Below are 144179 nucleotides of genomic sequence, written 5' to 3'. Positions count from 1 at the left end.
CAACCAGTAAGCCATCACTTCCGGGAGATTTACTCGTCTCGAAGGACTTGACAACCTTTGTCAGCTCATCCAGAGTTAGCGGCTTGTCCAGTCTCTCCCTCGTGCTGTCATCTAAGACCTCTGTGATAGATGACAGGAAGGAATGGGAGGTTCTGCTGTCTGACGTCTTCGCGTCATACAGCCCAGCATAATAGGATTTGCTGATCCTTAGTATGTCGGACTGCGAAGACATTACCAAGCCATCCTCTTCCTTCAGGCTGCTGATAACAGAGCTCTCTCTTGATGTTCACCTTGATCGCTTCCCACCAGTGAACTGGAGACTCAAAGAGGGGTTTCACGGTCCTCCAACCTTTGTAATCCCTTTGGAGTTCCTCAACGTTCTCTGAGGTTAGCAGTGTAGCATTGAGCTTCCACGTCCCGCTGGTCGTCCTGTAAGTGACAGTCGACCAGTAAGAGGCAGTGGTCGTAGAAGAACATCGGCTTGACGTCGGTGGATCCAACCGTGACAGCGCGGGACACAAACAGGAAGTCAATCCTGGAACGGGCAGACCCTTCCGATCTTGACCATCTGTATCTACGCTGCGTTCCGTCTGCAGGTTTGCTGAAGACGTCGTGCAGTTTGGCATCGTTAACTGTTTCTATTAGGAATCTGGACGTAGCGTCCAGTTTGCTGTCGTCACTGCCGGATCGTCCAGCCGCATCGATGATGCAGTTGAAGTCACCGCCTAGGATGACCGGCCTGGACGTCGCCAGCAGCAGTGGGAGCTGCTGGAAGACGGTCAGCCGCTCGCTGCATTGAACCGGGGCGTACACGTTGATCAACCGGAGCGGAGCTTTGTTGTACATTACATCTGCTACGAGGAGGCAACCGCCCACCACCTCCTTAACTTCGGAGATGGTGAAGTTACCTCCCCGCAGCAGAATACCCAGGCTGGAGGAATGGCAATCATTACCCCCTGACCAGATCGATGGCCCGTGAGACCACCATCGCGACCACTGCCTGTAGGTGCTGAGGTGTGGTATTCCACACTCCTGCAGAACAGTAGGTCAGCTTTGACCTTGGCAAGGTAATCCAAGGTTGAAACACATCGCGTAGTGGATTTAATGCTATGCACATTATTGGAAGCAATTCTTACACCCATTTTTTAAAAGTTAGTTGTTGCTTCCCATACCATTTGTCCTTGCTAGTCCCAGTCCTTCAGGACGTTCCTGCATACCCATAGTGTACACAAGCTGTTTCACATTCGTTGGGCTCAGAAACCCCTCCAGGTTTTTCATGCAGGGTTTGTTCCACTGGGGTGACATTGGGGGGGTCTTGTAGGCAGCAAGGATTGGGTTGTCCTCTGCTGTTCCCCTCTGTTCCTCCTCGAAAACATCACTGCTCCCGGCTTCCCGGAGCTGAGGTGCGGCAGACGTGTCTTTGCTCTCGGTGTCCCGGAGCTGGGATGCGCTGGCCATGTCGTTCAGTGTGGCGCTTTGGGGTTGGGCCACGCCGGTCCCATCACAGCTTCCAGTGCTCGGGGACTGGGGGGGCTTTATCTTCCAGCTCCTTTGAGTTCTGCCGCCTCTTTTGAAGGGGCCGTCATTCCAGCACTTCCTCGTCCAGTGAAGAGGAGCTGCTGTAGTCTGTCTCAGACGGTAACCTCCTCTTGCCACTGGTTTGGGTGGTGGCCGGTTCCGCTTTTGGAGGTATTTTCTTTGTGGTTTTCCTTTGTACCACTTGCCACTGACCTGTTTGTCCATCTGCTGCCTCCTCCGTCTGTAGAGGAGGGGTTTCAGGGCGCAGGGTAGGTGCTGGGTCGTTGGTTTCAGCTGCCTCCCCTTTCTTCTCCTTCTCAGGTATACTTTCCTCGCTGCGGAGAACAAAGAACAGCACAGGAACAGGCCATTCGGCCTTCCAAGCCTGCGCCGATCTTGGTGCCTGCCTAAACTAAAACCTTCTGCACTTCCGGGGACCGTATCCCTCTATTCCGATCCTATTCATGTATTTGTCAAGATGCCTCTTAAACGTTGCTATCATACCTGCTTCCACCACCTCCCCTGGCAGCAAGTTCCAGGCACTCAGCACCCTCTGTGTAAAGAACTTGCCTCGCACATCCCCTCTAAACTTTGCCCCTCTCACCTTAAACCTATTTCCCCGAGTAACTGACTCTTCCACCCTGGGAAAAAGCTTCTGACTATCCACTCTGTCCATGCCGCTCATAACTTTGTAAACCTCTATCATGTCACCCCTCCACCTCCGTCGTTCCAGTGAAAACAATCCAAGTTTATCCATCCTCTCCTCATAGCTAACGCCCTCCAGACCAGGCAACATCCTGGTAAACCTCTTCTGTACCCTCTCCAAAGCCTCCACGTCTTTCTGGTAGAGTGGCGACCAGAATTGCACGCAATATTCTAAGTGTGGCCTAACTAAAGTTCGGTACAGCTGCAGCATGTCTTGCCAATTTTTATATTCTATGCCCCGACCGATGAAGGCAAGCATGCCGTATGCCTTCTTGACTACCTTATCCACCTGCGTTGCCACTTTCAGTGACCTGTGGACCTGTACGCCCAGATCTCTCTGCCTGTCAATACTCCTAAGGGTTCTGCAATTTACTGTATACTTCCCACCTGCATTAGACCTTCCAAAATGCATTACCTCACATTTGTCCAGATTAAACTCCATCTGCCATTTCTCCGCCCAAGTCTCCAACCGATCTATATCCTGCTGTATCCTCTGACAATCCTCATCACTATCCGCAACTCCACCAACCTTTGTGTCATCTGCAAACTTACTAATCAGACCAGCTAGATTTTCCTCCAAATCATTTATATATACTACAAACAGCAAAGGTCCCAGCACTGATCCCTGCGGAACACCACTAGTCACATCCCTCCATTCAGAAAAGCACCCTTCCACTGCTACCCTCTGTCTTCTATGACAGAGCCAGTTCTGTATCCATCTTGCCAGCTCACCTCTGATCCCGTGTGACTTCACCTTTTGTACCAGTCTGCCATGAGGGGCCTTGTCAAAGGCTTTACTGAAATCCATATAGATAACATCCACTGCCCTTCCTTCATCAATCATCTTTGTCACTTCCTCAAAAAACTCAATCAAATTAGTGAGACACAACCTCCCCTTCACAAAACTATGCTGCCTCTCGCTAATAAGTTCGTTTGTTTCCAAATGGGAGTAAATCCTGTCCCGAAAAACCCTCTCTAATAATTCCCCTACCACTGATGTAAGGCTCACCGGCCTATAATTTCCTGGATTATCCTTGCTACCCTTCTTAAACAAAGGAACAACATTAGCTATTCTCCAGTCCTCTGGGACCTCACCTGTAGCCAATGAGGATGCAAAGATTTCTGTCAAGGCCCCAGCAATTTCTTCCCTTGCCTTCCTCAGTATTCTGGGGTAGATCCCATCAGGCCCTGGGGACTTATCTACCTTAATGCTTTGCAAGACACCCAACACCTCTTCCTTTTTGGTAATGAGATGACTGAGACTATCTACACTCCCTCCCCTTGGCTCATCATCCACCAAGTCCTTCTCTTCGGTGAATACTGATGCAAAGTACTCATTTAGTACCTCGCCCATTTCCTCTGGCTCCACACATAGATTCCCTTCTCTGTCCTTGAGCGGGCCAACCCTTTCCCTAGTTACCCTCTTGCTCTTTATATATGTATAAAAAGCCTTGGGATTATCCTTAATCCTGTTTGCCAATGACTTTTCATGACCCCTTTTACCCTCCTGACTCCTTGCTTAAGTTCCTTTCTACTGTCTTTATATTCCTCAAGGGATTCGTCTGTTCCTCGCCTTCCAGCCCTTATGAATGCTCCCTTTTTCTTTTTGACTAGGCTCACAATATCCCGCGTTATCCAAGGTTCCCGAAATTTGCCAAACTTATCCTTCTCCCTCACAGGAACATGCTGGTCCTGCATTCTGATCAACTGACGTTTGAAAGACTCCCACATGTCAGATGTTGATTTACCCTCAAACAGCCGCCCCAATCTAAATTCTTCAGTTCCTGCCTAATATTGTTATAATTAGCCTTCCCCCAATTTAGCACCTTCACCCGAGGACTACTCTTATCCTTATCCACAAGTACCTTAGAACTTATGGAATTATGGTCACTGTTCCCGAAATGCTCCCCCACTGAAACTTCGACCACCTGGCCGGGCTCATTCTCCAATACCAGGTCCAGTACGGCCCCATCCCTAGTTGGACTATCTACATATTGTTTCAAGAAGCCCTCCTGGATGCTCCTTACAAATTCTGCCCCATCTAAGCCCCTAGCACTAAGTGAGTCCCAGTCAATATAGGGGAAGTTAAAATCACCCACCACTACAACCCTGTTACCTTTACATCTTTCCAAAATCTGTCTACATATCTGCTCCTCTACCTCCCGCTGGCTGTTGGGAGGCCTGTAGAAAACCCCCAACATCGTGACTGCACCCTTCCTATTTTGAGCTCCACCATATTGCCTCGCTGCACGACCCCTCCGAGGTGTCCTCCCGCAGTACAGCTGTGATATTCTCCTTAACAAGTAATGCAACTCCCCCACCTCTTTTACATCCCCCTCTATCCCGCCTGAAGTTTCTAAATCCTGGAACATTTAGCTGCCAATCCTGTCCTTCCCTCAACCAAGTCTCTGTATTCGCAACAACATCATAGTTCCATCATAGAAGGTTGTTTATCTCCTTTCGAGCACCGGACGGCTTTGTCGTACCTTCTCCCGGCCTTTCCTTGGACCTTGCCACCTGAGCATAACTGAGGCAGCGTTTGGGGCAGGTTTTGTAGAGGTGGCCTGCCGCACCGCACAAGTTGCAACACTTAGTCTGCTTACAGTCCTTGGTCTGATGGCTCTCCTCCTTGCAGTTCTTGCAGACAACCGTGCTGCAGTTAGCTGCCACGTGACCAGTTTTGCCACAGGTGCGACAAACCCTGGGCTGCCCAGCGTAGACCAAGAAGCCTCGACGTCCCCTGATAGCGAAGCTGGAGGGAGGGTGGATAATGGCTCCATTGGCATCGACCTTCAAGGTCACCTTGGCTGGACCAAATCCCAAAGGGGTCCTTGAGATCAGTGCTGCTGCCGGCCACCTCAAACTACCTGGTGAGGAAGGTGACTACATCCACCACAGGAACATAGGGGTTGTAGAGGTGAATCGTCACCACCCGGTCACGTTGTGACGGAAGCGTGAAGAGTGGCTTTACTGTGAGGATGGACAGCGGCGCCCGTTCCCCTTTCTCCTTGTACGCCTTCAGGAACTTGATGCATCCCGCCACATTCTTAAACGTCACGTCGAAATATCCACTGCTGGGGAAATCCTGCAGGCAGAAGATGTCTGCAGCTTGAAATCCACAGCAATCGATGAGGATTTTCTTGATGAAGAAAGTGCAATCGATTGGTGCATCTCCTTCCTTGTCCTTCACTACCACCCGAACGGTGTTCCGCACTCCCTGGCCTGAAGCTCGAAGATTGGTTATAGCCATTTTACTCAAAGCCTACCCAGGATCAAAAGGCAATGATCATGGTCTCTTCTCTGCCAAGTAAGTACTGATAAGAACAGATACTACACTTGATCTTAGCCAAAAGGCCGAGAAGCGATGGTTGTGTTTGTAACCTCCCTCAAAACCCAGTTATCACTCGGTTAACCCCTTAAATAACAAAATAACAGCAATTTCTTGACTGCTACTCTCTTCTATGTCAATTTGTTTTACCCACCCCCAAACATCGCAGCTTTGGGATTATTAAAATGAACTGGAGCAAAAATATTGCAGCTTTCATTTTGTTCAATTTACCGAGCACAGGATAATTAAAATTCATTGTACTTCATTCAGCAGAATTTTAGAATCTGTATATGGGGTATGTTAATGACCTGTGAACGGTACTCTGTTGTACTTATATTAACATAAAGTATATTTAATGTTCTAAAGAACAAGTTTTTGGTGTAAATTTTCATCAGATACCTGAAATACAGGTGGACAACTGCAAGTTCCTTCCTAATATCACAAGCTAAAACTTGTCCGGATTTGTCCGTTTTTTCGCCACCGAGGATCAACAGGTGAGTTCCAAATCAACTCATAACGCGCGTTTGATCGGAGAATACTTGTAAGAAGCAAGTCGGAGCCAAACTGGGGGCTTAACTAATGAAAAAATATCAGTGTGTTTCTAATTATCATTTTGACTTAATCATAGAGTTTACTGCCATTGTCAAGCTTTGATCACAAGGCGTTCCCATTGCAGAAAACATTTAGTTTCTTTACACGTCGACGATGATTACTTTCACCTCATTAAATGTTGAACGTTTTCACCAATATACTTTTCCTGCTAAAGAGGGAACGCCATGATGTTACAAGAATACATTGAAGGGGGTTATAAAGCGAGCCCAATAAGGAAGGAGAGGAGCTTTGCGAGTAGTTGGCTCCCAGTGGGAAATTAGCGGCGTGTCCTGACTGGCTGCCTGTTGGGCGTTAATTGATAAATGGATGGTTAGGGGAGCTGATGGGAGAGAAGGCAGGTGGTTTCACTAAGGGTGTAGTACTGGTGCAAATGTAAAAGATTTAGCTCATGGAAATTTTCAAAGTTACTGTTTCTTGTTCTCCAACTTTTGGTTTAAATAGGGGTCTTGTAGTATAGGTAGGTAACCTGTTTATGGGGCGACTTCAAAGGTCAAAAATGGTCTAGAAAATTTCTAGATGCGTTAACTTTCAGAAGAGAAACGAACGGATTGAGTGGCAACGTGAAGTGTTTGTAGAGTAGGTTTGCAAGCTTTGTAAATGCTTTTTTTATGTTTTGCAGTTGGAGCTCCGATGAATCAACCACCGATACTAGTCAGTTGTATTTTAATTCTTTGCTTGTTGCCAATCGTGATGAATTCTTCACCAACCGGCCACAGGGCAGAAGATGGTCACACACCAAACCACAACAGGCCTTTCTTTTTCCAGCCAATGCCAACACCACATATGTTTGCACCTCCTGTGTCCCACTTCATGCACCCTCCCGCCTTCCATCCGTACTTCTACCCAACAGTAGGTAAGCGCTGACGCCATTCTCACACAATATCAAACACCAAGAAGTGGCTGCTTCTCAGTCTCTCTTAGACTTTCGCTTGTCTTTGTTGTAGGTCGCTTGGTTTACATGTCTTTAGTTTGACAATTGAAGTGTCAAGTTATTCCTTTCCAATAGGCTGGTTAATATGACCGTGATTCATCAATGTTCCAGTTTAGAGTCTGACTTGTGATCGAGTGTTCCGACTGAAATCAATAGCTAATGTTGTTTGAGGGGAGGAAGATCTACTGGGGAATAGCTTAATTGTTATCCTGGAATCTAGTGGATTGTGTTGCTGGTTTCCATGATTAGACAGCCCCCATTGATTGCCACTGTACAAGGGGCCAGTGTGCTGGCCGAGCACGTTAAATAGTCCCAGTGTGACTTTTGGGGCGGTGGGGGTGTTAATTTTGAAACTTACTTAGCTTTTGAAAGCGAGCTGGGTTTCTTTAAATGAGAGCAGGACTTTTTTCTGGTGGCGTAGTGACATTGTACTGATCTACAGCGAAAGCCGTAATCTGACACTTCCCTTTCCAAATTGTGAAAATCTGCTCCAAGATCGCTCTTCCTGACTACCAATGTATTTCTTTTCTAGTATGAATGTTTCCGTCCCCTCTTAAAAGTGGTCACTTATAGTTGATTAATCTGTCGGTGCTTTGAAACTCGGGTCTTTAACGCGGCGCAGTCGATATTCTGGATCTATTTGAGGCTGGAGGAAATAGTCTTCCGAGTGGCCAATGTAGAATGGAAGGGAATTAGTTACTCTGTTCCAGACTTTCCCAAGTTAATCTAGTGTGCACTTACCCTGGATTGAGATTCTTTCGTCTAAAATACTTTCCTCATTTTATTTTTGTGGTGTTACTGTTGACGTGTTTACAAGCTAGTTTATCACATCTTGAGTTTAATCTTTTAAAAAGGGTATTCAACTTCTGGCCATACGAGAGGCTATATTATATACAACCATACTGATGAGTATCTTCCTTCCTATTAGAATTTGGTGGCGGTTTATATTATCCTGTGTGTCCTATGCCATATCCGAGAAGCTATGGCCCACAATCACCAATAACCCACACGAACTATAGAAGACCTTTTTTTAATTCGTCTCTTGTCGCTCGTCCAACATTTTATCATTCTACACGATTCCGACACTATCCCTTTCGAAGAAATGTGACTAATACAGAAGTACAAACGGACAGCGAGACCAATCCAGACCAAACTAAAAGGACACAAGTGGTGACTGAAACTGTAGCGTGTAGCAGTCAAGCTGCCGAGATACGAGTCCAGAAGTCAACTGGCAGCGAAACTGCTTCGGGCAGTGTAGATGCACTTGCCCAAGAAAGACTTCGACACAAAGGAATTCGAGGCGAGCCAAACGAGACTAAAGAAAGCAGCACTACAGTAACAGCTCGAAGCCCCAAGCCAGGTGGATATGCATTCCAAAAGGAAAAGATCAGGATAGAGTGTAGTGAAGGAGCACCTTCCATTAATGTGTGGCGGTCATTTGAAGCCTCGGTTCCCATATATAATCCTACACCTAAGAAGGCAGAGGATCGCATTCAATGTGAAGTGTGGTCTGTGAGTGCCTGTGAAGGCGGAGTTCCCTTTTATGGTCCGTTTGAGGCGGATAAAATGATCCAGGAAAGTGACGTTCGGAAAGAGTGTCCCATTCCAGCCACGCAACAGATGATTGAATCCAGCCACAAGTGTGCAGGAAGAGGACCTGAATCTAAAGCATTCGGAGACGAGGTTCCCTGCTGCGCAGCCAGGCTTGACAAAGTGGACACCTTCCCATGTAAAACCAATGAAAGCCACAAGCTTCCAACAAATGAAACGCCTGAGAAACCTTCACTGCAAAGCAACTCGAATGGACTTGTTGATGATGGAATTGGAGAGAAGAAAGAAAAAGAGCGCCCAATTTCCCGAGCGTCATTGAATGAAGAGATGTGTGAAGTGTTAAAGAGTGATGGTTCTCTCGAGTCTGTTGAAGAGTATGTCCCTTCAGCGAGTGTACTGGCCTGGTTACAGAATCAAGCGCGAAGCTCCCGCTGGAAAAACGGGCTTCCGCAAACCATACGAGATCGACCAGCAGTCCTAGATGGATCCTTTGAAGAAATGTCTTCCGGGGATGAGGAATCCTCATTTGACTTCTTTGATGCCATGCCTGCAAGAAACCAGGTGTCCTACACTCACCTGATGTGTAATCCACCCCCTCCACCTGTCCGCACCGTGCTCTCTGCCTCCAGTGTTAATAATGGCAGTAATAATGTGGTCAACCAACCTGTTCCTGAGGGAGAGAAGAGATTCTGCAGTGCCTGCCAGAAAGAAACTCTTCTGGAAGCAAGGAAGGAAAACCAAGTCTGTAGGAATTCCTCCGTTAATCGGGATGTTGGTAGCGACACCTTTTCTGACCGAGCCTCTTTCAGCAAAGGGCAGTTAATTGGGAATTCCGTGTCCCGCGGTCGGCGCAAATGCCGCCGAATCTCCAGAGAATCCAGCAATTCAAATAAAAACAAGAAAATTCGTTATTCCTCCGATTCCGAACAGGCTCCAGAGGATCGGGACAATGATTCCAAGGCAGGGATCCCGGAAAAAGTGAAGGTGGATGGCTTTTCTAGGAAGAAAATAGTTCGTAGACCATCAAAACACTCAACACTTCTGGTGTCATCCAATCGGCCGCAACAAGAAAAACCCAAGGGAAAGAAAAAGGGATCCGACGCGGCTAAATATCCCGTGAACCAGCGAGAGCAAAATAGGGCGGGGAACGAACACAGCGAGCGCCAGAAATCCGGGCAAACTGCAAAACCAGAACGAAAACGCAAAGAGGAGGAGAAGAGGCGAAAATGTACACGAAAGGCTATGAGCGGTAAGCTGCATTCTGCATTGTAATATTTCGTAGCATTGCATAAGACGTATCACTAACCTGGAACCTGACTTCCATTTGCTAGAAAGGAAAGCTTGGAGTTGAGCAGGTTTACGTAGCTTTTACAGTGCAGAAGGAGGCCATTCGGCCCTTCATGCTGTGCCGTTTCTCCCCTTTTTTTGCCAGTTATATTACTGAATCTGTTTCTTCCTTCACCCTTTCGGGCAGATCGCAACAGCTAGCTGTTTTGCTAAGCATCTTTTAAATGTGTCCTTTTGCTTTCTGGTTCTTCAACTGGAAATGGTTTCTCCTTGCTTACAGAAGCTTTCATAATTTTTGAATGGGGAGAACACTCTTGATCTTTGCTCCAAAGAGAACCCCAGCTTGTCTCGTCTCATGACTGAAGCCTCCTCATCCTTGGTACTATTATAGTAAATCCGTTAAACCCTCTCCCAAGCCGCCTTGCTCTTCCTCCTGAAGTCTGATGCCCAGAATTTAACACTAGTCTCCATCTGAGACTGGACTAGTGTTAAAATTTAGTGTAACTTCCTTGCTCTGACTAATAGACATAAAGTACAACCATCCCAAATCCTTTTTAAAAATGGATTTCTCAAGTTTTCTTGCCACTTGCAAGTGTTTTTTTTTTCATGCATGGGGGTGTGGGTATCACTGGCAAGACCAGCATTTATTACCTATTCCTAATTGCCCTGCCAAAGGCAGTGGTGAGCTGCTGCAGTCTGGTTTAGGTACTCTGTTGGGAAGGAACTCCCTCCCCATCACGGTCACAATCCTGGAACAGTGATCTATTGCAAGTATATGGAGGTCAGCCATTGGAACAGTCAAGTCTAACAGTATATTTCAGGAGGATGTATCATCTTTATATCTCATTTTTGATTGTGTCCCCTTTTATCTTTAATCTTTGGGTTACTATTTCCACCCATTCCTGTGGTTTAAAGTTCTTCAGTCCTATTTATCCTTTCTGCTAGCGCATTGATACCAACCTGGATCAGATGCAACCCATCCCAAGGGTACAGCTCCCTCCTGTCCAGTACTGTTGTCATTGTCAGATGTTAATTACCTGATGTAATTTGCTTCTCTCTAGCACTGATCTAAATTCCCCGAGACCCATTTATTTAAAAAAAAACTCCTTGTTTTGCAGTGAATAAATAGATCCAAGTATTTAAAGCCTTATCAGTTAGTTTCAGTGGCGAAGCAACAGTACTCACTCACTCATGTCTAAAAGTTGCCCACAAGGATCTAGTAATCTCTAGTATGGGTTTCCCTTTTCCCAATGAGTTTGAATCTGGCACCAAGGCAGAGGATCTCTGGGTATCCAGCACAGTGATATCAAGCAGGTTAAGTGGCCAATCTCAGTTTGTTGTCTGAATACTATAAGTAAAATGCACTAATTATCCTTAATTACATTTGAGTGAAATAAGTTGGGTCCTACACATGGGGTTAAGGTAGAAGCTGAAATACTGAACTCAATTAAAATTGATTTTTCTTACGATGGAGGAATGACATTGCACAAATAAAATTAGATTTTCAGGGTCAGAAGTTTTTCAGCAGTAATTATGAACTTAGTATGCCATTAAATGCAGTTACACCTCTTTCAACAAGTAACTTTTTAAAGGGTTTTTACAGTGAGACTAATAGTGTAAAAGGGAAAGTGCTCATCAATTCTGATTTTCTAGTTGGTTGCAGCCTGTAGGGATTTCATCACACCTGGTGTAGTGTAGAATCTCCCGATTTGCACTTAACTCTTCATATATGGACTGTGCCATTAAACCTCTCCTGACCATTACAACCTCTGTTCTGGTATCATCCTTTTTGAATAGTCTCTGCACCCCCTCCAGTCCTCCATCATTTAAATATGGAGACCATAACTGACATCCCTGCATTTTAATTCGATCCCTCTTAAAAATGAACCACAGTGCCTAGTTTGCACTTTGACTGCCTTAACCTGCATCATTACCTTGATTTGTGGATTTACCCCTAGATCCCTTTGCTCCTCTACCCTATATAAATTTATTCTCCAAGTATACTGTATAGCTGCCTCTTGTGAAAATGCACCACTTCCCTTAACTCTTGAAATTAATTTGCCAATTAAACACCCATTCTGTAAGTTTATTAACACCATTGTGTTTTGTCACATTCTTTTGTATGAACTTCACCATTGAATTTTTCATCTGAAAATTCTGAAATTGTACTTCCAATTCTGGAGTACAGATCATTTAATGTAAATTTCTGAGCAGTGGTCCCAGCACCAATCTCGTGGAAAATCATTTCCAGCTTTTTTTTTTGCCCATCTGAGTAGTTACTCTGAACCTCTACTAAATTCTGTTTTGTATCAAGTTTTCTATTTGTCCCCCAACTCCTATTCCGACCTTGATGAGTCTACTATATGTGGTACCTTTTATTGAAGGTCTTGGGTAAAATCCAAATATATTACATTTAGTACATTACCATTATCTACTATCTGTTTCAGAGAATTTAGTAAGATTGGTCAAGCACTACTTTCCTTTTGGAATTCATGCCGACTATTATATTCTCTGTTCTTGGATGTTTTTCTGTTACATAGGAGTGTCCCTGGTAAATACTGAGGCAAAGTAACTAACTATTCCATATTTCTGCCATATTACACCTGAGGCTACTTTGGGTATCCTTTTGTGGTCTATCACTATACTGATTTCCCCCCCTCTTGTTTGTCTGTAGAATGCTTCATTATTTCTTAGTCCTTTGATAAATTTAACTTCTTAGTTCTGCTTTGCTTTACTAAAGTTTTTGACTTCTTTCCTAACCACTACACATTTCCTGTTTGTCATTCATTTTTTTTTATTGTCTATGTACCTGGTGTATAACCGCTTTCAATTTTGTCCATATCTTTATTCATCCATGGTATGTTGGTTAGTTTCCTCTTGTTTAAAGGAATATATTTTTTCCTGAACTGATCACATTTATTAAAAATCCCACTAGTGGTGTCAATTATTTTTCTAGTGTACCTTCCCTAGTAATGCTGGTCATACCTAACACAAAGATGATTGTGGTTGTTGGAGGCCAAACATCAAAGCTGCAAGAGTTCCTCAGGGTAGTGTCCTAGGCCCAAGCATCTTCAGCTGCTTCATCTATGACCTTCCCTCCATCATAAGGTCAGAAGTGGGGATGTTCACTGTGCAATGTTTACCATTTGCAGCTCTGCAGATACTGAAGCAGTGAGTGCTGCAAGACCTGAATAACATGCAGACTTTGGCTGATAAGTGGCAAGTTCATGCTACAAGTGCTAGGTAATGACTGTCCCCAACAAGAGAGAATCTAATCATCTCCCCTTGACATTCAATAGCATTACTGTTGCTGAATCCCCCATTAACATCCTGGATGATAATTGACTGGAAACTTAACAGGACCTGCTATATAATTAGGGAAGGGTAGCAAATGCTGGACTTGTGCACATCCCATGAAACAATTGAGGAAAAAAAAACTATGGCTGTAAAAGCAGGTCAGAGCTGGGAAATCTATGGTAAGTAATTCACCTCTTGACTCCCCAAAGCCTGTCTGCCATCTGAAGGCACAAGTGAGGAAATATGATGGAATGCTGTCTACTTGCCTGGATAAATGCAGCTCCATCAGCACTCCATAAGCTCCCACCATCCAGGACAAAGCAGCCCGCTCGATCAGCACCCCGTCCCCACACCTTAAAACATTCATTCTCTCCACCATTGACGCATAGTGGCAGCAATGTGTACCATCTACAAGATGTACTGCAGTAACTCACCAAGGCTCCTTTGACAGCACCTTCCAAACCTGTGACCTCTACCACCTAGAAGGATAAGGGTAGCAGATGCATAGGAACACCACCTGAAAGTTCCCCTCCAAGCCCCACACCATCCTGACTTGGAACTATAAAGCTGTTTTTCACTGCTGGGTCAAAGTCCTGGAACACACTTCCTAACCACACTGTGGGAATACTTACCCCACATGGACTGCAGCAGTTCAAGGCAGCAGCTCACCACCTTCTCAAGGGCAATTGGGGATGGCCAATAAATGCTGGCTTAGCCAGTGACGCCAACATAACATGAGCTAATATAAAAAAAAAAGTATTGGTCTCCTTATTTAAGGAAGGATGTAAATGCATTGGAAGCAGTTCAGAGAAGGTTTACTAGACTAATACCTGGAATGGATGGGATGTCTTGAGGAAAGGTTGGTCAGGCTAGGCTTGTATCTGCTAGAGTTTAGAAGAGTAAGAGGCAACTTGATTGAAATATAGGATTCTGAGGGTCTTGATAGGATGTTTCCTCCTGTGGGAGAATCTAGAACTCAGTCACTGTTTTTAAAAATATGGGGGCTGCCAATTTAAGTCAGAGGAGGAGAAACTTTTTCTCAGTTGAGTCTTTGGAACTCCCTCCCTCCAAAGGGGTGAAAGCATAGCCTTTAAATATATTTAAGGCAGAGCTAGATAGATTCTTAAGCAAGGGGGTGAAAGATTATTGGAGCTGGTAGGAATGTGGAGTTGAGATTACAATTGGATCAGCCATGATCTTATTGAATGGTGGAGCAGGCTTGAGGGGCCCGGTAGCATACAACTGCTTCTAATTCGTATATTTGTATATACAAAATTAGCTGAGTGGCAGAAACAAAGGGTAATTGGGTGATTTTGCGACTGGAGGGCTCGGTTCTAGGTCACCTGCTTTTTGTGGTATATTAACTATTTGAATGTTCATGTAGGAGGCATGATCAAGAAGTTTGCAGATGACAGATTGGCTGTGTTGTATGTAACGAGGAGGATAGCTGTTGGTTGCAGGAAGATATCAATGGACTGGTCAGGTGGGCAGGAAAATGGCAAATGGAATTCAACTTGGGCGGCGCAGTGGTTAACACCGCAGCCTCACGGCTCCAGCGACCCGGGTTCAATTCTGGGTACTACCTGTGTGGAGTTTGCAAGTTCTCCGTGTCTGTGTGGGTTTTCTCCGGGTGCTCTGGTTTCCTCCCACAAGCCAAAAAGACTTGCAGGTTTATAGGTAAATTGGCCATTATAAATTGCCCCTAGTATAGGTAGGTGGTAGGGAAATATAGGGACAGGTGGGGATGTGGTAGGTATATGGGGTTAGTGTAGGATTAGTATAAATGGGTGGTTGATGGGCAGCACAGACTCGGTGGGCTGAAGGGCCTGTTTCTGTGCTGTATCTCTTTATTAAAAAAAAAAAGTGTGAGGTGATGCATTTGGGGAGGTCCAACAGGCGAAGGGATAAATTGGGAAATACTGAGTAGTGTAGAAGTAGTGAGGGACCTTGGAGTCAATATCCACAGATCCCTGAAAGTAGCAGGATGGGTGGATAAAGTGGTTTAAAAAGGTATATGGAATCCTTTATTGAGTTATAGAATGCAAGAGCAGGGAGGTTATGCTGGAACTCTGTAAACCATTGCACAGTACTCAAGTTGTGGCCTAACTAGTTCTGGTCACCTCATTACAGAAATGATGTAATTGCACAAGAGTGTACAGAGGAGATTTGAGGATGTTGCCAGGACTGGAAAAATGCAGCTATGAGGAAAGATTGGATAGGCTGGGGTTTTCATTGGAACAGAAAAGGCTGAGGGGCGATCTGATTGAAATGTGCAAAATTGTGAGGGGCCTGGATCGAGTGGATGTGAAGTCCCTCCTTTACCTTGGAGGTCAGTGACGAGGGGGCATAGATGTAAAGTGATTGGTAGAAAACTTAGAGGGGAGATGAGGAAAAATGTTTTTACCCAGAGGCGTCTGGAACTCTCTGCTCGAAAGGGTAGTCGAGGCAGAAACCCTCAACTCATTTAAAAGGCGTCTGGATATATACCTCAAGTGCTGTAACCTGCAGGGCTCTGGACCAAATGCTGGAAGGTGGGATTAGACTGGGTGGCTTGTTTTTGGCTGGCACAGACATGATGAGCCAAGTGGCCTTTCTGTGCTGTAAACTTTCTATGATTCTATGAAATAGCAGGTAGCAAGAGGTGGAGTGGAGCCTATAGGGGACAAAGAGGGTAATATATGCTTCTAGCCTTGCCCTGTGCCTTAAATACCTAGTGAGTACTTTGTATCAATTTACTAAGGAAGAGGAATCTGACAGAATATCTAAAGCAGAAAGTGGGCAATGGTTAGGGGGGGGGGAAATTGAGGGAAATGGTAAGGCTGGCTATGATCAGGGTAGATAAATCACCCAGTTCAGTTGGATTGCCACACTTCAGAAAGGATGTCAGGGTCTGAGAGGGTGCAGAGGAGATTTGCCAGAATGGTTCCAGGGATGGGGAATTTTAGTTAACAGGTTAGTGATGGAAAAGCTGGAGTTGTTATCCTTGGAGCAAAGGAGATTGAGGAAGATTTGATAGAGGTGTACAAGATTGACAGTCTTTGATAAGTTTGACAAGGAAAAACGCTTTCCCATTAACTGGTACAAAGATTAGGGGACACATCTTTTGGGCAAGAGGTGCAAGGGGGAAATAAGCAAAAAATTTATGCAGTGAGTGGTAATGATGTCACTTATGTTCTGTTGACCTGGAACTTGCTGCCCACGAAGGTGGTAGAAGCAGAGATTAACGGTTTTCAAAAGGAAATTGGATGGGCAGTTGAAATAAGCTTGCAGGGCTACAGGGATCGAGTGGGGGAGTAGGACTGACTGGATTGCTCTGGAGAGCTGGCATTGACTCAGTTGGCTGAATGGCCTCCTGTGCTGTAAATGGCTGACTCTTGTATTCTGGCAGGGGTTGTAAAATCACTAGCACCTCTCTAAATTAATGGGTAGTAATTAGCTGCTTTAAAGATTACACATCTTCAATACTGATGCTGTCTTATTTTGGTGCAAAGTGCAAAATGAAAGTCAAGAGTCTGTGGATGAATACTGGAATAAAGTTGGTGCAAAGCCCAAGTCAGCTACTCCATCACATGGTGATGCAGAACATGGTAAGAATATGCTCATATTTTAATAACTGGACTTATTTTATGCATTATGAAAATCCATCAGCAAACTGCTAGAGTCAGTTCTACACTGTTCATTATTCAACAGTAAAAGTTGATTTATAACTAAAACTGCTCCAGGTGTAGGTCAAGTCTCTAACTGAAATAGGAACTTGAAATAGGCCATGCAGATTTTGAGGATTCAAATGATGCACCAAGGCTTATGTGGTAGGTCACTTTTAAAATAAAGCACCTTCTGATTTTCAATGTCTTTTATAGTTTTCGGGTGCTTTTTATATTTGATTAATTCTGGACAGTTTCTTTTGAATGCCTATGCAACGCAAGAATTTTAAAAAATCTAACCACGCTTTTCAGATCAGTGGTGGGGCATGTATTCTGTCTCTACAGAATGCTGGTGCTGGTCTTGTTTCCTTTTTTTTGCGCTCAGCTGCTGGTGTCGGGTGTTTTTTTTTTTCTGTCTCTTTTGTGTCCGGTGGTGGTCTGGGTCACAGCAGCTGTTCTACCTGGTCTTGTGTCTTCAGCAAGATGCCAATGACCAAGCACTCCCTTTTCTCCTGATTCCCATAAGGATGGAGCAGGACTTTTAGGTGAAGTCTCAATTTCCAAAATGTTGGTCATATTGAAGCCTTGACAAAGATGCCCAATGTTTAAGGTCCTCTTCAAACCTGCAGCAACAAGAGAACATCAAGAGGTGATATAAATTTTAAGAGGCACTCCAAATTTCTTTTGACTCCCAATTAGCTGCCCCCTATTTGATGTTGGGTAAGTGCTAGCCACCAAAATTTCACACAGCCTCTTGAAAGAACACTAGCAGACAATTTAATTAACCTTTTAATTAATCAGTTCCTTAACAATCCTGTGAAGGGAGGAGGGGGGGGGGGGGGGGGGGGGTGTGTGGAGGGGGAATCGTGGCAGGGGAAAGAAATCTTCTAAAACTGGCATCACTCTTCTGCCAAGATGGTGTCTTGTACTTAATTTGGGTGATGCAGCTTATGACCCCACCTTGGCCACCTCAAAGACACTTGGTGCTTTAAGTATCTGGGAAATTTCCCCTGCCTTGTTTTTAAAGTTAGATTTCTCCTTTTACTATTGACAATATTATAAATATTCAGCAAGTACTGCAGCATTTGATATGATGTGTATCACACTGACTTAATTCGTGCAAGATTAGTTATAATTCAATGTATTTTCTGCAGAATAAGGGCTGTGGGTGCAGTTGAATTGTTAAATTCTGCAAGTCTATTTCAATCAGATTTTGTATCCTCTGCAAAGGAGGGCCAAGAAACTGATAAAGGGAAAATAGACTATGAAAGTAAACTAATGAGAAACATAGACTGTAAAAGTTTATGAAAAGGAAAAGTTTAGCAAAGACAAATGTGGGCCTGTTACAGGCAGTGACAGGGGAATTTATAACTGGGAATAAGGAAATTCTAGAGAAACTAGACACATACTTTTGTCTCTTCCTCCATGAAGATAGACAAGTCTGTCGAGTATTTTTGGGAATCAAGGGACTAGTGAGAATAGGTACTGGAAGAAATTGGTATTGGTGGATTTACAAAAAAAAGATATTAATGGGACTGAATGTTGATAAATTCCCTGGCCCTGATCATCTACATCCCATTGTTGAAAGAGGTGGCTGGAGAGATAGTGGATGCATTGGTGATCATCCCAAATTCTATAGATTCTGGAACAGTTCCTGCAGATTGGAAAGTTGCAAATGTAGTCCCACTATTTAAGAAGGGAGGGAGAGAGAAAATGGGGAATTAGACTTGTTGGCCTGATATCAGTAAGGGAAAGTTCTAGAATCTATTATAAAGGATGTGATAACTGGACATTTTTTTTTTTTAAAGAGTAATTCTAGGCAGTCAACATGGATTTATGAAAGGAAATACAGATTGACAAAACTGTTGGAGTTTTTTTGCGAACGTAACTAGCAGAATAGATGGAGTAGGGAACTAGTGAGTGTGGTGTATATGGATTTTCAGAACCTTTTTGATCAGGTCCCCCTACAGGAGATTAGTGTGCAAAATTAAAGCACATGGGATTGGGGTAATATACTGACATGGATTGAGAATTCGTTAACAGGCAGCAAATAGTAGGAATAAATGAGTTATTCTCTGATTGGCAGGCTGTGACTCATGGGGTACTGCAAGGACAAGTGTGTGGTCCCCCAGCTTTTCACAATCTATATTGATTTGGATATGGGACCAAATATAATATTTCTAAAATGGCAGATGACAAAAACTCGGTGGGAATATGAGTTGTGCAGAGGATGCAAACAGGCTTTAAGGGATTTAACATAAAAGCAAAATACTGCAGATGATGGAAATCTGAAATAAACACAGTGCTGGAAATACTCAGCAAGTTTGGCAGCATCTGTGGGGAGAGAAACAGTTAACATTTTAGGTCTGTGCCATTTCATCAGAACCCTTTTGTGGGGTATGTCAAACATCCTTGTGCCAGGCCTCCTACTTTTTCTGGTACATTGACTATCTGTGTCCTTTCCTGCTCTGGAAAAATTCAACCTTGCTTCCAAAATCCTCCACCTCTCCTTCACATGGTCCATTTCCAACACTTTTTTTTCCTTCCCTTCAACTTCTGTCTCGATATCTGGGATAGGCTGTCAACTAATATTCATTATCAGCTCACTGAGCTGCTTCGACTACACTTCCTCACACCCTGCCCCCTGTAAGGGCTCTATTCTGTTCTCTCCATTTTTCTCAAACACATCTTTTCTGATGTAGCTTTCCACAACAGTGCTTCTGATGGTTCTTTTTTGCTGAACAGAGGATTTCCCCCACCACTAGTTGACAGGGCCCTTGACCATGTCTGACCTATTTCTCTCACTTCTGTGCTCACCCCTTCCCCTCCCAGAACCATGACAGGGTTCCCCTTATCCTCTTTCCAACCCACCAGCCTCCACTTCCAAAGGATCATCCTCTGCCATTTCTGCCACCTCCAGCATTCTGAAGGGACTGTTCTGTCTGACACCCTAGTCCACTCCTCCATCACTCCCAAACCTTGTCATCTTCCCACTGCACCTTCCCATGTAATTGCAAGAGGTGTAACACCTGCCCTCATCTCCCTACCTTACAGGTGAGGCAACAATTTACTTGTACTTTCAATTTAGTATACTGTATTTGCTGCTCACAATGCAGTATCCTCTATATCATTGAGACCAAATGCAGATTGGGTGACTGCTTTGCAGAACATCTCCATTCAGTTCACAAGCATGACTGAGCTTCTGGTCACTTGTCACTTTAATTCACCACCCTGCTCTCATGACCACATTTCTGTTGGCCTGCTAGTGTTTCAGTAAAGCTCAAGGGGAGTTAGACAGGCTGTGAGTGGGCAAGAGCATGGCAGATGGAACATAATGTGGAGTTTTCAACTTTGGTAGGAAATGCAGAGTATTTCTTAAATGGGGAGAGATTGGGAAGTGTTGATGTCCAAAGGGACCTGGGTGTCCTTGTCAATAAGTCACAAAGCTAACGTGCAGGTGCAGCAAGCAATTAGGAAGACAAATGGTATGTTGACCTTTATTGCAAGGGGATTTGAGTACAAGAGTAAAGAAGTCTTGCTGTAATTGTGTACAGCCTTGGTGAGACTGCACCTGGAGTATTTTACAGTTTTGGTCCCCTTGCCTAAGGAAGGATGCACTCCATCGAGGGAGTGCAATGAAGGTTCCCCAGACTAATTCCTGGGATAGTGGGATTGTCCTATGAGGAGACTGGACCTATATTCTCTAGTTTAGAACAATGAGGTGATCTCATTAAAGCATACAAAATTCTTCCAGGGCTCGACAGGGTAGATGCAGCAAGGATGTTTCATCTGACTGGGGTGTCTGGAACCAGAGGACGCAATCTCAGAATAAGAGGTAGGCTATTTAAGACTGATGAGGAATGTCTTCACTCGGAGGATGGTGAATCTTTGTAATCCACTACCCCAGAGGGCTGTGGAGGCTCAGTTCTTGAGTATGCTCAAGGGAGCATAGGGAGAAGTGAAAGATCTATTTTGGGCTTGTAACTTTGGCATTCTACTGTCAGTTATACATACCTAGGTGAGAATAATGCTCTTGGTCAAAGTCATAGTACTCCTATCCCCTACATAAGCAGCAATCCTTTGGTTTTTTGAATTTGCTGTCTCAAGAACAAATATGAATAAGAGTGGGCCATATGTCCCTTCAAGCCTACTTCACCACTTAATTAAGATCATGACTGATCATTGATCTCAACTCCAGCTGCCCACCTATCCCTTGATTCTGTTGGGAGCCCAATAATCTATCAATCTTGGCCTTGAATATACTCAATGACTGAGCACCCACAGTCCTCTGGGGTAGAAAATTCCATAGTTTCATAATCCTCGGTGAAGATATTTCTCCTCATCTTGGTCCTAAATGACTGACCCCTTTACACTGAGACTATGCCCCCTTAGATCTAGACTCTGGCCAAGGAAACAGTGCACTCAGCATCTCTGTCAAGCCCCTCAATCTTTTGTTTCAATGAGTTCAATTCTCATTCTTAACTCCAGACAGTACAGGCCCATTCTACTATCTTTCCTCATTGGACAACCCTGTCATCTCAGGAGCCAATCAAGTGAACCTTCATTGCCCCCCTTCCAAGGCAAGTTTGTCCATTTGAAACTAGCCATTTTTGGCATATTGAGGTTCTGGAAAGCATGAATGACTGATCTCTGCCTCCCAGATGCTGTACTTGGTCTGTGATCACTGACCACGTGCCTGATGGCCACAAAATGTGGCCAGTTATCCTGAGGAACATTTCACATTATTGCACAAGTGAAATTGTATTATGCAATTTGAATGATATGCTGATAAACTAGGATGTAAAAGATTCTTCTCTGTTTATAGAGAAACTGCAACAAAAAGTCAAAGCCATCTGCAAACCAGTCCCTCATAAAAGAGGCACACAAGAATTTAATGAAATGGCGACTTGGGATTCATCCTGTTTACATGGATTTCAAGGTGATCAACTGACTTTTATTTTTGCTAAAATTTCTGCATTCTCAGTACTAACCAAGTAGGTAGTAACTTCCATCACATGAAATGAAAGTTTAATTGCTAAGTGGGAATCTACAATGAGTCTGAAAGATGATGAATTTCTTAGGACTTCATGAATGACTAACTTAAGTTGACCACTGAAACTAAACTTGTGTTCCCAGATGGCAAAATGAAGTTCAAGTTTTATTTTTAAAAACAAACTTGAGCCTTTGTGAGAAGTAGTGTTTTACAGCTGGTTGAACATGATTTTTTTTTTCCCCCCTTGTATTCTAGGGAATGCACTGAGAAGAGGAAGGACTAAAAAAAAGCTAAAAAAAATCACACCTTTGATGCACCCAGGTTAACAAAGAGCACTTCAATACAATCCAAAAATTTCTGCATTTTAAGTGCCTACACAATATGGAGTGATTAAACACTGGTTGAAGAGAATAAATGGGTGCAAATGCAGTGAATGGTGTCCTGTCCTGTTTAAACTATTGATTCTAAAATGCATTTGAAGTTGAGATGAGTTTGAAGAATTGATGGATGTGGTTTTGTATAAATCAATTATATAGTGGGGAGCTTCTGTATATTAAACATCACAGCTACATCACTTATTTTGGACATATCTTTACTTTAAAACTGAAGCAATTAGTGATGGCTTAAAAGTAAGGTTGCCATGTTTTCAGTGATCTCATTGGCCACTAGTGGCCAAGCAATGTACACTTCCTTGTACATGAAAGCCGTGGTTCAGTTGGTAGCACACTGGCCTCCTGAGTTGCAAGCATCCAGTTTCAAGTCCCACTCGAGGACTTCAGCACAAAAATCAAGGCTGATACTCCATTGCAGTTCTGAGGGAGTGCTGCACTGAGTTGCTGTCTTTTGGATGAGATGCAAAACCAAGGCCTTGTCTGTCCCCTCGATGTAAAAGATTCCATGGTGCCATTTCAACAAAGCAGGGGAGTTATCCCTCACGTCCTGGCCAATATTCATCCCTCAATCAGCATCACTTAAAAACAGGCTATCTAGTCATTATCACATCACTGTTTGTGGGATCTTGCTGTGCACAAGTTGGTGCCATATTTCCTACATTACAAGTGACTACACTTCAAGAGCATCTCATTGGCTGTTAAGTGCTTTTGAGATGTGTGGTTGTGAAAAAGTGCTATATAAATGCAAGTCTTTTTTTTTTTTTTACACATTTGCAGTAATTGTGATCTAAGTATTTACAATCCACTGGGTTCATGTAAAAGTTACATCTTACTTTACCAAAGACAGAGATTCCCTATTTGTCCATGGAGATGACAGTTAACATCTTTCACTACATGGTTTCCTTATTAATGGCTGAACGTTAAGGTATGGTTGCTGGTTGTTCTCTGCATTAATGTTGGGCAAGACTGATTTTTGTCCCACTGATGCACTCCCTTAACATTAAAATTAATGTTGGCTTTGTGATTGTTAGTTTGGCTTTGGATTGCTAGCGATTGCTATCCTAGACAGAACTTGGAATGAGCAAATGTGATAAACTTTTGCAAGGTCTTTCAGTAGTGAACATTATTCATTTGGGAATCTAATTAACTTTTGGTCTGGTTTCAACCCATCAGTTAATCATTTCTGAATGGTGCTTGAAACCAGTTTCTTAAAGCTTGGGCTTGAAGTTTTACATCCTTAAGCTAGAAATTATGGTCCTGGTTTTCTCCATTACTCCTTCTCTAGAAACTAAATTTTCACTGACATTTGCTGCACTCACCTTTGCTCAATCTAGACCAAGCCAAATGGCATGCATGGGTATTGAATGGGTTATCTGTTCTTTAACAGGAGGAATGTAAATAAAAATATTGTCCTCCTGATTGCCTCTTCCACATCACTGGTCTCCTCTCATACTGCCCCCACGTGTGCCCACCCCTAGGGGTGTGGTTGTATCTCCCCTTTTCTTTTTAAGCAGCTGAATTGTTCTCCTATAACTTACTATTTTCACTTTCTAAAACTCACAGTATAAATATATTTTCTTCCATGGAGCACTTGCTCAACTCTACCTGAATATTCCAGCCATACCATCAGCACTGCCTATTTTTTGCTCCCACCCCTGCATCACCACCTACCTGAAAGGAAAGGGTAAAAAGAACAGCGATAATAGAGCAATACAGAGAGGCAGAAGAAAAGGAGTTCTCCTTCTTTGCCACCATAGCTGTCAGAACATTTCCAGAAGCTCCATTTACAATTCTAGCCAGGGTTTGCACAACTGATCGGGGGAGCCTGGGCAGAATTTTATTGGGAAAAAGGACAACACCGAGCAGGTGCATGGAGGAGAGACCATGGGTAGGATTTTGGTGGCAGGAGCTGAGAAGGACAGGCATAATTTCCTGGCATCATTCCATTAGTCAGCAATTTTTGAGATGAGAGGAAATGTTTGGTTTGAACAATGACCAATTAAGCCTGCTTATCAGCTTAAGGGCAGATCTACAATTTCTTTTGAGGGCAGGCACAGGATTCACACTGGATCTGGACCAGGTCAGGTAAAAGGCAGCAGGGAGCCACTCGTGGCTGCTCCATTCAATGACATGGGCTTACAAGGGTGCACAACTGAGGTGCTCATCCATTGGCATACTTGTCATCGGGTGAGCAGAGTTGGTGGAGCAAGTGGTCTCTGCACTTAGTCATTTGAGGGAGTTGTGACCCTCCAGGGATTGTGGGGTAATAAAAGGGGTACAGTAACCATTGTGTGCAGCTGACTGGGCATGGCATTAAGGTATTTGGAGATTGGGATGAGGATCAACATCCTCTGGAGCAGATACAGAGCCCTGGGCATGAAGCAGGCAGAAGGGCAATGAAGGCTATACCCTCAGCATCAAGTATACTTTCAAAGAAGCTACCTGGAAATGTCAGCAAATCAGTGGCGCAGGGGACTGCATCTATGTAGGCAGATGGCATGAGATTTCTGCCCTCATTGAGGAAAACCTCAGCCCTCACTGTACTGGTCGCCATGCCCTGCCAGTAGTCATCAAGGTGACTGGCCTTCAATGCTGGCTTGTTCCAGGGATCAGCAGCAGTAGCATATCATTGCATTCATCTCCCTCCAAAACAGGTATACCATTTCGGATACTGTTAAGGGAGATGGCTCACCAGGGGAAGGCAGCAGTAGGCAGGTTCATGGCACCATGGCTGGCTCTGCTGTTCGGAAGGGCGGGAAAAAGAGTGGAAGGGCTATAGTTATCGGGGATTCGATTGTAAGAGGAGTAGATAGGCGGTTCTGTGGTCGAAAATGAGACTCCCGAATGGTATGTTGCCTCCCAGGTGTACGGGTCAGGGATGTCTCAGATCGGCTGCAGAACATTCTGAAAGGGGAGGGTGAACAGCCAGTTGTCGTTGTGCACATAGGCACCAATGATATAGGTATAAAACGGGATGAGGTCCGACAAGCAGAATTTAGGGAGTTAGGAGCCAAGTTTAAAAAGTAGGACCTCAGAGGTAGTAATCTCAGGATTGCTACCAGTGCCACGTGATAGTCAGAGTAGAAATGAAAGAATAGTCAGGATGAATGCGTGGCTTGAGAGATGGTGCAGGAGGGAGGGGTTCAGATTTTTGGGACATTGGGACTGGTTCTGGGGGAGGTGGGACTATTACAAATTGGACGGTCTACACCTGGGCCGGACTGGAACCAATGTCCTTGGGGGTGCTTTTGCTAACGCTGTTGGGGAGGGTTTAAACTAACGTGGTGGGGGGGATGGGAACCAAATGAGGAGGTCAGTGGACAGTAAGGAGGTAGTAACTAAAGCCTGTAAGGAACTAGATAATGAAGTCAGCGTGACTAAGGAAAAGAGTAGACAGGGAGCAGATGATGAACGCAAAGGAACTGGTGGTCTGAGGTGCATTTGTTTTAATGCAAGAAGTGTAGTAGGTAAGGCAGATGAACTTAGGGCCTGGATTAGTACCTGGGAGTATGATATTGCTATTACTGAGACTTGGTTGAGGGAAGGGCATGATTGGCAACTAAATATTCCAGGATATCGATGCTTCCGGCAGGATAGAGAGGGAGGTAAAAGGGGTGGAGGAATTGCATTACTGGTCAAAGAGGATATCACAGCTGTGCTGAAGGAGGGCACTATAGAGGACTTGAGCAGTGAGGCAATATGGGCAGAACTCAGAAATAGGAAGGGTGCGGTAACAATGTTGGGGCTGTACTACAGGCCTCCCAACAGCGAGTGTGAGATAGAGGTACAAATATGTAAACAGATTATGGAAAGATGTAGGAGCAACAGGGTGGTGGTGATAGGAGATTTTAATTTTCCCAACATTGACTGGGATTCACTTAGTGTTAGAGGTCCAGATGGAGCAGAATTTGTAAGGAGCATCCAGGAGGGTTTTCTAGAGCAGTATGTAAATAGTCCAACTCGGGAAGGGGCCATACTGGACCTGGTGTTGGGGAATGAGCCCGGCCAGGTGGTTGACGTTTCAGTAGGGGACTACTTTGGGAATAGTGATCACAATTCCGTAAGTTTTAGAATACTCATGGACAAAGACGAGAGTGGTCCCAAAGGAAGAGTGCTAAATTGGGGGAAGGCCAACTATACCAAAATTCGGCAGGAGCTGGGGAATGTAGATTGGGAGCAGCTGTTTGAAGGTAAATCCACATTTGATATGTGGGAGGCTTTTAAAGAGAGGGTGATTAGTGTGCAGGAGAGACATGTTCCTGTGAAAATGAGGGATAGAAATGGCAAGATTTAGGGAACCATGGATGACAGGTGAAATTGTGAGACTAGCTAAGAGGAAAAAGGAAGCATACATAAGGTCTAGGAGGCTGAAGAAAGACGAAGCTTTGAAAGTATATCGGGAATATAGGACCAATCTGAAACGAGGAATTAAGAGGGCTAAAAGGGATCATGAAATATCTTTAGCAAACCGGGTTAAGGAAAATCCCAAAGCCTTTTATTCATATATAAGGAGCAAGAGGGTGACTAGAGAAAGGATTGGCCCACTCAAGGACAAAGGAGGAAAGTTATGCGTGGAGTCAGAAAATGGGTGAGATTCTAAACGAGTACTTTGCATTGGTATTCACCGAGGAGAGGGACATGACGGATGTTGAGGTTAGGGACAGATGTTTGATTACTCTAGGTCAAGTCGGCATAAGGAGGGAGGAAGTGTTGGGTATTCTAAAAGGCATTAAGGAGGACAAGGCCCCAGGTCTGGATGGGATCTATCCCAGGTTACTGAGGGGAGAGAGAGAGAGAAAATAGCTGGGGCCTTAACAGATATCTTTGCAGCATCCTTAAACACAGGTGAGGTCCCGGAGGACTGGAGAATTGCTAATGTTGTCCCCTTGTTTAAGAAGGGTAGCAGGGAAAATCCAGGTAATTATAGACTGGTGAGCCTGACGTCAGTGGTAGGGAAGCTGCTGGAGAAGATACTGAGGGATAGGATCTATTCCCATTTGGAAGAAAATGGGCTTATCAGTGATAGGCAACATGGTTTTGTGCAGGGAAGGTCATGTCTTACCAACTTAATAGAATTCTTTGAGGAAGTGACAAAGTTGATTGATGAGGGAAGGGCTGTAGATGTCATATACATGGACTTCAGTAAGGCATTTGATAAGGTTCCCCATGGTAGGCTGATGGAGAAAGTGAAGTCGCATGGAGTCCAGGGTGTACCAGCTAGATGGATAAAGAACTGGCTGGGCAACAGGAGACAGAGTAGCAGTGGAAGGGAGTTTCTCAAAATGGAGACTTGTGACCAGTGGTGTTCCACAGGGATCTGTGCTGGGACCACTGTTTGTGATATACATAAATGATTTGGAGGAAAGTATAGGTGGTCTGATTAGCAAGTTTGCAGACGACACTAAGATTGGTTGAGTGGCAGATAGTGAAGGGGACTGTCAGAATACAGCAGAATATAAATAGATTGGAGAGTTGGGCAGGAAAATGGCAGATGGAGTTCAATCAGGGCAAATGCGAGGTGATGCATTTTGGAAGATCCAATTCAAGAGTGAACTGTACAGTAAATGGAAAAGTCCTGGGGAAAATTGATGTGCAGAGAGATTTGGGTGTTCAGGTCCATTGTTCCCTGAAGGTGGCAACGCAGGTCAATAGAGTGGTCAAGAAGGCATGAGGCATGCTTTCCTTCATCGGACGGGGTATTGAGTACAAGGGTTGGCAGGTCATGTTACAGGTGTATAAGACTTTGGTTTGGCCACATTTGGAATACTGCGTGCAGTTCTGGTCGCCACATTACCAAAAGGATGTGGATGCTTTGGAGAGGGTGCAGAGGAGGTTCACCAGGATGTTGCCTGGTATGGAGGGCGCCACCTATGAAGAGAGGTTGAGCAGATTAGGATTATTTTCATTAGAAAGACGGAGGTTGAGGGGGGACCTGATTGAGGTGTACCAAATCATGAGAGGTATGGACAGGGTGGATAGCAAGAAGCTTTTTCCCAGAGTGGGGGATTCAATTACTAGAGGTCACGAGTTCAAAGAGAGGGGAAAAGTTTAGGGGGGATATGCGTGGAAAGTTCTTTACGCAGAGGGTGGTGGGTGCCTGGAACGTTTTGCCAGTGGAGGTGGTAGACGCGGGCACGATAGCGTCTTTTAAGATGTATCTAGACAGATACATGAATGGGCAGGAAGCGAAGAGATACAGAACCTTAGAAAATAGGCGACATGTTTCGATAGAGGATCTGGATCGGAGCAGGCTTGGAGGGCCGAAGGGCCTGTTCCTGTGCTGTAATTTTCTTTGTTCTTTGTTCACACTAAGTGCTTAATGCGTGTGTGCGCTCACTATCCTGGCAGCTGCCATGACTCCTTCATTCCCCAGCTGTCTCGGATGCTGCTGCTCTTCCATGTCCCCTAGAAGCCATCCATGGAGTCTCTGGTGACAAGAGGTATCCCTTGAAGAAAGGGCTATTCTGAGCTTTGTGACCCTGAGACAGGCAACTGAAGCCATTTGCTGACTGGCCACCATCGAGCAGGCCATCAGTCTTCTGAAGATGCAGTTCTGGTGCCACGCAGTACATTCCTTCAAGGGTCTCTGGCATTGTGGTGGTCTGCTGTGCCCTCCAGAGAGGAATGCATCTTTGTTGGAATTCAGGGTACTGTATCAGTCAATTAACCCTTTAACCCATTATTCTCAAGTTCTGAAGTGATTCGAAATGATCACTTATTGGTTATCATGGCTACATTTTTTGTTTGGTGTAAGTCAAAGCTCTCATCAGGACGGTGTGAATGCTAATGCAGATCAGTTCCAGGCATGTTTCACCTGAGTGCTACTCATCCAACAGGACTACATGCTCTGGTACTCGCTTTCCTTTGATCGTGAGAATGTGTCTATAATACACACAAGTGTGAATAATTGCATTCTTACTGACAATGCATGGTACACAGCTCTCAAACAGTCTCTGTTCCCATTCAGAGACCGTTGCTTCTGTTTGCCACTTCCATTTTTTGCAGTTTTCCCATCAAAGAATGGAAGCTCATGCATCTGGCATCATGGCTCAACATCTCCAATGTCATTAAAAATTGGCAATTCGCAAAGCACAAATGAAGGCCACCCAAGTGAACCACTCAATGCAATGAATGACACGGTGGCCTTTGTTCTTGGCAACTTCCATGTTGTGCTCCCCTCATGGCCTCGGGTGGTGGCAGCCTGCTTGCTTGAATCTACTTGTGGCTAAGATGCCCATGGCAGGTGTCCTTATTATGGAGGTGCTAGTGGGGGCTCCTCCAGAGACTGCTGCACCAATGTCAAGCCAGGGGCAGCATCTGTCATAGGGCCCTGCTCCATAGATAGTTCCTCAGTCAGAGGGGCCAAGGAGGCCAATGATGGCATCCCATGAGCAGTGGCACCCACATCCTCACTGGTAAGTGTTGCAGCCCTTTGCTTTGGATGACTGGAGGGGAGTGCCAGTTGGGGCACAACTGGCATCTGCTCCACACATCTTTGTGCCATCAGTGTCACTGACCAGTCAATGCTACAGTATGCAGCATACATTCTGTGCCTGTCTGTGTGGTATTCTGGCATCCACTCAGTGCTGTTGTATATGGCTGTCCATGAGGTTGGCTGCTTTCTCGATGGAGAAGCTCATATATGTTTGAAACTCAGCCGTGGCGGTGTGCGTGAGCTGAATGGATTGCTCTGTTCTCTGCCCATGACTCCGTACTGCCTCAGGGAACTCTGATGTGTGGGCACATGTCTTGTGCTGCCGGTCAAAGTAGTTGCACTTTGCTTGTGACTCCCAAGGCTATGCATCTGTCCCCAGCTGAGCACGTCTGTCTGACCTCCATCCTCCAAGGAGGACTGCTCAAAGCTGCCTCTGCCTCTCTACCTCCTTCTGCTCACTTGACTTGTTCTTCCACCCTTTCTAATTGCATTCAAGGACCCACCCATGTGAGGGTATCTGTGCTGGTGGAGGGTGTGCTCAAATGATGTGATGGTGCTGGCTCCGTGGCTTCAGTGGTGATGCTGCAGTGTTCCCTGTCCACAAGTGGCCCTGTGGGAGCCATATGAAGATTATCATTGAGAACCCATCTGTGACAAGCGATGCCTCTGCTGGGTTAAGGCTTCCTAATACAGACTGGTCTTTGCCATACTGTCGGACAGGGAGGAGTACATCTACAGAATTCAATATTTTTACACCCTCTCCAAGTATTCTCATCTCTCAATCGCCCACATATTCATGTGGAACAGCCCTCAACGCCTCTTCCATTCTAGTAAGGATGGTGAGCTGGGGCACTCCCCTGCCTGTGCGTGCCCTGTCCCTGACAAAGTGTACCCTCTCCTGCAAGTATAAAAGGGAGAGATGAGGCAACGCTTGCCTCTCTTGCCAATTCTAGCAGCTCATTTAAATAAGCTGCTGCATGCATCAGTGCTGTTAGCCCCCATGTAGTGCTGGGCTCTCGGCATTGCTGAAAGGTCAGTAATTACCCTGGGAACACATTTCTTCCATATTGAGGAGCACCATGTGATCTCTGGCTGCTCAGTTGGTGTGTCTATTGGTGGCTACAGACCTGGAGGCCAGTCATCTGGGTGACACTCCACTCACCTTACCAGAATGAAGGTCATTGAACCTCTTAACGGCACTGTGCCCAGGCCCCCCCCTCACAATGCTGTGGTTGCTCACTTGCTCTGCCACCTCCAGCCAGGCCTACTTGATCTGGCTGAGCAGCCTTCTCCTGCCCCTCTCCGGGAACAAAATACGTTGATTATCTCCATCACCTCGAGGGCGGCAACACTGAACCTTGGGGCTTGCCTGCCACAGATGTCTGGCCTCTGCCTTTCCTGCTCCTCACTTTTCTCCCTGTCATATGGCAGCCACAATCATCCCTTTTAAATCTGGCCTGTACTTTCAACCTCCCACCTCTTTCCTGTGCCTGTCCCCTCAATTGGCTGCCAAACATGCCCTCCAGCCAATTAAGGCCAACCTCAAGGAAAATTGCATCCCTTGACTGCTTCTCTCTTGCAGTGGAGTTGGAGCACCATTTTGGGGTTCCAACATCGGTGTCCTGGCCCGAATTGGAAAATCCAGCTCCATGTGTCCAGCGTCTAATGCTCACTGTAGCAGAAGATGCATTTGTCTTTTAGTATATATGGGAAATTCACAGCAAGTTGATGGCTTCTAGAAAAGTGTTTGGATGCAGTTTTTCAACAGAACTGATTCTAGCATTGTGTTGCAGTGGTAATTGACTGAAGGTGGCTCCTAGTAAAACTACTTCAAAAATAATGGTTTATTTAAAAAGAAAAACTTGTATTGATATAGTCCAATCTCTGACCATCCCAAAGTGTTTTGTAGCCAATTAATTATTTTTGAAATGTAGTCATTGTTGTAATGCAGCAGCCAAATTGAGTGCAGCAAAATCCTACAACCAGCAATGTGATGGTGACCAGATAATTTGTTTCTTATTAGTGATGGTGGTTAAAGGATAAATATTGACCAGGACACTGGAAATAACTCTTCCCCCTTCTTCACAATAGTGTCGTGGCAGTTTTAAATTCCAGCCAATTTTTTGTATCCATGCTGTTTCTGCCCCTTTTTTTTTTATACTATGGAGTTCAATTTTGTTAACGAGCCTAATATACAGTATGTTATCAATCACCTTTTTGAAAGTCTGGGGAGGTAGTGGCGCAGAGGTATTGTCACTGAACTAGTAACCCAGAAACCCAGGCTACTGCTCTGCAGATATGGGTTTAAATCCCACCATGGCAGAAAGTGGGATTTGAATTCAGTTAATAAAAATCTGGAATTTTTGTCATTAAAAACCCATCTGCTTCACTAATCTTCTTTGAAGAAGGAAATCTGCTGTCGTTACCTGCTCTGGCCTGTGTGTGACTCCCGATCTCCAGCAATGTGATTGACTCTTAAATGCCCTCAGAAATGGCCTAGCAAGCCACTCAGTTGTATCTAACTGATACAAAGTCAATAAGAAATGACACTGGTCAGACCACCTGCCATTAACCTAGGTTTCAGAAACGATAATGGCAAACCCCCTGTCGATCCTGCAGAGTCCTCCTTTACCAGAATCTGGGGGCTTGTGCCAAAGTTGGGAGATCTATCCCACAGACTAATCAAGCAGTGGCCTGACATAGTCCTACTCTCAGAATCATACCTTACAATGTCCTAGGCACTGCTGTTACCATCCCTGGGTATGTCCTATCCCACCACAGGACAGAACCAGCAGTGGTGGTGGCATTGATATGGGCCCCATGAAGTCTCATGGCACCAGGTAAAATATGGGCATGGAAATCTCCTGCTGGTTATCAGCTACTGTGCCTCCTCCATGTTGAAAACCACTTGGAGGAAGCATTGAGGAGGGCAAGAGTGCAGAATGTACTCTGGGTGGGGGACTTCAATGTCCATCAAGAGTGGCTCAGTAGCGCCATTGCTGTCAGAGTCCTAAAGGACATAGTTGCTGAACTGGGTCTGCGGCAGGTGCTAAGGGAACCAACAAGAGGGGAAAACATGCTTGACCTCGTCCTCACCAATCTGCCTGTCGTAGATGCCTCTGCATGACAGAATTGGTAGGAGTGACCACTGCACAGTCCTTATGGAGACTAAGTCCCATCTTCATATTGAGGGTACCCTCTATCATGATGTGTGGCATTTCCACTGTGCTAAGTGGGATTGATTTCAAACAGATCTAGCAATGCAAAATTGGGCATCCATGAGGTGCTGTGGACTATCAGCAGTAGTAGAATTGTACTCGACCACAATCTGTAACCTCATGGCCTGACATATCCCCCACTCTGCCATTATCATCAAGCCAGGGGATCAACCCTTGTTCAGTAAAGAGTGCAGGAGGGCATACCTCAAAATGAGGTGTCAACCTGGTGAAGCTACAACCCAGGACTACGTGCATGCCAAACAGCATGCGAGAGACAGGGCTGAACGATCCCACAACTAATGGAGCAGATCTAAGCTCTGCAGTCCTGTTGCATCCAGCTGTGAATGGTGGTGGACAATTAAACAACTAACTGGAGGAGGTGGTTCTACAAATATCCCCATCCTCAGTGATGGGGGAACCCAGCACAGCAGTGCAAAAGATAAGGCTGAAGCATTTGCAACCATCTGCAGCCAGATGTGTTGAGTGGGTGATCTATCTTGGCCTCCTCCTGAAGTCCCCAGCATCATAAATGCCAGTCTTCAGCCAATTCAATTCACTCCATGTGATATCAAGTAATGACGGAAGGCACTGGATACTGCAAAGGCTCTGGGCCCTGACAACGTTCTGGCAATAGTACTGAAGACCTGTGCTCCAGAAATTGCTGTGCCCCTAACCAAGCTGTTCTAGTACAGCTACAACATTGGCATCTACCCGGCAATGTGGAAAATTGCCCCGGTATGTCCTGTACACAAAAAGCAGGATAAATCCAACCCGGCCAATTACCTTCCCATCAGTCTACTCTCAATCATCAATAAAGTGATGGAAGGTTGTCGACAGTGCCATCAACCGGCACCTGCTTATCAATAACCTGCTCCATGACACTCAGTTAGGGTTCCAGCAGGGCCACTCAGCTTCTGACCTTGTTACAGCCTTGGTTCAAACATGGACAGAAGAACTGAACTCAAGAGGTCATATGAGAGTGACAGCCCTTGACATCAAGGCAGCATTTAACCGAGCATAGCATCAAGAAGCCGTAACAAAACTGGATTCAATGGGAATTGGGGGTTAAAACCCTCTGGTGGTTGGAGTTGTACTTAGCGCAAAGGAAGATGGTTGTGGTTGTTGGAGGTCAATCATCTGAGCTCCAGGACATCTCTGCAGGAGTTCCTCGGGGTGGTGTCCTAGGCCCAATCATCTCCAACTGCTTCATCAATGACCTTCCTTCAAGCATATGTCAGAAGTGGGGATGTTCGCTGCTGATTGCACAATGTTCAGCACCATTCACGACTCCTCAGATATTAAGCAGTCCGTGTCGAAATGAAGCAAGACCTAGATAATATACAGGCTTGGGCTGATAAGTGACAAGTAACATTCGCGCCACACAAATGCCAGGCACTGACTGTCTCTTAAACAAGAGAGAATCTAACCATCTCCCCTTGTCATTCAATGGCATTACCATCACTGAATCCCCCACTATCAACATCCTAGGGGCTACCATTAATCAAAAACTGAACTGGAGTAGCCATATAAATACTGTGGCTATAAGAGCAGGTCAGAAGCTAGGAATCCTGCAGCGAGTAACTCACCACCTGTCTCCCCAGTGCCTGTCCACCATCTACAAGGCACAAGTCAGGATTGTGATGCCTGGATGGGTGCAGCTCCAACAACACTCAAGAAGCTTGACACCATCCAGGACAAAGCAGCCCACTTGATTGACCCCCATCCACCACCTTCAACATTCACTCTCTCCACCACTGATACACAGTGGCAGCAGTGTGTACCATCTATAAGATACACCAAGCCTCCTTCCAAACCTGTGACCTCTACCACCTCGAAGGACAAGGGCAGCCGATGCATGGGAACACCACCACCTACAGGTTCTCCTCCAAGCCACACACCATCCTGACTTGGAACTATATCATGTTCCTTCACTGTCGCTGGGTCAAAATCCTGGAACTCCCTTCCTAACAACACTGTGGATGTACCTACCCCACATGGACTGCAGCGGTTCAAGAAGGCAGCTCACCACCACCTTCTCAAGGACAATTAGGGATGTACAATAAATGCTGGCCTAGCCAGCGATGCCCACATCCCATGAATGAATAAAAAATGATACACAACATCCATCCTCTATGTTGCTTTATCAAAAAACTCATCAAATTCGTCAAACATGATTTGCCTTGAACAAATCCATGTTGGATCTCCTTTACTTGTCCAACTGCTGTTAATTTTCTTCTGGATTATTGTTTCTAAAAGCTTCCCCCCCACTGACGTTAAACTGGCCAATAATTGCCATGTTTCTCCTTCTCCCCTTTTTTAAACAAGGGTGTAACATTTGCAATCCTCCAGACCTTTGGCACCATCCTTGTACCTCAGATTAGAAGATAGTGACCAGAGTATCGGCAAGAGGGGAACTACCTTTGAATTATTTATGTAAGGTGATACAGATATTTGCTGCCTTTTATTTCAGTGTAACCTCACGGATTTGAATTGGAATTCGATTGATGAAGGAGGCTTGGATCGGAGTGGAGAAACACAAAGCAGGCCGGGAGGGGAGGGATGGGCATCTGGCCCGGAGGGGAAGGGAAGGGACTAGCAGCAGCCCGGGAGAGGAGGGGAGGGAGAGACAGCAGGAGAGGAGCGAAGGGGAGGGACAGGCAGCAGGCCGGGAGAGGAAGGGAAGGGAGGGACAGGCAGCTGGCCCGGAGGGGAGGCAGCAGACTGGGAGGGACAGGCAGCTCGTCCAGAGGGGAAGGGAGGGACAAGAAGGAGGCCGGCAGCGGAGCAGAGAGGGGGACTGGCAGCAGAGTGGAGGGGAATGACAGGCAGCAGGCCAGGAGCGGAAGGGAAAGGAGGGACTGGCAGCAGCCCGGGAGAGGAGCAGAGGGGAGGGGCGAAGCAGAGGGGAGGGACAGGCGGCAGGCCGGGAGTGGAGCGGGGCGGAGCGACAGGCAGCAGGCGGGGAGCGGGGCGGCTGAGCAGAACGGGGTGGCAGGCTGCGAGCGAAGCGGAGTGGCAGGCCGAGAGAGGTGCGGAGTGACAGGCGGCAGGCCTGGGGTGTAGTGGAGTGACAGGCAGCAGGTCGGGAGCGGAGCGGAGTGGCAGACTCTGAGCTGGGTGGGGCAGAGCGACGGGCAGCAGGCCCGGAGCGGAGCGGAGCAACAGGCAGCGGGCCTGGAGTGGAGCGACAGGCAGCAGGCCCGGAGCTGGGCGGGGTGGAGCAACAGGCAGCAGGCCCGGAGATGGGCGGGGCTGTGCGACATGCGGCAGGCTCTGGAGCGGAGGGACAGGCAGCAGGCTGGAAGCTGAGCGAAGCAGAGCGGAGCGACAGGCAGCAGGCCCAGAGCGGAGCGGCAGGCCCGGGGGTGGAGGGACAGGGACAGGCAGCAGTTCCGGAGGGGGAGGGACAGGCAGCAGGCCGGGAGGGGAGCAGAGGGGAGGGACAGACAGGCTGGGAGGGGAGCGGAGGGGAGGGACAGACAGGCTGGGAGCGGAGCGGAGGGGAGGGACAGACAGCAGGCTGGGAGCGGAGCAGAGGGGAGGGACAGACAGCAGGCTGGGAGCGGAGCAGAGGGGAGGGACAGACAGCAGGCTGGGAGCGGAGCAGAGGGGAGGGACAGACAGCAGGCCGGGAGCGGAGCAGAGGGGAGGGACAGACAGCAGGCTGGGAGCGGAGCAGAGCGGAGGGGAGGGACAGACAGCAGGCCGGAAGTGGAGTGGCTGTGAGTCTGAACCGAGTGGGAGGGGAAAAAAATCATCGTGACGTTACAGGACAAGTAGTCACATGGGTTGAGTATGCTGGTAAGCTTTTATTTTAATCTAAATTAATCAAAGTAATACTTGATCAACTAATTAGTACAAAAGCGAAAGCCAATCCGATAATTTATCATATAATTAAAATCAGTGCTCAATCAATCAGGTCTAGGGGATGAAGTTAAAATTAAATAATGGTGGATAGTAAAACTAAAGAAGTCTGTAATTTTCAGTAGTTTAAAATCTAAGTCTTTTAGATAATAAGGGTTAAGTAAAACATTTCAGTTAACCTCCCTGTAAAATAAAGTGATGTCAGCACAGGCGAAGCGGCTGATTGGCGAGTCTTTATTTAAGTGCTAAGTTTAATAGTCTCATAAATAGAAGCATGGAAGGGCAGCTTGATCCTGTGGAGTGCACATCCTGCTCCATGTGGCAACTTCAGGATACTTGTCGTGTCCTGGACAACCACAGGCTGAACTTTATCCTGCCAGCAGGAGTAGGAATGGAGTTGTCGGGGTGCTGAAACATTGGGTAGTGTGCACTTGCCAGGAAACCCAACATCATGATGTTGGTTCCGGATTTTGTCAGTGGTTGGAAAGGTCCAAGGCAGTGTTTCTGCTATGATGCGGTGGGACTATAGTTACAATTGCTGTACAGGTATTTAGCATGCATGTGCATTGCCTGATTCGGATTTTAAGCTGGTGAAGATCGACTAGGGGAGCCGCAGCAGCCAGCCATGCCAAGAAGAACCTATCTGTGGCAGACAGTGTACTGCATTCCAAATGTGCAAGCAGCATTGTCAGCAAAGACTGCGGATCTCCAGGGAGGCTTTTACTGACTTATGCACCATGCTGCAGGACGAGCTGCCCATGGACCCGAAGGTTACTATGGCACCAAACTTTTATACCTCTGGCTCTTTCCAGGAATCCACTAGAGATATGTGTCATGTGTGGGGTCTCCCAGGCAGCAGCCCATCGCTACATCAAGGAGGTGACCAATGCCCTGTTCAACAGGGCTGGTGACTATATGCACTACTGGACTGACCCTGACAGTCAGGCCGAGAGGGTCATTGGATTCGGGGGCCATCGCTGGATTTCCCCAGGTGCAAGGTGTCATCAATTGCACACATATAGCCATTAAGGCTCCCACGGAGCAGCCAGCCACCTTCATCAACAGGAGAGGCTTCCATTCAATCAACATTCTACTGGTCTGCGACCACCAAAAGTGTTTCCTGCAGGAGTGAGCCTGCTTCCCAGCTGCCACAGGTTTTCAGGCCCCCCACTTGACCTCAGGAATGAAGACATGGCTACACATGTCTGGGAAGAACCCTGGCACTGCAGCAGAAGAGAGGTACAACACCTGTGACGGGTCCACCCGAGTGACCATCGAGCAGGCCATTGGGCTGCTGAAGATGAGATTCTGGTGCCTGGATTGATCTGGTGGAGCCCTGCAGCATGTCCCAGCAAGTGGCTCGCATATAGTGGTGGTCAGCTGTGCTTTGCACTATCTAGCATTGCAGAGGGGGAGGCTTTGCAACAAGAGAACATGATTGAACATCACTCCTCATGGAATGAGCAGGATGTGGAGGAGGATACCGATGAATTCCTTGTACTGGAGGCAAGGGCCATCGACAGACATGCAAGGGAGGCTCAGGACAATCTCATACATGCCCGGTTTCTGCCACCATGATGCCCGTTTCAAGAAACACAACAAACACTGACTTCCAACTGTATTCTGCGTGTTGCCTCTTTCCTATCGCAATTCCGCACCTTGTGCCCAGGCTCACCAGGCTGTTACGAACAGGTGAGAAAGGTGTCTGGCGTCTCTCTCTGCCTTCACCTGGTCTTACTGTAACAGGGTTTTATTTTTAAACACACTATGTTTTGCGCTCCCCCTTGGTGAATCCCTGTTCACCGCTTTCCATTATAAGGTAAAGAAATGAGTACAAACAGGCTTTCTTAGGTTTAAAGAAGAAAGGTGGAAATTTATTAAAAACTTAAACTTTAATTCGGTTGTCGCCTATGGATACACAATGTGCCCATGCTAGCATGCGTACATGATACATGCAAATAAAGACTGAAAAGAGCAGAAGAAAAATAAAGTGGAGAGGTTTGAGGCAATTTCTGAAGAGTTTCTTTATTACGGTTCTTCAAGCTCACTGTAGAATCCTCGTTTGTAGGTAATCTTTGCTTTTGTTGGGGCCTAGTATTCTTCTTAAACCTTGTTTACTGTAAGAGACTTTTCTCTCTTGGGGTTCATGTATCTTCAATGGATTCTGAAGCTGGTGAGAAAGAGATGGGAGCAGAAAGGAGAGAGATGTTCTCAATCCAGGAGCCAGGAGCTTTTTGTCTTCAAACACTGTATCTCCAATTTAAAACTCTCAGTTCAAAACTCTGCAACAGCCAGTTAGTCATGTGACTAAACTGGTCTGACCACGTCTATTCTGTGTATTGGGAGCAGGGACTGGTTCCTTTGTTCCAACACTGCTAGTATGCAAAAATGTCTTTGCGGCAGGGGGCCTGGCAATTCCTTGTAATAGGCCCTGTTTTCTTCTCAGCAACAATTTGAAGTTTAATGTTCATGTGGCAAAATTAATGTGCCACATTCTTGGCAGGTGGGGGCCTGCATGACACCTCCACACCCAGGGGAATGAAATGTGATTTGAAAAAAGGCACATTTCATTAAAAGGGTTGAGAAAAATATATTATATGATACTGAAAACCATGCATTTCTTTCATTCATTTCTATTCATTCATGAATCCTAATGCTTATTAAAATTGTCTTTTCTGAGTGCCGGTGCTGCTTTAATTTCCCCTTTTTGGCATCCCAGTAACCATGTGGTTCTTTGCGGAAGTTTTTCTTCAGTTTGCCCACTTCCATGGCGGCCTAAGGTCTTTGTTCCTGCTGGGGTAATTTTTTTCAGGAGAGTGAATAGTGGCGGGTCTACCCTGAACTCTCATTCAGTGCTTTCCTGAGTCATGCAAAGGCTTTTGCCTTCAGGGGATAGCTGGTTCTCTTTATCTCTGACTGTGGGGGAGGATTCTTTGTTAATCTCCTCTTTGTTCTCTGGGACACCCCTGCTGTAGGTATTTGTGCAGACTTGACTGCACTCTCCTGTGGCACTTTGACTAAGTGAGGCATCACCCTCATGGTTTCTGTGTCCCCAAGAGGCCTCTCTTTGTCTCTGCAGGTTCCTGTAAATGCTGTTAGCAACTCTGGTGGGGTGCTTCTAGTGTTTGCATTTACATAGGATGTGCGGTCTAACCTTTCTCATTTGTTGAGGTTTATATCCCGGATTCCTCCCGAACTTCCTTTAACCTGCTCTCTTGGTCACTTTTTCCCCTTCTCTTTCTAAACTTTTGCCAGCCGTGCGCCTGCCTGTCCCCTTTTGTTCTCGGCGGGGGTCCCTTACAGTTCACCAGCCCTCTGCTGGAGGGTCCTCCTAACACTGGTGCAGGACTTTAGGGGTGCAGGTTTCACTATAGTTTGGGGTTTCCCCTCAACCTGGCACATGTGGCAACTCCTGCAGTACTCCACCACATTTTTGTGGAGTTTTGGCCAGTCAAACTGCTGTCTTATGTGGGCTTTGGTCTTTCGTATACTGGCCACTGTAGTCTCATGGGTTCTTAATATTTCCCATCGGTACCTCAGCGGCACCACTAACTTAGTGAACTACTGCCTGCTCCTTGCTGTCAGGTCTGTGAGGAGAACTCCATTTCCTCATCGGTACCCCATTCTTTAAATAGTAGCAATCAGGGACTCCCTCTGTTTCACTTTCAGACTGGGCAGCCTGTGCTAACTCTCACAATACTGGGTTGGCTCGCTGAGCCTCAGCTAGGGAAAATCCATTTAATTCATTCCCTGGGTCTCTTAACTTTCCAAAGAAAGTCTTGGATAGGCTGACCTCATGGTCATCTGCCTGCAATGCCAATGCAGCCTCCTCTGGGGAAGCTGGTTTGATCATGGCATGATCCACTACACAGTCAGGGATACTGCAGGGGAGTATCTCTCCTGCCATTGCCCTGTCTCTCTGACCTCTTGCGGTCTTTCATTACTGATGGGGCTACCACCTTCACCCCCGCCAGATCATTACCTAGAAGCAGGTCAACCCTGTCCACAGGCAAACTAGGGACAATTGCTAAGGTCACCATTCCTGAAACTAAGTCGTACCCCAGATGCATCCGTGTAAAGGTACAGGCATACACTGCCCTCCAATCCCATTCACCACCATTTTGGTTTTTGCTGCACTCTGGGGGAAAGGTCATGCCTTTTCCCAGTAAAAGGGATCTAGTGGCCCCTGTGTCGCTGCGAATTACTATGGGCTTGTTTGCCCCACTCGAGGGATGGGGGTTATTTTCCCTTCAGACACAAAACCCTGATCACCTTCAGGAATTCTATTAAATTTTCCTGCACTGGCCACAGTTAGCTTCCTAGGTTGCACTCTTACTGCAGTAAAAGCCACAGTTTGTTCTGCTGTGCTTTCCATTCGGGACCTGTCTTCAATGAGTGGGTGTGCCCTGATTAACCTTACCGGTTTTCCCTTTAGTTTGCAGCAGTCAGCTTTTAAATGCCCTGTTTTATTACAATGGAAGCACACAGGTCTCCGGGTCTCACTCTTGCTCACAGCACTTTCCTATTTTGCTGGAGGAGGGCTTCCTATGTCTCCTGCTTTCCTTTCTCTTCGAGAACTGCCTGGACTTCGATCACCTTCCCATTCTTTGTCCTTTTTTGGATTTGTGGGGGTGATTAGTAAAGGTTCTCTCCTGGGAAACTGACTGATAAATTAAAGCAAACTCATTGGCCAGAATGGCCGCTTGCCAGGCTCCCGGAACCTGCTGCTGCTGTACATAGGTCTTTAAGGAGAGTGGGAGAGAGTTTTTAAATTCCTCTAACAGAATTACTCCTCTGAGATTCTCATAGCTGAGCTGTACTTTAAGAGCCCTCAGCCACTGGTCAAAAGCCAGCTGCTTACTTCTTTAAAACTCCAGATAAGTATGAATAGCTTGCTTCTTGAGTGTTCTAAACTTTTGGCGATAGGCTTTGAGTACTAATTCATATGCCCCGAGGATAGCATTTTTGGTGAGTTCACAATTTGATGAACTCTCATCTGACAACAAGGAATAAACCTCATAGGCTTTTCCAGTTAGCTTGCTTTGCAGTACAAGAGACCAATTCTCAGCTGGTCATTTTAGCCGCCTTGCCAGTTTCTCAAAAGACAGAAAAAATGCCTCCACATCTTCCTCATTGAATTTTGGAATTAGTTGACTGAGTTTTAGCAATTTTGTACCCAGCCCTGAATTCTGCTCTTCCATATTGGCCAAGCGTTCACTGGGGTTACTCTGTCGCTCCGTAGTTAACTCAAGCTGCTTCAACGCTCTTTCTTTGCATTCTTTCCAGAATATTCTCATTCTCTCTCTCTCTTTCTCTTTCTCTCTCTGTCCCTGTTTTTCTTCACATTCCATCTGGAAGCTTCTCTCTTTTTCTCCCTCTTCTTCGCTTTTTCTTTCCCTGTCTTCGAATTCAAGTTTCCTCTGTTCCAATTGTATCTTTGCTAACAGTACCCTGTCTGGTCTACTTCTAACACTGCTTCTGTTTCTTCAGATTCAAGGGAAAAATGGTTGGCCACCAGCCTTAGGAGTTCAGATTTCCTAGTCTTGCCATGTACAGTGATCCCACACTGCTCAGCCATTTTCCTTCAACTCCTCCATAGATTTATCCCAAGTTACTTCACCCTGGCTTGGAGAGCTACTAGCTTCAGTTGCAGACATGTTAGTATTCAATCACATACAACCACAAGAAAACCTGAATTAAAATCTTGCTCTTTTTGATTGGGAACAATTTGGCTTCCCACTTCCAATTTCTCTCATTTGTCTGTGGGTAAAATCCAAGATGGTGGCACCCAAATTTCTGTTACGACCAGGTGAGAAAGATGTCTAGGGGTCCCTCTTAGCATTCACCTGGTCTTACTGTAACAGGATTTTATTTTTAAACACCCTGTGTTTTGAGCTCCCCCTTGGTGAATCCTTGTTTTCAACGGTTTCCAATTATGAAGCAAAGAAATGAGCAGAAACAGGGTTTCTTAGGTTTAAAGAAGAAGGATAGAAATTTATTAAAAACTTAAACTCTAATTCGGTTGACGCCTATGGATACAGGGCTCGCCCACGCTAGCATGCATATGCGATACACACATGCAAATAGAGACAGAAAAGAGCGGAAGAAAAATAAAATGGAGAGGTTTAAGGCAATATCTGAAGAATTACTTTATTACGGCTCTTCAAGCTCACTGTAGAGTCCTTTTGTAGGTAGTTCTTGCTTTTCATTGGGGTCCGATATTCTTCTTAAACCTTGTTTACTGTAGGAGACTTTTCTCTCTTGAGGTTCATGTGTCTTCAACAGATTGCGAATCTGGTGAAAAAGAAATGAAAGCGGACAGGAGAGAGATGTTCTCAATCCAGGGGCTTTCTGTCTTCAAACACGGTTTCTCCAAATTAAAACACTCAGTTCAAAACCCTGCAACAGCCCCTTAGTCATGTGACTAAACTGGTCTGACCACGTCTGTTCTGTGTATTGGGAGCAGGGACTGGTTCCTTTGATCCAACACTGTCTGCCAGTATGCAAAAATGTCTTTCTGGCCAGGGGCCTGGCAATTCCTTGTAACAGGGCCTCTTTACTTCCCAGCAACAATTTGAAGTTTTTAATGTCCATGTGGCGAAAATAATGTGCCTCATTCTTGGCAAGTGGGGGTCTGCATGACTAGGCACATTCACTATACAGGAGGCGATGGCGTAGTGGTATTGCCACTGGACTAGTAACTCAGAGACACAGGGTATTGCTCTGGGGACATGGGTTCGAATCCCACCACAACAGAAGGTGGAATTTGAATTCAATTAATAAATCTGGAATTAAATCTAGTCTAATGATGGCCACAAAACCATTATTGATTGTTCTAAAAACCCATCTGGTTCACTAATATCCGTCAGGGAAGGAAATCTGCAGTCCTTACTTGATTTGTTTTACATGTCACTCCAGACCCACAGCAATGTGGTTGACTCTTACATGTTCTCTGAAATGGCCGAGCAAGCTACTCAGTTGTATCTAACTGCTACGAAGTCAATAAAAAAGAATGAAACCGGATGGACCATCCGGCATCGACCTAGGCACCGGAAACGGCAAACCCAGTCCCGTCAACCCTGCAAAGCCCTCCTTACAAACATCTGGGGGCTTGTGCCAAAGTTGGGAGAGCTGACCCACAGACTAGTCAAGCAACAGCCTGACATAGTCATACTCACGGAATCATACCTTACAGGCAATATCCCAGACACTGCTATCACTATCCCCAGGATTGTCCTGCCGCACCGACAGAGGTGGCGGCACAGTGGTATACAGTTGGGAGAGAATTGCCCTGGGAGTCCTCAACATCAACTCTGGACCCCATGAAGTCTCATGGCATCAGGTCAAACATGGGCAAGGAAACCTGATGATCATCACCTACCGCCCTCCCTCCCTCAGCTGATGAGTCACTACTCCTCCATGTTGAAAACCACTTGGAGGAAGCACTGAGGATGGCAAGGGCGCAGAATGTACTCTGGATGGAGGACTTCAATGTCTATCACCAGGAGTGGCTCAGTAGCACCACTACTGACCGAGGTGGCCGAGTCCTAAAGGACATAACTGCTGGACTGGGTCTGCGGCAGGTGGTGAGGGAAGCAGCAAGAGGGAAAAACATACTTGATCTCGTCCTCACCAATCTGCCTGCTGCAGATGCATCTGTCCATGACAGTATTGGTAGGAGTGAACACTGCACAGTCCTTATGGAGACGAAGTCTCATCTTCACATTGAGGATACCCTTCATCGTGTTGTGTGGCACTACCACCGTGCTAAATGGGACAGATTTCGAGCAGATCTAGCAATGAAAAACTGGGCATCCATGAGGTGCTGTGGGCCATCAACAGCAGCAGAATTGTACTCAACCACAATCTGTAACCTCATGGCCCAGCATATCTCCCACTCTACCATTACCATCAAACCAGGGGATCAACCCTGGTTCAAAGAGGAGTGCAGGAGAGCATGCCAGGAGCAGCACCAGGCATACCTCAAAATGAGGTGTCAACCTGGTGAAGCTACAGCACAAGACTACTTGCATGCCAAACTGTGTAAGCAGCATGTGATAGACAGAGCTAAGCTATCCCATAACAAACGGATCAGATCCAAGCTCTGCAGTCCTGCCACATCCAGCCGTGAATGGTGGTGGACAATTACACAACTAACTGGAGAAGGTGGCTCCACAAGTATCCCCATCCTCAATGATGGGGGAGCCCAGCACATCAGTGCGAAAGATAAGGCTGAAGCATTTGCAACAATCTTCAGCCAGAAGTGCCGAGTTGATGATCCATCTCGGCCTCCTCCTGAAGTCCCCAGCATCACAGATGCCAGACTTCAGCCAATTCGATTCACTCTGTGTGATATCAAGAAATGACTGAAGGCACTGGATACTGCAAAGGCTATGGGCCCTGATAATATTCCGGCAATAGTACTGAACACCTGTGCTCCAGAAATTGCCGCACCCCTAGCCAAGCTGTTCCAGTGCAGCTACAACACTGGCAGCTACCCGGTAATGTGGAAAATTGCCTAGCTATGTCCTGTGCACAAAAAGCAGGACAAGTCCAACCCGGCCATTAACCGCTCCATCAGTCTACTCTCAATCATCAGTAAAGAGGTGGAAGGTGGCATCAACAGTGCCATCAAGCAGCACTTGCTTAGCAACAATCTGCTCAGTGACGCTCAGTTAGGGTTCCGCCAGGGCCATTCAGCTCCTGACCTCATTACAGCCTTGGTTCAAACATGGACAAAAGAGCTGAACTCAAGTGGTCAGGTGAGAGTGACTGCCCTTGACATCAAGGCAGCATTTGACTGAATATGGCATCAAGGAGCCTTAGCAAAACTGGAGTCAATGGAATCAGGGGGAAAACTCTCCGTTGGTTGGAATCATACCTAGTGCAAAGGAACAGGGCGGCGCAGTGGTTAGCCTCAGCAGCCTCACAGCTCCAGCGACCCGGGTTCATTCTGGGTACTGCCTGTGTGGAGTTTGCAAGTTCTCCCTGTGTCTGCGTGGGTTTCCTCCAGGTGCTCTGGTTTCCTCCCACAGCCAAAAGACTTGCAGGTTGATAGGTAAATTGGCCATTATAAATTGCCCCTAGTATAGGTAGGTGGTAGGGAAATATAGGAACAGGTGAGGATGTGGTAGGACTATGGGATTAGTGTGGGATTAGTATAAATGGGTGGTTAATGGTCGGCACAGACTCGGTGGGCCGAAGGGCCTGTTTCAGTGCTGTACCTCTATATCATATATCATATCAAGATGGTTGTGGTTGTTGGAGGTCAATCATCACAGCTCCAGGACATCACTGCAGGAGTTCCTCAGGATAGTGTCCTAGGCCCAACCATCTTCAGCTGCTTCATTGATGACCTTCCTTCAATCATAAGGTCAGAAGTGGGGATGTTCGCTGATGATTGCACAATGTTCAGCACCATTCTCAACTCCTCAGATACTGAAGCAATCCGTATAGAAATGCAGAAAGACCTGGACAACATCCAGGCTTGGGCTGATAAGTGGCAAGTAACATTTGCGCCACACAAATGTCAGACAATGACCATCTCCAACAAGACAGAATCTAACTATCGCCCCTTGACATTCAATGGCATTACGATCGTTGAGTCCCCCACTATCAACATCCTGGGGGTTACCATTGACCAGAAACTGAACTGGAGTAGCCATATAAATACTGTGGCTACAAAAGCAGGTCAGAGGCTAGGAATTCTGTGGCGAATAACTCACCTCCTGCCTCCCCAAAGGCTGTCCACAATCTACAAGGCACAGGTCAGGAGTGCGATGGAATACTCTCCACTTGCCTGGCTGGGTGCAGCTCCAACAACACTTAAGAAGCTTGACACCATCTGGGACAAAGCAGCCCGCTTGATTGGCACCCCATCCACAAACATTCACTCCCTCCACCACCGACGCACAGTGGCAGCAGTGTGTACCATCTACATGATGCACTGCAGCAATGCACCAAGGTTCCTTAGACAGCACCTTCCAAACCTGTGACCTCTACCAACTAGAAGAACAAGGGCAGCAAATGCATGGGAACACCACCACCTGCAATTCTCCTCCAAGTCACACACCATCCTGACTTGAAACTATATCACCGTTCCTTTACTGTCGCTGGGTCAAAATCCTGGAACTCCCTTCCTAACAGCACTGTGGATGTACATACCCTGCATGGATTGCAGCGGTTCAAGAAGGCAGCTCACCACCACCTTCTCAAGGGCAATTAGGGATGGGCAATAAATGCTGGCTTAGCCAGTGACACCCACATCTCATGAATACATATTTTAAAAAAACAAAGCTGAGAAGATGCCCATATGCGGCCTGGCCCTGTGTTGGCAACACGGGAGCAGGCATGAGTGTGGCATCTGACAGGATAGCAGGGAGAGCATGAGAGATTCTCAACTATGAAAGCGATTTCCATTTATTTAAACAATCACAGTACCCAATAATAAGACCAATTTGCACACACCCATGAAACCTCAAGTCTGTCTTGGTGCTCTTCCTCACGCGCTTCCGTGAGCTTGTATGAAGTGTTCCCCCTGCGCTGGCAGCTGAGATGGAGGCAGGATGTTGATCGGGCTGCCCCGTGGCCTGGGATAACTTTAGCTGACGCCCTCTGGCTGCCTGAGACCGTGGGTGCCGGACCCGTCTCGGTCATTGCAACGATTGGAGCTGGGCTCATTGGTGGAGGGGCTGAGGAGCTGCTGTCCACACTTAGAGCGCCCGGAGGGGAGCCCCCAGCTGTGGAGGTCAGTCTCTCCTCCTCCCTTTCAAGACTCACTTGCACCTCCCTGCTGACCAGAGAAGGACAAGGACCTGGAGAAGACTCTGGACGCCTTGTTCCCCCTCTTGCATTTCCACTGCTACATTGAGCTCATGGCCAAGGCGATGGTATGCAGGTCTGGGAGCCAGCTCTCCATGAAGGTCGCCAACCTCTTGATGGAGGAAGCTATGTTCTCAGATGCCTGAGACATGGCACCATTCATGCCATGGATGGACTCCTCTATCATCCATGCATGACTGTTCATTGCCTCTGGCAGCTCCATCAGATGTTCCTTTATGTCTCTCTGCAACTCCAGCGTATTCTGTGCTATTGACACTAGAGGGCTCATCAGCTGCAGGCTCAGCATGGGCCGACCTCCCACAGTCCTCTGACTGTCAGTGGCCTCACCTGTCGCAGCCTCTGTCAGCTGCTTGGATGCATGTGTGGTGCTCTCACCAGCTTGTGACCCTGCAGCTAAGCCCGAGTGCATGCCCACCAAGGTGACAGTATCTGCCCTGGTGGAGGGTGTAGGGGAACGGTGTGACAGTGCACCTTCTGAGGATTCTTCCTCCTCATCCTCAAAGGACGATGGGATTCCAGCGGCACCTGCAGATGATCTTCCCTCTGAGGTGCCATGACCTGCATGAGAAAACACAAACATTTAGGGGTTCTGCTGCATGGATCTGCTTATGCCAACCATGCATTATGTGGCTCTCTAGAAGGTCGGTGGTGGCCACATGAACACAATGCCTCCTTAGTCTCTTGAATGGACACTGCAATCTCTGTCTGCTATGGAACAGCCGCCCAGAGACCCCATTAGTTCCAGGGTTTCCTCCTCTGCCAGGGTCTGTTCTTGGATGTCCAGGATCCCACCTTCAGTCTTTGCCCTTTCCCTAGTGTTGTGGGCCTTTTTCATCTGCGAGGAGAAAGATGGACTCTGCTAGACTTCCCATGGAGACTAGCAGGACTCTTGTTCTGGCAGCAGCCCTTTGGCCCCTGATGGGGGCTCCTGAATGCCTCCTCCTCACGTCTGCTCTCAAGGGCTGTGCAGGGGGAAAGCTAAGGCAGAAGGCCGGCTGTTTTGGAGATGCAACCACGCATCTGACATGATCTGCAGTTGCTTTAGCCCCTTGCCGCCTGCTTTGCAGCCACTCCCTGACCATGTCACGCCCTATCGTGCATGCAAGCCCCAAAGATGGGCTGGATATGGAGGAGTCAGCTTGGCGGAGCGAAGGTGGTCATTGACCTTCTTGCAGAACTTGACCCCATGGCTGCTGACCTCCTCTGCGATCTCTGTCCAGGCTTGCTTGGTCAGGCAGAAGGGTGTTTTCCTCAGTCCCATGGGAAGAGGAGCTCCCGCCTTTTCCTTACAGCCTGGAGGAGAATCTCCAGAGACGTATCACTGAACTGTGGGGCAACCAGGATCTTCCATCTGACATGGTCCCTATTGGCTCCCAATCAGCTCCTGGACTTATGAAGCCTTGGTCAGCAGCACAGTGAAGGCAGTGGCATAGTGGTAATGTCACTAGACTAGTAACCCAGAGCCCCAGGCTAATGCTCTGGGGATTTGGGTTTGAATCCCACCACAGCAGATGGTGAAATTTGAATTGAGTTAATAAATCTGGAATTAAGAGCTAGTCTAGTGGTTATCATGAAACCATTGTTGATTGCTGTAAAATCCCATCTGATTCACTAATGTCCTTTAGGGAAGGAAATCTGCTGTCCTTACCTGGTCTGGCCTACCTGTGACTCCAGACCCACAGCAATGTGGTTGACTCTTGGCCGAGCAAGCCATTCAGTTGTATCAAACTGCTACAAAGTCTAAGAAGAAGAATGAAATTGGACAGACCACCTCAGCACTAGAAAGGACGATGGCAAACACAGCCCTGTCGACCCTGCAAAGTCCTCCTTACTAACATCTGAGGGCTTGTGCCAAAATTGGGAGATTTACGAGAATGGTTCCATTGATGAGGAACTTCAGTTATGTGGATAAATTAGATGGCTGTTCTCCATAGAGGAGAAGATTAAGAGGAGATTTGATAGAGGTTCAAAATCATAAGAGGTTTGAATAGAGCACATAGGGAGAAGCTGTCCCTGATGACGGAAGGATTGAGAACCTGATTGAGGACACTGATTTACGGTAACTGACAAAAGAAACAACGGCGACATGAGAAAAATGTTTTTACACAGTAGTGGTTAGGATCTTGAATGCACTGCCTGAGAGTGTGGTGGAGGCAGTTTCACTCAAGGCTTTCAAAAAAAAAAATTGGATAATTATCTGAGGAGAAAAAATTTGCAGGGCTATGGGGAAAAGGCAGGGGAGTGGGACTAGATGAACTACTCTTGTAGAGAACCAGAACAGATATGATGGGCCAAATGTCCTATTTCTGTGCTGTAACTGTTTTATGATTCTATGATTGGAAGTCTACTTACCAACAAGTCAGGTTCCAGTTTTGTAGCTAAGAGCAAAGTTTTGTTCCTTCACTGTCGCTGGGTAAAAATCCTGTGGGTGTGCCTACCTGCATGTGGTTCAAGAAGGCAGCTCACTACCACCTTCTCAAGCGCAGTTAGGGATGGGCAATAAATGCTGGCCTAGCCAGCAATGCCCACATCCCATGACTCAAATTTTAAAAAAAACTCATCTTGTGGCCTCATTACAGTCTTGGTTCAAACATGGAGAAAAGAGCTGAACTCCAGAAGTGAGGCGAAAGTGACTGCCCTTGACATCAAGGCAGCATTTGACCAGGTATGGCATCAAGAAACCTTAGCAAAACTGGAGTCGGTGGGAATCGGGGAAAACTCTCCGCTGGTTGGAGTCATAACTAGCGCAAAGGAAGATGGCTGTGGTTGTTGGAGATCAATCATCTGAGCTCCAGGACATCACTGCAGGAGTTCCTCAGGGTAGTGTCCTAGTCCAATGACATTACCACTATGCCACTGCCTACCCTATGTCTGCTGGAATACTCTCCTTGCCTGGATGGGTGCAGCTCCAAAAACACTCAAGAAGCTCAACACCATCCAGGACAAAGCAGCCCGCTTGATTGGCACCCCATCTACAAACATTCACTCCCTCCACCACTAACACACAGTGGCAGCAGTGTGTACCATCCACAAGATGCACTACAGCAACTCACCAAGGCTCCTTCAACAGCACCTTCCAAACCCATGACCTCTACCACCTAGAGGGTCAAGGACAGCAGATGCATGAGAACACCACCACCTGCAAGTTCCCCTCCAAGACACACTCCATCCTGACTTGGAACTATATCGCCGTTCCTTCACTGTCGCTGGGTTAAAATCCTGGAACTCCCTTCCTAACAGCACTGTGGGTGTACCTACCCCACAAGGACTGCAGAGGTTCAAGAAGGCAGCTCACTACCACCTTCTCAAGGGCAATTAGGGATGGGCAATAAATGCTGGCTTGTTGTCGCGTTTTATTCTTTGATATGTGCCAGTCTATCTCTGAATATTATTGCTGTAAAAATGTGCAAGTTAACATCATGTCAACTCCACATTCTCTCCTCCACTACCCAAAATAAACATTTTGGCATGTGTTAAAACCCATATACATTTTTAGATTTCTTATTTCCTCTGGTCTTGACTGAAAAAATCTGTTACTGTTTTAACTATTTACTTGTTTATATTTTTTCACTTGGCCAGCTTGCAGCCGCTGAGCTACTGTTGGGTTCACTTCTTCAGCTTTGGTCGCAGAGCTTGAGGTAAGCCAACTTTCTGAACATAGTTTGTGGAATTCAGAAGGGTCAGTTTTTCTACTTGCAAAGAATCATGCATTTAAAAAAAATAAAAATTAAGCTTCTTGTACTGTATATTTACATGATTTGATTTTTCTAGATTGAAATATGTTTTTGAACAGGGAATAAGAATCAATGAAAAGTAAAAAGTAGAAAACCTGCTTTCATTTTCTCACAACTGGTCTGTATTTATTGTTTAAATCCACCGTATTGATTAGGTGCTCCTGCAGTGCTGTTAGGTAGGGGGTTCAGGATTTTGATCCAGGCAACGGGAAGCAATGGAGATACATGTCGGAATATTGTGTGACTTGGATAAGTGGCCAGTAATTTTACTCTCCCCTCCAATGCTCAATTGCACAGCAGGTGAAAGACTTTATGTGTAGAATGTTTTTGAGCTGCGATAACTAATGATAACAGTTATTCTGAGATATTGCATCACCACCGTGCATCTGTGTGAATGGCATTTGAGAGTGATGAGAAACGATGAGCTGATTTCACTGCTTCACCTCTGCTCTGCGGTGGGATGGGGCAGTGTTCCTGAAGTGAGCTGTGCCTGTCCAGGCCAAGCTGTATGCTGTAATGGTCTGTTAACATGCTGTCACCCTGAGCAGGTGCATTCCCTTGATATGGCCTTCTGTTAGAAAATATGAAAGTTAAAAGGAGTGCAGCTACAGACCCAGCATTTACAGGGGAAGGTTTTACTATAATGAGACAGATAGTACAGTCCCATTCTATACCCCGCTGTATAACTGAGCTGACTTTGCATGCTACACTGGGAGTGCCACTCAGGATAGAATGTTTGGTGCCAATATTATTGTTGCCTACAGGTCTGTTGGCAGGAACATCCCTGTGACTACAATGGATTCTATCATAATTCAAATCACATGAAAAGAATCATATAGCACAGAAGGAGGCCATTCAGCCATGCAAATAGTCCCACTCCTCCTGCTCTTTCCCCATTAGGGCCTGTAAATGTTTTCCCTGGTATTTATGTGTTCCACTTCTGCTTCCACTACCCTTTCAGGCAGTGCATTTCAGATCACAACTTGCTGTGTTTAAAAAAAAATTCTCCTCATCTCCAGTTTTCCCTTTAAAATTCTTTTGCCTGGTCGCGCGTGCACGCTATTTGTCACAGAACATGGTCTGTGTGGTACCTTCCAGGCTGCTATGCAGCCACATGCTTGCACAGCTTAGCAAGAGAAAATTGCTGATTTTCTCCCCTTGGTTCTTTTGTCAATTATCTTACATTTTATTACCTATCCAATGTGCATAACCACTGGAATTTTGATTTGTTCTAGCAGGGAGAGAATTCACAATCCTCGTGTGTGTGGTTGGAAACAATCACCTCAACGATTTGATTGTTTATTCATCAGGTCAGGCCCACAGTAGCAGATCACAGGTTTGAATGTTTCATACCGTCAGTCCTAACCCCTGATCATCAGGCCTCGCTTTGCTCAGCACAAAAGTAGCCAGATGCATCTTTTGATTGTAGCTTGACCGGCCTCACCTCACTGTACTGCTTGTGATCGGCTTGTCTTTCTGGTGACAGTCAAAGATTATTTTCCTGTCTATCCAGACTGAAGACCATTTTATGATTATTATCTGTACTAGTTTACAGACATGAGAAAGTGTCTGTATCAATGGTGAAGCTTTGACTGGGAGAGGCCATCTCGGACCCATGAATGGTTGGAGAACCCAGAGCAGCAGATACACAATTCCCCACTGTACACTCCCGTGGTGAAGCTCCATACCCACCCTCGCTCAATCGGAGCATCTACTTCTGTTTGAGCATCAGTACGCAGTAAGTCACTTGATCCTTTTTTTTCATGAATATAATCAAGTGAATATTTATTTTTGGTACTTTATGTGTTTATACTAATTTATCTTCTACAAGTAGTCAAAGGATTCTATTCTGCAGTTTTAACAGAAGCAACAAGTTGCATTTACATAGCGCCGTTCAGGTAGTAAAACCTCTAGAGCACGTCTCAGAAATGTCAGCATACAAAATATGACAGTGAGTCGCATGGGATAATAGGTCCGTAACCAAAAGCTTGATCAAAGAGGTAAGTTTTAAGCAGTGTCTTAAAGGAGGAGAGGTGAAGAAGTGTCGGAAGGAAATGCAAAGAGCTTACGGCCTCAGCAGCTAAAGGCATGGCCATTGATGGTGGAGTGAAGGAAACATAGGAGGCTAGAATTGGAGCAGTGCAGTTATCGGAGGGTTATGGTGCTGGAGGAGATTACAGAGATAGCTGGAGGGGAAGGTCATGGAGAGGTTTGAAAACAAGGCTGAAAATTTTACAATGGAAACGTTGCTGGACTAGGAGCCAATGTTGGTCAGCAAGCACAGGGATGGCGGGTGAACAGGACTTGGTGTGCATTAGGATTCAACAGCAGGGTTTTAAATGAGGTCAGATTTATGAAGGAAGTGCTATTTGTTGTTGCTGATGTATTTTGAAAGATGAAATGTCTCAGTTGGAGGCTGGAACTGATAAAGATCCAGGGCTCTGAAATCTCATGGGGCTGGTTTGCATCGTGAACCCATCGATGCTCTGCAGGGCCAACTGCACCCCCATCCACCCCATTATTGTGCTTGTGCCGTTGGTACCCTGCAACACTGACCATAGAATTATACAGCCACAGAAAGAGGCCCTTCGGCCCATCGTGTCTGTGCTGGCCATCAAGCACCTAACTATTCTAATCCCATTTTCCAGCACTTGGCCTGTAGTCTTGTATGCTATGGCGTTTCAAGTGCTCATCTAAATACTTCTTAAATGTTGTGAGGGTTCCTGCCTCTACCACCTCTTCAGGCAGTGCGTTCCAGATTCCAACCACACTCTGGGTGAAATTTTTTTCCTCAAATCCCCTTTAAACCTCCTGCCCCTTACCTTAAATCTATGCCCCCTGGTTATTGACCCCTCCGCTAAGGAAAAATGTTTCTTCTGATCTAATCCATCAATGCCCCTCATAATTTTGTATACCTCAATCTTATCTCCCCTCGGCCTTCTCTGCTCTAAGGAAAACAACCCTAGCCTTTTCAGTCTCTCTTCATAGCTGAAATGCTCCAGCTCAGGCAACATCCTGGTGAATCTCCTCTGCATCTTCTCCAGTGCAATCACATCCTTCCTATAGTGTGGCAACTAGAAATGTACACAGTACTCCAGCTGTGGCCGAACTAGCATTTTATACAGCTCCATCATAACCTCCCTGCTCTTATATTCTATGCCTCGGCTGATAAAGGCAAGTATCCCATATGCCTTCCTAACCACCTTATCTACCTGTGCTGCTGCCTTCAGTGATCTATGGACAAGTATACCAAGGTCCCTTTGACCCTCTGTACTTCCTAGGGTCCTACCATCCTTTGTATATTCCCTTACCTTGTTAGTCCTCCCAAAATGCATCACCTCACACTTCTCAGGATTAAATTCCATTTGCCACAGCTCCACCCATCTTACCAGCCCATCAATACCATCCTGTTATCTAAGTCTTTCCTCCTCACTATTTACAACACCACCAATTTTTGTGCCATCTGTGAACTTACTGATCATACCTCCTATATTCACGTCTAAATCATTAATGTATACTACAAACAGCAAGGGTCCCAGCACTGATCCCTGTGGTACACCACTGGTCACAGGCTTCCACTCGCAAAAACAACCCTCGACCATCACCCTCTGCCTCCTGCCACTAAACCAATTTTGGATCCAATTTGGCAAATTGCCCTGGATCCCCTGGGCTCTTACCTTCATAACCAATCTCCCATGCGGGACCTTATCAAGAGCCTTACTGAAGTCCATGTAGACGACATCAACTGCTTTACCCTCATCTACACATCTAGTCACATCCTTGAAAAATTCAATCAAGTTAGTTAGACACGATCTCTCCCTGACAAAGCCATGCTGACTATCCCTGATTAATCCCTGCCTCTCCAAGTGGATATTAATCCTGTCCCTCAGAATTTTCATGTCCCCTCTGCGCTCTCCTAATTACTTTTTTAAGTACCCCCCTACACTTTCTGTACTCCTCTAGGGCCTCCGCTGTTTTCAGCGCTCTGAATCTGCCATAAGCTTCCTTTTTTTTTTCCGAATTCAATCCTCTATATCCCTTGATATGCAGAGTTCCCTGGACTTGTTGGTCCTACCCTTCACCTTGAATGGGCACATGTTTGCTCTGAACTCTCACTATTTCCTCTTTGAATGACTCCCACTGATCTGATGTCGACTTTCCTACAAGTACCTGCTCCCAGTCCACTTTGGCCAGATCCTGTTTTATCATACTGAAATCGGCCTTCCCCCAATTCAGTACCTTTATTTCCGGTCCATCTTTGTCCTTTTCCATAACTACCTTAAATCTTACAGAGTTATGGTCACTATCCCTGAAATGTTCCCCCACTGACACTTCTACCACTTGTCTGGCTTCATTCCCTAGGATTAGGTCCAGTACTGACCCTTCTCTTGTAGGACATTCTGTGTACTGGCTCAAAAAGCTCTCCTGTATGCATTCTAAGAATTCCGCCCCCTTTAAGCCTTTTACACTAAGACTATCCCAGCTGATATTAGAGTCATAGAGTCATACAGTACTGAAACAAGCCCTTCGGCCCACCGAGTCTGTGCTGACCATCAACCACCCATTTTATACTAATCCTACATTAATCCCGTATTCCCTACCACATCCCCACCTTCCCTCAATTCTCCTACCACCTACCTACACTAGGGGCAATTTACAATGGCCAATTTACCAATCAACCTGCAAATCTTTGGCTGTGGGAGGAAACTGAGCACCCGGCGGAAACCCACACGGTCACAGGGAGAACTTGCAAACCCCGTACAGGCAGTACCCAGAACTGAACACGGGATATGAGGTAAATTGAAATCCCCTACTATTATTACCCTATTATTTTTACACTTCTCTGAGATTTGCCTACATATTTGCTCCTCTATCTCTCCTGACTGTTAGGAGGTCTGTAGTACACGCCCAGCCAAGTTGTTGCCCCCTTTTTGTTTTTAAGTTCTACCCATATGGCCTCATTTGAGGAACCTTCTAAGATATCATCCCTCTTATTAGTCGCTAAATTATATATCCACGAGCAGAATTCCAGGGTAAAATGGAACCACTGCGCCATGGTCCTTGGAAATTAGTCTTCAAAATGCCAAGTCTGTACAGGAGCATTCTGGGGGAGTGACAGGTGAGTAGGAAGTGCTTGGCTCAGGTAACTGCAATGGCTGGCTGTTGTGATCTTTGTCAGGATGAGGGACCAGAACAGAGGTGGAGGCAATGTGAATGAGTGTGTCCTACATATCCATATCCTCCTCAATGAGAGTCAGCAGAGAGGGAGAGAGAAACTATGGGTCTCCATTGGAGAAAATAATGTGTGTGCCATATGGAGGGAGGTGGCAGTGACACTTTACCGACTGCAGACCAGCGATGCACGAAGTCAATGACCTGACCAAGCGGGCAAAGTAACACATTGCCTGTTCCCCCTTTCTTGCATTGGCTATCAACACACTGTTCACTCTCTAAAACTAATTCTGTGCTGATATCCCTTCATACTGCACAGTGGTCAGGGGGATCACTAATTCAGGATCCTGCAGCACATGTCACCATCTCCCCTCACAGCACATTCAGATTTCTACAGCCCAATTTAACAGGATAAACAGCTCAGAGCTGCACTTACCAATCAAAACAGTTAAAAGGCAATAACACAGAATTAGAATAGTGGTTATTGGGTGGGCATTGTTTAATTTAAGTAGAATTCTAAGAAAATGAACAAGAAAGAACATGTGAAAAAGCTCGGAACTAATCTACTTAGTGGAGAAGATTACTTCACGACTTTGGGGGGTGAATCTTGTATAGTCTCCCACTCGGACCCTGTGACGTCGAGGGCGAATTTCGTGGAGGTTTCTCCAATCGGACCCTGTTTTGTGGATCTAGATCCTACTGTGTTATATCAGTGTGTGATTTTATGCTGTTAAATATTCATCAAATTTACTAAATGATGCAAAGATTGGGCTGAGTTTAGTGAGCCTGTCGCAGGTCTTGGAGGTGGTACCAGAAGCGGGCACCATTCCTGTTAGTCATGTGGGCGGCTGGCCCAATGTGATCATGCAACGGGCAGCCACGTTACATAATGTAGACATGGGGCCCGGCCAATCACACAGCAGGGGCAGATTACGAGATGCCGAATATGGCATCAGATGACTTCGGAGCAGGTGCTGGCGCCATATTTAAAGCCCTGCCAGTCCTGCATGTATTGCTGCCTTGGATTGATTTGCTGCTAGCTCTTCACAACTGAGACCCGTGTTGCAGTGGCTATGGAACCCCCCCCTCCCCCCACCACCACACCACCCCAAGACAGACCCTGCAGGATGGCAGAGACAAGTTGCATCACAGTTTAATGATGCCTCCCCATAGATTCTCCTCCAGGTTGCAAGGGAAAGGTGGAAAGTCCTCTTCCCCAGTGATGGCAAGAAGAGGTCTTCCCGCCTGGTCAAGCAAGCCTGGATGGAGGTTGCTGAGCAGGTTAGCAGCTATGGAGTCACCCCCCGAACATGGGTTCAGTGCCGCAAGAGGATCAATGACATCCTGCATTCTGCCTAGATGAGTGCTCCTCACCTCTCTCCTTTTTAGTTATTGCAAGTGGCTACGCAGGAGGAAGTAATAGAAGCTAAAGTGACATGAGGAAAAACTTTTTCACACAGTGAGTGGTTAAGATCAGGAATGCGCTATCTGAGAGTGTGGTGGAGGCAGGTTCAATTGAAGCATTCAAAAGGGAATTTGACTGTTATATGAAAAGGAGGAATGTGCAGGGTTACGGGGAGAAGGTGGGGGCATGGAAGTGAGTGAATTGCTCTTTCAGAGAGCCAGTGCAGTCACCATGGGCCGAATGGCCTCCTTCTGCAACGTAACAATTCTGTGATTCTGTGAAGTGGGACATGGAGAGGGAGGCACTCTAAATGGCACTGGCAGAGAAGGTTAGGCATCACCTCATCCCGATAGATGCATGGCTGTCTTTTGACCAAAGGCTACCTTCTTTCACAGCTCAGCCCCATTAACTCCCCTGAGAGCAGACAGCTGCATGAGCTGTATACGAAAGCCCAGTAGGGGACGAGGGCCTGACACTAGCAGATCTGTCATTTTGATCTCTCTGTGAAGTAGAACTATCTCCCTCTTTCCTCTTGCAGTACAAGAGGGCCTACAGGAGGGAGACATCCCAGACAGGCAGAGGCATACTGGATCTTCAGCCTCTCTCCACAGCCGAGAAAGAGACATTAGAATTGGCAAGGAATCAGGGTGCACCATATTAGATGGAGACACTGGAGACTCCATGCAAGAGAGTGAGGATTGGCTTCCATCGACATACAGTTCACTTTTATGGAGACTAACATCACGTCTGGTTGGTATGGCGTGATCTTCACAGGCTAACCCACACATTTTTGTATTTTCTCAAGCAGGTCGGCGTCTGCAGGAGGCTCCAGCGGAAGGGGGGGGCAGCTGTCAACCTCTGAGGAGGAGAAGTACTCAGAGGATGCACCGTCCCATGACTCTCCTGCACCTTCCGCCAACACAGATACTTCCACTTCGGTGGGTTTCCACTCGACTTCAGAATCAGGGTCAGTCACAAGCTGATGAGCACCATGCACGTACCCTAGCAGCTGGCTGAAGCTAAGACAGCCGAGGCCTCTGACAGTTGGAGGACTGTGGGTGGCCAGGCCCATGCTGAGCCCCAGGTTGATGAAGAGTCTCTGGTGTCGACAGCACAGGGTATGCTGGAGTTTCAGGGAGAGGTCAGGCAACATCTGGTGAAGATGCCAGAAGCCATGCGCAGCCATGAGAGGACCATCCATGTGGAGTCCATCCATGTCATGAATACTGTCATGTCTCAGGCATGCGAGTGCATGGCTTCCTCCATTGAGAAGTTGGTGATCCTCCTAGAGAGCCAGATCCTACAGATACGTGCAGACCTGCGCACCATCGCCTTGGCCATGAGCTCAATGCAGCAGTGGCAAGGCGAGAGAACCCAGAATCTTCTCCAGCTCCTCATCCTTCTCTGGTGAGCAGGGAGGTTCAAGTGAGCCTTGAAAGAGAGAAGGAGAGGCTGCCCTCCACAGCTGGAGGCTCCCCTCAGGGTGTTCTGAGTGTGGACACCAGCTCCTCAGCACCTCCGTCATTGAGCCCAACTCCAGCAGCCATGACACCTAAGGAGAATCCTGCTCTAGTGCAGGAAACCCTCAGGCAGCTGGGGCCTTCCAGGCCTCAGACAGCCAGAGGATGGCTGCCGAAGTCATCCCAGGTCAAGGGGCAGCCTGATCAGCAGCCTTCCTCCAGCTCAGCTGCTAGTGATGGGTTCACACCTTGTGGAAGCACTTGTAAATATATAAAGAAAATCACATAGAGACACTTCAGGTTTCATGGATGTTTGAAATTTGACACATGCTGCATCATATAAAGTTCTTTTGTTTTAGCAATTAAGCTTCATTGTGTAAAAGTGTTTATTCTATCATGCATTAATTATGAGCTGCTGACATCACCTTCCCTCTTAGTGGAATGCTGATGTAGGTTTAGCTGTCACTTGAAGAGGATCTCCGATGGGCCATAATGTGTGGTTCAACTGGGTGCTAGGTACGGAATACAAACAGAAGGGAGACGGCAGACTGCATGCATTGAGGTAAGTATTGTATTAACTCTGAGAGTCCATCAGGATGGCTGGAAGCGGGTAAGTATGAGATTGTCTCTTGCCTGTTTGGCCTGTTGCTCAATCTGCCTGGCCTCTGGTTCAAGGGCTTCAACTTGCTGTGCTGCTTGCTCATCTCCCCCCTCCGTGTCCTCCTTGTCAGTGGAGGAGTGTCATTCAGTCACGTCATCGTCATGTAAGGCCTCCACCCCCACAGTGCTGGATTGTGCAGAGCACAGAAGACCAGAACAATATGCGAAACCTTCACTGGGGCATATTACAGGGCTCCATTGGACCACAAGAACGCAAGAAATAGAAGCAGGAGGAGATGATATGGCCCATCGATCCTGCTCCACCATTCAATACCATCATGGCTGATCTGAGGCTTCAACTCCACTTTCCCGCCCACTTGCCATGTCCCTTGATTTCCTGAGAGACCAAAAATCCATCTATCTCAGCCTTGTATGTATTCAAGAATGGACCATCCACAACCCACTGGGGTAGAGAATCCAAGGATTCACGACCGTTTGAGTGAAGTAATTTCTCCTCATCTCAGTCCTACATGATCGGCTCCTTAACCTGAGATTGTGCCCCCCCAGTTTTAGATTCCTTGATCAGCAGAAACAATCTCTCGATGTCTACCCTATCCAGCTTCAGAATCATGTATGTTTCAACGAGATCGCCTCTCATTCTTTTAATATCCAGTGAATATAGGCTCAATTTACTCAGTCTCTCCTCATAGGATAACCCCCACATCCCAGGGACCAATTTAGTGAACCTTCACTATACCACCTCCAATGCAAGTATATCCTTTCTTAAATGTGGAGACCAAAACTGCACACAGTATTCCAGATGTGGTCTCACCAAAACCCTGTACAATTGGTAGCAAGACTTCTTTATTCCTGTACTTCAACAAAGGCCAACAGGCCATTTGCCTTCCGAATGCTTGCTGAACCTGCATGCTAGCTCCCTGTGTTCCTTGTACAAACACACCTCAGTCTCTTTGAACATCAACACTTACAAGTTTCACACCTTTCAAAAAATATTCTGCTTTTCTATTCTTACAACCTCACACTTACCTATATTATATCCATCTGCCATCTTGTTGCCCACTCTATATCTCTATGCAGCCTCTCTGTGTCCTCTCCACAGTTTACCTTTCCATCTACCTTTGTATCATCAGCAAACTTAGATACATTACTCTGTCTCTTCATCTAAGTTTTTGTATATAGCTGAGGCCCCAGCACTGAAACCTGCGGCATTCCACTATTTATGGCCCGCCAACTTAAAAATGCCCCATTTATGCCTACTCTTTGCTTCCTGTCCATTAACCAATCCTTTATCCATGCCAATAATATTACCCCCAACTCCTTGAGCCCTTATCTTACCTATTAACCATTTGAGTGACACCTCACCAAATGGCTTTTGGAAATCCAGGTATACTACATCTCCTGGTTCCCCTTTATCTACCTTACTAGTTACATCCTCAAAAAACTCCAATTAATTTGTCAAACAAGATTTCCCTTTAGTAAAACCATGTTGACTTGGCCTAATCATTACTGTGTTTTTCTAAGTGCATTGGTAAGACGTCCTTAATAATCGATTCCAGTATTTTCCTAATGACTGATGTTAGGCTGACTGGTCTGTAGTTCCCTTTTTTCTCTCTCCCACCTTTCTTGAAAACTGGCGTTACATTTGCCAACTTCAAATCTGATGGGACAATTCCCGAATCTAAGGAATTTTGGAAAATCATAGCTAACGCATCCACTATCCCTGCAGCTGTCTATTTTAGAACCATAGGGTGTAGACCAGCAGGTCCCAGGGATTTGTCAGATTTTAGTCCCTTAAGTTTTGCCAATACTTTTTCCTCTGCTGATATGAATTTCCTTAATTTTATCACTTTTTAGCCCCTAGGTTACCCTCTATTTCTGGTATGAAACTTGTGTCTTCTACAGTGAAGACAGACACAAAATATTTGTTCAATGCTTCTGCTATTTCCTCATTCCCCATGATAATTTCTCTTGTCTCTGCTTCTAAGGGACCAACATTTACTTTAGCTACTCTCTTCCTTTTTATATTCCCATAAAAGGTCTTACAATTTGTTTTTATATTACTGGCTAGTTTACTCTCTTTTTTTAAACTTTTTTATCAACTTTTGGTGGCCCTTTGCTGGTTTCTAAAACACTGTCAATCCTCAGACTTGCTGCTCTTTTTTGCAACATTGTAAACCTCTTCTTTCAAGCTAATACTATCCTAACTTCCTGAGTGCGTCATGGATGTGTCTTTCTTGCTGAGTTTTTGTTTTTCAATGGAATGTTGAACATTTTGAATGATTTCTCTAAAGGTTTCTTACTGTTCATTTACCACCGTACCTTTGAGTCTATTTACCCAATTCACCTAGCTAATTCTCCCCTCATACCAATGCAATTGGCTTTGTTTAAGTTTAAGATTCTTGCTTGTGATTGGAGTATGTCACTTTCAAACTTAATATGGAATTCAATGGTATTACGATCACTGTTTCCCTGTGGATCTTTTACTATGACATTATTAAATAACCCTGCTTCATTACACACTACCAGATCTAAAATAGCTTTATCCCTAGTCAGTTCCACAACATATTGCTCCAAGAAGCTGTCCCGAAAACGTTCTACAAACTCACCTTCTTGACCACTCTTTCCAATTTCATTTTCCCAGTCTATATGAAGATCAAAATCCCCACAATTATTACATTGCCTTTTTTATAAGCTCCAATAATTTCTTGTTTAATGCTCTGTCCAACAGTGTAACTACTGTTAGGGGACCTATAATCTACTATACGAGTGTTTTCTGATTCTTGCTATTCCTAATTTCCACCCATCCTGATTCTACTTTATGATTTTCTGAGGCCAGATTCTTCCTCACTAATGTCCTTATGTCATCCTTTACTACCAGGGCTACCTCTCCTCCTTTGCCGTTCTGTCTATCTTTCCAAAATATTGTGTACTCTGAAATATTTATTTCCCAACCTTGATCACCATGTAACCATGTCTCTGTAATGGCGATTAGATCTAAATCATTTACCTCTATTTGTGCCACTAGTTCCTCTATCTTATTGCAGATGCTTCAGGTAAAGAACATGGAATTTCAATTTTTTACTTCTTTTCTCTGCAATGACCTTATTCACTGATGTACAATTTTTTGTTAAACTCTCTGTCCCTACCTGTCCCATTCTGCTTCTCTTTGCCCACAACTCTATATTGTTCCGATGCCTCAACCTTTCGCTTTGCATTTCCAAATTTCCTTTCACATGAACCCTCCCCCTCCACCCCCATTAGTTCACAACCTCTAACCTTATCTGCTGGCAAACTCTTAAGTTTGTATGCTCTGTCCCTTCTTGCCACACTTTGATTATCATTACCCTTATTGCTATCTTGCTGTCTTGCCTTCTCCTTTCTCTTTAAATTATCACATCTTCCCTCACTTGATCACTCACCCCCACTATTTATTTTAAAGCCCTCTCTACTGCCCTAGTTATATAACTTGCCAGAACACTGGTCCCAGCACGGTTCAGTGAAGACTGTCTCAATGATACAGCTCCCACTTTCCCTAGTACTGGTGCTAGTGCCCCATGAATCAAAACCCATTTCTCCCATACTAATCTTTGAGCCACGCATTTAGCTGTCTATTTATCCTGCACCAATTTGCTCGTGGCTCAGGTAATAACGCAGAGATTATTATCTGTGATGTTCTGCTTTTTAATTAGCCCTCATGCTCCTATCTATGTTGATGGTAGCCACTTGGACCACAACAACTGGATCCTCCCCCTCCCACTGCAAGTTCCTCTCTATCCCTGAGCAGATGTCCCGAACCCTGGCACCGGGGCAGGCAACATAGCCTTCTGGACTCTCGCTCTTGGCTGCAGAGAACTGTGTCTATCCCCCTGACTATACTGTTCCCTACTACCACTACATTCCTATTTACTCCCCCCACTTATGGCTTCCTGTACCACAGTGAGATGGTCAGTTTGCTCATCCACACTGCAGCTCTTGCTCTCATCCATGCAAACTGCAAGAAACCTGTTGGACAATAGCAAGGGCTGAGCCTCCTCCACTTTTGCCTTCTCAATCCCCTGACCTGCCTCACTCACAGTCACCCCCCACTCCCTGAGCACTGACCAAATCAGAAGACCCTATCCTAAGTGGTGAGACTGCCTTCTGGAACGAAGCGTCCAGGTAACTTTCCCCCTCCCTGATGCATCACAGTGTCTGTAGCTTGGCTTCCAGCTCACTGACTCTGAGCCAAAGCTCCTCAAGCCGCAGACACTTACTGCAGACGTGTTTGCCATGGATTACACTGGCATGCACCAGCTCCCACACACTGCAGTCGAGACAACGGAATCTCATCTTCAGCAGCCCAGTGGCCTGCTCGATGGACGTTGGGTGGAGCTGTGGCAAGTGTACCTCTCCTCCGCTGCATTGTGAGGGTTCCTCACAGGTGTCAGTAGCTAAGTCTTCAATGCGTAGCCTTTGCCCCCGAGAATCCATCCCTGAAAGCAATGGGGTGCCTAAAATGCTTGGCGCCTGGGAGTGTCGAAGTATGTAAGTGTCGTGGCTGCTTCATGGGAAGCGGCACACACCTGCAGGAAATGCTTTCGGTGGTCACAGATGCACATGGAAGCCCTCCCTCTTGATGAAGGCAGCTGGCTGGTCTGATGGAGCCTTGATGGGCGCATGTGTGCAGTCTTACACACCTTGCACCCAGGGGAATCCAGCAATGGCCCCAAAACTGATGGCCCTCTTGGCCTGACTGTCAGAGTCGGTCTGGTAGTGCACATAGGTGCCGGCCTTCTTGAACAAGGCATTGGTTACCTCCTTGATGCAGGGTTGGGCTGCTGCCTGGGAGATCTCACACATGTCCCCGGTGGATACTTGGAATGTTCCAGGTGTGTAAAACTTTAATGCCACTGTGATATTCAGGGCCACTGGCATAGGGTGACCCTCAAATTCCACAGGTTGCAACTTGTCCTGCAGCAGCGTGAATAAGTCAGTGAAGGTCTCCCTGGAGAGATTTAGTCTTTGCTGACAATGCTGCTTGGACATTTGGAGGTAACTGATTCGAGTCCGGTACACTCTCTGGCACAGGCGGGCCCTTCTTGGCATGGCTGGCTGCTGCTGCTCTCATTGTGGAGCTTCATGGGCAGGCACAGCTGCCTCCTGGCCTTCGCTCTGTCAGACGTACCGCATCACACCACAGGGGTCCAAAAAGATAAGGTGTATGAGATCCATGTCAGGTGACCAGTGGGCCTCCAAATGGCTGTTGATGCAGAGACGGCCCGGCCTTGGGACCTGTACCTTTGCTACTTGTGGAAGACTCCCTGATGGCCCTCAGTGACCACTCTTGCTGATGGCCAACCCTCTCACACAGCAGTATGGGCAACCAAACATCTCACGGAACAGTTTGGTCACCTGATACAGCCACCCAAACCCAAGCCCGCAACCCCCACCCCCCCCAACGCAGGCCACCCGAGACCTTGTTCAGCTGGCACACCCACACGAGACCCTTCCCTCCTCAGCACTCCCACCCGAGACCCTTCCCTCTTTGGTACTCCCATCCGAGACCCTGCTCAGCCGGCACTCCCACCCGAGACCCTGCTCAGCCAGCACTCCCACCCGAGACCCTGCTCAGCCGGCACTCCCACCCGAGACCCTGTTCAGCCGGCACTCCCACCCGAGACCCTGCTCAGCTGGCACTCCCACCCGTGACCCTGCTCAGCCGGCACTCCCACCCGAGACCCTGCTCATCCGGCACTCCCACCCGAGACCCTGCTCAGCCGGCACTCCCACCCGAGAACCTGCTCAGCCGGCACTCCCACCCGAGACCCTGCTGATCCGGCACTCCCACCCGAGACCCTGTTCAGCTGGCACTCCCACCCGAGACCCTGCTCAGCCGGCACTCCCACCCGAGACCCTGTTCAGCCGGCACTCCCACCCGAGACCCTGTTCAGCTGGCACTCCCACCCGAGACCCTTCCTTCTTCGGCACTCCCACCTGAGACCCTGTTGAGCCAGCATTCCCACCTGAGACCCTACCCTCTTCGGCACTCCCACCCGAGACCCTACCCTCTTCGGTACTCCCACCCGAGACCCTGCTCAGCCGGCACTCCCACCCAAGTCCTCACCCTTGCAGAGTGCACAGCACTGTAAGGCAACAAAGACCTCCACTCCCCCCGTTCCCCTCTGCAGTGCCGCTCCTGGCTGCCTACCTGTCACGGCACTGAGGCCTTGCTTCGTTGCCACCAACTTTCAACAGTCGGAAATCCGAAGTCACGTGAGAGGTGCCTGTCATCCACTTAATTCCGATTGAATCGCGATGAATTAAGTGCTAATGTATTAAGTGTCCTACAATTTAAATTGCATTCCCGTCGCATCAGGGCAGCAACACCGCCTTTGTGCTTTCTGGCCGTTGACTAAATCCAGAACTGACATCACGACGCAGGATTTCTGTGTGAATGCTTCCAATGAGATTCTCCAGCCCCCAAACAGCCACACTAAATTCAGCCCATTGTTTCATTTCTTAAAATTATTACTGTCTCTTGTGGACATAAAAGCTAAATTCCAGAGGTGAGGTGAGAGTGAGTGCCCTTGATATTAAGGCAGCATTTGACCAAGCGTAGCATCAGTGAGCACTAGTAAAACTGAAGTCAATGGGAATCAGGAGGAAAACTCTGCACTGGTTGGAGTCATACCTAGCACAAAGGAAGATGGTCGTGGTTGCTGGAGGTCGATCATCTCAGCCCCAGGACATCACTGCAGGAGTTCCTCAGGGTAGTGTCTTAGGCCCAACCATCTTCAGCTGCTTCATTAATGACCTTCCCTCCATCATAAGGTCAGAGGTGGGGATGCCCACTGATGATTGTACAGTGTTCAGTACCATTTGCAGCTCTTTAGATAATGAATTTGTTCGTGTCTACATGCAGCAAGACCTGGACAACATTCAGGCTTGGACTGATAACTGGCAAGAAACATTTGTGCCATGTAAATGTCAGGCATCAACCATCTCCAACGACACAGAATTTAACCAAATTCCCTTGATGTCCAATGGCATTACCATCACTGAATCTTTCCCCACAAAAGTAGCTCATTCCTAGTTCTACTTATGTTGTTGGTTACTGCATGGAACTCCTCCAAGTTATTCACCAGCCATGAGGAGATGTCCTCAACCCTGGCAAACGCTGGCAACACAACCTTCAGAACATCTAGTTGCAGCTGCAGACAATAGTGTATATCCCCTGACTATACTATCCCTTGAACAGCCTCATGCAGCATGGAGCTATGGTCAGTTTGCCCATCCACCCTGCAGTCCTTCTTAACCACAGTGGTAACAAAACAATGGGCTGGCTTTAAAGAGGCGATGGTACAGGTACCGTCGAGGTATATTCCGAAGAGGGGGAAAGGTATGACAAACAAAGCCAGAGCTCCTTGGATAATGAAAGAGATAGTAAGATGAAGCAGAAAAACGATGTATATCACAAATATCAGGTTGATAATATAAGTGAGAACCTGGCTGAATGTAGAAAGTTCAGAGGGGAAGTGAAAAAAAGGAGAAGGCAAGTGAGAGGATGAGAAGAGACTGGCAACTAACATAAAATGGAATCCAGAAGTCTTTTATAGGTATATAAATAGTAAAAAGGTAGTAAAAGGAGGGGTGGAGCTCATTAGGGGATTTATGAATGGTGGCTGATGTCATGGCGGAGGTATGAAATGAATGCTTTGCATCTGTCTTTACAAAGGAAGAAGATGCTACCAAAGTTATAGTGAAAGAGGTGGTAGTTAAGACACTGGATGGGCTAAAAGAGGGTGTATTAGAAAGGCTGGTTGTACTTGAAGTTAATGCATCCAAGGATATGGATGGAAGTAAGGGTGGAGCTTGCGGAGGCACTGGGCATAATCTTTCAATCCTCCTTTTATACAGGGGTGGTGCCAGAGGACTAGAGAATTGCAAATATTGCAATAAAAACAAGAAATGCTGGAACCACTCAGCAGGTCTGGCAGCATCTGTGAAAAGAGAAGCAGAGTTAACGTTTCGGGTCAGTGACCCTTCTTCGGAACTGACAAATATTAGAACAGTCACAGGTTATAAGCAAGTGAGGTGGTGGTGGGGCAAGAGATAACAAAGGAGGTATAGATTGGACCAGGCCACATAGCTGACCAAAAGGTCACGGAGCAAAGGCAAACAATATGTAAATGGTGTGTTGAAAGACAAAGCATTAGTACAGATTAGGTGTTAATACACTGAATATTGAACAGCAGCAATTGCAAACCTGAAAAAAAACAGTGGGTAAGCAAACTGAACAAACTAAGATGAAATGAAATAAATGCAAAAAAAGATTGTAAAAAATGTAAAAAGAAAAGAAGAAAAAATAAGTAAAAATGAAAGTAAAATGGGGGGTTGTCACGCTCTGAAATTATTGAACTCAATGTTCAGTCCGGCAGGCTGTAGTGTGCCTAATCGGTAGATGAGATGCTGTTCCTCGAGCTTGCGTTGATGTTCACTGGAACACTGCAGCAATTCCAGGACAGAGATGTGAGCATGAGAGCAGGGGGGAGTGTTGAAATGGCAAACAACCGGAAGCTCAGGGTCCTGCTTGCGGACTGAGCGGAGATGTTCCACAAAGCGGTCACCCAGTCTGCGCTTGGTCTCCCCAATGTAGAGGAGACCACACTGTGAGCAGCGAATACAGTATACTACATTGAAAGAAGTACAAGTAAATCGCTGCTTCACCTGAAAGGAGTGTTTGGGGCCTGGGATAGTGAGGAGAGAGGAGGTAAATGGGCAGGTATTACTCCTCCTGCGATTGCAGGGGAAGGTGCCATGGGCTGGGGACGAGGTGGTGGGGGTAATGGAGGAGTGGACCAGGGTGTCGCGGAGGGAACGATCCCTTCGGAATGCTGACAGGGGAAGGGAGGGGAAGATGCGACTGGTAGTGGCATCACGCTGGAGGTGGCGGAAATGGCGGAGGATGATCCTTTGGATATGGAGGCTGATGGGGTGAAAAGTGAGGACAAGGGGAACCCTGTCACGGTTCTGGGAGGGAGGGGAAGGGGCCGGACACGGTTGAGGGCCCTGTCAACCACAGTGAGGGGAAATCCTCGGTTGAGGAAAAAGGAGGTCATATCAGAAGCACCGTCATGGAAGGTAGCATCATCAGAGCAGATGCGTCAGAGACGGAGAAACTGGGAGAAAGGAATGGAGTCCTTACAGGAGGTAGGGTGTGAAGAAGTGTAGTCGAGGTAGCAGTGGGAGTCGGTGGGCTTATAATGGATATTAGTAGACACTTCCCTTCCCTTCCTCGACTTCTCTGTCTCCATCTCTGGGGATAGGTTGTCTACTAATATCCATTATAAGCCCACCGGCTCCCACAGCTACCTCCTTTTTCCTCAACCGAGGATTTCCCCCCACTACCAGTCGCATCTTCCCCTCCCTTCCCCTGTCAGCATTCCGAAGGGATCGTTCCCTCCGCGACACCCTGGTCCACTCCTCCATTACCCCCACCACCTCGTCCCCAGCCCATGGCACCTTCCCCTGCAATCGCAGGAGGTGTAATACCTGCCCATTTACCTCCTCTCTCCTCACTATCCCAGGCCCCAAACTCTCCTTTCAGGTGAAGCAGCGATTTACTTGTACTTCTTTCAATGTAATATACTGTATTCGCTGCTCACAGTGCGGTGTCCTCTACATTGGGGAAGACCAAGCGCAGACTGGGTGACCGCTTTGCGGAACATCTCCGCTCAGTCCGCAAGCAGGACCCTGAGCTTCCAGTTGCTTGCCATTTCAACACTCCCCCCTGCTCTCTTGCTCACATCTCTGTCCTGGGATTGCTGCAGTGTTCCAGTGAACATCAACGCAAGCTCGAGGAACAGCATCTCATCTACCGATTAGGCACACTGCAGCCTGCCGGACTGAACATTGAGTTCAATAATTTCAGAGCATGACAGCCCCCCATTTTACTTTCATTTTTAGTTATTTTTTCTTCCTTTTTTTTGCATTCTTTTTTACATTTTTTACAATCTTTTTTTGCATTTATTTCATTTCATCTTAGTTTGTTCAGTTTGCTTACCCACTTTTTTTTCAGGTTTGCACTTGCTGATGTTCAATATTCAGTGTATTAACACCTAATCTGTACTAATGCTTTGTCTTTCAACACACCATTAACATATTGTTTGCCTTTGCTCCGTGACCTTTTGGTCAGCTATGTGGCCTGGTCCAATCTATACCTCCTTTGTTATCTCTTGCCCCACCTCACTTGCTTATAACCTGTGACTTTTCTAATATTTGTCAGTTCCGAAGAAGGGTCACTGACCCGAAACGTTAACTCTGCTTCTCTTTTCACAGATGCTGACAGACCTGCTGAGTGGTTCCAGCATTTCTTGTTTTTATTTCAGATTTCCAACATCCGCAGTATTTTGCTTTTATTACGCAAATATTGCACCCTTGTTCAAAAAAAGTGCGTAAGGTCAAGCCCAGCAACTACGGGCCAGTTAGCTTAACCTCAGTGGCGGGAAAGCTTTTAGAAAGGATAATCTGGGTTAAAATTAACAGTCACTTGGACAAATATGGATTAGTTAAGGAAAGCCAGCATGGATTTGTTAAAGGCAAATCGTGTTTAACTAACCTGATTGAGTTTTTTCATGAGGAAACAGAAAGGGTTGATGAGGGTAATGTGGTGACGTGGTGTCCATGGACTTCCAAAAGGCACTTGATAAAGTGCCACATAACAGGCTTGTCAGCAAAGTTAGAGCCCAAGGAATGAAAGGGACAGTGGATACGAAATTGGCTGAGTAACATGAAAGTAGTAGTGATGAACCGTTTTTTCAGACTGGAGGAAGGTATATAATGGGGGTTCCCCAGGGATCGGTATAAGCACCATAGCTTTTCTTGAACTATATTAATGACCTAGACTTGGGTGTGCAGGGCACAGTTTCAAAATTTGAAGATGACACAAAATCTGGAAGTATTATGAACTGTGAGGAGGATAGTGATAGACGTCAAGAGGATAGAGACAGGCTGGTGGAATGGGCGGACAAGTGGCAGATGAAATTTAATGGAAAGATAAGTGAAGTGATACATTTTGGTAGGAAGAATGAGGAGAGGAAATATAAAATAAAGGTTACAATTTAAAGGGGGTGCAGCAGCAGAGGTTCCTGTGTATCTGTGTACAAAGCATTGAAGGTGGCAAGGCAGGTTGAGAAAATGGTTAAGGAGGTATATGGGATCCTGGGCTTTATAAGCTGAGGTATGGAGTACAAAAACAAGGAAGTTATTGTGATCCATTATAAAACACTGGTCTGGCCTCAACTGGAGTATTGTGTCCAATTCTGGGCACCGCACTTTAGGAAGGATGTAAAGGCATTAGAAAGGGTGCAGAAAAGATTTACGAGAATGGTTCCAGGGATGAGGGATTTCAGTTATGTGGATAGATTGGAGAAGCTGGGGCTGGTCTCTGTAGAGAAGAGAAGGTTGAGAGGTAATTTGCTAGGGAAGATGGTGCTGTAGTGGTAATGTCATTGGCCTAGTAAGATAGAGGCTGAGGTGGGTTCAAATCCCACCATGGTATCTGGTGGAATTTAAATCCAATTAATAAATAAAGTTCAATTCATTTAAAAAAAATCTGGAATTGAAAACTAGTTTCAGTAATGATGCTATGTATCAACAATTGTTGTAAAAACCCATCTGGTTCACTCATGCCTTTTAGGGAAGGAAATCTGCCGTCCTTACCTGGTCTGGCCCACATGTGACTCCAGACCCACAGCAATGTGGTTGACTCTTAACTGCCCTCTGAAATAGCTGAGCAAGCCACTCAGTTCAAGGGCAATTAGGGATGGGCAACAAATGTTGGCCCAAATCCAATGAAAGAATAATAAAAAAAAGTATTCAAAATCATGAGAGGTCTGGACAAAGTAGATAGGCCAAAACTTTTTCTGGATCAGGAGACACTGATTTAAGGTGAATGGCAAAACAACGAAAGGTGACATGATGAAAACATGATTTTTCACACAGTGTGTTAAGATCTGGAATGCATTGCCTGATGTGGAGGCGGACTATGGTGGAGGCAGAGTCAATTGTGGCTTTCAAAATGGAATTGGACAATTATCTCAAGAGAAAAAAAATTGCAGGGCTGGGAGAAAGGGTGGTGCAATGGGATTAGCTAAATTGCTCTTGCAGAGACATGATGGGAAGAATGGCCTCCTGTGTGCTACCATTCTATGATTCTAAGTACCTACTACCTGTTGGACAAGGTCTAAGGCTGAAGTTCCTCCAGCATTGCATCTGCGGTCATCTTACATGCCTGAGTCACAGTTGCTCTGTCTTGTCCCTGACCATTAACTAAACCAATATGACCTAAGGGGTGTGACTACCTCCTGAGTCAAAGTGTACAGGTAACTCCCACAATGTCCCACAATGCCTGCACCTCAAACTCCAGTTCAATAACTCTGAGCTGAAGTTCCTGGTGTTGCAGATAGTCACTGCAGCTGTGGTTGCCTGAGTTCGTACTGCTTTCCATAGATTCACACAAGCTGCAGATGAGCCACACCTCCTACAATACCATCTCTATCTAACCTCAATTTATATATTCACTCAAAGCTTATGTAATTAATTCACTTGGTTTATTTTTAGTTTTTCTTAACTAATTAATTTAACTAATTTGAATTATTGATTTCATAAAGCATTAGTTATAGGTTCATACTTTCTAGTTTACACCACTCCACTCCTCCTGCTTAGAGAGCAAAGAAAGTCCATTACTCACCAACCAGTCACCAAATGGGTCTGAGGGATGTTTACCCAGCTGAATGGTTGCTACTGGAAAATCTCACACTTTTTAAAACCCCGTTCAGTTATCCTAGCTCTTTATCTTTGGTCTTTATGTTATCTTAGTCTATATTTATTTATGGTGTTTACCTTTTACTCTGTTCTAAGTTTTTTTGATCTTGCACTAAGCACTAAAACACTGAACAAAATACTTACTACTTCAAGTTTACACAAACTGTTATAAGTGTTGAAGGCAAAAAGGGGCACCTCCTTGGTTTGCTGTACAGGCACTGAGTGGCTGATGTGATTCTGCCACATTGTGAAGATAAATGGAGCCTGAGCTGTTTCAGATTCACAGCACCGGAGGTGCTTGCTTCCTGCATCTCTCTGTGCGTTGGGCATGAGTCGGCCTCATGCTGAGGGCTTCCCTTTGACCTCATACAATATCCTACAATCACAGCAGAAGTGCTACTGCCGTTTGATAGTGGCGGGAACTACATCCATATTACACCATATTATCCATTAAATACAGCACCATATTATTTGGTAGTTCCATTTCTATATGTTTTCCAAAGATTTGTGAATAACTTGCTGATTATGTTTGCAGAGAATTTTTTTGCTTTCATATATCAATAAGTTTTTTTTTTCCTTGAAGGGTTGGAGAAAAATGAACAACTCAGCATTGAATAATAGCACATCCTCACCAGGAACATTCAGAGGCAGCAATTTCACCTCCAATGTCTCAATTAGCTGCGATTCGCCTGGAACCACTTATAATGCTGCTTTAATAGCAATTTATGCTATTGTATTAATGGGAGGTTCTGCTGGAGCCGTCATCATGACTTGGAAAATCAAATCTGATAGAAGATCAGTGACATCCACTGCTGTGATCAATCTTATATCGGTGCACACTTTCTTTCTCCTAACTGTGCCATTCCGCATCTCCTATTACATTCTTGGTGAGTGGAGATTTGGTGAAATATTTTGTAAGCTGGTCAGTGCGATGATTCACGTTCACATGTACCTGTGCTTCATGTTCTACGTGGCCATAGTTGTCATAAGGATGATCAGTTTCTTTCGAGAAAAGAAGAGAATGCAGTTTTACCAGCCTTGGCATGCCAGTGCTGCCAGCCTGCTCATCTGGGCACTGGTGCTTTTTGGTGTTTTGCCGCTCTTTCTGGGATTCTACGGTACTTCAAAGAAGTATAGCCAAATGCAATGTTTTCAGTTCCAGACTGAGCTTACAAAAGGATTCATAAAGGTTGTGAACTATCTTTGTGTTACTGTTGTATCAACAACAATCTGTGTTTTGCTTGCCATTCAGATAATTATAATAATGAAATTAGCAGCCAAACATGCAGGCACCTTTCGTAAACAGCAACAGTTTGGAGCTCAGACAAAGACTTTGTTGTTCTTGCTGGTTATGATCATATGTTTTCTACCATACCTTGGATTCAGGTTGTTCTACATAAACCAAATTGTGACTCACCCTTGTTCACTGACCTTACATACCATTAATGAAGTATTTTTAGCACTGACTGCAATGAACTGTTTTGATGTGCTTACCTTCCTATTGGCTGCACATTGAGAAATTAGTTCTGATTTCACTTTGAGTCACTGTCAGTCTTCATGTACAGTAAAAGTATTGAAAATTATATTGTTAATTGAAAAAAAATAGCAATATTTGTGCTTGTATGGTACGCTGTGTGTGGAGTTATTTTAACAGTGTGAGAGAAATTCCATGGATATCTGCCCAATGTCTCCATGTAAAATTTCTACTGCCTTGTAGTCTGAGCTATTGATATTCTTGGGTAGTGTTTCCAAACTGATATCATCACCACTTGCACTCGTTCCTTTATTGAGCGTGGTTCCAGCAATGACCAACAGAGCGACCCCAGATTCAGCCGGAGGCCCCGGGAAACATTTAAAATGCTAATCAGCGTCCCATGGTATCAGCCAGCAATATTCAAATAGGGTAATCACACAAGGTACGTCACTGGATCAAAGGTATAAGCAACCAAGTGGATCAAGTGTCAGTAGGGGAACATTTAGGGGACCATTTAAGGGGACAGTGATCATAATATCAAAAGGTGCAGGTTAGCTATGTAAAAGGGCAAGGAGCATCCCAGACTAAAAATATTCAATTGGGGGAGGGCCAATTTCAGTGGGGTGAAAACAGATCTGGTTCAGACACAGTGCCTGAACCTGGAAGGGGGGGGGGCCCACTGAGAACCACCTACTGCCCTTGTTGTCGATCACCCTACAACCCCTCCCCCACGACCACCTACCCGTGAAACCCCCTCCCGCCCTGACTAACCTGGGTCCCTCAGCAATCCAGGTAGGTCCATTACCAGCTGCAGCCACTGTAAAGAACTGCTGGTCTCTGAGTGGCCGGTAACTCTCAGAGGACAGGACTTCTGCTGCCAGGGTCCTTGATCTGGGGGAAGGCCTGCTGCTGTCCACTTAAGTGCTTAATTGGCACTTGATCCAGCACGCCTTCCCCAGAGCAGGCAGCGTGGGCCTCTCACCGGCACTTTTGCTGCTGGTCGAGACCCCAGTTGCCCAGGTAAAATCTCGGCCGTTGCCAAAGTCACAGCAAAAAAGGAGGTCGTGCAGAACTGGATGGGCTAAGAATTGATACAGAGGAGATATTAGAAAGGCTGGCTTTACTTAAATTTGATAAGTCACCAGGACCGGATGGAATGCATCCGAGGATACTAAGGAGGTAAAGGTGGAAATTGTGGAGGCACTAGCCATAATCATCCAATCCTTCTTATATACAGGGGTGGTACCAGAGGATTGGAGAATTGCAAATGTTACACCCTTGTTCAAAAAAGGGTATAAGGATAAGTCCAGCAACTACAGGCCAGTAAGTTTAACTTCAGTGGTGGGAAAGCTTTTAGAAACAATAATACAGGACAAAATTAACAGTCACCTGGACTAATGTTGATTAAGGAAAACCAGCACAGATTTGTTAAAGACAAATCATGTTTAACTAACTTGAGTAAGTTTTTCATGAGCTAACAGTGAGGGTTGATGAGGGTAATGTGGTTGATGCGATGTACATGGACTTCCAAAAGATGTTTGATAAAGTGCTACATAACAGGCTTGTTAGCAAAGTTAAAGCTCATGGAATAAAAGGGATAGGAGCCGCATGGATATGAAGTTGGCTGAGAGACAGGAAACAGGTAGTGTGGTGAATGTTTTTTTGGACTGGAGGAAGGTATATATTGGGGTTCTCCTGGGTCGGTGTTAAGACCACTGTTTTTCTTGATCTATATTAATGACCTTGACTTGGGTGTGCAGGACACAATTTCAAAATTTGCGGATGACAAAACTTGGAAGTATTGTGAACTGTGAGGAGGATAGTGATAGATTTTAAGAGGACATAGACAGGCTGGTGGAATGGGCATACATGTGATAGATGAAATTTAATACAGAGAAGTATTAAATGAAACATTTTGGTAGCACGAATGAGGAGAGGAAATATAGAATAAAGGGAACAATCTTAAAGGGGTTGCAGGGTTCTGTTCTTGGGGGTATATGTGCAGATTGTTGATGGTGGCAGGGCAGGTTGAGAAAGCAGTTAATAAAGCATTCATGATCCTGGGCTTTATAAATAGAGGCATAGAGTACAAAAGCAAGGAAGTTATGGTGAACCTTTAAAACAATGGTTTGGCCTCAAGTGGAGTATTTATCCAATTCTGGGCACCACACTTTAGGAAGGATATGAAGGCATTAGAGAGGGTAAGGTTTATGAGAATGGCTCCACTGATGAGGGACTTCAGTTATGTGGATAGATTGGAGAAACTGGGGCTCTGTTGAGAAGGTTAAAAGGAGATTTGATAGAGGTGCTCAAAATCATGAGGGGGCTGACAGAGTAAATAGGAAGAAACTCTTTCTATTGGCGGAAAGTTCAAGAACAAGAGGGCAGCGATTTAAGGTCATAGAGCCATTTATGGCCCAGAAGGAGGCCATTCGGCCCATCGGGTCCATGCTGGCTCTCCACGGAGCAATCCAGTCAGTCCCATGACCCGCACTCGATCCCTTGCAAGTTTATTTCCTTCAAGTGCCCATCCAATTTCCTTTTGAAATCATTCATTGTCTCCGCGTCCACCACCCTCGTGAGCAGCGAGTTCCAGGTCATTACCAACTGCTGCGAGAAAAGTTCTTCCTCGCATTTCCCCTGCATCTCTTGCCCAAAACCTTTAATTTGTGTCCCTTAGTCCTTGTACTATCAGTTAATGAGAACAGTTTTTCCTTGTCTAACTTATCTAAGCCTGGGATAATCTTGTACACCTCTAGCAAAAGCCCCCTAAATCTCCTTTGCTCCCGGGAGAACAACCCCAGCTTTTCCAACCTAACCTTGTAAATAAAATTCCCCATCCCTGGAACCATTCTGGTAAATCTCCTCTGCACCCTCTCAAGGACCAGCACATCCTTCCTAAAGTGTGGTGACCAGAACTGGATGCAATACTCCAGTTGGGGCCAAACCAGAGCTTTATTAAGGTTCAGCATAAATTCCCTGCTTTTCTAATCAATACCTCTATTTATGAAACCCAAAATTCCATATACTTTACTAACCACTCTCTCAGTATGTCATGCTACCTTCAAAGATCAATGCACATACGCCCCCAGATCCCTCTGTACCTGCACACTCTTTAGAACTGTGCCATTAAGTATATATTGCCTCTCCCTATTCCTTCTGCCAAAATGCATCACTTCACACTTGTCAGCATTAAATTTCATCTGCCACCTGTCTGCCCATTCTGTAGTCTATCTGGGTCCTGGTGCAGGCACTTCATATCATCCTCACTGTTTCTCGCACCTCCACGTTTAGTATCATTGGCAAATTTTGAAATTCTACTCTGTATTCCAAGATCCAAGTCATTTATATATAGCAAAGAAAGCAGTGGTCCCAGCACTGACCCTTGGGGAACACCACTGTCTACCATCCTCCAGTCTGAAAAACAATTATTTACCTTTCTGCTTTCCATCCTTAAGCCAATTTTTTATCCAATTGGACACTGACCCTTTGATTCAATGAGGTGATTGGGAAAAGACCCATAGACTACATGAGGATGAACTTTTTTACACAGCGAATGGTTTAGATCTGCAATGCAATGCACTGCACTGCACTGCCTGAGAGTGTGGTGGAGGTCGATTCAATCTTGGCTTTCAAAAAGGAATTGGATAATTATCTGAAGAAAAAATATTTGCAGGACTACTAGGAAAAGGCAGGGGATTAGCTGAGTTGCTAGCCAGCATGGACATCTTGGGCCAAATGTCCTCCTTCTGTGCTGGAACCATTCTATGATTCTATGACGACTGTGAGTTTCATATTTGATCTTTTTTGCCCCTTTATGAATACTGCCAAGAAATTATAAACTTTAATGAATTTCCAGAGGCAGCTCGTAATAGCCATACTCGTAATTGGCAGGCAGTTTTTTTGTAACAAATAACACACACATAATGGGCAAGATTTTATTTTGGCCATGGGAGTTCCGGAGACAGGCTGGAAGGCGGATGGGTGACTCTGCCTCAGTCCTGTATCGGATCCCAGCCGAATTCAACAGCAGGCGGCAATTAACTGCCCGCCGCCAAGGACACTGTCCCTTTAAGGGACAAAATCCCGCCTCCAAGAACTACTGGCCAATCGGAGGGCTGGCAGCTCAGCAGTCCAGTAGCACCACCAAGAGTGGCGGCCAGTGTCGGTACGGCAGGAGGCCCAGAGAAATGTGGATTTGGAGACCTTGGAACCAATGTAAGTGGGGTTGGGTTTGCAGGGGCCAGACTTGCAGGGGCCAGTGAGCGGTGGGGGGTGGTTGGTGAGGGCGAGGGGTGGCGGGGGTTGTTGCTGCAGGGGCAACCATTATCGCCAGGGGGATCTCCGTGAGCCATGGATTGCCTCCAGAGGAAGGACATCCCCTCGAGCTCACTCGGAGGCCACCTGGCAGTGTCTCCACATGGCAGCAGGCCCCGCCTTCACTGGCTAAATTCCAATGAAGGTGGGAGGCAGCCCTTGAGTAGCCCTTAATGGGACTTCCCATCTGCCACAATGCCTGCCACGGACAAAAATGGCATTGGGGCAGGACAACACCGGGCATGGACATAGGAATTTATAATGGAAATAGGAAAATTGATTGTATGACTCTAAAGTGGGAGCTTACTTATGACTGAATGACCCATAGAATTATCCGCCCCACAGTAACCCTCCTTCGTTTGAAGATTACATTGGACCTTGACTCACGTGGTGGGAGATAACTAGAATATGAATCAGTTCAAGTTTAAAGATACCAGTCATGTTTTCCCTTTACTCTAAGTTATGTTATGACATGTTACTTTAAAAAAAGATCCCTCAAAAGATTAGCATATTTTGCACCTTTGGACACGGTGTATATTATAGTGGGTGGAGATGACTAGCATGCATATCACAACTATTAATCTTGGTGCTAATAGGGTTCATATACAACTACTTGTCAACTACATGGGAAAAAAAACTTAGCATTGTGAATTTTGATTAGGTCAGGTGAAGACTGAGAAGTGTAATTTATTTTCTGCCCGTTTTCCCCTCTCACATGCTTTCGCTACATTGGGAAGGTCACACAGATATGCAAGTTCAAGGTGCCTGGCTGGAGATCACAGCAGTAATGGGCTATACTCTTTCATCTGGAGTGAGGTCACCATATTGTGGGGTTTTCAAATAAGTTAAGATCCTGAACATTGCTACATTCCGTGCCACAGGGAGCACAGTCATCAGCTTCGTGCATTGAGGTTTCCTATTTTTAAATGTAGTTTTTCTATGTGGTTGACTGAAGCTGGTGAGGGAGATCAGAGAAAGATAAAAGATTAAAAGTCCTCGAAAAAAGGAAAAATAAACATTTTTGTTTGTATAAGTGAACAAAAATAATGCTGGACTGTAAATAATTAAAGCCATGCACATTACATTATTAATAAAATAGAAAAGTTATAAGTATAGAATGATACAATTTATTTCTATTCATGCGGATTTTATTACTTCAATTTTTACCTTCTTTAGGGAAAAGTTCATATCACATAGTCCAGGGTCAGAGAGCCTGGTAATGAACCCTGTATTCTTACCAGATCTGCAGATTCTATAAAGCTTGTACAGCAGCTTAACATGATCAGATACTGCCCTGTGCTTGTGTATTCTTAAAGGCCGAGAATAAATATCTGGCTGACTTTTATATTCAGTCTAATTGGAGGTGGGGGGGGGGGGGGGGGTGGGTGGTGGGTGTGCACAAGCAGTGAGAGGAACATCTACCCAAGATTGGCACTGAACTCAGCTGAGTTTCCATTTTCACCTACAATATCATAGTGGCTGAGATAAAGGAGCAAATCATTCCTGCCATCAGCTGCTGTTGATCTTAAACGCCTGCAGCAACTTAAAGACCATTGCAGTATTTCAGGCTTAAGAGAGGAATCATTGTCAGGAGCTTGTGCATGTCTTCCAGTGAAGGGCTGGAAAACTCACTGTTCTGATACAGCAGTGTAAATGTTACTTGAGTAAGTGCACCTGAGGAAGGACATACCCTCCTATGTCAAGTTAAGTGATCCATTTGGTAAGAGGCTGCTCACTCTAGGGACCTGGTTATGTTACCTCAAAAAGTTCAATGTACTCACTAGGCAAGGTCGGAAAACGCACGCATTTCTCATTGATGCAACTGCAAAGCACATGACCAATGTCGTCACCTCCGCACAGTCAGACAGTGCTCGTGGTGCAGCAGGAGACTTTTGCTGCACTTCCCTCATGCTTTTCTCAACACCCTGCTCTTCTGACAACTTGTTCCATCTACTGTAACAGCAAGATGACATTCTAAAAGGAAAACAGAAAATGGGTGGAAACATCTGTGGAGAGGGAGACAGAGTTAATATTTCAGGTCGGTGACCTTTTGTCAGAACTAGGATTCTGGCACAGATATGATGGGCCAAATGGCCTCCTTTTGTGCCATATATTTTTTATGTTCCTATTACATCCTAACTCATTCTGTTTTGGTTTGGTTTCACTTGCTGAAGTTAAATTTCCACTGCCCCAACAAAAAGGCAAAGCTTGCTGAAGAGAAGATCCTGACAGGTCAATCATAAAAAGAATGAACTTGCATTTATTTAGCACCTTTTTCGACCTCAGGAAGCCCTCACAGCTAATGCATCACTTTTGAATTGTCCTTACTGTTGTGATTTAGTAAAATCTAATCATATCTACCATGGGCAGCAGAATGAGACATTCATAAGGATAAATGCCTTCCCATTAATCGGCTCCAGGACATCACTGCAGGCGTTCCTCAGGGTAGTGTTCTCGGCCCAACTATCTTCAGTTGCTTCATCAATGACCTTCCTTCAATCATAAGATCAGAAGTGGGGATGTTCGCTGATGATTGCACGGTGTTCAATTCCATTCACGACTCCTCAGACACTGAAACAGTTTGTACCGACATGCAGCAAGACCTGGACAACTTTCAGACTTGGGCTGATAAGTGGCAAATAGCTTTTGCACCACACAAGTGCCAGGTAATGACCATCTCCAACAAGAGAGAATCCAACCAATGCACCTTGTCATTTCAATGGCATTACCATCGCTGAATTTCCCCACCATCAACATCCTGGGGTTAACATATGTAATATTCTGGATATAGTTAGTCTAATACAGAATATCTAAAGAGTCAACTACGTTAAAAGAAACAGGAGCCTTATTGAAACAGGTCTTACTGCTATGGTTACATCTTCCAAGAGACTGCATGATGATCTACACCATATGATGTTACATCACTTCCTGTGATGAGATACACAGTATGATTAGCATATTAACCCATTAACAACCAATGCCCAATAGAACACATTGTACGACACCATAGACCAGCACCTTAACTGACCAGCCATACAAATACTGTGACTAAAAGAGCAGGTCAGAGACTGGGAATTCTGCAGCGAGTAACTCACCTCCTGACTCCCCAAAGCCTGTCCACCATCTGCAAGGCACAAGTCAGGAGTGTGATGGAATACTCTCCACTTTCCTGGATGGTTGCAGCTCCAACAACACTCAAGATGCTCGGCTCGACACCATCCAGGACAAAGCAGCCTGCTTGATTGGCACTCCATCCAACGGCTTAAATATTCACATCCTCCACCACCGGTACACAGTGGCAGCAGTGTTTACCATTTACAAAATGCACTGCAGCACCTGCCAAAGATTCCTTCCAAAGCACCTTTCACGACCAAACACCAAGAAGGATAGGGCCGCAAATGGTTGGGAACACCACCACCTGCAAGTTCCCCTTTGGAGCTCCAACTCACACACCATCCTGACTTGAAACTCTATTGCTGTTCCTTCTCTGTTGCTGGGTCAAAATCCTGGAACTCCCTTCCTAACAGCATTGTGGGTGTACCTACCCCACATGGACTGCAGTGGTTCAAGAAGGCAGCTCACCACCACCACCTTCTCAAGGGCAATTAAGGATGGGCAACACTCACATCCTACAAATGAATAATAAATAATTCCAATTAAAAAGAAAGATTTGCATTTATATAGCACCTTTCACAACCACTGGAGTGCTTTACAGCCAATGAAGTACTTTTTGAAGTGTAGTAACTGTTATAATGTAGAAAATGTGGCAGGCAATTTACACACAGCAAATTCCCACAAACATCAATGTGATAACCAGATAATCTGTTGTCAGTGATGTTGACTGAGGGATATATATTGGCCAGGACAGCATAACTCTCCTGCTATTCTTCAAAATAGTGCCATGGAATCTTTTACATCCACCTGAGAGGGCAGATGGGGCTTCAATTTAATGTCGCATCTGAAAGACGGCACCTCTGACAGTGCAGCACCTCCTCAATACCGCACTGACGCGGCCCTGATTTTGGTGTTCAGCTCCTGAAACGTCTGACTCAAAGTCGAGAATGCTACCAACTGAGCCATGGCTGACACATATTTAATCCATTCTCCCCTTCTTCCAGGGGAAAACTGACCATAACAAGAGGGAGATAAGCTGCACACTAGGATACTTCTCTTAAAAATTGAACCCTCATATTTGAGCAGGCAACCCCAAGATCCAGGGCAGAGACCATATGGTGAAAGCAGGAAATGGGGAAGCCGTCGGCCTGGTCCCTGCTGTGGGTGTGTGGCTCATTGCTCCTGATCTCTTTTGAAACTCAATCTTACACTTACTGGGGCCAAATTGTGTCCTTGTTTCTGGGTGGAAACAGGGCAGTCGCTCTATGAAAATTGTAGTGTAGATCTTACTGCCCCATTCCTGCTGTCATTTCCATCAAGGCCTAGGCAACCACAGAAACACATGGAGGAATCATTAAAGAATGCAAACCGGAATCCTATGACTTCACTAGCGCTCTAGCACCATTTTCATTCACTTTCATGCTTTAATTTTCAGTGCTGGCCTTGTTCAATAAACGGGGTTCACATGCAAATTGATATTAGGAGAGTTGAAGTAGATTTACTGAGAGCTTTCTCTGGCTGAAATTGTTCTTTATTGGCAGTATTTCCAGAGCTGGAATATGGGAGTGATATTAACCACCCTGCTACTGGCTGCAGGGAGGGGAGAAACAGGAGCAGCAGTAGGTGGGGAGGGTGGCGCGGGGTGAGGGGGTGGGTATCTCAATCAGCAGCACTTGGCCCTGCGAGGAATTCAGGAGGGAGGAGTGCTGCTTGCAGGTGGCCTTGCCCCCTCACAGGAGCTGCAGGCCTAGACTGAGCTATCTGAGGATCATTGGGGAGTACTGTAGGGGGAGAAAGTGCTTCTAACAAGAGACCATCATAGAGCAGGAGCTGCAATCAACACCACAACTGGCATTGCACTACCTGTGCCACCTAAGGCCACCACAGCTCTGAATGTCAATGCACTGGGATCATTCAGGCTGCACCTGGAGACATATGCAATATAAGTTAGGTGGCAGTGCATTTCTGCATAAGGCAGGTCACAGACACACTGCTTTTCAGGGCTAATAAATCCACCTAATTCTCCATGGACTCCAGGAGCCAGCAGGAAGGGGCTGTGGGCTTAATAGTTATTGCAGGATTCCCTTGAGTGCGGTTTTCCCAGGAGTGCAGGGTGCGAGATTTGGGAGTCCAAGTGCACAAATCACGAAGGATAGTGTACAAGTATAAAAGGCAATCAAAAAGTGTCATGGATTTTATCTCAAGGGGGTTGGTTTACAAAACTGAACAAGTGATGTTTCAGTTGTATAAAACCTTAGTCAGACCCCATAAAGGCCTGCTACCTGACCCGAACCTCACCGGACCCAACGACATGTGCCGGGTTTGGGTCGGGTCGGGTCGCATTTCCGGGTCCAGCATTCGGGTCGGTTCGGGCCAGATCGGACACGCTTATATCACCACCTCAGGTAAGTGACTCCAATGTTAATTTACTTTTTGGACGAGAAAGGTGTTCTTGTAACAGTTATTTTAAGTTTGTGCAGGTAAGGAACAAATTGAAAAACGGAAGGTAAGTTAACTGATGGTCGGGTCAGGTCGGGTCGGGTCGGGTCGGGCGCAGGATAAAAATGGAAGGACTCGGGCGGGGTCAGGCTCGGGCTCGGATGGGGTTCTGTCCGGCTCAGGTCGGGTCTCACTTGCAGAACCGAGCAGGCCTTTAAGACGCCATCCAGAATACTGTGTTCAGTTCTGAACACAAAACTTCAGGCAGAATTTGTTGGCCAATGATACTGGCATTTCAAAGGTTAAATTATGCATGACTGTGGCTTGCAGTCCCTTGAGTTTAGGAGATTGAGGGCAATCTAATTGAGGGGTTTAAAATGATTGAGGTGGTTGACAATTAGGGAAATTCAGAACAAGGGAGCGCAACTTTAAAATAGTAGCTGGAATGTTCAGGAGTGAAATGAGGAAGCACTGGTTTTTTTTGGAAATCTGGAGGCTGGGTGGGGATCATCAATTGAAAATTCCCAGACTGAGATGGATAGATTTGGATTGGATAACAGTATCAAACGATATGGAGCAGAGACAGGCCAGTGGGGTTCATGTAACCCCATCAACACATCCTTCTATATGATTTAGACTTTGGAATCAAAAACACAATTTCTAAATTTGTGGATGAAAAGAAAGATATGTATTTATGTAGCGCCTTTTGCTACCACAGCCAATGAAGTACTTTTGAAGTGTTGTCATTGTTGTAATGGATGACACCAAATTAGGGGAATAGTCACAACTGAGGGAGACTGCAACAAATTATAAGACATGTTGCTACAAAAAGTAAGGAGGTCACATATTACTTGGAAAATAAGAATCTAAACAGACTAGAGCAACAAAGGGATGCTGGAGTGTAGATACACAGATCACAAAGAGTTGTGCCACAGGTTAGCAAAGCCATAAAAAAAAGTCCGAGGGTTTATTTCTACAGTGCTAGAATTGAAAGTAGAGACATTATGTTAAAATTGTATCAAACCTTGGTCAGACAATACATGGAATACTGTGTACAGTTCTGGTCACCACATTGTAAAAAGGATATAGAGACACTGAAGAGGGTGCAAAAAAAGATTTACAAGGATGATGCCAGAAATGCGAGGTTATACCTATCACCCTTATCTAGCTTTTCTGTTACTTCTTCAGAGAATTCAATATGGTTGATCAAGCACGATCTTTCCTTTTGGAATCTGTGCTGACTAATCTTTTATTATGTTTTCACTTTCTTGATGTTTTTCCATTACACCTTTGATTAACAACTACATTATCTTTCCTACCACCAGCATTAAGTTTATTGGTCTATAGTACCCTGGGCTTGTTCTGTCTCCGTTTTTATATATAATAATCACTTTAGCTGTTATGAACAAACTGAACAGGCTCAAGAGGTTGAACGGACTGACAGACAGCCAGGCCAACCAATAAAAAGAGTTGAATAGATAAATATAGATACCTGAGACAGATGGACAGACAGACAACTTAACCTTGCCGTTTACAGAACAGCACCAATTCATCAATACGGCATTTCCAATATATAGCCTCTCTGAGTACTTTGTACATGTACTCTGAGTACATGTGCTTGGAACTACATCAAGGATGCTCAAACTAGTTTCTAAGAGGATCCTTCGAATCAGCAGGGCTGCTCTGGGGCTGCTTACACACATCTAAGGACAGAGTGTGTTTACTGATACCTCCCTTTATGTTATTTAAGATTATGAGGCAATTGAATGGACTACTGTTTTTGTCAGTGGTGTGATTTTTGAGTGATAACAGTCTGGATTTTCCTATAACAAGCAATTGTTCTCTTTTAACTAACTTCCTCAACAATGACATACACTGTTGTCATGCTCACTTGGGGTGCAGTGATGTAAATGCTGAACACAAACTGAAGAGTTACAAAAGTTGACTTTTCCTTTTAGAAACGTGGACTATGTGCTGCAAAATGACCACCTAGGGTCAGACGACCTGGCCCCATATATTCAAACTGTCTTACCGTCTGTTAAGGACAAAAGGATACATTGCAAGCTAAGAGGTGTCAATTGCACCTATTCTGAACCCATCAGGAGACATTTTTGAATTGAATGGGTTCTTCTGAAATAAAGAAGGTGTGAAATAGCAACATCCTAGTCCATTGTTGGTCACCACAGGGAGGGGGGCTCTGTATCTCCCAACAGAGACAACATGTGAGAGACTTTTAGCTAAAAAATTAGCTATCTGGAGAGAGAGGGAGAGAATCAGAACAACATCACCAAAGCCTGTTCATCCGAGAGCTGAGAGACCAAGAAAAAGCCAAAGAAGGAGGCCTGCTGTGAATTCTACACTTTAACTTGTGCAGCAGAGGACTGAAAGTGATCACTTCCTCCAGATTGAAATTTAAACCACCAGAAAAATCTAAAAACAACTTTCAAAGAGAAATTGACCTCCAAGAGGATTCAACAGGTTTACCGTAAACACCGAAAACCTACCTCACTTCAAACAACTTATCCTTTTTCCTTTCTATCTTTTCCTGTGTGTGTGTGTGCGAGTGAATGCACGTGTGGGTGCGGTTGTGACAATTTTGGAATGAATATTGCTCAATAAATAGGGCTGGATTTTATGAGCCCGCTGCCGAGATCGGCAGTGGACTCAAAAAATGGGTCGGCCGCATGCCAAAGAGCCGCCGTGATCTTAAGTGCAGCTGCTCATTTAAATAGCTGGGGTGGCCCGTCCTCCCCAATCAAGTGGAGGGGGAGGGCTGTCTGTCGCCAGCAATGGCATCAGCTGCCTATGCACAGGTGCTGGCGCCATTTTAAAAGGGAAGCCAACCCCACCGGCAGATTTAAATTTTTAAAAAAGATCTCCCCAAAAGTAAATATAAAAATTTCTTATGCCACTTTCCCACATCCCCCAATAACAATTACAATAAGTATTTGCCCTTCCCCCCAGAACACTTACCTTTTGCAAAAATAAAAGCAAAATACAGCAGATGCTGGAAATCTGAAATAAAAACAAGAAATGCAGAAAATACTCAGCAAGTCTGTCAGCATCTGTGGAGAGGGAAGCAGAGTTAACATTTCAGGTCAGTGACCTTTCTTCAGAACTGGCAAAGGTTAGAAATGTAATAGGCTAAAAGCAAATAAAGTGGGGGTGGGGCAAAAGATAACAAAAGAGAAGGTGTTGATAGGACAGGGTCACAGATAATAACTGACCAGAAGGTCATGGAGCAAAGGCAAACGGTATGTTAATGGTGTGTTGAAAGACAAAGCATTAGTGCAGAGAGGGTGTTAATGGACAGAAAAATGAACATCCCTGGCCCAAAGCACAAACATGAAAAAAACAGTGGGCAGGCACATGGTAAGAAAACCCAACTGGAAAACTTTATCAACTTTGCTTCCAATTTCCACCCATCTCTCACCTTTACATGGTCCATCTCCGACACTTCCTTTCCCTCCCTCAATTTCTCTGTCTCCATCTCCGGGTATAGGCTGTCTACTAATATTCACTATAAGCCCACTGACTCCCACAGCTATCTCGATTACACTTCTTCACACCCTGCCTCCTGTAAAGACTCCATTCATTCCCCCAGTTTCTCTGTCTCCAATGCATCTTCCATGACAGCGCTTCTGATATGTCTCCCTTTTTCCTCAACCGAGGATTTCCCCCCACTGTGGTTGACAAAGCCCTCAACCGTCTCCGACCCATTTCCCGCACCTCTGCCCTCACCCCTTCCCCTTCCTCCCAGAAGCGCAACAGGGTTCCCGTTGTCCTCACTTTCCACCCCACCAGCCTCCAAATCCAAAGGATCATCCTCCTCCATTTCCACCACCTCCAGCATGATGCCACTACCAAATGTATCTTCCCCTCCCTTCCCCTGTCAGCATTCCGAAGGGATCGTTCCCTCTGTGACACCCTGGTCCACTCTTCCATTACCCCCAACACCTCGTCCCCTTCCCATGCAATTGCAGGAGGTGTAATACCTGCACTTTTACCTTCTCTCCCCTCACTATCCAAGGCCCCAAACACTCCTTTCAGGTGAAGCAGTGATTTACTTTTACTTCTTTCAATGTAGTACACTGTATTCACTGCTCACAATGTGGTCTCCTCTACACTGGGGAGACCACATGTAGATTAGATGACCGCTTGGTGGAACACCTCTGCTGAGTCCAAAAGCATGACCCCCAGCTTCCGGTTGCTTGCCCCCCCCCCCTCCCCCCCTGCTCGCATGATCACATCTCTGCCCTGGGGGGCTTGCTGCAGTGTTCCAGTGAACATCAACGCAACTCGAGGAACAGCATCTCATTTACCAATTAGGCACACTACAGCCTTCCGGACTGAACATTGAGTTTAATCATTTCAGAGCATTATGGGCCCCCCTTTTTATTTTCAATTATTTTTTTATTTTTTCTTTTGTTTAATTTTTCTTTATTTTATTTTAGTTTGTTTCCTCATTATTTTTTCTTACCATGTGCCTGCCCACTGTTTTTTTTCATGTTTGTGCTTTGGGCCAGGGCTGTTCATTCTTCTGTCATTTAACACCCTCTCTGCACTAATGCGTTGTCTTTCAGCACACCATTAACATACCATTTGCCTTTGCTCCATGACCTTCTGATCAGATATTCTCTGTGACCTTGTCCTATCAACACCTTGCCTTTTGTTATCTCTTGCCCCACCCCCGCTTTATTTGCTTCAAGCTTATTACATTTCTAACGTTTGCCAGTTCTGATGAAAGGTCAGTGACCTGAAACGTTAACTCTGCTTCTCTCTCCACAGATGCTGCCAGACCTGCTGAGTATTTCCAGCATTTTCTGTTTTTCTTTCACTTACCTTTTACATCTTACCTTCCCCCCCCTCAAACTACATAAAGTTGAAGTTTCAACCCTTCCCACCATCCCCTACACCCATTACGTGTATTTGACCCCATCCCCCTGCTCCTGCACTGATAAACCTACCTCCTCCCCCTCCCCACCAGTGTCACGCCTCGTTTCCCCGGATGGGGATCTGAAGACACGGAAGTGCCTGCTGCCACGCCGAAGATTGCGGTGGGCCCTCAAGATCTCAGATAAGTGTATTTAAATGTATTAATTTTATTCATTTGAATATGTTAATTGTGGTCCTGTCACCCAGCGGCCGACGGGGGGGGGGGGGGGTCGCCATGGAGACTCGTCGCCGCCGAAGGATTGGGGTCTGCTGGCATCGAGGTCCGTGACGGGCCTCATCCGGAGCCATCTTCAGGCCTCCCCACCCCGCCACAGATCATGACATCGAGGGCTACTTAAAACTCAGCCCATAGTTAATCTTCTCTTTAAAACCCACAAGTAAACCTATCACTGTCTGTCTATTTAACAAATAAAACACAAAGGGGTTAAAACCCTCGTAACAAAAAACACTGTGGGTCAGTTGGAAGGTGAACAGTGGGACCACCCACACCTCTTACCACCTGGCCGTAACACTATTAAAATGATGTGTCATGCCCAGGTCTCTAAACCTGTTCCTTTTTAAGCCAACCAGTACAGAAAGCCAACCTCCTACTAATGAGTCTAAAAACAGCTAACTTCGCGACCTGCTGAAAATCCAACTCTTTGAGAGAATCCTGCACTGACTTTGATATAGGACTCCGGCTATCGAATCCACTTAACTACATTTCAGGAATGAAAATTCTTTCTTCACAGAGCCAGCAACGCATGCCTTTTTCCCAAGGCGAGCCAAATCATGTGACTTATGAACTATTCCTTTGCTTGTAATTTGTAAAAGTGCACTAGCGTTTTAATGGCTTTCTTTCTCAAGTGTGCGTGTGTGTGTTTGTGAGTGGTGAATGAGTGACGTAGCGTTACATTTTCAAGGTGAATGTGTGAATAAAAATAATCCTCTTCATTTAAACCCACGAACAGTGTGCTGCTGGTCATTCAAAATTAGCCATACGCTCAGGGGTTAAGAAATACACACATTTTCCCTTTTAAGAATGCACTGATCGTGGACAGAAAAGGGAAACTGGAGTTTCAGTTCCCTCTCAATTCTGTCTGTAACATGTGCTTCCCTCTGTTTCCTGGACTCACACAGGACGACTGCATTCGAGTAAGTAGTGAAGAAAATTACAAAATTACAGTAACATGGAGCACTAGATAAATAACTAGTCATCATTCTGTGGCCTTAAATTCAGCTTACAGATTTTTTTTAGACACTCCGCTGTTTCTAATTTTTTCCGAAGTCTCGATGACCTTGAGAGTACTTTTTTTCTACATCAAAAATGCTATATAAATGCAAATAGTAGTCGAAGTTGAGTTGGAGATATTAATTGGTTTAGCCAGTGTCTATGTTTAGTTTTAAAGGTATGTCAGCTTACACTTATTGGGAGGAAATAAGTAAGGCTAGCTACTGATATATTCAATCTGCTGCTTTGAGCATTGCTGGGAATCGACTTTCTAATGGAATGAAAGTAAAATTGTTTAAAATGTCTTTGATTTGTGATTGCTGGTTAGTGAATCTACAGTTACTGGCCGGTTGATACATTAACACTTTCTGATTGTATAATTTACAGTTACCGGATGATTGATACACTAACACTTTTTGATTATTAAATCAGTTTCCAATTGTCGCCTCTGGTTCCTTTGTCAATCACCTTAACTCTGTGTCCACTTGTTACCGACGACTCTGCCGTTGGAAACAGTTTCTCTTTATTTACTCTACCTAAACCCTTCATGATTTCAAACTCCTCCATCAAATCTCCGCTTAGCTTTTTCTGCTCAATTTGCCTCTCCCCAGTTTTTGTTTCTCTTTCTCCTCTCCCAGTTTATATTTTTCTCTCTCCCTCCCTAGTTTCTGTTTCAACAACAATTTATATTTATATAGTGCCTTTAACGTTATAAGACATCCCACGGCGCTTCAAAGAGCATTATAAAACAAAATTTGACACCAGACCTCATAAGGGATATTAGATCAGGTGACCAAAAGCTTGGTCAGAGAGGTAGAGAGTGGTGAGGTGTCGGGGACGAATTCCAGAGCTTAGGGCCTCGGCAACTGAAGGTACAGCCACCAATGGTAGACTGATTAAAATCAGGGATACTCAAGATGCCAGAATTAGAGGAGCGCAGATATCTCGGAGGGTTGTAGGGCTGGAGGATTTTACAGAGGTAGGGAGGGGCGAGACCATGGAGGTATTTGAAAACAAGGGTGAGAACTATAAAATCAAGACGTTTCTTGACTAGGAGTCAATGTAGGTTAGCGAGCACAGGGGTGATAGGGAAACAGAATTTGGTGCAAGTTAAGACTTGGACAGCAGAGTTTTGGATGACCTCAAGTTTACAGAGAGTAGAATGTGGGAGACCAGCCAGGAGTGCATTGGAATAGTCAAGTCTAGAGGTAATGAAGGCATGAAAGAGGGTTTCGGTAGCAGATGAGCTGAGATGAGGCGAAGTTGGGCGATGTTATCGGGGTGGAAACAGGATGGCGCAAATATGAGGTCGGAAGCTCATGTTGGGGTCAAGTGTGACACCAAGGTTGCAAACAGACTGGCTTAATCTCAGACTGTTGCCAGGGAGAAGGGTGGAGTCGGTAGCTAGGGAACGGAGTTTGGAGTGTAGACTGAAAACAATGGCTTCAGTCTTCCCAATATTTCATTGGAGGAAGTTTCTGCTCATGCAGTACTAGGTGTTGGATAAGCAGTCTGATAATTTTGCAATAGTGGAGGAGTCGAGAGAGGTAGTGGTGAGGCAGAGCTGGGTGTCAAAGAACAAAGAACAGTACAGCACAGGAACAGGCCATTTGGCCCTCCAAGCCTGCGCCGATCTTGATGCCTGCCTAAACTAAAACCTTCTGCACTTCCGGGGTCCGTATCCCTCTATTCCCAATCTATTCATGTATTTGTCAAGATGCCTCTTAAACGTCTCTATGGTACCTGCTTCCACCACCTCCCCCGGCAACAAGTTCCAGGCACTCACCACCCTCTGTGTAAAGAACTTGCCTCGCACATCCCCTCTAAACCTTGCCCCTCTCACCTTAAACCTATGCTCCCTCGTAACTGACTCTTCCACCCTGGGAAAAAGCTTCTGACTATCCACTCTGTCCATGTCGCTGATAACTTTGTAAACCTCTATCATGTCGCCCCTCCACCTCCGTTGTTCCAGTGAAAACAATCCAAGTTTATCCAACCTCTCCTCATAGCGAATGCCCTCCAGACCAGGCAACATCCTGGTAAACCTCTTCTGTACCCTCTCCAAAGCCTCCACGTCCTTCTGGTAGTGTGGTGACCAGAATTGCACGCAATATTCTAAGTGTGGCCTAACTAAAGTTCTGTACAGCTGCAGCATGACTTGCCTATTTTTATACTCTATTCCCCGACCGATGAAGGCAAGCATGCCGTATGCCTTCTTGACTACCTTATCCACCTGCGTTGCCACTTTCAGTGACCTGTGGACCTGTACACCCAGATCTCACTGCCTGTCAATACTCCTAAGGGTTCTGCAATTTACTGTATACTTCCCACCTGCATTAGACCTTCCAAAATGCATTACCTCACATTTGTCCGGATTAAACTCCATCTGCCATTTCTCCGCCCAAGTCTCCAACCGATCTATATCCTGCTGTATCCTCTGACAATCCTCATCACTGTCCACAACTCCACCAACCTTTGTGTCGTCTGCAAACTTACTAATCAGACCAGCTACATTTTCCTCCAAATCATTTATATATACTACAAACAGCAAAGGTCCCAGCACTGATCCCTGCGGAACACCACTAGTCACATCCCTCCATTCAAAAAAGCACCCTTCCACTGCTATCCTCTGTCTTCTATGACCGAGCCAGTTCTGTATCCTTCTTGCCAGCTCACCTCTGATCCCATGTGACTGCACCTTTTGTATCAGTCTGCCATGAGGGACCTTGTCAAAGGCTTTACTGAAGTCCATATAGATAACATCCACTGCCCTTCCTTCATCAATCATCTATGTCACTTCCTCAAAAAACTCAATCAAATTAGTGAGACACGACCTCCCCTTCACAAAACCATGCTGCCTCTCGCTAATAAGTCCATTTGTTTCCAAATGGGAGTAAATCCTGTCCCGAAGAATCCTCTCTAATAATTTCCCTACCACTGACGTAAGGCTCACCAGCCTCTAATTTCCTGGATTATCCTTACCACCCTTCTTAAACAAAGGAACAACATTGGCTATTCTCCAGTCCTCTGGGACCTCACCTGTAGCCAATGAGGATGCAAAGATTTCTGTCAAGGCCCCAGCAATTTCTTCCCTTGCCTCCCTCAGTATTCTGGGGTAGATTCCATCAGGCCCTGGGGACTTATCTACCTTAATGCTTTGCAAGACACCCAACACAGTCGTCAGTGGACATGTGAAAACTAATGCCATGCTTTTGGATGATGTCGACGAGGGGCAGCATGTAGATGAGAAATAGGAGGGGACCGAGGATAGATCCATGAGGGACACCAGAGGTAACAGTTTCGAAGCAAGAAGAGAAGCCGTGGCTATGATTAGATAGGGTGAGAGCAGCCCCACCCAGCAGGACGACAGTAGAGAGCTGTTGGAGGAGGATGGTGTGGTCAGCTGTGTCACAGGCTGTAGACAGGTCGAGGCGGTCGAGGAGGGAAAGTTTCTTTGTCACAGTCACAGAGGGTGTCATTTGTGACTTTGATAACAGATGTATTGGTACTGTAGCAGGGGCGGAAACCTCATTGGAGGGATTCAAAAAATGAAGTTCCGGAAAAGATGGGAACAGATTTGGGAGGTGACAACACGTTCAAGGACTTTGGAGAGGAAAGGGAGGTTGGAGATGGGATGGAAATTTGCAGGGACTGTGTGATCAAGGATTGTTTTTTGAGGGGAGGGCGATGATGGCAGATTGGATGTTCTCGATCTTAATGACAAAGAAGTCCATGACCTCCTCGTACTTATTTTTGGAAGTGAGGGTGGAGGGTATAGGGGTTTGATACGGTTTTGCATTAGAGAAAAGAAGCCGGGGGTTATCTTTGAATTTCCGGATGATCCTGGAACAGCGAGCAGTTTTAGCAAATGAGAACAGGACTCGATAGTCTTTTAAGAGGTCCAGTCAGATCAGGAGGTGAATGGTTAAACCCTTTTTTAAAATTTTATTTATTTTAATTTAGAGATACAGCACTGAAACAGGCCCCTCGGCCCACCGAGTCTGTGCTGACCAACAACCACCCATTTATACTAACCCTACAGTAATCCCATATTCCCTATCACCTCCCTACACTAGGGGCAATTTACAACGGCAAATTTACCTATCACCTGCAAGTCTTTTGGATGTGGGAGGAAACTGGAGCACCCGGCGAAAACCCACGCAGACACAGGGAGAACTTGCAAACTCCACACAGGTAGTACCCAGAATTGAACCCGGGTCCCTGGAGCTGTGAAGCTGCAGTGCTAACCACTGCGCCACTGTGCCACCACCCTTTGTCCGCCATATCCTTTCAAATCAGCGTGCATTGGACGTAAGGGAACGGAGATGTGTCCCATTCCAGGGGAATGGCCAGGGTGAAAGAGAGTGAGTTTGCATGGAGGGAGAGATTGAGAGAGGGATGGAGGGCCGTGAACTCAGAGTTTCTCTCCCTCCCCATTATGTGTTTCTTTCTCTATTCCTCCCCCAGTTGCTCTCTCAGGACTCGGAGTTTCTCTGCAGTTTTTGTTGGCCCTTTTGCCATCATTCACGCAAGTGACAATGAAGCAATGTGTTTCCGAATAGCAGGGGTGCCGGCAGGTCCAGACATTGCGGGGTGGTTGCAAACTCGGGCATGAGGAATCCTGAGGAGCAGGAACTATTGTTCCCGATCTGCCAACAGCAGCGCCCGGGAAACCAGTCACCCCCTTCCCGGAGATTCCTGATGCTGAGAGGCAGATAGAGAGAGACAGTGGGGGGGCACGGTAGAAAATGTGGGTTTTGAAAAGGTTTTGAAAGGAAGGGGATGTGGCTGTAGCAGACGTAAGCATTACCCAGACAAGACACGGGGCGAGGAATCAAAAATCTGTTGTGGCCATTTTAAGCACTATAGTTTTTTTCTTGAAGGATTTGGAGAAAAAACATGAACAACTCAGCATTGAATAATAGCACATCCTCACCAGGAACATTCAGAGGCAGCAATTTCACCTCCAATGACTCAATTAGCTGCGATTCGCCTGGAACCACTTATAATGCCGCTTTAATAGCAATTTATGCTATTGTATTAATGGGAGGTTCTGCTGGAGCCGTCATCATGACTTGGAAAATCAAATCTGATGGAAAATCAGCGACATCCACTGCTGTGATCAATCTTATATCGGTGCACACTTTCTTTCTCCTAACTGTGCCATTCCGCATCTCCTATTACATTCTTGGTGAGTGGAGATTTGGTGAAATATTTTGTAAGCTGGTCAGTGCGATGATTCATGTTCACATGTACCTGTGCTTCATGTTCTACGTGGCCATAGTTGTCATAAGGATGATCAGTTTCTTTCGAGAAAAGAAGAGAATGCAGTTTTACCAGCCTTGGCATGCCAGTGCTGCCAGCCTGCTCATCTGGGCACTGGTGCTTCTTGGTGTTTTGCCGCTCTTTCTTTCATATTTTGACAGCTCAGAACAGGATGGAAAGAAATGTTTTCAATTCACGACTACAACTGCCTCACAATTTCTGCAGGCTGTGAACGGCCTCGCTGTTATTACTGTGTTAACAACGTTCAGTGTTTTACTGACCATCCAGGTGTGTATACTGGTACAATTGGTGATCCGTTACGAAGGTATCCGACGTAACCAGCAAGAATTTGGAGCTCAGACAAAGACATTGTTGTTCATATTGGTTATGATATGTTTTGTCCCATACCTTGGGTTCAGGTTGTTCTACATAAACCAAATTGTGACTCACCCTTGTTCACTGACCTTACATATCATTAATGAAGTATTTTTAGCACTGACTGCATTGAGCTGTTTTGATGTGCTTACCTTCCTAGTGGCTGCCTTCTGAGAAATCAGCCACTTCCAAGTTAATTGTGAGTCAGTGCCAATCTTCACGTGTAATGCAAGTATTGAAGGTGTTAGAATTGGTGTAACACAATGGTTGCTATAATATGTGTGAACATTGATGGACAGTTTCAGTGTGGACAGCAACTTGTTAACAATGAACACACACTTATTAGTGAACCAACTCCGCCAGACGCCATTCATTCTTCAGGTTTGAGATGCCAGTTTAGCTGAGCCTTGCTCCTGATTCAGAAGGTTTTGTGTGCGAGCCCATAATTCAAGTTGATACTACATTTTATTTATTATTCATTCATGGGATGTGGGCGTCGCTGGCCAGGCCAGCATTTATTGCCCATCCCTAATTGCCCTTGAGAAGGTGGTGGTGAGCTGCCTCCTTGAACCGCTGCAGTGCATGTGGGATAGGTACACCCACAGTGCTGTTAGGAAGGGAGTTCCAGGATTTTGACCCAGCTACAGTGAAGGAATGGTGATATAGTTCCAAGTCAGGATGGTGTGTGCCTTGGAGGGGAACTTGCAGGTGGTGGTGTTCCCATGTATTTGCCACCCTTGTCCTTCTAGTTGGTAGAGGTCACGGGTTTGGAAGGTGCTGTCTAAGGAGCCTTGGTGCGTTGCTGCAGTGCATCTTGTAGATGGTACACACTGCTGATTGATGAGGGAAGGGCTGTAGATGTCATATACATGGACTTCAGTCAGAACATAGAACATAGAACATACAGCACAGAACAGGCCCTTCGGCCCACAATGTTGTGCCGATCCTTTGTCCTCTGTCAAGGACAATTTAATCTATACCCCATCATTCTCCTTTATCCATATACCTATCCAAAAGCCTTTTGAAAGTCCCTAAAGTTTCTGACTCAACAACTTCCCCGGGCAAGGCATTCCATGCCTCGACCACTCTCTGGGTAAAGAACCTTCCCCTGACATCCCCCTTATATCTCCCACCCTTCACCTTAAATTTATGACCCCTTGTGACCCCAGTCAGGTGTTTGATAAGGTTCCCCATGGTCGGCTGATGGAGAAAATGAAGTCGCATGGGGTCCAGGGTGTACTAGCTAGATGGATAAAGAACTGGCTGGGCAACAGGAGACAGAGAGTGGCAGTGGAAGGGAGTTTCTCAAAATGGAGACGTGTGACCAGTGGTGTTCCACAGGGATCCGTGCTGGGACCACTGTTGTTTGTGATATACATAAATGATTTGGAGGAAAGTATAGGTGGTCTGATTAGCAAGTTTGCAGACGACACTAAGATTGGTGGAGTGGCAGATAGTGAAGGGGACTGTCAGAGTATACAGCAGAATATAAATAGATTGGAGAGTTGGGCAGAGAAGTGGCAGATGGAGTTCATTCAGGGCAAATGCGAGCTGATGCATTTTGGAAGATCCAATTCAAGAGTGAATTATACAGTAAATGGAAAAGTCCTGGGGAAAATTGATGTACAGAGAGATTTGGGTGTACAGGTCCATTGTTCCCTGAAGGTGGCAACGCAGGTCAATAGAGTGGTCAAGAAGGCATACGGCATGCTTTCCTTCATCGGACGGGGTATTGAGTACAAGAGTTGGCAGATCATGTTACAGTTGTATAAGACTTTGGTTCGGCCACATTTGGAATACTGCGTGCAGTTCTGGTCGCCACATTACCAAAAGGATGTGAATGCTTTGGAGAGGGTGCAGAGGAGGTTCACCAGGATGTTGCCTGGTATGGAGGGCGCTAGCTATGAAGAGAGGTTGAGCAGATTAGGATTATTTTCATTAGAAAGACGGAGGTTGAGGGGGGACCTGATTGAGGTGTACAAAATCATGAGAGGTATAGACAGGGTGGATAGCAAAAAGCTTTTTCCCCAGAGTGGGGGATTCAATTACTAGGGGTCACAAGTTCAAAGTGAGAGGGGAAAAGTTTAGGGGGGATATGCGTGGAAAGTTCTTTACGCAGAGGGTGGTGGGTGCCTGGAACGCGTTGCCAGCGGAGGTGGTAGACGCGGGCACGATAGCGTCTTTTAAGATGTATCTAGACAGATACATGAATGGGCAGGAAGCAAAGAGATACAGACCCTTAGAAAATAGGCGACATGTTTAGATAGAGGATCTGGATCGGCGCAGGCTTGGAGGGCCGAAGGGCCTGTTCCTGTGCTGTAATTTTCTTTGTTCTTTGCTGCCACTGTGCATCGGTGGTGGAGGGAGTGAATGTTTGTAGATGGGGTACCAATCAAGCGGGCTGCTTTGTCCTGGATGGTGTCGAGCTTCTTGCGTGTTGTTGGAGCTGCACCCATCCAGGCAAGTGGACAGTATTCCATCACACTCCTGACTTGTGCCTTGTACATGGCAGTACTGAGGGAGTGCTGCATTGTCAGAGGTGGTGTGTTTTCTCAGAGCTGTTAAACTGAGACCAGTTCGATTAGATTACATTATTCAGAGAACAGGAAGAGGTGGGTCAGGGCGGGGTTGGTTAGATTCCTGACATCTGTCAATATTCCTCCTTACTCAGCACCACCAAATAACAGATTAACTAGGAATACACTGAACTGCTGTTTGTGAGTTCTTGCTGTGTGCAACATTCTGCATAGTTGTTCACATTCCAACATGCCCAACATTTCAAAGAAATCATTATATGTGAAGGGTTTTGCAATATCTCTGAGACATAAGGGCTAAGCCTGTCTTTATTATTCTCATTGGCTCTTCAGTTGTGCATGAACTTAGTAAGAAAACCGTAACTCCCATTTAATGTGTTTGCTGAGCATTGATAACTTCGTCTTCATAATGTAATTTGGCAAATTCCATTTCAAGTTTTGTAACAGAAACATGAATTTAATTAGCTGTACTCCACCTAGTTCTGTATTTTGTTAGACAGTGAGGGAATTGGGAAACAGGAAGAGGTGGGTAACTGAGGAAGATGGTTTTATGAACAATGTTGCACAACATGCACCAGCCATTTTGAACAGAGCATATCCCTTTTCTTTATTAACTATCGTCCACCTGTAATCTGCTCAGGTCTCCCACATATCCTGCCTTCATCAAAGACCAATAACCTGACAGAAAATGGTCAAACTGCTGTAATTGGCAAAAATTCATTATTTCTCGAGCTGTTCATACGATGCATATCAGTGTGATCAAAATAAAGATATTGCTTTTTTAAAATTCATTCATGGGATATGGGCGACGCTGGCAAGGCCAGCATTTATTGCCCATCCCTAATTGCCCTTGATAAGGTGGTGGTGAGCTGCCTTCTTGAACTGCTGCAGTCCATTTGGGGTAGGTACACCCACAGTGCTGTTAGGAAGGGAGTTCCAGGATTTTGACCCAGTGACAATGAAGGAACAGCGATATAGTTCCAAGTCAGGATGGTGTGTGACTTGGAGGGGAACGTGCAGGTGGTGGTGTTCCCATGTATTTGCTGCCCTTGTCCTTCTAGTTGGTAGAGGTCGCGGGTTTGGAAGGTGCTGTCTAAGGAGCCTTGGTGCGTTGCTGCAGTGCATCTTGTAGATGATACACACTGCTGCCACTGTGCGTCGGTGGTGGAGGGAGTGAATGTTTTTAGATGGGGTGCCAATCAAGCGGGCTGCTTTGTCTTGATTGTATATATACATATATAGATGTATAGATAAATACAACCAAAGCACTGTGATAATCTATTATAAATCATACCTGATAACACATTGTGATAAATCTGTAAATTGAACCTGATAATGCACTGTAATAATCTATTGTAAATTACACTTGATAGTGGAGTGATAATCTGTAAAATTACACCTGATAACACACTGTGATAATTTTGTAAATTGAACGTGATGATGCACTGTGATAATGTATTATGAATTACACCTGAAAATGCACTGTGTTAATCTGTAAATTGAACATGATGGTGCATTGTGATCATTACGGCCCTTTCAAATTCACAGTCAAATTTAACAAATTTCATAGTCACAGTATTTTAAGAAATGTGAATTTCATGATTTCACGTATTTAAATCGTAAATTTCACAGTATTGCAACAAACCTTGAAAATGATCTATTTAAAGTAAAAAAAAAGGCAAAGGAGGTTCTGGGTTCAAATGGCATTTATTGTATACTCAAAAACTATTGTAAAAAGCCAACTATAAATAGGTCACATTCTTTACTCACTGAAGTCAGTGGTTGAATGTGAGCATGGAACAACCTGTTACTGTCTCTTTCTTCGTTCCCAGTCTCTGCACTGTCAACACCTGTCTGTGTTTAGACACAGCTTTCTCTGCGTCCACAGAGATTGTTGGAATTGTCAGACAGTGCTCTGCTAGCCTTGCAAGGTGGGCAATTCTGCATTCCAAAGATTTCCAAAACTGCAGCACAGGCAAAGTACGATCCACTTCTTTTGTAATGCTTTTATAAGCAGGAATCTCCAGCCTACAGTTTTTGTCAAAAACTCACAAATAGGAATTGTATCAAATGAGCTTAGATCCACCATCAATAGGTGCTTTGTGCAGGGTCAAAGATACACACAGCTTTCAGGAACACCACAGAAGGTTGTTGAAACCTCTGAGTTGCGTTTTCTTCACCGCTTGACTCTTCCTCGTAGCAATGATATTGTTTGAGCTTCTTTCCCCTGCAAGAAAACACCTGTTGAGCACAGGCATTTAATTCAGCGTCATCAGAGTTTTGTTCGCTTGACTCCACTTCAGCCCAGAACAGTACATCCATTACTTTATGATAAGCTTTGTGGATAGTGACCTGTCAAGATTCAAACCAAGTGATTAAATCCATCAATTGTGTAGCATTGTTGGCAACAAACTGAAGCTCGTCATTTAACTGAGCATCATTTAGAAGGGTTACAATGTCTGCCAAAAACCTGTGTTTTCCGTGTCACTGTGAAATCTTCTGAGATGAAATCTGAATAGTATTTCAGGTAAGCTGCATGATGCGGTACCACCAAAACCAGGAATTCCAATGTGTAATTACTGGCTCTGAAGGAAGGTCGATGTTTTCTCCCCAATTTCTGCCATTTCAGTCGCATTTGCAACATATTGCCTGTATCGACCCTTGCGGCTAGGGCAGGGTTTGAAGATCTTTTTAATGTCACTGCCCAGTATATCGACTTTACCAAACTCGCTTTTCCACAGCTCACCGACAAGAGAAATTATATGTGCATTACATGTAACACGGACAGCATTAGGCATTACACCCTGGAGCACAGATTTGAAAGATTTTGTCACATAAGTTGCATTGTCACTAATGAAATCTACACTGTATTTCGAAATGGTTTTTATTATCCCTTGGGAAACTGTGGTGTAATTAACAGCTTCTAAGTGAATGCAGTCTGCGAACACTGTTGTTAGCTTTCCTGTCTGTACATCTTCGGCCTTACCAGACATAAATCAAACAAAACATGCAGCATAGTTGTCTTGCTCATCGGTGGACACATCACAAATAATTGCAAAAGATTCACATGCATTAATCTGAGACTTCATCTCCTCACAATGTGTAGCAAAAGCCTTCGGTAGGTAGTCCTGTCATAATTTGTTTGCACTTGACAAGCAACCACCATGTTGCACATTATGTTGAATGAATACCTGCAGCTTTGGGTGATCATGTTTTTCCAATGATATGCTGCCATTTACAAAAACATCGACAAGTTCCGTTGTAACCAACTGACGATTGAGCTCTCTGTCGACTTCATATGAAGGGATAGAATTGTTGCTTGTTTTTTGCATGTTCGTTTTCCGGCAATGCGGTGTCTGATGCTCTCTTTCTGCTGTGATGGCTTTCGGACTCTGAGTGGCACTGAGCCATTGCCCACCGTGTGTGATCCAATGAAACATTGCAGCTTGTACGAAACAGTATTTCATCATCAGCATGCAGAATTTGGCTTCCAAATTCTTTCACTCGATGTGCTGCAGTAATGGTTGCGGCCGTTTTTGATTTGCTTATTCCAGCATTCTCACTTGTCTGCAAATACTTGAGACTGCTTCTCTCAAAAGGCACTGAAAGCCCTCCTTCATTTAGCAATCAGCGAAATGAGCCTTGTGTCAACAAATAAAATGCACGAAATTCACAAAATGGCTGATTTTATGGTCCTTGACACATTTTTCATGGCTGTGAATTTGGTAGGGCCCTAGTAATATTCTATAAATTGAACATGATAACTCACTGTGATAATCTGTAAGTTACACCTGATAATGTACCATGATAACAGATAAGTCGCCAAAACCAGGCAGTGATGGCAGGTGTGCTTCCCTGAGGGATATTAGTAACCAGTTGGGTTTTTACAACATTCCAACAGCGTTAACAGACATTTGTCCGGTGCCATCCCACACATTAGCAGATTTATTGAGTTCAGTTTCATAACTTGCCATGGAAGGATTTGAACTCATAACCACTAGACTACTGGTCCAGTATCATCACCACCATATATCCTACCCCACCTTTCCCCAACTATCACTTTGTCAGTAGGTATTTCTTCTGAGCCTGATTGTACTTTTCATGCACAGCTGAAGAGCCAAAGAAAAATGAACTCTCGTAACACATTCTCAGTGTCTTAACAACATGATCTAATGCCTTAACAAGCTTGAGGGGCTGAATGGCCTATTACTGTTCTATGTAATACCACCTCCATTGTGTAGTGCCATTAAACATATTCCATCCCAGATTTTGTGGCAGACATTTCAATACCTTTAGTTCACTCCATATCTTGTGACAAATGCAGTCGGTGTAGGGACTGAAACAGGAAGTACCATATGGGAAAGGATGATTCTGTGCAAAAGTGGTGCACAACATACAGATCCTGTGTCCTTTACTCGCTACTAATTCACTGGTAGTTTCCCACAGCAAATGTTCAAATGGAATATGGCAGCATAGTGGTAATATTACTGGGCTAATATTTCAGAGAGCCAAGTTCAGATCCCACCATGGCAACTGGGGAGTTTAAATTCGGTTAATTAAATAAATCTGAAATAAGAAACCTTGTAGCAATAATGATGACCATGAAACTACTGGACTGTTGTAAAAACCCTGAAGGGAAGAAAATCTGCCCTCCATATCTGGTATGGTCTCTTTGTGACTGCAGACCCACAGCAATCCTTCTGAAATGGCCTAGCAAGCCACTCAGTTGTATCTCAAGGGCAATTAGGGTGGGACAATAAAGCTGACCTTGCATGTGAATAAAAAAAATCCTAAACTGTACAGACTCAGTGGTACTGTGTTTCAGACAGAACACAGTGATTCTGGGCTGCTTCACCTGTTCATATAAACTTTATTATGAGTGCACATTTATTGGTACCAGGGATGATGCTTGTACTTGCAAAATTAATAACATTGATCTAGATTCATGCATATACTGTTGGATGAAGTTACTGGAGCTGCCACAATATGAGTGCACAAAGGGAGTAGGCAGATGTACAGCACAACAGAGCACTGGGGTCACCTGCTGTTACACCATTCATTATTTAGTTTAACAGCTTCATCTATTCTCACTTCCTTTGTAAAATTGTATATATTTGCAGCTCTTAATCTAGAAATTCTAGGCCCCATGATTGTAGTCCCTAAGCTCTAGAATGGTCTCCCCAAACTCCTCTGCCTTTCTTTTTCTTTTACTGTATATAAATGACTTGCATCTTGGAATACAGGGTAGAGTTTCAAAATTTGCAGATGACACCAAACTTGGAAAAGTGGCAAACAGTGAGGATGAAATGAACCGCCTGCAACAGGACACAGGTAGCCTAGTAGAATGGGCAGACAGGTGGCAGATGGAATGCTGACAGTGTGAGATGATGTATTTTGGCAGAAGGAACAGGGAGGGGCAATATATACTTAATGGCATAGTTCTAAAGAGTGTGCAGGAACAGAGGGACTTGGGGATTCACATGCATCAATCTTCCAAGGTGGCAAACATATTGAGAGAGTGGTTAGGAAAGTCTATGGGATCTTGGGCTTCATAAATAGAGACATTGAGTGCAAAAGCAGGGAAGTTATGCTGAACCTTTATAAAGCTCTGGTTAGACCCCAACTAGAGTATTGCATCCAGTTCTGGTCACCACACTTCAGGAAGGATGTGAGGGTCCTTGAGAGGGTGCAGAGGAGATTTACCAGAATGGTTCCAGGGATGGGGGGATTTCAGCTACAAAGTTAGATTGGAGAAGCTGGAGTTGTTCTCCTTAGAGCAAAGGAGATTGAGGGGAGATTTGATACAGGTGTACAAGATTATGACAGGTTTAGGTAAGGTAGACCAAAAAAAGCTATTCCCATTAGCTGATAGTGCAAGGACTAGGGGACACGGATTTAAGGTCTTGGACAAGAGATACCTCATTCTTGGAACCATTCTAGTAAATCTTTGCATCCTCTCAAGGACCCCCAAATCCTTCCTAAAGTGTGGTGATCAGAACAGGATGCAATACTCAAATTGTGGACTAACCAGAGCTCTTTAAAGGTTCAGCATAACTTTCCTGCTTTTGTACTCCCTGCCTCTATTTATGAAGCCCAAAATCCCATATGCTTTGCTATGTACACTCTCAACATGTCATACCACCTTCAAAGATCTATGCACATAAACCCTCAGATCCCTCTCTCCCAGCACACTTTTAGAATTGCCCCATTAAATTTATATTGCCTCTTCCTATCTCTTCTGCCAAAATGTATCACCTCACACTTCTATGTATTAAATTCCATTTGCCACCTGTCTGTCCATTCTCACTATTTGTCACACCTCCAAGTTGAGTATCATCGGCAAATTTTGAAATTCTACTCTGTATTCCAAAAGCTAAGTCATTTATATATAGCAAAAAAAGCAGTGGTTCCAGCACTGACCCTTGGGGAACACTAATGTCTACCAGCCTCCAGTATGAAAAGCAACCATTTACCACGACACTGTTTTCTGTCCTTAAGCCAATCTTTTTTTATTCAATTGGACACTGACCCTCCTATTCCATAAGCCTCAATTTTGTTAACAAGCCTTTTATGTGGTACTTTGTCAAACGCTTTCTTAAATGACATAAACAACATCCATTGCATTCCCTTCATCAATCTTCTCTGTTACTTCATCAAAACATTCAGTTAGATTAGTCAAGAACAATCTGCCTTTTGCAAATCCGTGCTTGCTTCCCTAAATTAACTCAAACCTCTCCAAGTGCCTGTTGATTTATTCCCTATTATTGTTTCTAGACCCTTATCCACCAGTGATGTTAAACTAACTGGTTTGTAATTACTAAATATGTCCTTACAACCTTTCTTGAATAAAGGTGTCACATTTGCCACTCTCCAATCCATTAGCACCTCCCCTGTATCTAGTGTAGATTGGAAGATTATGGCCACCCCTTCTGCTATCTCCACCCTTACTTCACTTAGCAACCTAGGATGCATGCCATCCAGACCAGGCAACTTATTCACTCAAAGCATAGCTAACCTTTCCAGTACCTCCTGCCCATCAATTTTCACCTAATCCATCACTTCTACCATCTCCACTTCTACTGATATTTTGTCAGCATCCTTTTCCTTAGTAGACACCGATACAAAGTACTCATTAAGTATTCTCGCCTTGCCCTAAGCCCCTAAGCATATATCACCCTCTTTGTCCCTAATAGGATCCAGCCCACCTGTTAATACCTACTTACTATTTGCATGCTGGTAGAAGATATTTGGGTGCCATTTTCTGTTAAACTGCCATCCAATTCTCAAATACTGTCTTTGCCAATCTTATTTTCCTCTCTCAACTAATGGTTCTTGCTTGAAGAATTCACCTGACTTGCATCATACACTTTTTTTGGTTTCATCATATACTCTATTTACCTTGTCATCTCTGTCGCCATCCAAGGAGCCCTGTCTTGGGTTCCTTTACCTTCTGCCGTTGTTGAAATGTTCCTAGCCTGTATCTGAAACATCTCCTCCTTAAAGCTCACTCATTGTTCCATTACAGTTATTCCTGTCAATCTTTGGTTCCATTTTACCCTGGCTAGATCGCCTCTAATCCTATTGAAGTTAGCCATATTCCAATTTAGAAGTTCTATTTTAGATTGCTCTTCTCCATTACTAATCTAATCCTTATGATACGACGATCACTCTTACTCAAGTGCTCCCCACAGACACTTGGTCCACTTGGCCCACCTCATTCCCGGCACCAGATTCAGCAATACCTCCTTCCTAGTTGGACTGAGAATATACTGGTCAAGGAAGTTCTTCTGAACACACTTCAGAAATTCTTCCCCTCCTTTCCTTTTACTCGAACATTATCCCAATCGATATTCAGGTAATTAAATTCCCCCAGTATCACCACTCTATAGTTCTTGCACATCTCTGTAATTTCCCTGCAGATTTGTTCCTTTGTCTCACTATTTGGAGGTCTGTAGATTACCCCAGTAGCATCATCATACCTTTCTTGCTTCTTAACATCTGGCCAAATGTCTCTCAAGGACAGCCTCCCTTTCCAACACTACAATGTCTTCCCTAATCAGTACTGTCACCCTTTTTCTGAACATTTTGTATCCTTGAATATTAAGTGCCCAGTCCTCACCATTTGTAAGCCATGTTTCCGTTATTGCAACTACATCATATTCCCACATAGCTATTTGTGCTTGTAGATCAACAACCTTATTCCCCATACTATGTGCTTTTACATACATGCATTCTAAATCTGTTTTTGTATTCCTTGTAGTCTTTCTTAGTCAGCTCCTATCTAATATGGTTCAACTTCCTTCTCTGGTACTATCGAACAATCTCACTTTATGCACCTTATTCTACTTCTATATGCTGGTGCCCCGGTACAGTTATATAGCCCAATTTCCTGTTATATATTGCACAGCCTAATCTTCTAGTTCAGTTGGCACAGTCCAGTCTCCTAGTACAGTTGGCACATCCCAATTTCCGACATAGAAGCATAGAAAACTTGTAGCACTGTAAAAGGGCATTCAGTCCATCATGTATATGCTGGCCAAAACAAAGGTGGCCTAATCCCACTTTCCAGCTCTTGATCCGTAACCCACTTCAAGTGCATATACAAACATTTTCTAAATGCGATGAGGGTTTCTGCCCCAACCACCCTCTCAGGCAGTGAGTTCTAGACCCCAACCACCTTCTGGGTGAAAGCATTTTTCCTCAGTTCCCCTTTAATCCTGCCAATTACTTTAAATCTATGCCCCTGGTTATTGGCCTCTCTGCTAAGGGAAATAGATTTTCGTATTTGTTTCATGGGATGTTGGCATCGCTGGCCAGGCCAGCATTTGTTGCCCATCCCTAATTGCCCTTGAGAAAGTGGTGGTGAGCTGCCTTCTTGAACTGCTGCAGTCCATCTGATGCGGGTACACCCACAGTGCGGTTAGGGAGGGAGTTCCAGAATTTTGATCCAGCGACATTGAAGGAACAGCGATATAGATCAGAGTCAGGATGGTGTGTGGCTTGGAGGGGAACTTGCAGGTGGTGATGTTCCCATGCGTCTGCTGCCCTTATCCTTCGATGTGGTAGAGGTTGTGGGTTTGGAAGGTGCTGTCAAAGGAGGCATGGTGAGTTGCTGCAGTGCATCTTGTAGATGGTACACACTGCTGCCACTGTGCATTGGTGGTGGAGGGAGTGAATGTTGAAGGTGGTGGATGGGGTGCCAAGCAAGCAGGCTGCTTTGTTTTGGATGGTGTTGAGCTTCCTGTATGTTGTTGGAGCAGCAGTCGCCCAGGCAAGTGGAGAGTATTCCATCACACTCCTGACTTGTGCCTTGTAGATGGTGGACAGCCTTTGGGAAGTCAGGAGGTGGGTTACTCGCTGCAGAATTCCCAGCCTCTGAACTGTTCTAGTAGCCATGATATTTATGTGGCTGCTCCAGTCAGTTTCTGGCCAACAGTAATCCCCAAGATATTGATAGTGGGGAATTCAGCAAGGGTAATGCTGTTGAATGTCAAGGGGAGGTGGTTAGATTTGCTTTTTTGGAGATGGTCATTGCCTGGCACTTGTGTGGTGCAAATATTACTTGCCTCCCTATCCACTCCATCTAGGCCTGCAATTAAATCTCCCCTCAGCCTCCTCTGTTCCACAGAAAACAAATTGAGCCCCTATTCGATCTTTCCTCATAGCTAAAATTCTCCATTCCTGGTAACAGCCTTGTAAACCTCCTCAGTAACCACTCTAGTGTGATTACATGCTTCCTGTAACGCGGTGACCAGAACTGCATGCAGTACTCTGTGGTCCAACACATGTTTTACACAGTTCCATTATAACCTCCCTGCTCGCATATTCTGTGCCTCCACCAATAACGGAATGTATCCCATTTGCCTTTTTAACCACCTTCTCTACCTGTCCTGCTATCTTCAGGGATCTGTGAACATGCACATTGAGGTCCCGCTGCTCCTCTACACTTCTCAGTATCCTCCCATTTATAGTGTAATTCCCTGCTTTGTTTGCCTTCCCCAAATGCATTACCTCACTTCTTCGGATTGAACGCCATTTGCCACTTTTCTGCCCACCTGATCAGTCCATTGATATCTTCCTGCAGCTTTCTTCCTCACTATTATTCACACAGCCAATTTCTGTATCATCTGAAAACTTCTTAATCATGCCCCCTACATTTAAGTATAAATCATTGATATATACTACAAACAACAAGAACTAGCACTAAACCCTGAAGAACCTCATGGTAAACAGACTTACCATCAGCCTTTGCTTCCTGAATCTCAGTCAATTTTGGATCCAACTTGCTACTTTCCCTAGAAACAGTTCTGCCATATGGGACAGTACTGGTACAGTTGGCACAGCTCAATATCCTGGTATAGTTGACACAGCCTAGTCTCTCAGTATAGTCGGCACTTCTTAATCTCCTAGTACAGTTGGTATAATCCAATTTCCTAGTACAGTTGTATAATTCCATAGCCCAATCTCCTAGTACAGTTGGCACAACTTAGTCACCTTGTACATCACTGAAGGAAAACAATTAAACAAAAGGTTTAAACATTTGGGAAAGATTAGTAGAAAGGTCCTTTCCAATGTTTGGCTTCTGATAGGGACAGCCTCTATACTCCACTTTGATATGTTGATTGCCCTTTTTATGATTTTTTTTGATGAGATATTATAGTCCCACCCTATCTCTATAATCTCCTCCAGGCCTATGAGATCTCTGTCCTCCTCCAATTCTGGCCTCTTCTACATGCCCAATTTCATCGCCTTCAGTTTCTACAGCCCTAAGCTCTGGGATTTCCTCTGTAAACCTCTCTGCCTCTCCACCCCTCCCTCCTTCTTTAGGACACTCAAAACCTTTGGTCAGCTGTCTATGATCGAGCCGGGTTTTCAACCCATTGACTAGCAATAGACAATATGGTTCAATGTTTTAATGTTGCATTTAATACTATATTAGCATTAAAGTGGAGGATCAAAGGGAGCTGAGAGTGGGAATGGAAGGGGAAGTTAATGTGGGGTGTTGCACGGCAGAGGTGTGGGAGTGGTGGTCAGTTCACAATTTCAGAAACTTATCTGGACCAGCTACGTAAATACTATGGCTGCAAGAGCAGGTGAGAGGCTGGAAATTCTGCAGTGGACAACTTACTTACTTGCTCCTCAAAGCTTGTCCACCATCTACAAGGTGCAAGTCAGGAGTGTGATAGAATACTTGCCACTTGTCTGGACGGGTGCAGCTCGACACCTTCCAGGACAAAGCAGTCAGACTGATTGGCACCCTTTCCACCACCTTAAACATTCATTCCCTACACCACCAGTGGAGTGGCTGCAGTGAGAATCATCTACAAGATGCACTGCAGCAACTTGCCAAGGCTCCTTTAACAGCACCTTCCAAACCTGCGACTTACATCACCTAGAAGAACAAGGACAGCAGACGCATGGGAACACCACCATCTGCAAGTTCCCCTCCAAATCACACACCATCCTGACTTGGAAATATATTGTTATTCCTTCATTGGGTCAGAATCCTGGAAAACCCTTCCTGAAAACTCTATGGATGTTCCCAAACCAGATAGACTGCAGCAGTTCAGGAAGGCAGCTCACCACCACCAAGGCAATCAGGGATGGGCAATAAATGCTTGTTTTGTCAGCGATGTCCACATTCCATGAACAGATAAAGATGGAGTGGAGAGGTTAAGTAAAGCAGTCACTGTTCTGAGTAGTATATTGCATTGAAAGCAATGTAAATTGCTATCTCATTCTATGATCTTTTGGTTTGATCAGCAAAGCACTCCCCCCATTTTCTTGCCTCTTTCACCCTGTTTTATTCACTTCCATTTTGCATGATCTGTTGCAGGCATCTTTGTTGTCAACTTCCTACTTTTAGAGCCATTCACTTCCTGATTGATATGATCATCCACATCATCCACCAGTTCCTGAAAACTTGTTGCTCGCTGATTCAGTCCTTTCACAGCCTCCCAGAGCTCAGTATCCCTGATTTTATTTTCATTGCTTGTTGTTCCTTTTCTTTTACTACATTTTCTCCTAGAAAAGTTCTTTACATTCAACTTTCATTGTTATGGAAAGCCAACAACTAAAACATTCACCTACCATTTCTCTTTACAGATGCTGTTTGACTGTCTGTGTGTTTCCAGCATTTTCTGTTTTTATTTCAAGTTTCCAGCAATTGCAGTTTTTTTTTTCTTTTTAATTTTCAACTGATAGCTTACTCTAATGTGTTGGTCAGAATTACCAACCATGGTATAAAACATTAAAATGTGCTCACAATCAAAATACTCCCTTAAATGATCACATTCTGCTTTGCAGAAAGTTTTTTGAGAAACTCACGTAGATACAGCTGGATATTTTACTGTGTTGAACCTTGTGGCTAACCTGTGAATGTCTCACAAAGATGTTAAATGATGACACAGACTTGTTGGGTTGAATCACCTGTTTCCATATTTACCTTCTATGTATAACCTGTGGTCACAGATGTAATGTTGGTGCATGAACCTATAAGAATTGTTTGTTTTACAGTGATCCTTTGCCCCACCTCTTCCTGAGTGTGAGTTAGTAACTTCCATATTTCAGCTGTGACTTGCTTCACTGCGTATTTTAAGTTATAGATAAAAACCAGCACCAACCACTTTGATTTGAGGTACCAAGTTCTTCATGTACAGAATTTCGGTAGGATAAATTCATTGAAATTCTATCAATACATTTCGTGAAAGACTTTGATATTGCATATAGTCCTGCATGTTAATCATTATAAACATCTTATGATTTCAGTGCAGATGAATCAGATTCTTAAATAGACAAATAGAGTGCCATGTTTTGCTATGTGTGTTATTGTGATTTCAGCCTGTGCTCCCTTATACATATAACTTGCACGCTATAATGGGATTATATTCACTTCTGCTTCTGCTTTCTGAATGCATTGACGCAGCTGGCTCTGATACTCAAGTAGCTATTCCTCTTGTGTGAGTTTAGACAGTGAATGTTACCCTGTAGTAATGCTCTGCTACTGAATCACAGCCATGTTGGACCCCGCACTTCCCTGCCATCCATCCATGGAAACCTCCCAGTGGAGGTCACTGACTAGTGGTCAGGAGTGGGAGCTCTTGCTCAGTATTTCACTGGCAGTGTCCTTCCCAAACTGAGCCATTGTGTTCCAAAGCCTGATTCACTTTTACATTAGTGAGCTCATAGGAACAAACGGTGGCCATTCAGCCCTCCGAGCATGTTCCATTATTTAATTAGATCATGGCTGATCCATATCTTAACTTCATTTACTCACCCTAGTTCCATATTCCTTCATATCCTTACCTAACAAAGAACTATTAAACTCAGTTTTTAAATTTCTAATTGATCCCCAGCCTCAACAGCTTTTTTTTGTGGGGGGATGGGGGATGAGTTGCAGATTCCCACTACCCTTTGTGTGAAGAAATGCTTCCTGGCCTAGATCTAATTTTAAGTTATGTTCAACTGTTCTGGATTCGCTCACCAGAGGAAATAGTTTCTCTCTATGTACCATATCAAATACTTTAATCATCTGAAGCACCTCAATTAGATCACCCCTTAATCTTCTATACCCAAAGAGAAACAAGCTTAGACTATGCAACCTGGCCTCATAAGTTAACCCTTTTAGCTCTGATATCATTCTGGTGAATCTGTACTGCACCCACTCCAAGACCAATATATCCTTCCTGAGGTGTGGTGCCCGGAACTGAATGCAGTTACTCCAGATGAGGTCTAACCAGAGCTTTATACGCTGCAGCTTAACTCCAACCTCTGTGTATTCCAGACCCCTTGAGATAAAAGTTAACATTCCATTAGCCTTTTGAATTATTTTTGTACTTGTTGAGAAGTTTTTTTTTTAGCAATTTCTCTAAATCTCTCTACTCATCTACAGTTCCTAGTTTCTTGCTTGGTCTGAACTGGATGACCTCATACTGCTCCACATTTCTTTCCATAATTTTGCCCACTCACTTAATCTATCAATGCCCCTTTGCAACTTTCTGCTCCCACCTTACTGTGCCACCTAACTTAGTGTCTTCAGTAATTTTGGATACACAGCTCTTTAGTTCTTCATCCAAGTCATTTATAACAAGTTGATCTTGTGGACAATATCTGTGGTGATTGATAACAAAACGAAGCAGGAGAAGGTAGTCACCAATGTAGACTATTATCTGCCTTGTCTTTTATACCTGTGCATGCTGGGGGCGGTGGTGGTGGTGGGGTTGGTGGAATGATTGGTTAAGAAGAGAAAGTAGTGACAGGAAAATCTTGTGAGGAAGAAAGAACAAAAGGCCTAAAAGAATGGAAAACAATAAACCAGAGAAGTGAGAAGCTCAAGAGTGAAGTTGCCAATTTTTGAAACATTAGCAATAATTCTATGGCATGGTATCACATCCACCAGGAAATGGAATGAAGCTATAGAAATGTATTGCAGCTGGGGTGATTAAAAGCCACCAGAAGACACTCATTTCAGCAGTCTGACCCTGACTTGAGTCCAATCCCTGAAGTGAGAGGACACTCCAGCTCAATATGTCATCCCATCCACTCTTGCAAATGCTTTTGATTTGAATACATGTGTAACCATTGGAATCAACAATGTTCATGAAAGGTTACAATAACTGGATATGCCATCTTCTTCCAGCGCACTGCACAGGGGGTGGATCTGTCTCCCACACAGCTTTCTCAGGTGAAGTTATAATACTATCCCGTAGCCAAATCACACCTCTTTTAACCAGTTTATCATGTAGAGTTAGGACTGTTAATCAAATTGAATGGCAAGATGAATGTCCATTGAGATACAAAACAAAAGGCACAATTAATATGATTACAAGCATTCTTATGGAAATCACTTGCATAATAATCAGGCACCTTCGTATTTGACACAGTCACAAACACAGATCGTGTCTGGAGAGTCACACCTGCTGATACTCTGATAATTAACAACAATGCTGAACATCACTATCTAAAATATCATACTCACATTCTTAAATAATTTCAAGTTCAAACTTTAGCCTTTTGGTTCTTATCTTAGGACCCTATCAACCATTTTTAAATTAAAAGAACAGAGCACACTCCATTTTGATTCTAGCACCTTGGGATGTTTTCCTATGTTAGTGGCACTAGAGAAATGCACATTATTAGTTGGCTTGTACTAGTTTCAGTAGCAACCATTTGTATTATTTTACAGATTGTGGGCTCATGAAGAAAGCTCACTGATTGTTACAAAAGCAAATTACTGCACATGCTGGAAATCTGAAATAAAAACAGAAAATGGTGGAAATGCTCAGTGCGTCAGGCAGCAACTGTGGAAAGAGAAAACAGTTATTTAATATTTCAGGTCAATGATTTTTTGACAAAACTGGAAAAAGATAGAGATGTAACAAGTTTTAAACAAGTACAGAGGCAGAGAAAAGGGGGAGAGGGGTTAAGATCAAAAGGGAGGGTTTGTGATAGGATGGAAGGCAGGAGAGAGTTAATGACGAAAGGGATGATGTTGCAAGGCACAAGCAGATGATAATGGGATATGTAATGAAAGAAAAGATGCGTCTACAGGAGCTGTAAATGGGAATCGCAGAATCATCACCAACAGCTGCCATCTGAAAAATGCAGGAAGAGATTATGATCTGAAATTGTTGAGCTCAGCGTTAAATGCAGAAGGCTGTAAAGTTCCTAACTGAAAAATGAGGTGCTATTCCTCGAGCTTACATTGAGCTTCATTAGAACAGTGTAGGAGGCCAAGGACAGAGAGGTTAGAGTGGGAGTGTGGAGGGCAATTAAAATACCAGGAAGCACAGGGTCACACTTTCAGACTCAATGGAGATCTTCCACAAAGCTGTCACCCAATCTGCAATTGGTGTATGCAGTGTACATGAAACTGCATCATACTAAATTGAAAGAAGTACAGTACATCACCATTCCACCTGGGAGGAGTGTTTGAGCTCCTGGACAGTAAGAAGGGAAGAGCTAAAAGATTGGGTGTTGCAGTTCCTGCACTTGCTTGGGAAGGCACCATGAAAGGGGAGGGAATGTTGGGATTGATAGAGGAGTGGACGAGGGTGTCAAGGAAGGAACACTCAACATCATGTGACACCACATGCATGCTCTCAACCTCTCTCTGCAGCAGCACTGACCCACTTTATCTCACAGCTGTCCTAGTCCTCAATTCCATTTCATCTTTCATCTGTCTGGCACTTTACAAAAAAACTTTTTCATCCTTTCAGGCCTGAAGGATTATAAACTTCAACAACTCATGGATACTAACGCTGCTCTGGATCCTTCTTCCCCTTCACTTTCCTCTGACTCATCCCTTCTTCCAATCTCACCCCTTAGAACCAATGAACCATAGAAATATTAGACACAGAAGGAGGCCATTCAGCCCGTCGTGTCTGTGCCGGCTGAAAAAACTAGCTGCCCAATCCAATCCCACCTTGCAGCACCTGAGCCATAGCCTTGCCGGTTACAGCACTTCAGGTACATGTCCAGGTACCTTTTAAAAGAATTGAGGGTTTCTGCCTCCACCACCGTTTCTGGCAGTGAATTCCAGACACCCCCCACCCTCTGGGTTAAAAAGCTTTTCCTCATGTCGCCTCTAATCCTTCCACCAATGACCTTAAATCAGTGCTCCCTGGTAATTGACCTCTCCGCTAGGGGAAACAGGTCCCTCCTGTCTACTCTATCTAGGCCCCTCATAATTTTGTACACCTTGCCAGGATCCCCACTGACCCCGAATGTTCAGTCCTCACAACAGTGTTATGATCAGGCGCAGTGGTTAGCACTGCAGCCTCACAGCTCCAGCGACCCGGGTTCAATTCTGGGTACTGCCTGTGTGGTGTTTGCAAGTTCTCCCTGTGTCTGCGTGGGTTTTCTCCCGGTGCTCTGGTTTCCTCCCACAAGCCAAAAGACTTGCAGGTTGGTAGGTAAATTGGCCATTATAAATTGTCACTAGTATAGGTAGGTGGTAGGGAAATATAGGGACAGGTGGGGATGTTTGGTAGGAATATGGGATTAGTGTAGGATTAGTATAAATGGGTCGGCACAGACTCGGTGGGCCGAAGGGCCTGTTTCAGTGCTGTATCTCTAAACTAAACTAAACTAAGAGGGATCAAAAAGCTCCCCTCTTGTCCCTCTCCATATGTGCCCACAACAGGGTTTGTTTCTTTTTAAAGTGAATGTGCTTGCCAATTCAGTGAGCGCTTAACTATTTATATGCTAATAGAATCAATCAGACAGGTTTTCTTGCGTTTAACAATGAAAGAGGTAAGCTTTATTGCACTTAAACAGATCTCAGTAAAATAATACACTACACTCCAACTTTCACATACACACACATACAAATAAGTTACTGAATGGGGAAGGATAGATTGGTTGGATTAGAGTCCAGAGCAATAAAAGGGGTATACAGTCTGTGGTGTTTGGTAACTCGGTTGGCTTCCAGTTGAACGTGGTGGTCCTGAGGCTTCTGGCTTGTAGATGTGGACAGCAGATTCAGAGGTCCTTCTGGAAACTGTGATGCGGATGAGTTCCTTCATGGGGTCTCTGTCTGCCACAGTGGTAGACCTAGGTGGTTACAGCCAGCAGTCAGGGTTCGAAACTTGCATGGTGGCCTGGAGAGACAGAGAGGGAGAGAAAGGGGGACACCCCACTTGGGTCTCCTGTGATCAATGTCCAGTTGCTTGCCTGTCTGCAGAGAGAGAAAAAAACAGGATAAAGCACATAGATGGTAGGCTTGTCACATGATGGCTCAGTGCATATTTTCTCTTGCAACTTAATTAGTTCATGTCTAGGAATTCCCTTCTGTCAATCAGGGTCCCATTGTTCAGTGATTGCGTTTGAGTGGCTCTTCTCCACCAGTTTAATGTCCCAAGTGATTGCCTTAAATGTCCTGTTAATAGAGACTGGCCAGGTGATTCATTCAAAATTTCCTAAGTCATTATTCTGGAGGGGACTAGCCAGACAATTCAACTCCACCTTGATGCATTAGAATGCAGGGAATTTTGATGCATACTTTGGTGGCCATTTTAGCTGTTAGCAGTCCTTTTATCTGTTCCTTTTCCTTTTTAAAAAATTTAATTCAGGTTTCCAGCCGATGGCTTAAAAAAAAATCATCATTCGGCATAAGACGTGTTCGCGACAAAAGGTTTCATCCCCTTACGCCCCACCACAATGAATTTCAAGCTTGACACAGTGCTAAGCTCTTCCTCTGCCTCCATTGCCTTTGCCTTTGCATCCACATTTTTGGGCAGTGTTGGAATTTGGGGTATCAGTGTCAATTCACCCTTTAACCCTTATTCTTAAGTTCTAAAATGATTTGAACTGATAATCCATATTGGTGACAGTGGTTATATTTTATTTAGTATCAGTAAGACCCCACATATATCAGTAGTATCAAAGAAAAACAGCATTACGCCCTGGAACGTAATCTCCACATAACTACTCCTTGGTTGTGCCCCAGGTACCACTATGTCAGTCAATGCAATACGTCTACAATTTCTGTGCTCCAGGAATCTCCTCCTATACTTTCTTTATACAGCAAAGCCAATGGAATCTGATTTAACCCAATCATTACCTCGCTATTATTTGAACGGCCCAATTACAAAAGATGTCATTTATCCTACTCCACACCAAAACCAGGTCAGATTCTCAAGATTTCTGGCTTCCCACACTCAGGCTTCTATCAGGTTCATTTCAATGCTAGTGCCTTGGCACCCAGGTGTCTTGGCTAGGATTTCCTGCCCTCTATCTGGGCCTCTGAAATTTTGCTAAGGTGTTTATCTTTTAGTTTTCAAGCAGCAGGCTCCCTGTTTGCACACTGCCATATTTCTGATGAAATTTACATTTTTGCGATTTGGTCCCTTTCAAAACATTTAGGGTCAAAACACTTGATGAACGAAAGCCCAAACCACAATTCCCCATCAAGGCATCTCTCAGTCTCTTTTACCCAGAGTGTATTACAAATAGGAAAAAATATAGCTCAGAATAAGATTCAGTATAACAACTAAGTTAAAGTGTACAGCCATAGTATTTGAGTTAGTTTTCATTAATTAGCAAGAAAACCCAAAATAGGAATTTCCCAGGATTCTTATACAAGGAATCTGTCCCCCCTCCCCCCTGGACACTGGACCATCTTCCATCTTCAGAATCCTCATTCCACCTTGACTACTTCTGCTGGTCTCTTACTCTCTGCAGATCTTTTAATTGACAACCATTGGTGTGATATCGGCCGTCACAATTTCTCTGCTCCCTTCAATCACTCTAACCTGTCTCCCTCTGAACTTGCAGGTTTCTGTTCTCTCAGGTCCAACCCCAATATTGTCATTAAAGCTGCTGACAACAGTGGTGCATTTGCTGTTGGGCAAACTGACCTCTACCTAGCAGAGGCTGAAAGTCAACTCTCTGACACTTACTCCTACCTCCTCCAGACCATGACCCCACCACCAAACATCCAACCATTGTTTCCAAGACAATCACTGACCTCATCTCCGCTAGAGATCTTCCCTCCACGATTCCAACATCACAGTCCTCCAACCTTGTACAGACCACTTCTCCCTCCTTCCCAAGATCCACAAACAGGACTGCTCTGGTAAATTGATCATTTCAGCCTGTTCCTGCACCCACTGAGCTGATTTCTTCCTATCTATTTTTTCTCCCCTTGTCCAGGTTCTTTCCACAAACATCCATGACTCCTCCGATGCCTTTTCGACTTTAATAGTTTCCTGGCCCTAACAATCTTCTTTTCACCATGGACATCCAATCCCACTACATCTCCACCCCCACCAGAATGGCCTGAGGGCTCTCTATTTCTCCCTTAAATGGCGGATCGACCAGTCACCATCCAAGTGGAGGCAGTGGCAATGTCACTGGACTAGTAATCCAGAAGTCCGGGCTAGTGCTCTGGGGACAAGGATTTGATTCCCACAACGGCAGATGGTGAAATTTGAATTCAATAAATCTGGAATTAAAAAAGCTAGTCTAATGGTGACCATGAAATCATTGTCGATTGTCGTTAAAAAACCCATTTGGTTCACAAATGCCCTTTAGGGAAGGAAATCTGCTGTCCTTACCTGGTCTGGCCTACATGTGACTCCAGATCCACAGAAATGTGGTTGACTCTTAAAATGACCTAGCAAGCCACTCAGTTCAAGGGCAACTCGGGATGGGCAATAAATGCTGGCCTAGGCAGCGACACCCATATCCCATGAACAAAAAAAAAAATCCACTACCAACTTCCTCCATCTGGCTAAAATTTTTCGCACGTTGAATAACTTTTCCTTTGACTCCATCCCGTCCCTCCAAATAAAATTGTTGCTGTGGAAACCTTGTATGGGTCCTATTTATTCCTGCCTTTTCAGGGGATATATGGAACATTTTTTATTCTACTCAGGGCCTCTCCCTATCCTCATTTTCCAGTACATCGATGACTGTACTGGTGCCATTTCCTGCTTTCGCTGCGAACTGGAAAATTTCATCAACTTTGCTTCAAATTTCTACCCCTCAGCTTCACATAGTCCATCTCTGACTCTCCCTTTCCGTTCTTGACTTCTCTGTCTCCATTTCTGCGGCTAGGCTACTGACTAATGTCCAATACAAGCCCACTGACTCTCACAGCTACCTTGACTACACTTCCTCCCACCCTGCTTTCTGTAAGGACTTTAATTCATTCTCCCAGTTTCTCCATTTCCATTGCATCTGTTCTGACAATGCAACCTTTCATACAAGTGCTTCCAATATGTCTTCCAATTTCCTGAACTGAGGATTCCTCTCCATCTTGGTTGACAGGGCCCTCAACTGTGTCTGTTCTATTTCCCATAATTCTGCACTCCATCCTTCCCCTACTTCCCACCTTGCACCAGCCTGCACATTTAATGGATCACCTTCTGCCATTTCCGCCACCTCCAGTGCAATGCCACCAACAAACACACCTTCCCCCACCCCCCAACCTTCAGCATTCCGTAGGGACCATTGCTTGTGTGACACCTTGCTCTGTTCTTCAATCACCCCTAACACCTGTTCCCTTTGCCTCAGCACCTTCCCATGTAAGTGCAGGAGATGCAACACCTGCCCTTTTATCTCCTCCCTTTCCCCCATCCAGGGCCCTAAATACTCCTGCCAGGTGAAACACCAATTTACGTGGACTTCTTTCAATTTAGTATACCGTATTGACTGGTCATTGCGGTCTCCTCTACATTGAGGAGTGCAAATGCAGATTCGGTGACTACTTGGTGGAACATCTCCATTCAGTCCACGTGGCCCCGAGTTTCAAGTCACCTGCCACTTTAATTCTCTGCCCCACTCCAACTCGGATCTTTCTGTCCTTGGCCTCCTACACTATTCTAATGCAGCTCAACATAAGCTCGAGAATTAGCACTGCATCTTTTGATTAGGCATTTTGCAGCCTTCTGAACTCAAGATTGTGTTCACCAATTTCAGATCAGAACCTCTTCCTCATTTCTTTTCAGACAGCAGCTGTTGGTAATGATTCTGCTATTCCCATCTCCACCTCCTCTAGACCCATCTTTTGTTTCTTTACTTGCCCAATTACCATCACCTTTCACCTTGCACCATCATCCCTTTTGTTATTTAATCTTTCCTGCCTTCCACCCGATCACAGACCTTCTCCTTTGTTCTTTTCCTCCCCTCCCTTTTTCTGCCTCTGTGCTTGCTTTAAACCTGTTACACCATTACTTTTGTAAGTTCTAACAAAAGGTCATCAACCCTGAACTGTTAACTCTGTTTCTCTTTCCACAGATGCTCCCAGACTGGCTGATTGTTGTTGAATGCATGGTTTTTGTCAGGGCTTCACCAAAGTTAATAGGTTCAAAGGCAGTTGTGATTTCCAGACAAAATATCAGAATTGTGTTGCATTACTGCAGAAGTAATGTGTTGCATGTCAGTTGGAAAAAAGGCCTCTAGAAGAATCACGTAACGTTAGGAAGTTTCATGTTCTCGACTTTAACAATGTTGGATGTGGAAGCAGAGAATAGTGGGATAGATATTCACTCAATGGGAACACAGGTTGTGGAAGTAGGTGGAGACGTTCCCGTGTCCAACAATCTGGGACACTCTCAGTTTTTCAAGCCATTAATTTTCATAAGTATTATGAATTCACTGAACTCTTCACCCAAGAGTGCACTTTCTGAAAATTTGGGTTAATTTTGGTGAATCAGTAAGCTTGGATGCTAAATTAAATTGTACTCTTTGCATTATTAAATTAACGCTCTCATCAAGGCTAAGTATCTGTGATGTGACAGAAAGTCTGATGGATGTGAATTTCCCCATCACTCCTGAGGGACCCCTTAGTAGAGAGGTCATTAAGCAGTGAGCAGAGATTTAAAGTAATTTGTAGAAGGATGAGAGGGAAGTTGAGAAATCCTTTCACCCAGAGGGTGGTGACCGTCAGAAACTCATTGACTGAAAGGATGATCGCGGCAGAAACCCTCATTGCATTTTAAATGCACTTGGCTAGGCACTTGAAGTATTTTTTGCTTATTGCTTCATGGGATCTATACATCGCTGGCTAGGCCAGCATTTATTGCCCATCCCTAATAGCTCCTGTGAAGGTGGTGGTGAGCTGCCTTCTTGAACTGCTGCAGTCCTTGGAGTGTAGGTACACCCACAGTGCTGTTAGGAAGGGAGTTCCAGGATTTTCACCCAGTGACAGTGAAGGAATGGCAATATAGTTCCAAGTCAGGATGGTGTGTGGCTTGGAGGGGAACTTGCAGGTGGTGATGTTCCCATGCGTCTGCTGCCCTTTTCCTTCTGTGTGGGGGAGGTTGTGGGTTTGGAAGGTGCAGTTGAAGGCGCCTTGGTGAGTTGCTGTAGTGCATCTTGTAGATGGTGCACACTGCTGCCACTGTGCGTCGGTGGTAAAGGGAGTGAATGTTGAAGGTGGTGGATGGGGAGCCAATCAAGCGGGCTGCTTTGTTTTGGATGGTGTCGAGCTTCTTGATTTGGAACTGCACCCATCCAAGCAAGTGGAGATTATTCCATCACACTCCTGACTTGTGCCTTGTAGATGGTAGACAGGCATTCGGGAGTCAGGAGGTGAGTTCACTGCAGAATTCCCAGCCTCTGACCTGCTCTTGTAGTTACAGTATTTATATGGCTGGTCCAGTCCTGTTTCTGGTCAATTGTAACCCCCAGGATGTTGATAGTGGGGGATTCAGCGATGGTAATGCCATAGAATGTCAAGGGGAGTTGTTTAGATTCTCTCTTGTTGGAGATGGTCATTGCCTGGCACTTGTGTTGCGTGAATGTTACTTGCCACTTATCAGCCCAAGCCTGAATGTCGTCCAGGTCTTGCTGCAGGCAGGCACGGACTGCTTCAGTATCTGAGGAATTGTGAATGGCACTGAACATTGTGCAATCATTAGCGAACATCCTCAATTCTGACCTTATGATGGAGGGAAGCTCAATGATGAAGCAGCTGAAGATGGTTGGGCCTGGGACACTACCCTGGGGCTGAGATGATTGACCTCGAATAACCACAATCATCTTCCTTTGTATTAGGTCTGACTCCAACCAGTGGAGAGTTTTCCCCCTGATTCCCATTGACTTCAATTTTGCTCAGGCTCCTTGATGCCATACTTGGTCAAATCCTGCCTTGATGTCAAGGGCATTCACTCTCACCTCACCTCTTGAGTTCAGCCCTTTTGTCCATGTTTGGATCAAGGCTTTTATTTTAATTTGTTCATGGGATGTGGGCATCGCTGGCCAGGCCAGCATTTATCGTCCATCCCTAATTGCCCTTAAGAAGGTGGTGGTTAGCTGCTTCTTAAACTGCTGCAGTCCTTGAGATGTAGGTACACCAACAGTGTTGTTAGGAAGGGAGTTCCAGGATTTTGACCCAGCGACAGCGAAGAACACTGATATTGTTCCAAGTCAGGATGGTGGAGAACTTGCAGGTGGTGGTGTTCCCATGGATTTGCTGCCCTTGTCCTTCTAGGTGGTAGAGGTCACAGGTTTGGAAGATGCTGTAGAAGGAGCCTTGGTGACTTGCTGCAGTGCATCTTGCATATGGTACACACTGCTGCCATGGTGAAGGGAGTGAATGTTGATGGTGGTGGATGGCGTGCCAATCAAGCAGGCTGGCTTGTCTTGAATGATGCTGAGCTTCTTGAGTGTTGTTGAAGCTGCACCCATCCAGGCAAGTGGAGAATATTACATCACACTTCTGACTTGTGCCTTGTAGATGGTGAACAGGCTTTGGGAGTCAGTTGGTGAGTTACTCTTTGCAGAATTCCCAACAAACCTGCTCTTGCAGCCACAGTATTTATGCGGCTGGTCCAGTTCAGTTTCTAGTCAATGGTAACCCCCAGGATATTGATATTGTGAAGTGATTCATTTTGGTAGGAAGAACATGGAGAGACAATAGAAAATAAAGCGTACAATTCGAAAGGGGGTGCAGGAGCAGAGGGACCTAGGTGTATAAGTGCATAAGTCATTGGTGGCGGCAGGACAGGGTCAGAGATTAGTTAATAAAGCATACAGTATCCTGGGCTTTATTTATAGGGGCACGGAGTACAAGAACAAGGAAGTTATGTTGAACTTGCATAAGACGCTAGTTCGGGCTCAACTGGAGTATTGCGTCCAATTCTGGGCACCGCACTTGAGGAAAGACGTGAGGGCATTGGAGAGAGTGCAGGAAAGATTCATACGAATGGTTCCAGGGATGAGGAATTTCAGGTATGAAGATAGATTGGAGAAGTTAGGACTGTTTTCCTTGGAGAAGAGAAGTCTAAGAGGTGATTTGATAGAAGTATTCAAAATCATGAGGGTTCTGGACGGAGGAGATACAGTGAAACTGTTCCCACTCGTGAAAGGATCGAGAACGAGAGGGCACAGATTGAAAGTATTTGGTAAGAGAAGCAAAAGTGACATGAGGAAAAACTTTTTCATGTAGCGAGTCATTAAGGTCTGGAATGCATTGCCTGAGAGTGTGGTGGAGGCAGGTTTAATTGAAGTATTCAAAAGGGAATTAGACAATATGAAAAGGAAGAATGTGCAGGGTTACGGAGAGAAGGCAGGGTAATTGCTCTTTCATGATGCGGACATGATGGGCCGAATGGCATCCTTCTGCGCTGTAACCATTCTGTGATAGTGGGGGATTTGGCAATGGTAATGCCATTGAACATTAAGTGGAGAAGGTTAGATTCTCTCTTGTTTGAGATGGTCATTGCCTGGCACTTGTGTGGCGCAAATAATGCTTGCCACTTATCAGCCTGTGCCTGGATGTTGTCCAGGTCTTGCTGCATATGGACATGGGCTGCTTCAGTACCTGAGGTGTCGCGAATGGTACTGAACATTGTGCAATCATCAGCGAATATCCCCATTTCTGACCTTATGATGGAGGGAAGGTCATTAATGAAGCAGCTGAAGATGGTTGGGCCTAGGACACTACCCTCAGGAACTCCTGCAGTGATGTCCTGGGACTGAAATGATTGACCTTCAACAACCACAACCATCTTCCTTTGTGCTAGGTATGACTCCAACCAGCAGAGACTTTTCCCGATTCCCATTGAATCCAGTTTTGCTAGAGCTCCTTGATGCCACACTCAGTGAAATGCAGTATGATACATACGAACATATGAACATTTGAATTAGGAGCAAGAATTGGCCAGTTGGCCCCTCAGGTCTGCTCTGCTATTCAACAAGATCATGGCTGATCTGACTATAACCTCAACCTCAACAAGAATAATCCCCTTGCTTATCAAGAATCTATTTACCTCTGCCTTAAAAATATTCAAAGACTCTGCTTCCACTGCCTTTTGAGGAAGAGAATTCCAAAGACTCACAACCCTCTGAAAGAAACAATTTCTCTTCATCTCTGTCTTAAATGGATGGCCCTTTATTTCTAAACAGTGACCCCTAGTTCTAGATTCTCCCAGAAGAGAAAACATCCTTTCCACATCCACCCTGTCAAGATCCCTCAGTATCTTATATGTTTCAATCAACTCGCCTCTTACTCTTCTAAATTCCAGCGGATACAAGCCTAGCCTGGGCAACCTTTCCTCGTAAGACAACGCACCCATTCCAGCTATCAGTCTAGTAAACCTTCTCTGAACTGCTTCCAACACATTTATATCCTTCCTTAAATATGGAGACCAATACTATACACAGTACTCCAGATGTGGTCTCACCAATGCCCTGTATAACTGAAGTATAACCTCCCTACTTTTGTATTCAATTCCCCTCGCAATAAACAATAACATTCTATTAGCTTTCCTAATTACTTGCTGAACCTGCATACTAATCTTTTGCGATTCATGCACTAGGTCACCCAGATCCCACTGCATTTCAGAGCTCTGCAATCTTTCACCATTTAGGTAATATGCTTCATTTTTATCCTTCCTGCCAAAATGGACAATTTCACACTTTCCCAGATTATACTCCATTTGCCAAATGTTTGCCCACTCACTTAACCTATCTATATCCCTTTGTAGTCTCCTTATGCCCTCTTCACAACTACTTTCCTACCTATCTTTATGTCATGAGCAAATTTAGCAACCATACCTTCGGTATCTTCATCCAAGTCATTTATATTAATTGTGAAAAGTTGAGGTTCCGGCACTGATCCCTGCGGCACACCACTCGTTACATCTTGCTAACCAGAAAATGACCCATTTATGCCTATTCTCTGTTTCCTGTTAGCTAGGCAATCTTCTATCCATGCCAATATGTTACCCCCTACACCATAAGATTTATTTTCCAAAATAACCTTGGATGTGGCACCTTAACAAATGCCCTCTGGAAATCTAAGTACAGTACATCCACCGGTTCCCCTTTATCCACAGCACGTTACTTCTTCAAAGAACACCAATAAATTGGTTAAACATGATTTCCCTTTCACAAAGCCATGTTGACTCTGATTATCTTGAAATTTTTTAAGTGCCCTGCTATAATACCTTTAATAATAGCTAACATTTTCCCTATGACAGATGTTAACCTAACTGGCCTGTAGTTTCCTGCTTTCTATCTCCCTCCCTTTTTGAATAAAGGAGTTACATTTGCTATTTTCCAGTATAATGATGTCCAGGGCAGTGACTCTCATCACAGCTCTGGAGTTTTCAGTTCTTTTGTCCAGGTTTGGACCAAGGCTGTGATGATGTCAGGAACTGAGCGGGCCCGGCAGAACCCAAACTGAGCGTCAGTGAGCAGGTTATTGCTGAGCATGTGCCGCTTGATAGCACTGTCAACAACACCTTCCATCACTTTGCTGATGATCAAGAGTAGATTGATAGGGCAGTATTGGTGGCGTTGGATTTGTCCTGCTTTTTGTGTACAGGGCATACTTGGGCAATTTTCCACATTGTCAGGTAGGTGCCAGTGTTGTAGCTGTGCTGGAACAGCTTGGCTAGGGGCGCAGCTATTTCTGGAGCACAAGTCTTCAGTACTATTGCTGGCATAATGTCAGGGCCCATAGCTTTTGCAGCATCCAGTACCTTCATCCATTTCTTGATACCACGTGGAGTGAATCGGATTGGCTGAAGACTGGCATCTGTGATGCTAGGGACCTTAGGAGGAGGCTGAGATGGATCATCCACTCGGCACTTCTGGCTGAAGATGGATGCAAATGCTTTTATACTGATGTGCTGGGCTCCCCCATTCTGGAAGATGGGCGTATTTTTGGAGCCTCCTCCTCCTGTTAGTTGTTTAATTGTCCACCACCATTCAGGACTGAATGTGGCAGGACTGCACAGCTTAGATCTGATCCATTGGTTTTGCGATCACTTAGCACTGTCTATCACATGCTGCTTCTGCTGTTTGGCATACGAACATACGAATTAGGAGCAGGAGTAGGTCACTTGGCCCTTCGAGCCTGCTCCGCCATTCAATAAGTTCATGGCTGAACTGATTACTCCACATTTCCACTTACCCCCGATAACCTTCCACCCCTTTGATTAACAAGAATCTATCTACTTCTGCCTTAAAAATATTCAAAGACTCTTTTTCCACCGCCTTTTGAGGAAGAGAATTCCAAAGACTCACGACCCTCTGAGAGAAAAGTAGTCCTGCGTTGTAGCTTCACAAGGCTGACACCTCATTTTGAGGTATGCCAGATGCTGCTCCTGGCATACCCTCCTATGCTCTTCATTCAAACAGGGTTGGTTCCCCATCTTGATAATCATGGTATAGTGGGGGATGCGCCGGCCCATGAGGTTACAGATTATGGTTGAATACAATTCTGCTGCTGCTGATGGCCCACAGCACCTCTTAGATACCCAGTTTTGAGTTGCTAGATCTGTTCTGAACCTATTCCATTTAGCACAGTGGTAGTGCCACACAACACGATGGTGGGTATCCTCAATGTGAAGATGGGACTTTGTCTCCACAAGGACTGTGCGATGGTCACTCCTACCAATACTGTCATGATCAGATGCACCTGCAACAGGCAGATTGGTGAGGACCAGGTCAAGTAGGTTTCCTTCCCTCTTGTTGTTTCCCTCCCACCTGCCACAGATGCAGTCTAGCAGCTGTGTCCTTTACGACTCGGCCAGCTCGGTCAGCAGTGGTGCTCCCTAGCCACTGTTGGTGATGGACATTGAAGTCTCTCACCCAGAGTGCATTCTGTGCCTTTGCTACCCTCAGTGCTTCTTCCAATTGGTATTCAACAGGGGGAAGCAATGATTCATCAGCTGATGCCGGGGGGCGGGGGGGGGGGGGGGAAGGTGTGCAGTAGGTGGTAATCAGCAGGAGGTTTCCTTGCCCATGTTCGACCTGAGGCCATGAGACTTCTTGGGGGCGCAGTCAATGTTGAGGACATCCAGGGCAACTCTCTCCCGACTGTATACCACTGTGCTGCCACTTCCTGTGGGTCTATCCTGCCGGTGGGACAGGACATACCCAGGGATGGTGATGGTGGTGTCTGGGACATTGTCTGTAAGGTATGAATCCGTGAGTATGACTATGTCAGGCTGTTGCTTGACTAGTCTGTGTGACAGCTCTCCCAATTTTGGCGCAAGCCCCCAGATGTTAGTACGGAGGACTTTGCAGAGCTAACAGGGTTGGGTTTGCTGTTGTTGTTTCCAATGCCTAGGTCGATGCCAGGTGGTCCATCCGGTTTCATTCCTCTTCTTAGACTTTGTAGTGCTTTTGATACAACTGAGTGGCTTGCTAGGCCATTTCAGAGGGCATTTAAGAGTCAACCACATTGGAGTCTGGAGTCACATGTAGGCCAGACCAGGTAAGGACAGCAAATTTCCTTTCATAAAGGACATTAGTGAACCAGATGGGTTTTTACAACAATCAACAATGGTTTCATGGTCACCATTATACTAGCTTTTAATTCCAGATTTATTAATTAAATTCAAATTCCACCAACTGCCGTGGTGGGATTCGAAGCCATGTCCCCAGAGCAGTAGCCTAGGCCTCTGGATTATTAGTCCAGTGACATTACCACTATGCCATTGCCTTCCCAGCTGTAACAAGATCTGGAGCTAAGCGGCCCTGGCAGTATGCAAACTGAGCTTCGGTATCAGGTTATTTTTGAGTAAGTGCTAGTTGATAGCACTGTCAATGACATCTTCCATCATTTTGCTGATGATTGAGAGTGGACCGATGGTGTAGTAATTGACTGGATTGAATTTGTCCTGCTTTTTGTAGTTAGGACATACCTGTGCAATTTTTCACATTGTTGTGTCGATGTCAGTTTTGTAAATGTACGGGAACAGTCCGACTCGGGTTGCTGCTAGTTCTGGAGCACAAGTTTTCAGTACTACAGCAAGGATGTTGTCAAGGCCCATTGCCTTTGCTGTATCCATTGTGTTCAGCCATTTCTAGATATCACGTGGAGCGAATCAAATTGGCTGATGACTGAGCATCTTTGATGCTGGGGACCTCAGGAGGAGGCTAAGATGGAACATCGCCTCGGCCCTTGTGAGTGAACATGGTTGCAAATGCCTCATACCAAGAATTCAGCAGATAATCCATGCTGAAACTCCAGGTCAGTACACTGGGAATGCTGGATTGTCATTCAATAAAAGCAAGGCCCATCTGCCTGCTCCATTAGTTCAGATGGATGGCAAGGATCCCACTGCACCAGAAAAGAGCAGGGAGTGGTCCCAGCTTCAACGTAACTAACTGGTTATTCTATAGAAATATAGAAAATGCTGGAAACAAAGTTAGTTAGTCCAATAGAGAAAATCGACAAGTTGAAATTTCAGATGCTACCTTATTTTTCACCACGGATGCTGACTAACCTACTGAGTGCTTTCAGCATTTTCGGTTTTTATTATTTCTTAATTTTTATTTGATTATTCATCTCTGGTATTTTTAAGATCTTAACTTGTACAAAATGCTGGCAGTGTCTATATAACAGTAACTGCATTTCAAAGTAATCCAATTTAGCTAGAATGCTTTGAGATGTTCTCAAAAGATGTGCTCAGGTGTTATGATTACGTTGAGGCATAGTGGTGAGCTAAAACTTGTACTAAACACTATACTTTTGGGTGAAGATTGAGAACTTACCTTGGTATGAGTATATTGTCTGTGAATGTATTGCTATATTGATAAACTTAAGAACTTTTGTTTTAATTAAGGCTGGACAACAAACTACATCAGCTACAGAAATGACAGAACAACCGGCAGTGTTTACAGAAAGCCCTTGCAATTCTTCAGACTGCAATCAAACACAAAGCTGTTTACATGATGAGTACAAGTCTGCTTTAATAGGACTGTACTCTATTGTGTTTGTGGGAGGAATTATTGGAGCCTGTGTTACGATACATCGGTTACTGAAGAGCGACAAGAATTCAAAGTCATTTATCATTATCAATCTTTCAGTAGCACATGTAATTTTTCTTATAACTGTGCCATTTCGCATTTCTTACTATGTGATGAGACAATGGAAGTTTGGGTTAGTTTTCTGTAAGCTGGTCAGTGCTGTCATACACATTCACATATACTTGACCTTTGTATTTTATGTGATCATCATCACCACAAGATTTATTAATGTCTTTCAAAAGAGGGAGAATCCAAAGGTTCACAGACTGTGTAATGCTTTAGTGCTCAGTGTAGTACTGTGGTTTGTGGTGACTGTGGTTATTTTCCCAATATTTTTCAATAATTATGGTGTTAACCATAAATATGATGAAAATCTGTGTTTTTGCTTCGAAGCTGAAATTTCATCAACATCTGTGAGGATAGTCAACTACATTTTAATCTATCCAACAATATGTACAGTTATCATTATGCTTATCTGCCAGATAGGCATAATGTTAAATCTGGCTGTCAAGCATGGCTCGCAGACGTGTGTGCATCAAGTCTTTCGTGCCCAATTAAAGACATTGGCATTCATATTGATAATGTTTATGTTTTTTGTTCCATATCTTGGATTCAGAATATATTACATTAAAGGATCTAAGGGAAATTCACCAAGTATGCATTCAGTTAATGAAATAGGTTTATCCATAACAGGAATGAGTTGTTTTGATTTGTTAATTTTTTGGATATGGTATTCCTTTTAAAAATTTAGCAAATGATGAGCCAGTTGTTCATTAAAATTGTAAACTGTATGTAATTATTTGAACTGCTTCTTTTGGGCAAGTTTAACTTCCCATACTTTCCTATAACAAACCATTTAAAAAAAAAGTTTAGAAACATACGTCTATTCATTGCCTTGCTATTTCCATTATTTATGGAACCTAGTTGGGTTCTTAACAGTAAATTGCTAGTGCAGGTATGAATTTGGGATCAAGGGCAGCTGAGAATTAAAAAAACCAAAGAGAAGACCATTATCATTTCAAATGCCTACAGCAACATTTTTGTCAAAGATTAAACACATCTTGTTTGAATCATTTAAATGTTACTGATGTGAGTTTAATATTGTACTCTGTTCGATCCTCTCTGTTGGAAAAGCTGGATTTGATTTGGTGATAGAAGAGCTCATACAGGTACTTCTACATTCCCACTGAATTACCTGAAGCTAGATGCATTTGGTGTTCTCCAAAGAAGCATATGTAATAATGGATTCTGATGTACAGTATTAACTTAAATAAAAACAAAAAAATGCTGGAAATACTCAGCAGGTCTGGCTGCATCTGTGGAGAAAGAAGCAGAGTTAACGCTTCAAGTCAGTCGCCTTTCATCCGAACTGGCAAAGGTTAGAAATGTAATATGTTTCAAACAAATAAAGCAGGGGTTGTGCAAGAAATAACAAAGGAAAAGGCGTTGATAGGACAGAGGGTCACAGAGAATAACTGACCAGAAGGTCATGGAGCAAAAGCAAAGGGTATGTTAATGGTGTGCTGAAAGACAAAACGTTAGTGCAGAGAGGGTATTAATTGACAGAAAACTGAACAGCCCTGGCTAACAGCATAAACATGAAAAAAAACAGTGGGCAGGCACATGGCAAAATGAAATGAATGATAAAACAAACTACAATAAAATGAAAAGACAAAAGAAAAAAAAACTAAAAATAAAAAAGGGGGGCCCGTCATGCTCTGAAATTATTGAACTCAATGTTCAGTCCGGCAGGCTGTAGTGTGCCTAATCGGTAAATGAGATGCTGTTCCTCGAGCTTGCGTTGATGTTCACTGGAACACTGCAGCAAGCACAGGACAGAGATGTGGGCATGAGAGCAGGGGGTTGTATTGAAATGAGAAGCAACCAAAAGCTTGGGGAGGTGCTTTCGGACTGAGTGGAGATGTTCCACAAAGCGTTTGGGTCTCCCCAGTGTAGAGGAGATCGCATTGTGAGCAGCGAATACAGTATACTAAACTGAAAGAAGTACAAGTAAATCGCTGCTTCACCTGAAAGGAGTGTTTGGGACCTGGGATAGTGAGGAGAGAGGAGGTAAATGGGCAGGTATTACACCTCCTGCGATTACATGAGAAGGTGCCAAGGGAAGGGGACGAGGTGGTGGGGGCAATGGAGGATTGGATCAGGGTGTCGCGGAGGGAACGATCCCTTCGGAATGCTGACAGGGGAGGGGAGGGGAAGATACGGTTGGTAGTGGCATCACGCTGGACATGGTGGAACTGGTGGAGGATGATCCTTTGGATGTGGAGGCTGTTGGGATGGAAAGTGATGATAAGGGGAACCCTGTTGCAGTTCTGAGAGGGAGGGGAAGGGGTGAGGGCAGAGGTGCGGGAAATGGGCCGGACACGGTTGAGGACCCTGTCAACCTCAGTGGGGGGAAATCCTCGGTTGAGGAAAAAGGAAGACATATCAGAAGCGCTGTCATGGAAGGTTGCATCATCAGAGCAGATGCGTCGGAGAATGGAATGGAGTCCTTACAGGGGGCAGGGTGTGAAGAAGTGTAGGGTTGCTGTGGGAGTCAGTGGGCTTATAATGAATATTAGTAGACAGCCTATCCCCAGACACAGAGACAGAGAAGTCGAGGAAGGGAAGGGGAAGTGTCGGAGATGGATCATGTAAAGGTGAGAGAAGGGTGGAATTTGGAAGCAAAGTCGATAAAGTTTTTCAGTTCGGGGCGGGAGCAGGAAACGGCACCGATACAATCATCAATGTACTGGAAAAACAGTTGGGGGAGGGGGCCTGAGTACGACTGGAACAAGGAATGTTTGACATATACCACAAAAAGACAGGCATAACTAGGACCCATGCGGGTACCCATAGCAACACCTTTTACTTGAAGGAAGTGAGTGGAGTTGAAGGAGAAGTTGTTCAATGTGAGAACAAGTTCAACCAGGTGGAGGAGGGTGGTGGTGGATGGGGACTGGTTGGGCCTCTGTTCAAGGAAGAAGCGGAGATCCCTCAAACCATCCTGGTGGGGAATGAAGGTGTAAAGAGATTGGACGCCATCGTGAAGAGGAGGCAGTGGGGGCCAGGAAACTGGAAATTGTCAAAAAGATGTAGGGTGTCAGAAGAGTCATGGATGTAGGTGGGAAGAGACTGGACCAGAGGAGAAAAGATAGAGTCAAGACAGGAAGAAATAAGTTCAGTGGGGCAGGAGCAGGCTGAAACGATGGGTCTCCCAGGACAGTCCTGTTTGCGGATTTTAGGAAGGAGGTAGAAGTGGGCTGTCCGGGGTTGCGGGACTATGAGTTTGGAAGCTGTAGAGGCAGGGTCTCTTCCCACCAACATCCATGACTCTTCTGACGCCCTACATCATTTTGACCATTTCCAGTTTCCTAGCCCCAACCGCCTCCTCTTCACTATGGACGTCCAAACTCTTTACGCCTTCATCCCCCACCAGGATGGTTTGAGGGCTCGCTGGTTCTTCCTTGAGATGAGGTCAGTCCTGTGGACGGTAGCTTGATGTTCCGTGGTGGGGTCATGGTCCAGGGGGGAGGTAGGAAGAAGTGACTGAGAGTTGGCGCTGAGCCTCTGCAAGGTAGAGGTCGGTACACCAGACAACAACAGCACCACCCTTGTCTGCGGGTTTTATGATAATGTCGGGGTTAGATCTGAGCGAACGGAGTGCGGCAAGTTCAGAGGGGGACAGGTTAGAGTGAGTGAGGCGGTCAGAGAAATTGAGACGGCCGATGTCTCGCTGACAGTTTTCAATGAAAAGATCAAGCACAGTATTAACTTATTTCTGTATCTTCTGTAATGTAATTCATGCAACACTTCATTTTGAAATAAAAATTTCCACTGACACCTTCCCATGCACCAACCTTTCTCTCCCTATCTTTCAGGCACGCAACAACCCAGCCTAATGCTGTGTCATTTATCAAATGGCCACACACTTTACAAATCAGTTTGTGATGTGGGATATTATCAAATTCCTTCTTAAAGTCCAGGCAGATCCATTGTCCAGCAATGATGAACAAACATCCCCGCCACCAATTCCATACCCTTACCGCCGATATAATCTCCCTCCCTGGCCATTGTCTCAGGCCAAACCAGATTGTTCACAACCTTGTAATGTGGCAGGCTTCTGACTACACATCCTCTCCATCACAAAGACCGCCTACTTGTACCCTTGTATCATTGTCTACCCCTGTCTCAGTCCATTTGCTGGTGAAACACTCATCTATTCAATTCTCACCGTCTGCCTCAACTATTTCAATCCTTTTGTGGGCGGCCTTCCTTCCTCCACCTTCCATAAACTTTATCTTATCCAAAGCTCTGCTGCCCAAAACTTAGCCCACACCAAGCCCTGCTCACTCCTGATTCTGGTCCTTGCTGACATACATTGGCTCTTGGTCCCACAATCCCTCAAATATAAAATTCTCATCCTAGTACTTAAATCCCTCATAGCTTCACAACCACCCATCTCTCCAATCTCCACCCCAACTCCCCATCACTGAATTTAGCCTGTTTGCATCCCTCCCCTCCTTTTGCCCCACCATTCGCTGCCATGTCTTCAGTCACCTGAACCCCAAGTTCTGAAAATCCATCCCTATACCCCATCATCCTCTACTCCTTTAAGACCCTTCTTCATCTCCTTCTCCTGGCTCAACCTCAATTTTTTCCTTCTGCTTCTATGAAGCTCCTTGGGTCTTTTTTTCGATATTAAAGGCATTGTACAAATGTAACTTATTCTTAAATGTTCTCTTGCTGCAATGCCAGACTTGAATTCATCATAAAATTAATGCAAGGCTTCTCTTTTGCCCCCTTCAGCACTCTTCATTAGGACTACCAGACTATACCACCTGCTACTGCCTCAACTGTCCCATCCTCTGCTCTCACAGGTCATTGCATCCAGGCTATTGTCTCCATCATTCTTCCCCACCCTCACCCAAACCACCAAGTGTGGTGCGCTCGTGCAGTTCTTAATCATCAAGTTCAAAACTATTGATGCAATTGCTCTGCCCCTTTTTAATTGCAAGCCTTGCTTTCCCCATTCACTCCAACATTGAACCCTGCTCTTTCTCTGGTTTCTTCCCATTTCCAAATTCATCTCAGCCATGAGACCCACCAACTGCTATCACAATTCCTTGCACTCAACTCCAGAAGACACAACATTATATCCTCACACCTCCCCATCCCAGCTGATAAGCAATGGTTTCTTTGCAGCCACTGACTCTCGTTCTTTCAATACCATTATCAACCTTTTCTGCACAAAACACATCTACACCAACCAATCTCTAACCATCCTTTCCTCTCAAGTTCCTGAAGGGAATAGCATAGTAATGTTCTGATGAAGGGTCACTGACCTGAAACGTTAACTCTGCTTCTCCCTCCACAGATGCTGCCAAACCTGCTGCATATTTCCAGCATTTCTTGTTTTTATTTCAGATTTCCAGCATCTGCAGTATTTTGCTTTTATTATATTAGCATAGTAATGCTACTGGACTAGTAATCCAGAAGCCCAACCTAATGGAGTGAATTTTTTTTTATTCATTCACGGGATATGGGCATCGTTGGCTAGGCCAGCATTTATTGCCCATCCCTAATTGCCCCTGGGAAGGTGGTGGTGAGCTGCCTTCTTGAACCGCTGCAGTCCATGTACATCCACAGTGCTGTTAGGAAGGGATTTTAATCTAGCGACAGTGAAGGAACAGCAATGTAGTTCCAAGTCAGGTGGTGTGTTCCCATGTATCTGCTGCCCTTGTCTTTCTAGGTGGTCGAGGTCACGGGTTTGGAAGGTGCTGTCTAAGGAGCCTTGGCGCGTTGCTGCAGTGCATCTTGTAGATGGTACACACTGCTGCCGCTGTACGTTGGTGGTGGAGGGAGTGACTCATTAAGGTAGTGAATGGGGTAACGATCAAGCGGGCTGCTTTGTCCTGGATGTTGACGAGCTTCCTGAGTTCTGTTGAAGCCGTACACATCCAGGCAAGTGGAGAATATTCCATCACACTCCTGACTTGTGCCTTGTAGATGGTGACAGCCTTTGGAGAGTCAGGAGGTGCGTTACCTGCCACAGAATTCCTAGCCTCTGACCTGCTCTTGTAGTCACATTATTTATGTGGCTGGTCCAGTTCAATTTCCGGTCAATGGTAACCCCCCAGGATGTTGATGCTTGGGGAATTCAGCAATCGTAATGCCATTGAATGTCAAGGGGAGATGGTTAGATTCTCTTTTGCTGGAGATGGTCATTGCCTGGCATTTGTGTGGCGCGAATGTTACTTGCCACTTATCAGCTCATGCCTGAATGTTGCCCAGGTCTTGCTGCACATGGGCACAGACTGCTTCAGTATCTGAGGAGTTGTGAATGGTGTTAAACATTGTGCAATCATCAGCCATCAGCCCCACTTCTTGTAATTTATTTAGAGACACAGCACTGAAACAGGCCCTTCGGCCCACCGAGTCTGTGCCGACCATCAACCACCCATTTATACTAATCCTACATTAATCCCATATTCCTACCCCATCCCCACCTTTCCTCAATTCCCCTACCACCTACCTATACGAGGGGCAATTTGTAATGGCCAATTTACCTATCACCTGCAAGTCTTTGGCTGTGGGAGGAAACCGGAGCACCCGGCGAAAACCCACAGGGAGAACTTGCAAACTCCGTACAGGCAGTACCCAGAATTGAACCCGGGTCCCTGGAGCTGTGAAGCTGCGGTGCTAACCACTGCGCCGCTCTTTTTTAGTCTGTGCCGACCAACAACCACCCATTTATACTAATCCTACATTAATCCCATATTCCCTGCCACATCCACACCATTTTCCTACCACCTACCTGCACTAGGGGCAATTTACAATGGCCAATTTACCTATCAACCTGCAAGTCTTTGGCTGTGGGAGGAAACCGGAGCACCCGGATGAAACCCACGCGGTCACAGGCAGTACCCAGAATCAAACCTGGGTCCCTGGAGGTGTAAGGCTGCGGTGCTAACCACTGCGCCACTGTGCCGCCTAAAGCTAACCCTTTCCTCCCTCGGGTGGCCTCAGAAACACTCACGCCTCCCTGTCGGGGGAAGTGAACCCCGGTCTCCCGCGTGACAGGTGGGGATCCTAACCACTCTACTAACGAGGAAGCACTGACCATATGATGGAGAGAAGGTCATTGATGAAGCAGCTGAAGATGGTTGGGCCTAAGACACGACCCTGAGGAACTCCTGCAGCAATGTCCTGTGGCTGAGATTGGCCTCCAACAACCACAACCATCTTCTTATGTGCTCTGTATGACACCAACCAGTGGAGAGTTTTCCCCGATTCACATTGACTTCAATTGGACTAGGGCTCCTTGATGCCACACTTGATATCAAGGGAAATCACTCTCACCTCACCTCTTGAGTTCATCTCTTTTGTTCATGTTTGGAACAAGGTTGTAATGAGGTCAGGAGCCAAATGGCCCTGGTGGAACCCAAACCGAGCATCAGTGAGCAGGTTTTTGCTATTTAAGCGGCGCTTGATAGCACTGTCGACAGCCTCTTCCATCACTTTGTTGATAATCGAGAGTAGACTGGTAATTGGCCAGATTGGATTGTTCCTGCTTTTTGTGAACAGGACATACCTGGGCAATATTCCACATTGTTGGGTAGATGCCAGTGCTGTAGCTGTACTGGAACAGTCTTCAGTACCACAGCTGGGATGTTGTCAGGACCCATAGTCTTTGCAGCATCCGGTGCCTTCAGCTATTTCTTGAGATCACCTGGCTGAAGACTGGCATCTGTGAGGCTGGGGACCTCAGAAGGAGGCCGAGCTGGTTCATCCACTCGGCTCTTCTGGCTGGAGATGTTTGCAAGTGCTTCAGCCTTTTTGTTTGCACTGAGGTGCTGGGCTCCTTCACCATTGAGGATGGAGAAATTTGCGGAGCCTCCTCCTCCGGTTGGTTGTTTAAGTGTCCACCACCACTCATGACTGGATGTGGCAGGACTACAGATCTTTGATCTGATCCATTGGTTTTGGGATCACTTCGCTCTGTCTATTGCACGCTGCTTCTGTTATCTGCCATGTAATTGGTCCTATGCTGTTGCTTCACCAGTTTGACACCTCATTTTTAGGTATGCCTGGTGCTGCTCCTGGCATGCTCTCCTACACTCTTTATTGAACCAGGGTTTGTCCCCTGACTTGATGGTAATGGTAGATCGAGGGATAAGCCAGGTCATGAGATTACAGATTGTGGTTAAATACAATTCTGTTGCTGCTGATGGTCCACAGCATCTCATGGATGCCCAGTTTTGAGTTGCTAGATCTGTTCTGAATCTATCCTATTTAGTACAGTGATAGTGCCACACAACACGATGGAGGATATCCTCAGTGTGAAGACGGGACTTCATTTCCACAAGTCACTCCTACCATTACTGTCAGGGACAAGATGCACCTGCAATAGATAAATTGGTGAGGACAAGGTCCAGTAGGTTTTTTCCTCTTGTTGGTTCCCTCACCACCTGCTGCAGGTGCACTCTGGCAGCTATGTCCTTTAGGACTCAGCCAGCTCGGTCTAGTTCCTGTTGGTGGTTGGTGACTAACTAAGAAAATAGTAAAAACACACAATAAAAAGTGATTCAAACCCATCGGGTAACTTCTCAACAGTCTACATACAATTTACTCAAACATTGAATCTCCACATCCCATTACCATCCTGAAGAAAAATTCTAACCTCAAGACAGTGTTTCTCAAATCACCTTCTAATTTCTACCATCAAGCTAGCTTTACTTTTGGTGAATGGATACTCAGTTCTGAAAGCAGCAATTTCAAACAAGAATGAAGAGCTGGTTGCCATATACTAAGGAGCTGTAGCCTTGATCTCAACAGTTAGCACCACTCTTTCACCACACATTCTACACTAGGTTTTTAAACCGATCAGAAGAATAGCCAAGCAAAAATCTTTTCTGGTTATACTGACATTCTTGCAAGAAGGTGTAATATTAAAACTCTGAAGGGCACTGTGCAAAATTCACCTCTGTATTTGCAAATAAAAAATGGTCTAATCATTGTATGACCCCCTCACAGATTTAGTTTTCTTTGGATAGTGCAAGGTTGCCAAGACGTCTCCTCTGCTTGGTTCTTGCAAATTCATTCTCGATACAAGAGGAAATTGTGGAATATATGAACTTTCATTGCATTAGATCACTGAGACAGATGACAGATATGGCTCAATGGTGTCCCAAGATGCATCTCTGGCCAACCCCACCTGCTTTACCTTGTACTGAAGACAACAATAGGATTTTGATCCTCCTCAGGGCACTATTTATGACATTCTGTTCTTCCACAAGGTGTTTCCATATCTGCATGGCATCAAGACATAGTCCATGAAATTAAATACTCTTAATATCAGAGGATTAGCTAAAGTTCATGGCATATATATGGCTGATGTCAAGGTGCTTTTAGGAGGGAACATAGAAAATATATTCAAATTAAGGCTATGTTTCATTCAGGAATTATTCTTACAATTCATAAATGACCTGGGCAGGAGAAGATTATGAGAGCTCCTATCAGAAGGGAGGTAGGCCTCAATGATTGAATTCTTCTTGCTTTCCTCTCCTTATTTGGAAAGAAGTGTCATGCGCTCTTATGTAAGACAGACTTCTTTCCAGCATACAAGTGAGTGCATGAATGCATGTATATTTGCATGCATATCATATCCAAAATTAATATTTGACACAGTAATTCAATAGACATCTTGATCAAGTCATGTCCATAAACCTCCCAGGAAAGGAAATCTGATTAAAAGATTGAGTTTTGTCCATCTTATTTTACATCTGTTAGAATTTAAAAGCTTTGGTATCTCAGCACGATTCCATGAGGTTACTATTTTAAACAAAATCTCATTTTAGATGTTGACCTGATTTAGTCTCAAGTTGCTTTCCTTTGCAGCATCAACAGCACTCATGTCTTTCTGCTCAAAGTTGAAGCTTCCAGAGGTCTTTTGACGGAAATCAATGATATCCTAGAGTGAGCTCTGCACACTTTGCAGCCTTGGTACTTTAGCACCGTACTCAACTAATCCTGGAAACAAATCAAAATCCCTTCAATTTGACTGGAATCATTTTCCTATGTTTGTATGTAGCATGTTGATCAAGTACAATTAACAAAGTCAGCTGCTATCATCTCCCAATAATCTAATCACAATGCCAAATCAACCGAGCCATTTTGTATTCACTGCTATTCAAGTAAAACATTTGAAAAGATTAAGCACACAATGTTCTTAAAATAATCCCGTTTTTAATGCTCTATGTTGTCAAATAGCACCAAATTACCCCTTAGCTCGCTTCACAGGAACATTATAAAACAAAATATGACACTGAACCAAATAAGGAGATATTTGTTCAGATGACCAAAAGCTTGGTCAAAGAGATAGGTTTTAAGGAGTGCCTTAAAGGAGGAAAGAGAGAGATAGAGAGGCGGAGAGGTATAGGGAGAGAATTCCAGAGCTTAGGCCCTAGGCAGCTGAAGGTACAGCCACCAATGGTGGAGCGATTTTTAATCGAGGATGCTCAAGAGGCCAGAATTAAATGAGTGCAGATATTGCGGAGGATTGTCGGTCCGGAAGAGATTAAAGACATAGGGAGGGGTGAGGCCATGAAAGGATTTGAAAACAAGGATGAGAATTTTAAAATAAAGATGTTGCCTGACCAGGAGCCAATGAGAGTCAGCATGCACGGTGGTAATAGTGGAACGGGACTTGGTGTGAGTTAAGACATGAACAGCAGAGTTTTGGATAACATGAAGTTTACAGAGGGTAGAATGTGGGAGACCGTCAGGACTGCATTGGAATAGTCAAGTCTAGAGTTAATAAAGGCATGAACAAGGGTTTCAGCAGATGAGCTGAAACAGGAGCAAAGTCAGGCAATGTTACAGAGGTGGAAATGGACTGTCTAGTGATGGCGAGAATATGTGGTCAGAAGCTTATCCCGGGGTCAAATACTACACCAAGATTGCGAACAAACTAGTTTAGTCTCAGACGGTTGCCAGGGAGAGGGATGGAGTTGGTAGCTAGGGAATGGAGCACGGACCAAAAACAATGGCTTCAGTCTTCCCAATATTTAATTGGAGGAAATTCCTGCTCATCCAGTATTGGATGTCAGGGTAAGCAGTCTGATAGTTGAGCAACAGAGGAGGAGTCAAGAGAGGCGATGATGAGGTACCAGTGTACATGTGAAAACTAACGCTGTACTAACAATGATATGGTCGAGGGACAGCATGCAGATGAAAAATAGGAGGGAGCCAAGGATAGATCCTTTGGGGATTCGAGAGGTATTGGTGCGGGAGTGGGAACAGAAGCTATTACAAGTGAAACTAACTACGATTAGATGGATAAGAATAGAACAAGGTGAGCGGAGTCCCACCCAGCTAGATGACTGTGGAGAGGCCTTGGGAGAGGATGTTGTGGTCAACAGTGTGAAAGACTGCACAGGTCAAGGAGGACAAGGAGGGATAGTTTACCTTTGTCATAGTCACACAGGATGTCATTTGTAACTTTGTTAAGAGCTGTCTTGGTACTGTGGCAGGGACGGAAACCTGACTGGAGGGATTCAAATATGGTGTTCCAGGAAAGATGGGGACAGATTTGGAAAGTGTAAACATATTCAAGGACTTTGGAGAGGAAAGGGAGGTTGGAGATGGGGTGGTAGTTTGCAATGCCAGTGGAGTCAAGGGTTGTTTTTTTTTTGGGGGGTGGGGTGATGACAGCAGATTTAAATGAGAAGGGGCAACCCCTGAAGACAGAACCATTAAAAATATTGGCTAACATGGGGACCAGGGCTTGTTATGGAAGGATAATGCTGGAGCCTATCTTTACTCAGTTTCACATTTATTGTACAGAGCTCCTCACTCAAACCCTCCACCAGTCTCAGTAAGTTTCTGCTTATAAGTGCTGAAGTAAGACCCTGATTGACACCCGCCCTCTGTATATAATTGAACAACTGATACACTATTAACAGATTACCAGATTCCCTTATTTCTTTTATAATATGTGGATTAACATGTTCTAACAACATTTCAAATTAAATTGCATATTACATACAAATTGTTAACATGCTCAAAAAACATTTCAAAATAAATTCCATATTGGGTGCAAAGTATTCCATTGCGAGACACTCCTCCTCTAGCACCCGTAACAATTTCTTTGTACTAGCATTTCTTTTTGTGGAACAATCGGATAGCTGATGACTTGCACCTACCCAATTAAGTTTTGAGATTTCCTTTCTCTACAGCACTTTTTGTCGAGTGTACATTGTCCCACAAAGAATGATTATCAATATTACATTCAATGGGTATCCTATCTTCAGTATGTCCTTTGATCAGAATTTCACCCAAAATATTTGACAAATAGAACCCCATGTCCACTGCCTCCACAAGACTCAGTGTTTCCGCAGCTAACGTGCTTTTAACAACCTGTTTTATTTTCTTAGCCTCCCAAACTAAAGGACAACATTTCCCATTTTTACCCATCAGAAATATTATGAAGCCAGCTGCATAATGGGAATACCCATCAGCAAGATTAGCATGAGAAGCATCACTAAAAATTATTAGCTTCATGTTCTTTGGGTCACCTAAGGATGGGAACTTCGGTACACAGTCTCCAAATTTAGTTTTTTTAATGTTTTATTTGCCCTTAAAACATTCTCAACTTTCAGATGTTTCATCATCGTGCTTAACTCCAGCACATTAAAACTAGCATCAGGCCTAGTCTGAGAGCACAACCAGTTTAATTGACCAACCAAGCTTCGCAATTGCTCAGTCTCTGCTTTAACTATAATCATCTTTCTGTGATGAGCTAACACAATTAACCAGGACTGGAGTAACACTCTCTAAATAGGATTGTGGATTTAAAGTTATTCCAGACTTAGTCTGCTTAATATCTAAACCTTTATATTTAAAGGCCCCACATGCCTGACTCCCAATCTTAAATTATGCCCTAATTCTATCAAGAACATATTTCTCAAAATCCGCAGACCCACCCCATAAGAAATCATCAAAGTGCATCATGAAGATGCCCGAAAGTTTCTCTTTATGATATCAACAAAACACTGCAGGATCTGCTTTTAGTTGATTACAACTAATTTTCAACAAAACAGAACTCACCAAGAAATACCACAACCTGAAGGCATCATTAAGGCCATAGATGCATCTGTTCGGTTTCCATGGTTTTCCTTCTGCACCTGCTGTCTCTTTAGGTGGTTTCAGATACATTTATCTCTGAAAAGTGGCTTTTCCTGCAGAAATGTGGCTTTTATGTCAATGGATCTACACTCCCATGAATGTGGGCCAAAAGAGCTAAAAAGATTTTGAAGATTACTTTTCCAGCTGTAGCAGAGTCCACTCTAGCATTGGTATCGCCTAGTTGCTCTTCAAAACCCCTTGCAACTAGCCTCATTTTAGCCTTATAAGTTCCATCAGGAAGCACTCTTTCAGTACAAATCCATCTATGTGACAAGCCGGCTGTCCCCTATCTGGCACCTCAGAATAAACTCCAAACTCTCTCCAACTTTCTAATTCCTTAAGTTTTGCTTCTCTTATTAGTTTATCCTAAAGCTTATTGGCAGCCACTAAAACTTCACAATCATGAGGACTTCTGCTTCTAGTTCTATTCTGAGACTGCTCTCTAGCCTTCATTTCATTGTGGAATCTGTTCAAACTATGGCCTCTATCAGCACAATGATGACTTTCAGGACTCCTGATAGACGATCTCCCTTGCACTTTATCGGAGGCTCTTTCTTAGTACGTGATCACTTCTTTATGCAAGAGTCACTTCCAGACCCACCATTAGAACTTGCACTGCGCTTTCTTACCCTCCACTCTTTCACCCCATTCTGTCAATCCATGGCTCTGTCTTCTTGGCCATCATCTTGAATATTTAACCAACATTTAAAATTGCCTGTAGATTTTCCTGCACATCCCACAGTTGTTTCACCCTCCAACTATTAGACGCCTCTGAAATATGTGCTACCCAAGTACCAACTTGGGGCAACTGTCCTTTGGATGCAATAGCTCTTTCTTGAGGGTCATGATCTACATTACTATCCAATCCTTGATCATTCTGTTCCTCAGGACCTTCATCACAAAACACATGAGTATTTAAGGTACAATATGCATCATTTCCCTCTATCAACTGCTCAGATTCTGAGATTTTGCAGTCAACCCTGATCAATTGCGAGGAATTATAGCTACTGTCTTCCATCACGACTGATTACATTACCAGGGCCCTCCCATTCACTATGACACTCTCTTTTATAATACACCAAATCTCCCAAATTAAATTCCACCCCAGATGGCCTTATACAATGCCTTAGAGCTCTCAACATTTTCTCAGAGACTTCAGCCTTGATGAAAGCTCGTCTTCCTGCATGCAAAACATTCCAATGTGCAGGAAAAATTGAACTAATTATAGTACCTACTGGAGCAGGAGGACTGTCGCACAGTACAGAGGCAATTTGGGATTCCACCCATAGACTAATTGATAGGGACTATATCCTCCAACCATCTGAAGCGAATTCTTCGTATGAACCGCCCATGCGAGGGCAGTTGTCAGCTTGCAGTTTGGCTGGTCAGTTAAGATTTTCGGCAGCATTTCATCAACCACTGCATAATTCCTTTCACAGAGACCATTCTGAAAGGACTTCCAGCTGCAGTATTAATAATCATAATGTTCATGTTTTCACATGTCTCTGAACTCGTCATTGGCAAATTCCCCTCCATTACCAGTCAGAAACTTAGCTGATGCCCCAAGTCCAGTCCCTATCCATTTCTCCATAATTTTGTCCATAATAACCCTTTTGTCCTAACTATGTATTATTGTAGAAATATTGTAGAAAGACTAAATCTAGTTGCTCAGTCTATAAAATGTAGAATGAAACTATTCTTGTCTTTGTCCCACATTTTTAAATCCATGGCAACTACCTTATTAAAGTCACATGCCAATAGAAGACTAGCAATAGGATGTGAT

At 45.0% G+C, this 144179-nt stretch overlaps 2 protein-coding genes and 1 pseudogene across 2 annotated transcripts; 2 read left to right on the top strand and 1 right to left on the bottom strand.

Annotated features, from left to right (window-relative positions):
* Positions 1-5458: 5458 nt before the first annotated feature.
* Positions 5459-5589, bottom strand: LOC137370348 (U2 spliceosomal RNA; annotated as a pseudogene).
* Positions 5590-51194: 45605 nt separating this feature from the next.
* LOC137370329 (probable G-protein coupled receptor 141) lies at positions 51195-74329 on the top strand. Its single transcript, XM_068032697.1, has 2 exons — positions 51195-51255; positions 73397-74329. Exon 2 carries the CDS (start codon positions 73409-73411, stop codon positions 74327-74329), a length of 921 nt encoding a protein of 306 aa, XP_067888798.1. The 5' UTR covers positions 51195-51255; positions 73397-73408.
* Positions 74330-90201: 15872 nt separating this feature from the next.
* On the top strand, positions 90202-130496 carry LOC137370245 (probable G-protein coupled receptor 34). Its single transcript, XM_068032619.1, has 3 exons — positions 90202-90247; positions 95207-95876; positions 129028-130496. Exons 2-3 carry the CDS (start codon positions 95223-95225, stop codon positions 129952-129954), a joined length of 1581 nt encoding a protein of 526 aa, XP_067888720.1. The 5' UTR covers positions 90202-90247; positions 95207-95222; the 3' UTR covers positions 129955-130496.
* The last annotated feature ends 13683 nt before the right edge of the window (positions 130497-144179 follow it).

Source organism: Heterodontus francisci, chromosome 5 (assembly GCF_036365525.1).
Source record: "Heterodontus francisci isolate sHetFra1 chromosome 5, sHetFra1.hap1, whole genome shotgun sequence".
In the NCBI taxonomy this organism is placed as follows: domain Eukaryota; kingdom Metazoa; phylum Chordata; class Chondrichthyes; order Heterodontiformes; family Heterodontidae; genus Heterodontus; species Heterodontus francisci.
Note: the sequence above shows the minus strand (reverse complement) of the source record. Positions and strands in the feature narration are given on the sequence as shown.

What these genes read in the sequence shown, in the direction of transcription:
- LOC137370329 (XM_068032697.1), top strand. Translation starts at nt 73,409, where the DNA reads ATGAACAACTCAGCATTGAATAATAGCACATCCTCACCAGGAACATTC.
- LOC137370245 (XM_068032619.1), top strand. Translation starts at nt 95,223, where the DNA reads ATGAACAACTCAGCATTGAATAATAGCACATCCTCACCAGGAACATTC. An exon ending in GTGTTTTACTGACCATCCAG is followed by an intron (nt 95,877 to 129,027) that starts GTGTGTATACTG and finishes GTTTTAATTAAG; the next exon opens with GCTGGACAACAAACTACATC.